The sequence below is a fragment of the Hibiscus syriacus genome, unplaced genomic scaffold (assembly GCF_006381635.1).
Source record: "Hibiscus syriacus cultivar Baekdansim isolate YM2019G1 unplaced genomic scaffold, ASM638163v2 tig00112159_pilon, whole genome shotgun sequence".
Classification (NCBI taxonomy): Eukaryota; Viridiplantae; Streptophyta; class Magnoliopsida; order Malvales; family Malvaceae; genus Hibiscus; species Hibiscus syriacus.
In genome coordinates, this window is record NW_024063263.1 from 2,314,137 (window position 1) to 2,447,922 (window position 133,786).

The window sequence follows — 133,786 nt, forward strand, 5'->3', positions numbered from 1 at the left end:
TTGATTTTTTTCTTTAGAAAATGGAAGACTTTTCATTTTATTGTTATTTTTTAATAGTTTAAATTGATTACAGAATAATATATGTTTAAAATATTTTTTCAAAAATATTTTGTATTAACATTTATTTAAATAAAATAATAAAAAATTAAATATTTTATTATTTTATTCACTTTTAACTTTTTTTTGTTTTTTTATTCTTAATATTAGTCGTTCATGTTATGTATTATATAACAAAAATACAATTATATTAAGTAAATTAGCAATTAATTAGTTAAAATTCATTAAAAAAAAGGAATTCCTAGAATTTTGTCATATAATATAGATATATAATTAAGGCTCATAATTCATATGCTTACAGGGAAGTCCTGTTTGCCGTAGTTTTTTTCTCCTTCTCCTTCCTCTTTTTTTTTTTAAATTTATATTAGGGTTTGGGTGTATCAATTTTTTTTTTGATTTTTTTATATTCACTACTTCGCCTGTCTGGTAATCTGTTGCCGGAGACTTCGACATATGAAGATGCCAGTAAGTACGTTTCTTTGATTGATTTCTGGGTTTTGTTTCTTTGGATTTAAAATGAATATTAAATCTTTGATTGAGTTGAACTGTTTAAAAAACCTATTTTTATGAATGAAAACAACTGCATTTCTGGGTTTTTTGTGTTATTGGACTTGCTCATCATCAATGGTGATGGTTCGACTTATATATATGCATACATGGATTGCCTTCTTCTTGTTTGATGTTTTGTATCTTTGAATTTTATTCTAAAACTCCATGCTTTCCCATCATCCATGTATTTAGAGTAATGAGATCCTTCCTTTGACATTGACGTTTAAGATGTTTAATTAGTTTTCCCAATTAACGTTTGCTTAATTTTCTGGTAATTCCTTAAGTTTAGTCAAAACTTTTGGATTTAGTCATTTTCATCCTTAATTACCTTGATGTGTTTGGGAATTTGTTTTAATGGTAATGTGTCCAATGTTTATCTTTTTGGCATTACTTCATTACAAGGGCATAACTATGTTTTTTTTTTGTGTGCTTCTAGTATTTGTATTTTTTGAGATGTTTGTACACAATTTCGATACGGTCTACAACGCATCATATCGATATGTTCTCGAGGTTTTCCTGCATACTTTCAATGCAAAATTTATTCATTTTTTTCATGCTTTAATTGGATATTTTCTCTAGCTTCATTGTGTGTAATTAATGGCGTCGTAGGTGGCGTTGCTGGTGCTGCTGGCATTGTCCAATGCGATCGAAGTCAATGGAGGAGGGAGAAATCTTGGGTGTGATAATAAGCTCCCATTGCAACCGAGACCCCATAGTGTATCCATCTTGGAATTCGGTGCCGTCGGAGACGGCAAAACTTTGAATACCATTGCCTTTCAAAATGCTATTTTCTATCTCAAGTCTTTCGCCGACAAGGGTGGCGCCCAACTTTATGTGCCTCCTGGTCGATGGCTTACGGGAAGTTTCAGTCTCACTAGCCATCTCACCCTATTCTTGGAAAAGGGTGCTGTAATTCTTGGATCTCAGGTATTTATTTTGCCCGTTTCTTTCTCCATATTTCTATTCACATGTTAGGGGCGATTGTCCGATGATAATACGTGTTGCTAGGTTCAATTTTTAGCTTTGATTTCCTTGAAGACCTGCTTTTCTTCCTTGTTAAGGATCCATCTCATTGGGGAATTGTTGAACCCTTACCATCATATGGTCGAGGAACTGAACTTCCAGGAGGAAGGTATCGAAGTTTGGTGAATGGCTATATGTTGCGTGATGTCGTAATAACCGGTAAGGAGCCGTTAACTTCATTTTCGCTCATGTTGTCTTGGTTGTCTAAAGATAAACTTATGTTTTCCTCTTGCGTTAGGTGATAATGGAACCATAGACGGACAGGGCTCGGTTTGGTGGGGATGGTTCACATCTCATTCTTTAAAATATACTCGCCCTCACCTTGTGGAATTTGTTTCCTCCGAGGACGTACATGTTTCAAACATTACTTTCCTGAATGCCCCTGCCTATAACATTCATCCGGTCTATTGCAGGTTTGTTTTTAATGCATTTCTGATTGCTGAGCTCGTTTTTTAAACTTTTTCTATCTGTCGATAAATGGAGAAGGTTAAATTTCTGTCTGCTCGGAATTTATGCAGCAATGTACATATACACAACATAACAGCCTATGCTCCACCAAGATCACCGTATACCATTGGCATAGTCCCAGGTTTGCGATGTCTAATATCTGATTTTGTTCATTTCGAGCACATTCTGTAGTACAGCTCGAAAATTGCTTTCGCAAGTGCTTAAATCTTCTTTTATCACATTATCCCTCTCGAAAACAACAGTAACTATAGGATTTGTTTAGTTTCTTTTCCAAAAGATTACTGAATCATTCTCTTATTTTTTTGCTTTCAGATTCTTCTGATAATGTTTGCATTGAGGACTGCAACATTAGTATGGGCCATGATGCGATTGCCCTCAAGAGTGGCTGGGACGAATATGGCATTGCCTATGGTAGACCTACCACAAATGTCCACATCCGGTCGGTCCACCTTGAATCATCTGCTGGTGCGTCCATTGCCTTTGGTAGTGAAATGTCAGGAGGCATTGCCAATGTCCAAGTGGAACATGTCTACCTCTACAACTCGTTAAGTGGTATCGAATTTAGAACAACCATGGGTAGAGGTGGTTACATCAAAGAGATCATCATATCGGATGCCGACTTGCTGAACGTCAACACGGCATTTGTTTCCATTGGTGACTACGGTACCCATCCGGATGAGAAATTTAATCCCGATGCTTTCCCGTCTATCAAGAAGATCACACTGCAGAACATCGTCGGCCGAAAGATCAATTCTGCAGGAAATTTCACGGGTATCAAACACTCTCCATTCAATTCAATATGCATATCAAATGTATCTCTGTCAATCAGTCCCACCAGTTCCATTCCTTGGACGTGCTCGAATGTTTCTGGCTATTCCGAGTCTGTCTTTCCAGAACCATGCGACGAGCTTAAGAATATGAATACATCTTCATCGTGTTTCTCCATCTTGATGAATCCCAACGGTGGAAGTGCTCTGGCAACTGCAATCTTACGATAAGTATTCCTTCCAACTAGAAGAGAAAAAAACCACACACGAATAAATCGGAAATCTTCATCTGTCAAATTCTTTTCAATAAGACACGAGTCTAGAATACCTTGGTCGGTTTCGTGTCGGTGTTTTAGCATGTCCTGCAGATTGTTTGTACAGCTTGATTTCTTCATTCTTTTGTAAGTAAATTTTTGTCGGCGGCGGCGAGTACAAGAAAGGGGGAGGAGGGGGTTTGGCTTATTTTTCAGTATTGGTGTCTCTTGAATTCTTTTACTTTTAATGTTTATGGCTTTGATCCAGCTTCAATCACTTTGTATAATCAATTATTTTTCATGTGGATTGGGATCTGCTGAATGAGAGATTCAAAGGGGTCATATTGTGAAAAATTGTCAAATTTGGTTCATTTTATTAAATTATTTTATAAAAATATATCAAGTTAAATTATGATAATAATTTGTAAATTCATATTTCATGCATGATTCTGAGGCAAGTGACAAATTTTGACCAATTATTTATAAAGAAAAAGAGATTCCAATTGGCATAAAACGACGACTGAGATTATCTCTTTTTTTTCTTGTAAATATCTTCATATTTCTTACTGTTAATCTCGGTCGTTTATTTCATCTCATCCAACGCTCTCTAATCTGAATAAAACTACAAAGTTTAAAAAAAATAATTCAATTGTAGTAAATTAAATTTATAAATTCCACATATGAGTAAGCATAAATATTTATATTGTAACACTAGTAATATAATTAATAAATTAATTTTAAATCATATTTCCTTAATATTATTCTTATTTATGACATAAAATTATAAATTAAAAAGTTGTTTAACAAATAAACTAAAGGGTAAAATAAAATGTCAACAAAAAAATTCTTAAATTCTTGAAGAGATAATCATTAGATAATAATCATTTATAAATAAATCATATTTAATCAATGCATATAACAAGAGTTAGTTTATATTACCTATAAAATTAAAGTAATAATAATTATATTAATAATAATAGACTTGTGCTTCATGACTTGATCGTACCCTTTCCGATGTAGTTTTACCATATGCTTTACAAGATCCCCTCTCTACAGGAGACCTGGAGAGGAAAACGATAGCGAGTCATCCCGGGAGACAACGAGTCGCGATGGTTCATCGAGGATTAAACCGATACAACCCTCCCCGTCAGCTTGTTTCCGAGTACTTTGAGCATATTCTACCATGTACTCGTGAGCCTTCAGCTTGCATTATCACTCCATTCTGTAGCTCACTGTGCTTTCTCTGATAACCTTGCATCCCACAGATTCCGGTTCTGGCATCTCAGAGAGTTGTGATCTATTACCTTTGAGCAGGTACCAGCACGATGGCCTGCCCTTCTGAGGCTTTAATGTCAGGGAGTTCACTGATCCTCAAAGCTACTGTTTCTGGTTAGCGGGTACCGGCATCATGGTCTTGAAATCACCAAACTCAACTGTTACAACTCCTTAGCTAGGTTGAAAATTTCTAACACATTATTACATTCAAAATTTTAAAGTATTTTCATGATTGAAAAAGTACTTGAAGAATCACATCCTCGTATTTATATTCAGAATGCGTCGGATGTGCGCCGAAGGCAAGCGTCAAGTACAACAAGTCCGGTTTTTCAACAGAAGGCAAACCTCTATAGCAAATAATGACGAGAATTAAAAGCAACTTTGATCTTCAATGCTTTATAAAAAGCAAAGCATAGATATAGGATAAAGTTCTTCCATTTTTTCATTATGCACAAAAGCTCTAAATACAATAGGAATGCCCACGGATCTAACCGGTTACCGTTTCGGAGGTAGGGTGAAGGTCTTCTTTATGCTTTACTCTCTCGGACCTAACATTATATTGGCATAACCACTACCAATGCACCCCAATTAACTTATAAGTTATCATCAAGAATAGTGGACATCAACAGCCCTTGGAAGAAGTCGCATCTCCTAGCCTTTTCCTCGTGATCCTTGTCCGAAATTTGGGGCGGTTGGGGCTTTCTGTCAACATAAATAAGTGTTAGAAAGTTGGGATATCTGCATCCAATATGGTTAAAATTTTCATCTATCGACAGCAGTGACCTATGTTACTCAAAACTTGGATATCCATAAGTTCACTTTTTTAAAGATTTTCTATGTATCTGAAGAGTTTTGGAGGGTCATATATCCCTATACTCTTGTATGAATATGCGTCCGGCATATGAAGAACCTAAGCCTAAGATACCATAATCTAGTGATTTCCGAGCCGTAACAATAAAACAAACATAGTGTAAGCCATGACATTTCCGAGCCATAATGACTTCACTAAAAGGGGCATAGAGGACTACAAGCAGGCCTGTCATTTTTCGGAGACCAGACAAAGAAACAATAGACCATAACTTTTACCTTTCCGGAGATTCTTTATATAGACCTTTCTTTACTGCACTTGCTTCAGCAATAGGAAGATGTTGCAAGCTTAAAGGGTCATCACCTGGAGGACTGAACATAAATGACGACAATAAAGGGTCGGCTTCAATATTGGAGGAAGAAACAAATGAAGATCCTCCAAGAAGGGCCTGCAAATTTCCTTCTCGCAGTTCTTTTCTCAACATAGAAAATGTCAAATTGGTTCCACCCTTGCGTAATCTCCGCCTGCGCTGCACGTAATGTCCAGTCAAGGAATAACCTAACTGTTCATCAAGGAATGCTTATTCGCAAATAAAGAGACATTCGAACTTAAAAATATGAGAACTGAGAATAACCTTTTTAACAGGACAACAAAGTATAAACTCGGTCGCCCTAAGGACACATACAGTTTGATTCTAAGATAAGAAAAAACCAATGCTCATAAATAACCTTAAAGAAATCTATCATGTTTCACGTGTTGCCTCACACCATGGCGTGCATAATCAAGCACCACGGTGAATATGAAAGCGGGTCAAAGTGTAGCCTTTTAACATAAACAGATGAATACTTTGATGGTTGGACCAGATAACAACTAAACCCACCCAAACAAAATCAACAAAATAAGAGGATATCTTAAGAAATTTCCAATGTTGCATGGTAATGTGGTCGACAATATCAGTTCCGACCCTATTCGCACACACCGGGCAAACCTGAAAAGTTAACGTCGAACCAAACACGTATGAAGTAATATTCAGATGCAATTCTCAAGCAATATCACATGTCCAGCAAACCAAGAACACAAATCAATTTGCGAAAAAAGAGCATCAATGCCTGAAGAATCATAGACCCTAACAATCAAATTAAAAGCTACGCAGCTTAAAAATGCAACATTTATCACTCTAGCAGTAGTAAGATTCACCAACAAAGACGCATAGCTGAGAATATTATAAAAAAAATTCTTATAAAACTTAAATCCCACAAAATTTTCAATCTTCTTTTTTGCAATTATGAACTATTCAAGACACATTTATTCTATTTTGTATACTTCAAAATCCTATAAGAAAAACAAGAATTTCATCAAAAGAAGAAAAAATGGCAGATTCTTGTTGAGAATTAGGGAAAAAGGTACCCCGCTTTTGGTTTTCACGGGATGTTCTTCATCGATGTGATAACAAAGGCCAACAATGTCGAAATCCTCAGCGCAAAACGGACATAAAAACTGCGCCTTCAAATCCTCATCTCCGTCAGTTTCTTCATACCCTCCTCCCAGAAACAGATCTAAAAAAATCATCAACAAACTCAGACCATTTTCATTTCTAATTTTCTCGAGAAACAAACAGCAAAATACTAACCGGATCGTGATTGGCGTCGCCTTGACGTGGATGAAGACGAAGAAGAAGAAGAAGAAGAAGAATTGGAGAAACGAAAGCTCCATGGATTTGACTCCATTTTCCCTAGAAAATAAAGCAACTGCTTCTTTTTCGATCCAATTATTTATCAAAATTAACCAAAAAAATAAAAGCTAAAAAGATGGAAGAAACGATCAGGGGAAAACAGCAGAGAGAGGAGAGACTGTACAACGAGTTTCTGCTATATTTTATGAAACAAATTGCTTCTATTTTCCAAATTGCCCCCTTAAGTTTTATTGAATTATGGAAATGCCCCCTACTTCCATAACCAATTAACCAACACTTGATGAGCAAAAGGATAGTGGTGGGTGGCTGTGATTTCATTACAGGACGAGGACTTAGTAGCGTCACGGAGGAATTTGATTGGCTGTTGGTCAAAACGCGTTTTACTGACGTCGTTTGTTCTGACTTTCCACGTGTCCAACGGGAGCTGTCATTTTCTGTTTTCAGTTGAGACAACGAATGTTGATTGCGATACATTGAAGATTCGCTGGATAAATATTTATAAAGAAAATAGATTCGGGTAAAGTACACAAATGATCTCTGATTATATAGATATTATTTCATTAAATATCTCAATTATTAAAAGTTATAAAATGATCCTCAAATTTAGAATGTTACTTTGTTGAGTCTCTAAACTATTAAAAGTTATAAAATGGTCACCCGACTATTTATTTTGTTCCAAACTCGTCTTTTTTCGTTAAAAAATATATGATATTTTGAGCTGAAAATTAACATGTTGACTGTGATATGATAAAATATGATCTCAAAATTTCAAATGATTATTATAACTCAATCACCATGTTAACGTCAAGCTTAAACAATCGCCAATGTTTTAATGGAAAATGATGAATTTGGAACATAAAGAATAGTCGCATGACTATTTTATAACTTTAAATAATCGAGAAACTTAACAAAGTAACATTCTATAATTGAATGATCATTTTGTAACTTTTAATAGTCGATAGACTTAATACAGTAGTACCCTATAATCGTGGGGGTATTTGTGTAGTTTACCCTGAAACAAACTAAATTAAATTGTTGATTATTAGACATTTAATTTTGTGTTAATATTTAAAAATAATTAATTAGATTTCTTTTAATTGTATCGAGTTTATAAATTGTTTTTTTAGGGTCAGTTTGGTATTATATTTAGGAATTGTTTTTTAATTATTTAATTTAAATATTTAAAATTGTTGTTAAATATGATTTTAAATAATTATTTTTTAATTTAATTTAAAAATATAAAAAAAATGCAATATACATTATGGACAAAATTACTGAAAAATACCCCAAAAAAGACAAAAAGCGTTTTCTCTCCCGGTGCATGTTAGCTGGACTAATAGCGAGTGAAAACGCAGCCTTCTTTCTTCTTGATTTTCTGGTTTTTTTGTTTGATTGTTGATTTCTTCTTTAGGGGTTTTGTTGGGCTATGGATGGAGATTCTCCCACTGATTCGAGGAAGCTTTTTGCAGCAGGTAATGTGCAAGAACTCTCTTTCTTTCCTCCGGCGGAGGTTGATGGTTCGGTTATGGTCAAACCTCCAAATGATGTGTTCAAAGAAGGAATTATGAATTGGAGACATGCTTTGGTGGGCCAATTTGTTGGAGCCATCCCAAATTTTAGCTCTCCGCAAAAGATTATTGAATTGATGTGGGGAAATGTCGCGTCAATCAAGGTTAGTTTGGCCGGTCACAATATGTTCGTGTTTTCTTTTACTAGTTCTTCTGCCAGGGACTGGATTTTAGAAAATGGTCCCTGACATGTTCAACATAAGCCACTGTTTCTTCGAAAGTGGGAACTAAATCTTAAAGAGTTGCATTTCGATTTATTAAGAATGCCAATCTGGATTCAGTTGTTTAATGTGCCTTGAGAATTGTTTTCGAAGAAGGGATTGAGCTACATTGCTAGTGCAATTGGCAAACCTATTCTAATGGACTCGATCACAGCCTCCAGGGAAAGGCTCGAGTATGCTCGGGTATGCATCGAGATTTCTGTTGGCTCTAAAATTCTAGACCACATCGATGTAATGCTCTGTGATGGATCTATTGTTAGCATTAGTTCCCTGGTTACCCGTTTCTTGTGATGAATGTGCTCGATTTGGACACTCGGGGAAGTTTTGCTCTTTTGGAAAAAAAGTAGTGCAAATATGGAAAGCTAAGGGGAAGATCGGGGGTCCTAATGTTCCTAATTCAGGGTCCTCTGTTGATATTTCTTGTTCAAAAGTGGGTGGTTCTAGTAATGGTCCTAGAGTTGACATTATTAATAAAGATCTCCAGGAAAACTCTCTGCCACCCCAAGGTTCTGATCTGGATAGGGGTCATACTGACATTGGTGGTGGTGCTAGTAAAGTTTAGACCTCCTAACCTTCTCAAACTTCTTCTGATGTGGCTCCTGGCCAGGGTAATAACCCTCAGCTGAAGAGATTGAGAGGTATGCCTTCTAAAGAGATAAATAAAACCAATGTGGGTGCCTCGAAGAATAAGTATGAGGTGCTTAGTTCTATTGATCCTAATGCTCTGCTTGGAATGCCTTCTGTGGACTCTGGTAAGAAGCAAAGAGCAACCTCTTTAGGTGTTGAGAAGCTAATGCACGAGCTGAAACTTAAGAAAAAAGAAAATGTGAGTAAAGCTAAGAAAATGGAAGAATGTGGTGGTGCTTCTTCCTCTGTCCCTCCTGTATGCTAGTCTGCTTTTGGAATGTTAGGGGATTTAACAATCCCCTAAAACAAAACAAGATTCTGTGTTAGGCTGTTAAAAATCAGATTGGCATTTTGTGTCTCCTTGAAACGAGAGTTGAAGAGAGAAATTATGGGGCTATCTTGAGCCAAAAATTTGGATTATGGGACTCATGTTGTAACTACAACCATGCTGCCAATGGTCGTATTTGGGTTTTATGGCACAAAAGTATTAGTTGTTCTGTCCTTTCTACTTTCAATCAGAGTGTTTCCATCAGATCATCCTTTGGGGGAAAGTCTTTTTGCATTTCTGCAATCTATGGTTTTAATGAGGGAGGTTCTCGTAAGTTTCTTTGGGATCAGCTAAGGCTTATTGAGAGTACAGTTGGAAATGAGCCCTGGTTGATAGGCGGTGACTTTAATGTCACTCTCAATTCATATGAAAGCTTTGTTCCTTTTAATGTTGCTGCGAGAGGGGATATTTCTGATTTTCCAAATTGTATGGATGAGTTAGGTCTCTCTGACCATCCTTTTACCGACCCCTTATTTACTTGGTCAAATAAACAGCAGGGTACTTTTCTAGCTCGAAAACTAGATCGTGTTCTTGTTAATTCGGTTTGGTTAGGTTCCTTTATTGACTCGGAGGTTGAATTTTTAGCTCCCGGAGATTCTGATCATTGTCCTGCCTTTTTCTGGCTCTTTAAGTCTGCTCTAGTCTCTAGGCCGAAGCCTCCACCCTCGGTTCATGGCTGTTGTTGAAGAATCTTGGCATGCTCATTCTTCAAGAAACCCAACTCAGATTCTATTTTTGAAGCTCAAGAGATTGAAGTGTTGTCTCAAGGAGCTTAATAGATCTCATTTCAGTGATATTTCTGGTTTGGTCAAGCAAAAGAGGGAAGAACTCCAAAAAATTTAGCTGACCAACTTGGATTATGTTGCCATTGGTCAGGCTGTTAGCTTGCAATTAGAGACTGAAAAAGAATTGAAAGTCCTTGAAAGTGCTGAATTGCTTTTTTATAAGCAGAAAGAAAAAGTTGATACTTTTGAGGACATGGCTAATGAGGTGGTTAGGTTCTTTAAAAATCAGTTGGGTATGGTAGATCCAAGTGTCACTGGCTCAAGTGCTTGCATCATTAGGGATCTGCTTGGCTATTCTCTTTTTTTGGGGGCTGCTGATTCTCTTTACAGTGAGGTCACTGACTTGGAAATCAAGGATTCTATTTGGGGGCAAGGGAATGATAAATCCCCTAGCCCTGATGGTTACAATCTATTTTTCTTCAAGGATGCCTGGTCAATTATTGGTGATGATTTCAAAAATGCTATCAGGTTTTGTTTCAATGAATCCTTTATTCTCCCTTCCTTTAATGCTATTGTTATAGTTATTGTGCCAAAAATCCCAAACCCCTGCTATGTTAAAGACTTTAGGCCTATTTCGCTTTGCTCGATTATCTACAAGACTGTGACTAAAATCCTAGTTAACCATTTGTCTACTGTTTTCTCTGGCATGGTTTCATTTAATCAATCCGCTTTTATTAAGGGTAGGAACATAGTTGATAACAACCTTATAGCTCAAGAGATTGTTAGGGGATATGACAGGAAAAATAATTCCCCAAGATGTGCCTTGAAAGTCGATTTACAAAAAGCGTTTGATTCTTTAAATTGGAAGTTTGTTGGTATTATTTTTTATGCTTTGGGGTTGCTTGAGAGATTCATTAATTGGATATGGGCCTGCTTTACTAATCCTAACTATTCAATCGTGCTTAATGAAAGTCTAGTGGGATTCTTTAAGGTTGTTAGGGGTGTCAGGCAGGGAGATCCTCTTTCTTCCTATCTCTTTGTCTTAGCTATGAACGTCTTATCTAGCTTGTTAAACTTGGCTGCCATGAATGGAATTTTTCATTTTCATCCTAGAAGCAGGAAGATAAAACTCACTCATTTGTGCTTTGTTGATTACCTCCTTATATTATGCAAGGGCACCATTGACTCCATTGTTGGTGTGCAGTCTGTCCTTGATATGTTCTATTCTTTATCTGGATTGAAATTGAATGCTAATAAATGTGAGTTGTTCTCTACTGGAATCCCTCTTGCCCAGTGCGATATCATTCATGAGATTACTGGATTTAGACAAAGAATTCTCCCCGTGAGATATCTCGGAGTTCCCCTCGTGACAAGGAAAATTTCAATTCATGATTGCCAAGGTCTTGTTGATAAGATAAGAGCCAAGTTTAATACTTGGGCCAACAAACATCTAAGCTTTGATGGTAGATTGCAGCTTATCCGGTCTGTTATTTTTAGCATAGCAAATTATTGGTATAGACATGTATTTCTTCCTCAAGTTGTAATCAAGAAAATTGAACAGCTGTAATCAAGAAAATTGAACAGTTGTGTTCTTATTTTTTCTTGAAATGAGCTGACTTATCTGCAAGAGGTGCTCGACTGAGTTGGAAGCATGTTTGTTTAATGAAATCTGAAAGGGGTTTGGGTGTTATTGATTTAGAGGGCTGGAACAAGGCCTGCTCAGGGCTTTTGATCAGGAAGATGTTGGCCAATGATGGTTGGGTCCTTGCTTATGTTATTAAGAACTTGGATTTTTGGCAAATGTGTGTCCCTGTTAATGTCAGTTGGAGCTTTAAGAAGATCCTGGAAATGAGACCTGTTATGTCTCAGTTACTTGCTGGTTATGCTGCTGATCTTAGCACTAGGGAAATTTGGGAGAAGCTGCGTACTCAAAGCCCCAAGGTCGCCTGGCACTGGTTAGTTTGGTTCCCAGGGCGTGCTCCTAAGCAAAGCATTATCTTGTGGATGACCATTTTAGATAGGCTCCCAACTCGTGCTAGACTATCAAGTATGGGAGTGAATCTTGAAAACGTTAACTGCTTATTCTGTGGCTTGGTTGCTGAGACTAGAAGCCACTTGTTCTTTGGTTGCTGCTTTGCGAAACATTTATGGGGCAAAAATTCTTTCCCTATGCGGGATTGTTCGTGATGTGAGGAGCTGGGATGGGGAGCTAGCTTGGGTTGTACAACTCCTTAGAGGGAAGTCCTTTATTGTTCAAGTGATGAAGCTTGCTTTTGCAAGCCATGTGTACTGTATTTGGAGGGAGCGAAACTCCAGGCCGTTTGGAGGAAGGGGTAGAAGTGTGGGTGAGCTCTTGTATGACAACCAAGAGATCATTCAAATTCGTTTTCAAGGATGTTCCAATAGAAGGGCTGACTCGAGAAATGTTTTCCTTTGCATGAGCTGGGGTATTTTGTGTTAGTATCCTCCGCTTGTTCCTTCTTGTTCTAGCTATGTTATTTGTGTTTATGTAACGTACTGTTTGTAGCAGGCTCACCTGCTTTCTTGGGTAATGAAATGGAATTATCCAAAAAAAATTACTGAAAAATAGATGTTGAAAAAAACTTTAAGACTATAGGGATAAAGATTAATTATTTAAATAATTAGTGAAATTCACCAATCTTATTCAGTTGTCGTCTCTTACATTCGACTTTCATTACAGACTTTTAAAATTGAGTAAACTACATCGGTGATCACCTAACTATAACTCTTTTTCATTTTTGATCACTATTTTGAATTTTTTTTAATCCATACACCTTAACTATTTAACGAAGGAGGTGATGTGACAGTTAAAAAACTTGGTATGATTACACATTTAGTCCTTGATATTTATACATTCAATCAATTTGGTCATAATTTAAATCAATTAAATGAATTCATACATTAGGTGCTCGTTGTTCTCTATTCCTAATAAAAACACATATTCTTAATTCTCACAAATAGGAAATAAAGCAAAATAAAATCTAACATATTAAAAAGTAAATAAAACACATGCTCGTTGTTCTCTATTCCTACATGCCTAAAGTTTAAGGATTAGATTGATTGAATGTACAAATATTGAGGACTAAAAGTATAATTATATTAAGTTTTTTTTACTACTAGGTCACCTCTTTTGTTAAATATTAACTGTCAGTGACTGTATTAAATGCATTTAAATAGTTGAGTAATATGATTAATAAAAATTTAAAAATAATGACAAAAATATTAAGGGTTCTTTCTGTTGTATGATTCATCTTGGAATACCCAAAAGAAAAGGAAAAAACTCATGCGATCCACTAATATTATCCCATGTGCAATTAACAATTTATTGATTTGATCAATCCGGTCCATGGTATGTAGCTATATATAAAATGGATTATGGTCACCAAAATCGAACGGGAGTTAATAGTTGAGGGACTAAAATCAAATGGATTAATAATGTTAGGGATTAAAATCGAACGAGAGTTAATAGCTGAGGGACTAAAATCGAATGGATTAATAATGTTAGGGATTAAAATCGAACGGATCAATAACGTTAGAGATCATTCTCCCTTAATTTTTAAATTGGTGATCAAAGTCGATCAGATCGAAAACATAGAGAATTATCTGTATAGTTTACCCTTTTATTAATTGTGCATACTCTAAAATTGCATTTGTATTCGTCTCATACAAAATTTGTGTTGTTAATATATATTTATCCCTTAAAAAATTTACACATCACCACTGACTTCATAATAACGTAGTTCAGATAAAAATATCGAATATATAAGTTCAAATTATGATTTGTGAATAAAAAATTTTGATAAAAAATTGTTCATATATTAATATTTTGTAATATCTAAATACAAATCAATTAATAATAAATCTAATATTACGTAATAATTAAAAGTGGTGAGAAGAGAGCATATATCCCACTAATCACATCGTCTAGCTAAATACTTAAGTTTTTTTAGGGTTAAGGGTCATCTTTACTCTTATTGTAGATATAATTTATCATTTTCGCTCTCATGATATTTTCACATTAATTTTATCCATAAAATTATTTAATTGCATCATTCTATACTCTACCCTTAACTTAAAACCCTAAATTATAAACCCTAAATTATAAATCATAAGTTTTGGTTTATAGTTTAGGGTTTAAGGTTTATATGATATGTGATTATGGTTTAGGGTTTATACTCTAGGGTTTTAAATTTAGGAGTAAGATATAAAATGATGCAATTGAGCAAGTTCGATGGCTAAATTGATGTGAAAATACGATAAAGGTGAAAGTGATAAATTATATATACTACATGGGTAAAAGTTAATCTTTTACCTTTTTTTATTAATCAGGGTAAGTATAAAATAGTAATTAGTTAAAGATAACTCTCATACTTTAATATTTTTGGTGCTCAAATCCTCTCTGATGTACTTAATTATTTTTCAAATAATTTTATAAAATCAAATTGAGTCAAAATCTATGGAGTATCATTTGGTCAAAACTTTTATATGAGATGTTGAGAAAATATATTGGCTCGTATGGGGTTTCGTCGGAATTATTTATGGAGATTGAGTGAATTTCATAGAATCAGAGAAGACGCCAAAAACATAATGCATCTTTCCTATTGTTCATCCAATTACAACGTCAATACTTTCAAAATAAAAAGACAAAAGACACACTACAATCATCACGTTTTCTCAAAGACGCATAGTAATTTCGACATCCTCGTACGAATATTATAGTATTCATCCTACCTTTAAAAATAATTTCGATAAGATCCTATACGAGACCATATAATTTTTTCGACACCCCAATAAAAAAAAGTTTTTGCCAAGTACCGTTTGTAATGTTTTTACCCACTCAATTTCATACTCGATTTCCTTTTGTTTTTCAGTGTAGAACGGGCGTGTTAAGAAGGGGAAGTTCTACAGTGCGGTAGGCTTAAAAACGGCTAAAATAAGGCGTTACCGGTTTTTTTATCGTTTAAATAATAAAACTGGTAAAAATTACCTAAATTTTTCTGGTAATTACTTAAAATATTATGTTAATCTGGTCATTTTTTAAGCCTAATAATGTTTTCGGTATTTTTTTTTGAAAATCCGATAAAAAACACCCAATAATAACAAAACCGGTAACTTCTAATAATGTTTTCGGTAATTTTTACCAATTTTATTATTTAACACAATAATAAAACCGATAACTCTTTATTTTAACCGTTTTTTAGTCTGTCTCACCGGAGGTACGCACGCACACTGCAAAAGCGTAGGCCCGCCATCTCTCGGCGTTGGTTTTCTCATTTTTTGTATTTTAGTTAACGGTGGGACCCACTCAATGGCCCACAAGGGACAGCACCACGTGTCCTTAATGATCATCCACACGTAAACATCTGATGATCCTCTATGCTGACGTGGACATCTAAAGTACGACAGTGGTCCCTCTTTTTCTTTGAAGGTGGGCCCTTCTAACACTTGTCTCAGTCATCTTAGTTGGATCTAGTAATAGTGGTGTCTATTTTTCTTAAATTACACCCCACAGTCATCTATTTTTAAGATTGTTATACTTTGGCCATTCAAATAAAAATATACGTTTTAATCATCGCCTTTGAGAAATGTTTTTATTTTTGTTATTTTGTCGTTAAATCAAATAAAAATATATATTAATTATATTTTGACACTTCTTTGAAATTGATTTTTAAGTTAATTAATATTTTTAATAATTTAGAGTGATTATAAGATAATATATTATGTACTTTCTTAGCTTTATTATAACACACATACACATCATACAAACATAATATGCTCGAATCAAAATCCTTTAGGAGGCGTTTGGATGAGGGAATGTGGGATTCCCATTAGAATGGAATCCACATTCTCCCGTTTGGTTAGCCCGAGAATCTCATTCCCGGTAATATAAGATTATCAATAGTGGATTTTTAGGGTATATTATCGGGAATGTCATTACCTCATTTTCCTTAGGTATTGTCGGATTACCGGCGTTTTGGACTAAAATGCCCTTAATTATTTTCTTCAAAAATATCATTCTTTTGTCATTGAATAATAAAAATTCTACGAATGCTAAATTACAAATTTATCCTTAAAATATTTTAGATTTACAAAAAAGTCTATAATTAAAATTTTATATGAAGTTCAGGGGTTAAAATAAAATTTTACCCTTTCATTAAACCTTTTTATATTTTTATTTTTGTAAAAAAATTATATAAATTTTATGAATTTAAATCTTTTAAATAAAATATATAAATATTTTCTAACTTCTTAAAAAATAAATATAATAAGGACAATTTGGTCAAATATACATTCCAATAATTTTTTATTCATTTAATCAAACACGATAATCTTACATTCCTGCTAAACCAACCAAACACAAAATACAACATTCCCAGTAATCCTTTTCCCTGATAATCTTACATTCCCACCGGTAATCTTACATTCCGTGAACCAAACGCACCCTTAAAGATAATAACATTCCCTTTTATCACCGACACTATTTAATATGTTCAATTAATTGATATTTTCATGTCATACAACTATAGATAGACGTGGATCGGATGAATTTTTAGTCAACTCAAACTCTATCGAGTATACTCAATCTGATTTAGGTTTAGGAAGGTTTCATCCAAATCTATTTTTTTTATAATGTGAACACGTATACTAATAATACACATACATATTATTATATCCTAAAAAATATTTGTGAAATAAATATAATTTTAATATTAATTCGATAAATAAATAACAAAATAAAGTAAAAGTAAAAATTTGTTATAAAGATAAGTGTAATTAATTCTAAATCAATTACTCTAAATTAAAAATAGTAAAAGACAAAAAAGAGGGGGGGGGGGGGAAAGATCTACTGAATGAATCATAAGAGTGCAAAAACAACATAGCCAAAGAGACCTATATCTATGAAGGTGGATAACAAGACACGTGGCAAATCGGGGGAGAAAGAGATAAAAAGATAAAAATTTAATAATAATAATAATAAAAGCTTAGTCACTCAAGAATTTAGGAGTTTTTATTTTTAAAAAATCGTTCAAATATTATAATATTATTTGTCATATATTATTTTTTAAAATTTTACCGATTTAATATATATTTTTTATAATGTACATTAGGTGAAACACGTTTTTATTTAGGTAAACCAAGTCACGTTTTCTGAAACGTATCTTCCAAAAGAAATGTTGATATGGCACCAAGTCGAAAGACGCCTTTCAAGGAGCGCCTCTTCCTATCATTCTTAAAAGCATTTTAAAAATATATGTTTTAAAAAATTAAAATTATTGAGACTAACATTATAATTTAATACATACTAGTTTCATTAGTTGAAGAGCTTTATGGGTTAGCTTATATAGACACGTTAGAGTGTTTAAGTTATGTTTTTTGACAATGTAAGATAAAATTAAATATTTTTATATGTTAATATATTTAAATAATTACACTAGGTTAATATTTATTATTAAGGTTTATACTAAATTAATCATATTCAATAAATAATATATTTATATGTCAATGAAATATTTTTAATTTGTGTTACATAAATTTTTTGAAATGATAATTAAAAAATAAGTATTTAAATATATTAACATATAAAAAATATCCAATCTTAATTAATATATACCTTAATAATAAATATTAATCTAATGTAATATAACAATAGTGAATAAGTATATTTATTAGATACAGAGATAAAAAAGTTAAAGAATACACCTTTTAACTTTTATCTCACATTATCAAGAAATACAACCCAAACACTCTAATGTGCATATATAATCTAATGTATTATAACACTTTTATCTCGTTGAGTTCTTCAACTCATAAAATTAATATGTATTAAATTATGATGTTAGTTTTTATTGTTTTATTTTTTTAAAAAATTTTAAAACATATTTTTTAAAATAATTTTAGAGATGATATGACCCTGAAAGACGTATTCCTTAAAACATGTATTCTAATATGGAACCATGTCAACATCCTAGAATGCGCCTTCTGTCAACTTAAGTAAAGACGTGTTTCATGTAATGCGTCTTATCAAAAGAGTATTAAATTAATAAAATTTAAAGAAACAATGTTTAACAGGTAATATTATAATATTTTAATAATTTTTAGTTAAGAACTTCACGAATATAACTTGACAGAGAGAAAATAGTTGAACTGTTCAATCAAAATCAGAGCTCATTCCCCCATAATAATAATAGTAATAATAATTAAACAAAAACTAAAATATAATTTTTACTATCTATTATGGTAATTATACTAAACTTTAAAAATTATAAATATAATTGGCTTATTTAGAAAGAAATTATTAATATTCTTTTTAGGAAAATAAGTTAAGTAAGAAATTATTTAGAAAATTATAGCAATTGTTATTAATTTGGTAAATAAGATAGAGTTTGTGGACATTTTTTTACCATTAAAAACAAAAGTAAAACAGTAATTTTTTTTAATTTTTAATTTAATTTTTTAACTTTTGACATGTGCTTAGAGTAGATTTGGATATGTGGAGTTGGTTAACTTCATGTGTGAGCTGGATCCACTCCCCAATGACTGACCCACTTTTAAATAAAAAAAATTTAAAAGAAATTTCATTGAATATTTTATTCAAATAAAATAACTATTAATTCCAGGAAGAAAAAAAAAAACCAAAACTTAAAGATGAGACATGCAAATCTCTTCATCTTGAATCTCTGTTTAGGGAAATTCTTTATCTTTCAGTTCAAATCTTTAACTCATCAACTTTGGGGTTCTTTGGGTTTTCAATTATGCATCAAACTATCAATCTGCTTAGTTCATGTTTAAGCATGTGAAAACCCAGCATCTTTGTGCAAAATTTCTCCCTTTTTCTTTGTGTTTGGAATTTGGATCGGTATTTTGAGAGATGAATACAAGTAGTGGGAAGGGATATATGTCAACAGCCAGCTCTAGTGCTGGCTGGAAAGCTGCAGATACAGCAGCAACCGCTGTTGATCAGTTTCCCGCTGGTTTGCGCGTTCTCGTTGTTGATGATGATCCAACTTGTCTTATGATCTTGGAGAAGATGCTGAGAACTTGTCTCTACGAAGGTATTTCTTCCCCAGGTCGTCTTTAAATATTTTGTTTGATTACTAATTTTTTTATTTTTGGAGCCATGGTTTTGTGTTTTTGATTAATGGTTGTTTTTCTTGTTCTTGATGTTGTTGAATTTTGTTTTTGGAAAAACAAAAGGGAAAAGAAATGGATCTTTGTTTCCTAGATTTGGCAATAGTTTTAACATTTTTTAAGACTCTGAGCTATGATTTTTGTGTCAGTTTAGTTTATGTTCGACGAATTGCTTCAATGAACTAGTTTGTCTTGATCTAGTGGATATGTAAAACGCAGATGCATCTTGTTTGGAGCTTAAGGGGTTGATTTTTCATTTGATTTGTGATGGTTTTATTTTTCAGTTACCAAATGCCATCGAGCAGAGACTGCATTATCTATGCTAAGAGAGAACAAAAACGGGTTCGATATCGTTATCAGCGACGTCCACATGCCTGACATGGACGGGTTCAAGCTTCTCGAGCATATCGGTTTAGAGATGGATCTCCCCGTTATCAGTTAGCACACATTCTTATCATATTTCATAGATGTTTGATATCGAGATATAACCGCTATGAATTCGAAATTTTGAAGTGATTTCGACTTGTATTTTCTGCAGTGATGTCTGCGGATGATGGACAACATGTCGTTATGAAGGGTGTTACGCACGGTGCCTGCGATTACCTAATCAAACCGGTTCGTATCGAGGCGCTGAAGAACATATGGCAACACGTGGTTCGGAAGAGGAAGAACGAATGGAAGGACTTTGAGCAATCGGGAAGTGTAGAGGAAGGAGATCAGCAGCTAAAACAATCGGAAGATGAGGTTTACTCTTCCTCTGCTAATGAAGGGAATTGGAAAAGCTCGAAACGTAGGAAGGATGATGAAGATGAAACCAACGAGAGGGATGATACATCAACGCTAAAGAAGCCGAGGGTTGTTTGGTCTGTTGAGCTCCATCAACAGTTTGTCGTAGCAGTTAATCAACTAGGCATCGACAGTATGAGTCTTTATCCTGTTTCTTTCTATTTCGCTGAATTGCTTTTTAAATTAACTTCAAGCACTGCTGTCTTTCCCCTTGTATGATTTTTCTGGTTGGTCTTCTAATATAGAGGCTGTCCCGAAGAAAATTTTGGAGTTGATGAACGTTCCCGGACTTACCAGAGAAAATGTTGCCAGCCACCTTCAGGTTGGTTGAAGTTCACCAAATGCCCGAACTTTTTACTTGCCTGCATCTGCATTTAATAAATTCTAATTACTTGAATTAAATTGTTATCGTGTGATCAGAAATATCGCTTGTATCTTAGACGGTTAAGCGGGGTATCGCCTCACCCGAGTGATCTGAATAACTCTTTTATGAGTCCCCAAGATGCAACTTTCGGGTCGCTTTCTTCGCTCAATGGGCTCGATCTTCAAACTCTTTCTGCCACTGGTCAGCTTCATGCACAAAGTCTTGTCACACTCCAAGCAGCAGGGCCTGGTCGGTCGACTGGTAAATCAGGCTTACCTGTGCCTCTCGTTGATCAAAGAAACATTTTTAGCTTTGAAAACCCGAAGTTAAGATTCGGAGAAGGGCAGCAACATGTGAACAATAATAAGCAAATGAATTTACTACACGGAATTCCGACAACCATGGAACCGAAGCAGCTTGCCGGGTTGCACCACGGTGCCCAATCAATGGGAAACATGAATATGCAAGTCACTTCCCATGGTCAGCAGAGTAGCCAAAATAATTCGTTATTGATGCAAATGGCTCAGCCACAGGCTAGAGGGCAGATGCTCAATGATTCCAGTCTCGGTCATGATCCGAGACTTGTCTCACCGATGGGGCAGCCTATATCATCCAACGGAATTGCTGCCAACGTCCCTACTAGAAATGGAATTCAAGAAAATATCAGAGCCCCTAGTTATAATCTGGTTTCGCAGAGCTCTTCGATGTTGAATTTCCCCATGAATTACGCTTGGGAACTACCCGTTAACAGTTTCCCTCTTGGAAGTACACTGGGGATTTCTAGTCTCACACCCAAAGTAGATTTTCAGGAAGCTGATATATTTAACGATTTGAATCAACATAAGCCCCAAAATTGGAAGCTGCAGAATGCAGGGATGACGTTCGATGCCTCTCGGCATTCGAACTCTCTTCAAGGCAACCTCGGTCACACCCAACCAGTTTTAGTTAAACAAGGATTTTCGTCTGGTCAAGTGAACGGACAGAACAGGAATGCACCCGTCGTAAGCAAGGCAATGTTCTCATCCGGAGATAGTACGGGGCAAGTAAATGCGCAAAATGGTAATCAATGTCTTAACTCCCTTCTTGTTGACGGTACCATAAGGGTCAAGTCCAAGACCCCTATCAGTCTATACCCCGATCACTTCGGACAAGAGGATCTCATGAGTGCTCTTCTGAAACAGGTTGGTTTCCTTTTCCTCTTCATTCACGTACATGAATCAATGGGGATTGTTAACTAAACATTCGGTGTGTTTCATTTTCCTGGCAGCAAGACGCGGCTGCACCAGCTGAACACGAATTCGATTTTGATGGTTATTCCCTCGACAATATTCTGGTGTAGGGCAACTTCCATTCTCAAGTTCTCTTTGTGAATCAACGGGGATATTCACTTAACACTAAACTGCATCTTCCTCCTGTGAATATCATGTTGTGCCAGTTCGTTTTGAACGTAACAGGTTCGGGAAAACGGATAATTCCGGATCGATCCGTTACCATTGGACGATAATTACGACTTCTGTAAGATACGTCCGCATGATACGCAAAGGCGATCGTGCGGAATTTTTATTTTTATTTTTTCGGTAATGAAATCTTGTAGGAAATAAAACTAACTTTTGGGTGTGCTTTTCTAAGCATTGTTTTTAGTCAGGAGCAGATCATAGGAGACTCTTCTTTCTCCAACTCTAATAACAGATGAAGTTTGATCTTCTGTTTTGGCTTCCATTTTTATATTTTCCGTGCACATTCTATCGGTTATATTCGGAATTCGTGATCGTCTCTTCTAATAACCTCATCGTCGATATAGGATTCATGGTTCCTTACGCTCCCTTCTGCACATGTCGCCATCGCTACTTCATCGACTCGAACTCAATTTAATTCGATTATCTCGACTCAAACCCTATAGGAAAGTGTCACCATCCCATGAATATAAATGGTGTTTGAGTTTGGAATTAATGGGATTTCTTTTGAGTCAATTTAGTGAAACATATAGAGAGAGTTGAAACTTGACAATTCACCAACTGGTTTATAAATACAACGTTCCTGTCATTGCTAAAGAAAATTTTGGGTACTAGTCCTTACATTTTACTCAACACCATTGTTTTAGCAATTGTAACTGATGTGTTGTTTTGTTTTTCAAAAGGAATCAATCAATTAAAAGAATCAATTTAGTAGTTACTAAAATTGACCAAAACTGATAGTTTAGGTACTAAACGCGTTAAGTTTTTAGCGGCAGATACTAAAATGAACTGAAAACTAAATGTTAGGTAGGTTTTGAACAAAATTGAAAATTTAGGTACTAAAATAGGTCAAAGTTGATAGTCTAGATACTAAATACGTAGTTTACCCTTTAAATTTTTTTAACCTCAATCAACGCTGTCTTTTGTTAGATGGCCTTTATATCATCTAACAATATGATTTACAAAATTAATCAAGTGACTCAACTGTAACTTTTTGAAATATGATGACCCATTTGTAAACATACAAATATAAAATGACATATTTTGTAATTTGACCAACAAATGATTTAACAACATATTGACTTGATTGCTACACTCGATTAATTAAATGGCTTGGTTATAAATTTTTAAATTAAGGTGAGCTAATTATAAACATACTAATAATAAAGTGATCTGTTAATATAATTTACCCCTTTACATTAAGCATCATTAATTAAGAAGTATTATCATAGATTCAAGCTGATTTGACTTTCAATTGACCCATCAAAAAGAAAAAAGTGAACAAAAGGGACCGACACTCTTTCATGCTGTCTTTTGGTCACAAGCCATCTCCTTAGCGGGCCCCACGCCCGATACTTTGTGCAAAATTAAAAAAAGGGGCTTCATCTCTTCCTATATTTCTTAAACCCCCCACCGAACCAGCCTGGAAAGTTCGCTCATTTCTCCTCGCCCTTTGCTAAAATTTAGCTGATAGATTTACTTAAATAAGGGTGTATTTGGTTCGGTTCGGTATTTTATTAAAATATAAATCAAATCGTATTTTGTGGGATTAAAACATAGGAACCGAAATCGAGTGACATAAAAACTACAGTTTTCAGTTCGGTTCAGATCAATTCGATAGTTTTTTACTGTTCAATACTTTTCAAATTCAACCTTCAAAAAAATTTAAAGCTTAAAACAAGTACAAATATATAAATTTAAATTTATAGAAAAATATTATTAGTTTTAAAATTTTATTTATTTAAATTTGTATTATAATGAATTTAATATGAATGTGTTTTAGATGTTTATTTTCTTTATTTTTTTATTAAGTTTAATTCGGTTCAAACGATTTTCATATAAAAAATTAAAACCGAAACATAAATTAAAAAAACTGAATCGAATCGAATAGTCTGATTCAAATCAATTTTCCGGTTTTCTCGATACCCATATGTTTAAATATAATATTTTTTATTATATTCTCTATTTCAATAATAATTGAAGATGGATATTGTTTTTTGTATTTAATATTTTAAAATAATAAATTCTGATAAATTAACCACGTGTAACTCGACACGAGAAAAACGTCACGAAACATAACAATACATTAATTAGTACGGTCGTGTAATTTAAACCAAAGTGTGAAAAGTTCATGGATGGGTAGGTTTTATCGTATATCTAGTGACGAAATTCATCTTTATTCATTAAAGAATTTGATTTCATCCCTAAATTATAACTATAATTTTACAATAGTCCTCCAACTTTTAAATATTTTAATTTTATCACCAAATTGTGACCTTCATTCAAAATTAGTCTCCAAAATTTTGAACATTCCTTGTTAATAAAATCGTTAGACCAAATTATATTATTTTCTGTTTGCAAAAAAAAACCAAATTTTAGGTTAAACTATTATTGAAGCTAATTACATATTTGGATGGACTTGGGGATGAAATTTGAATATTCAAAAGTTTGGGGACTAATTTAAAAAGAGAGTCATAGCTTAGGGAGATTATTAGAATGCTTAAAAGTTTAAGGAATAATTAGAATAAGAGTCATCTTTTGAGGATGAAAATAGAATATTCAAAATTTTAAGGCCCATACTCAAACAGAAAGTAACCTAAATTTAGTTTACCCATACTCGATCCAACCTAAACTTTGACCCAATTTTAACCAGATAACTGAGTTTGAATGAATAAAATAATTTTGTTTATTATTATATAATTTTAGAATTGATAAATAATAAAATGATATATGTTTTATTCTATTTTTCATTATACTACTAGTTAACCACCACTTCTAGTACTAGTTTAATTATTCAATATAATCTTTCCTTAGTTAAAATACCATCTATATGTATGATAAAATGAATTCCTACTCTGAATTTGAATCGTTACAATATATATTCACGTAAATTTATTAATTTTAAAGATTTATTGATTCAATTGATTAAAATTAAAACTTCTAACTCTGCATTTGAGACACGACAATATGATTACAGTATATATTCATATAAAATTCTTAAATTATAAGTAATTAAGAGAAGCATCAAACGTTATGACGACAAAAGTAACAACGATTGATTTCAAAATCTAAATATTGACTCGAAAATTTGAAGGTTGACTTTAATTGAAACCGATTTGAATTGACCAAAAAATCTAATGATTGACCCGAACTGATATTCACTCGACCTGAAGCCAACCATTCTGATATTAACATGACTCGAAAATCAACCGATCCGATTTTGGCTTGACTTAATACCCGACCCGAATTGTATTTCCATAGACCCGAATCAAATTCGATCTGAACCTAAACATAAACCGAAATAATATAGACCTGAAATAACCTGATTCGAATGACTCGATTATATCTAGTTTTAAATAGAGGTGAGTATACGGGTTACCCGTCCGTTTAGCCCGCGGATTTTGACGGTGCGGGCTTAAATGGAGCGGTTTAAAAAGCCCACAATTATAAACGATTTTAAATTCTAAGGCCCGCGGCCCGTCCATTTAACTCGCGGGTTAAACAGGCTTACCCGCGGCCCGTTAAATAAAAATAATTTTAAATGTTTTAAATGCAATAAAAAATAATGATCCAACTTGCTACACCTTTAAAAATGATCCAGTAACTTGAAAAGGAAGGTAGCACCGCTAAAAAATTAAATAATATTTAAATTTTATTTTAAATAGCTGGAAATGATTATAAAATAATATATTTTTTAATTTTTTAATCATTAATATATATATATAACGATATAATTACTTAAACTCAAATTAAAAGAAAATAATATTCACTTATATCACCAAATTGAAAAACAAATAAAACAATAACCATATTATATTTTTATAAAACACGATTATTCAATTCTATAATATGAAGACACAGAAGTGTCTGGAAGCAGAAATTCAAACAGAAAAACTCAACAAAGTCAAACATTATACAAATCTAACAAATTTTATTTTGTAAAAGTCTTTAAAAGTTGAAAAGTATGTTTTCAATTTTTTATTTTACTTTTTTTTAATCCAAATATTACGTGTCATGTGATATATTATTAAAATATTACGTGACTTTTTATAATTAAAGAACGAAATAGATAACATACTTCATGAAAAAAATAAAAGTCAAAATTAAATAAAAAAATCTTTAAATACCAAAGTGATAATGATGTAAATTTTATAAGACTAAAATACTATATAAATCTTTTAATTTTTATTTTTTAAAATGAAGAATATTTTGATACATTGTAAATGAAAAAAAAAATCAAACAGCGGGTAGAATTATGACAAATGTACTAATAAATTTAAGAACTACAATGGTTATAAGTAACATCATATTTATAGGTAATTTATTTTCTTTTTCTATAAAATTCTTTAAGTTTATTTTTTCTAAAATTTTATAAATTTTAAATTAAGCGGACTATTGCGGGCTTCGCGAGCTACCCGCGATTATACCCATTAAACCCGCGGGTTTAACGGTACAGGCTAAAAAACCCGCAATTTAAACGAACTTCAATTTTTTATGTCTAAAACCTGCATGGATAGCAGGTTAAACGGGTAGCTCGCGGGCTTTAGCCATATAACAGCTCTAGTTTTAAATATCAATGAGAATTCATGAACAATAAAAGAAAGCTGCTCAATGAGGCCAAAAGAACCACGTTTAGCTTGCGTTTTCTTCGCGACTTGCTCTCCTCTCCTATAAAATACCAAAATTACCACTATTATTTTTACTAAATAGACGTAAATCCCCTCTCATTCAAGGTGCGTTTGGTTCACGTAATATAAGATTATCAATGGGAATAAAAGATTACCAGGGAATAAAATTACTGGGAATGTTACATTACTGTGTTTGGTTGGTTTGACATGAATGTAAGATTACATTATTTGGTTGAAGGAATAAAAGATTACTGGAATGTATATTTTACCAAATTATCCTTGTTCTATATTTTTTACCAAGTGTAATTCTAAATATTTATATAAAAATTCTATCTATTGATAATATATATCAATATTTAAATATATCATATATTATTTTAATTAATATTAATATTAAATTTTACATAATTTATGTAAAAATATATTAAAATTTTACATCAACATTTAACTAAATGTTTACATTGTGAAAATTAGCTTCGGTTCATACGTGACGCATTCATTAGGAGGTTTCTTGTATTTTTCAATCGACAATGTTTACATTCTTATATATACAATAATTTATCATAGATATTAATAATAATAAAAAGTTGTAAATTATTTTTGTTATCTAATATATAATATTTATTATATCTTCTATATACAATAATTTATTTATTTATCTTTTATATTTATTATTAATTCTACATATTTTATCATTATTATTTATCTTATGAATTTATATTACGATCTTTCCTGCAAAATCAAATCCTTTGCAAGCACATAAGGAGGCATTTCGCCATCCATTACAAACTCAAAGTTGGTGGAACCCGCAATCGAATATTTATTATATCTTCTATATACAAACTTTATGACACCAAATCATCTAATTTCATGTCTTTTAGGTTGACTACGGATTTGCATTATCGTCAGACCTGATTAACCCATCCAATCCAACCTTGCAATAGGCTGCAGTGAAATACTGTTTCCCCCTAATTAAAACTGAAATCTTGTTTGTTTTCATCAACTGTTTTGAATCAGACATAAAATGTTTCATCAAACTGAACAGAAGCTAATAAAACTTAAAGTCTGTTTGTTTCACTGAAAATATTTTCCAGTGTTTGGATGGTTCATTGTAAAATGTTTTACATTGTTTAGGTAAATTTTCTTGAAAATTGTTTTAAGAATCTGTTTTTAATGAAAAAATTGTACATATTGAATATGTTTTATTATTTATTAATTTTTAAAGATTAATTTTTTATATATAATTATATTTTATAAAAATATGTATTTTAGATAATATTAATAATTGGTTAAAAATATATTATAAAAGTTTATAAATCCTAAGAATGTTTAATTAATAACACACCAAATCAATGGTCAAAAAACATTTCTCATAGAATAATCGATGAATGATAAGAATTTATTATAATGATCTGTCATGCTTTACAACATGTGTAAAATCCCAAAAGCTTCACCATGAATTCCTTCATGTTTCACATGTAAGCAATTGTTCAATCAAATACTGGGACTTGGAACTAAACTGGAACTTTCCAACTCCCATGTCCTTAGATATCTGAAATTCAAACCTCAAGTCCTTAGATACCTCAACCAAAGAAATAAAGCATGTGATTAGAAGCAAACAAGCATGCGTGCTAAAATAAAACTTGCATGAACGTGTTTTTTTCAAGATATCCATATTTGTAATAGAACAGCATAGGCATTCCCAAGAAGTTGTACTACAATTGAGAACGATAAAAGAAGAATGAGATGTATTCATAAGGAGAAAAACCTCAAAACAGAAATAATAATAATATTAAAACGTTAAAGGACTAATCAAGGTTGAAAGTTTCCAAAAATCATAGAGCAAACAAGTTAGAACACCAAGACAAAAGTGTATGCATTAGAGAGAACAGTATGATTAAAGAAGATCCATATAAAGAAACCAAAAACATCAACCACAAACATACTGCTGCATTTGCCAAGGAAATATCACAATTGAATTCAAATGCAAAGATCCATAATGGCAATTGAAAAAGAAGAAGAAGATAAACACATAATACATAGAAGCCTTGGAAAAAGTTGTAAGGTGTTATTATATGAATTGACATGACAATAGCATAAAGTGAAAAGTGGCATAACAGATAAATTAAACGTTGTTCTGAATGAAACACAACACCATATCCTGTTTCACCTCCATCAAACGAAGTTCATACAATCAGAGCAACATCTATGTAATATGCATACATGTATAAATTAATTCTAAAATCTAGTTTGTGGGGTCGAGAGAAATACCTGCTCTTTTCAAAACAAGTTCTTCCCTCCCCATTGCATATAAACAAGTTCTTCCCTCCCCATTGTAGTGTTCTTGCATTGAAGGGCATATGTAATTTGAAAGAAAGAAAAAAGTCAATTCTAAATGCACACCAACTCAAATATCAAAAAATTTGTTGAACTTTTCAACTATATTCAACTCAAATACAAGTCGAAAACTCATGTCTAAAAGACCCACCTGTTCAACTAGAAAAGTAATGCCACCATGATTAACCATTTCATAAGTCTCCCCAAGTATGGGATTGAATGGTTTCCAGGTACGTTGATAGGCATAATAGACATATATAGCCCATGAAGCTGCAATTAGCTACCATCAGTCACCTATTTAAACTTAGAAAGAAATAGAAGTTAGAAGAAACCTTACTAGTGTACACTAATCGCATGTAAGGATCTTCGCATTCATCAGCCAGATCTAACAGGTATGAATACTCCATTTTTTGCAATGACAAAAAAGAACCAAACACAACAAATAACTTTAAAGCAGTGGTTGGATATGAAAACACAAACCTCAGCCATTTTCTGCAACATTGACATTGGCTCAAAAATAAGAACTAAACAAACATATCACACCAAGAGAATAAATTTAATACGAATATGAACAAATAAACGAAATCCACAACAAGAGAATCATATACATAACAAACCCAAAATTAAAGCGATAATAAGAAGAAAGGGAACCGACCCGGCTTCAAAGAGCAATAGAGTACCCGACCATTTAGCCCGAATCGCAACTTGAACATTCTTCGGCCTTTGATTTTGAGCTCCAACAAAAGCGAAACCGCAAATTAATAAACAAGTGAGGAGGAACAAAATGCAAAAGCGAGATCTGAAAGGTGTATCAGTTTGGGTAAAATGAAAGTATATATTTCCCCAATCGATTTTCTATATGATTTCAAATGGAATTACATCCGACATTGATGAGTTAGAGATCGAGCTTTGGGGAGAAATGAAGGATTGATTTAAGGAAACAAACAAATTTAACCTTAGTTCATATTCTAATGAGTAATCCAAACATAACTGTATCAAATAAAAAAACTTCAAAATTCATTTACTCTTTTTCTAACAAACTAGATCTATTCAACTTCTACCTTATTATCCTTTTCTATGATACTACAGCCGCGAGAACAATCTTCCGTTGTACTGAAGAGAATAACAGAAACGAGGAAACTAAGGAGCATAGACATACCACAAACATTGCTTCAGGGTATTACTGTAGAAGATCGCTCAGAACAAACTCCAAAACCTTAAAAAAAATAGATGAAATTTTCACAGAGAAAAATATTCAAGAGGTTTTCGTTTGCAGAAACAAAAGCACAAAATATGAAAATAAAAGAAAGGAAATGGAGGATAAATCTTACCAGGATAAATCTTATTGGGAAAAAAACTGATTTTTTTTGCTTGGACAGAAGCGAGGTCACAAGGAGAAGAAGATAAAGGGTATTTTAGCCCAAACGCTTGAGAATAAACAAAAACTATAGAATATGTGAGAATGACATTCCCAATAATGAAGTTAAAAAAATTACTGTTGGTAATGAGATAATACCCTCAAGTAGGAATCTTTCTCATCCAAATGTGGGTATTATAATCTGGGGAAAAATATTCCTACCAGTAATCTTTTAATCCATGATCCAAATGCCCCCTCAGCGTAAATTTCGATCCCCTCATACCAAAAAAATAAAATAATATTAAATAAATAAAAATAGAATGTGTCGGTGTGTCATCTCTTAGAATTTTGAGCTACTCTGATACAATAATAATAAAAATAATTTTTTTAATAAATTTTAAATTTAATTTTATTTAGAGTGAAAGAGAAAAAAAAAAACTCTAATGGAATGAAGTAATCTTAGTGATATACATTACCTAAAAAAAGGAAACAAAAATAAATAATTTAATTAAATGATAAAATATAATTGAATATGACAAATGAAATAAATAATATCAAAATTCGTATATTTTAATCTATTACAAACGTGTATATGAAGACTGCATATGAAGACTATTCAACTATGTATTTATTTATACATGCATTGTATTTTATCTTTATTTTTTAATTTTATGACTGTCAAAGTTCTTCCACGGAAGCTGCTCTCAACCTGGCGTTGGGGACAGCTTACTACTCTACCTCCCCTTACCTCATTGCAAATAAAACTATGGTTTTGTTGTTGTATATTTTAACACATTAGCATGAATAATTATTATAAAGTAAATAAATAAATTAGCTGACCCTATTCTTATATGTAATGGGGTAAGAGAGAGGTACGATAGTAGGTTGTCCCTAACGCCATGTTGAGAGCAGTTTTCATGGGAGACTTCCGGCAGTCAGAATTATGAATTACCCACCGTGAGACTCGATCCTACGACCACAAGGTTAAGAACCTTGCGTTCTACCAACTGAGCTGAACGGCAAATTCAATAATTATTATAAAGTAGTTATTATAAAAATATATAGTGAATTTGTATAATGCATGATAAAGTAGGTTATTATTGTATAAGGTGACACGCCCTAACCCAACCCAGCTTTTATCTATCTCCATCTTTCTCCACTTCCTCTTGCCTGCTTTTGAACATTCCAGTGGATTAAGAAGGAAAGATTTGTCTTTTTTTTATATAAAAAAACAGTTATTTGTTGTTAAATCTTTCTAAAGATGGAAAGTTTTCAGACAATTATCGTCATTACAACACATCTGATGATGCTACTGAGTTCAGCATCAGCAGCTTCGAATGCGACATCCTTAGTACCAGATCGAGTGCACCATGTGTTCCTCGTGCGAGAATCCATGTCAGAAAGTCCCGTCGAAGCCTCCACCATCTCCACCGCCTCCGTCTCCACCGCCGCCTGCGGTTCCCAACCCTAACTACTGTCCACCGCCACCTTCTCCTCCCAGTTCCAGCGGGGGTGGAGGTGGAAACTACTACTACTCTCCACCTCCGCCATCCCAATCCAGCGGCGGAAACAACTACTACGCCCCACCTCCACCGAGTGGCGGCGTCATCGGCGGCATGTATTACCCTCCGCCTACGTACAGAAACTACCCGACGCCGCCGCCACCCAATCCTATCGTCCCTTACTTCCCTTTCTACTACCACATTCCGCCGCCGCCGTCGGGGGCTCAGAATTTGTCGGCCTATTGGATTTCCACCTTGGTTTCTGTTCTGGGTCTTTTCCTTTTCTTCTTTTAGATGTTAAAAACTAGATGGAAAATAATGTGGCGGATTGACAGATCTGGGGAAAGTTTTATGCAGCTGAGAGAAAATGGAAGAAAATATGAGGAAATAAGGCATTTGCAAAGGATGAAGAACATGAAGTAATAATCTTTCTTTTCTCTTTTATTTTCTTTTTCATGCTGTAGATTAATTATGTAATTTGTTCTTATGATTAACTTTTTGCATCTATTTTTTGGTTCAATTAGTGTTAATTGCAAACTAATAAGGACCCTAAGTTAATTACACCTTATCCTCCTCTCCGGTTTACCGATGGTCTAATTATTTAATTATTTTTAGGATTTTTTTAATTTAATTCATCTGTTATCATTTCTTGTCGTTTGTTTGATTTAGGGTTACCAATTGAATTTTAATTATTACATTAAGTAAATAGAATTTTAGAAATTAAAATAGAGGAGTCGAATTAAATAATTAAATAATATCAGTGACTAAAATCGAAGTTAAGCCTTTCTCCTTAGCTTTTGCACCATTCAATGAACGGACTACCTTCCTTTTCCATAATGGGCTGTCCACTCCTCTATTTCCTTTTCCCTTTTCTTTTAATTAATCTTTTTTTATGAAAATAATTACGTCATCAATGAAAGAAATGAAAACAATAAATCGTAATATTAAAAAATATATAAATTTTATTTAAAAAGACGTATCTTTGATAAATCAAAATTAAATTATTTTTGGTTTGTGATTTTCAAATCTTGCATCATATAGTTATGAGTTGTTTCGAGTGTTTAAATATAATATTTTAAATACCGAGTGTTAAGACAATATTAATATGTGTGTGTGATATGGTTATGCTCGGATAGATGGGTCGCCTTACATATGAAGACTATGGATTTAAACTGTATTTATGGTTACGTTTTTAATTATATTGTGTTTATCGTAAATACAGATATATCCGATATTATCATAGTTATATAATAACGATTTCAGACACTACTCTTATCGCGGTAATATACATGTATGGGGAATTATCTTGGCTTTTTTACCCCACTGACACCGTTTATTTTTATTTTTACTTTTCTAACACCGTTCGACCAATATTTCCAAAACTAGCACCCTTTCTGCTGAGTTGGCAAAGGCGCGTCCCCGGGGGCGCGCTTTACCCGTGTTTTCGCTGAGTTGGATGCCACGTGTGAAAGGCGCGTCCCCGGGGACGCGCCTTTGCCATATCAGCAGACACGTGTGGAAGGCGCATCCCCGGGGACGCGCCTTCCATTAAATGTCATTAATGCCCCCATCCGTTTTTCCTAACTACCCCTCCTCCTCCCCTATATAAACCCCCTCAACCCTCACTCATTCTTCACACCAAAATCATCTTCTCCTCTCTTATATAACTCAAATTCTCCAACTATTTGAGTTTTAAATTTGTTATTAGTGGTAAGAAATTTATTTTTATGTTAGTATTTTTTTAAATAGTTATTATTTTTTATATAATATATTTATGTAAATATTATTTTATTATTAAAATAATATTTATATAATTATTATTTATTTAGAATTATTAATTTTTTTGCTAATTATATTGTTTTGTCTACAGTTATAATGGAAAACGAAATGCTGTTGCGATTGGATAATGATCATATCTCCAGACATTTTAGCGATATGGTAATATTTTTTATAATTAATGTTAATATTTAAATTTATTTTTATTTTAAAGTTATTATGAATTTATATTAATTTTTACTTTTTATAATATATATTATTTAGGATGCTGATCGTATTTTAGAAACTTTTATTAAAAATCCACGTATACCGACACCGGAACGTATTTTGCCATATTTGGCTTCTGCTGGGTTCGGGTATATTGCAACAATTATAGGCGGTTGCAAACTCGAACCTGTCCTAATTTCTGCACTGATTGAGAGGTGGAGGCCCGAGACACACACTTTTCACCTTCCATGTGGAGAGGCAACAATTACGTTGGAGGATGTCTCTATGCATCTGGGGCTTCCCGTCGACGGAAATATGATGTGTGGTATGGCGGATGGTGATTGGCAATCAATGTGCATTGATTATCTTGGAGCTGCTCCGCCAGAGTTTAATGGAGGTAGAATAGCTTTATCTTGGTTGAAAGCTAATTTTGAGGTTTTAAATGAAAATGCTTCAGAGGATCAAGCAAAGGCATGTGCTCGGGCATATATTCTACGAATAATTGGAGGAATATTGATGCCCGACAAATCTCGCAACCAGGTGCATTGTATGTGGTTGCGGCATCTGATCGATTTTGATGAAGCTGGAAGATATAGTTGGGGTGCTGCAGTTTTGGCATTTCTCTTTAGAGAAATGTGTCGGGCGACGAATTATAAGAAAACTGCTATCGGTGGATGTCTTCTGCTTCTACAATCATGGGCGTGGTTCCGCATGCCTTTCTTATGCCCGATCGTGAATGAACCATACGTATTCCCCTTATTGTTGAGGTAATTTTCGAACTAAATTTTGATTTAAATATTTTCAATTAAATAGGGTGATATTTAGTTTATATTATATTTCATAGGTGGTCGATGAAAAGAAAGGACCATAAAAGTATACCTACTGTTTTAGAGGAAATTCGTTTACTTATTGATACGAAAGCTGGGTCTGAGGTATGTTTTTAAATTTGTTTAATTATTAATATTTTAATTTAAAATGTTAGATATAATTAGAATATTTTATTTATTTGAATTGTATATTTATATTTCAGTTTCAGTGGATACCTTATGCGAGCGATGAAGTGAAAGCTTGCATCCCACCCCACCTTAGAGGGTCATTAGAGGTATGGATATCGGTTATACCTCTTATATGTTATGCTATTATTGAGTGGCATCCAGTTGATCGCGTGCTCCGTCAGTATGGTTGTACGCAATATATTCCTGGAGCTCCTAGAAATTTAGACGACGTGCATAACATAGATAGACGGGGAAAGAAAGATGTTAACTGGGTGGTGAGACACAGAGATTGGATTGCGCTTTGGGAGAACCGATATACACTGTTGGCCCCTCGACAATATTACGCTGAAACTGGTCATATGGTTACGGATAACTATATGGACTGGTTTAATGAAAATGGGAAGCCGTTTCTACTTTCGGCGGAAGCACGAGGGGTTAACATTCCTAGGCGCCGAGAAAGACGTCAACCGTCTCAATATCATCGTCCCCCGACGCGTGGACGGAGAGAAGGCGCTACCGGTTCTGCATCAGTCCCACCACAACATCCTTATTCGTCGATGCCGCAGGGGTACATGCCCAGCCCTCCACTTCATATGCCAAGCCCACCAGTTTATATGCCATCTCCGCAGGGTTACATTCCGAGCCCGCAGGGTTACATTCCTAGCCCGCCAGGTTACATGCCTAGCCCGCCAGGTTACATGCCTAGCCCGCAGGGTTTTATACCATATGGAGGTGCATATACGACTATGTTTAATGATCCAGCATATGCTTCATATGCATCTTATTTGGCTGGTGGTGCTTCTCCGCAGACACCTCAATCTTCATCTGGATCACATACATCGATGCCAATGTTTCCACAGTTTCCACAGTTCCCGGGGAGCGGTGGGATTGTTACTAGCACTCCTCCAGGGTCGTTATTTTATACAGGCCCTTCAGCCCCTTCAGCGTCATCTGCACCAAATGAAGAAAATGCTGCTGATGATGATAGTGAAGATGAGGAGACTGAAGAACAAGTTCCACGAAGAAATCCTCCACGAAATAGGCAACCACCGCCATGTGGAACTCATTCGAGACGACGACATCGGTGATCCAGTTATATTTAATGTTATTTAAATAATTAAATTTCAGAATTTTATGTAATTTGGTTATGTTATTTAAATGTTTCATGGTTGTTACATACATATTTTTTTATGTTATTTTTTATTCACATTTAACATTAAATGTTTGATAAATGTTTTTAAAATACAAATTATATTTTTCGAAATTTAAAATAAAAATAAAAATAATATTATTCAAATTTAAATTTAAAATATACTAGAATACATTGTGATATGGATATTCGGGAGAAGTCAACAGAACAAAAACGATGTGGGCATTGTAGAAACATCGGGCACAATAGAAAAAAATGTCCAGCTCTGTTATCATCATATAACCGTTAACTCTTATGTAATTAAAGTTTTTAAATGAATGTTTTTATTTCTAATAATTTAATGTTATTGCATTTATATAATTTGTCAATGTATGTACACCTAAATAATTTTTTTTAACTTTTAAATACATAAATATATTTAATATATTTATTTAATATAATTTTTAATATTATTAGTTATAATTTTTACATTATAATCGAAACATTTTACATAATATATTATTAATTTATAATAATAATAAAAATAAACTATTTATTATAAAACAAAATACGTGTCTGCTGAGTTGGCAAAGGCGCGTCCCCGGGGACGCGCCTTTCACACGTGGCATCCAACTCAGCGAAAAAACGGGTAAAGCGCGCCCCCGGGGACGCGCCTTTGCCAACTCAGCAGAAAGGGTGCTAGTTTTGGAAATATTGGTCGAACGGTGTTAGAAAAGTAAAAATAAAAACAAACGGTGTCAGTGGGGTAAAATCACCAATTATCTTAGCATGGAAGGAACAAGGTGGGGGACAATGAACCAAAATGGGGTAGTTTTGTTATACGGTAGTCGAATATACAACTTAAGGAAATGTGCTACCGAAAATTTTAATATTTTTTAATATTTTCGGTAAAGTGCTACATAAAATTTTATTTTTTTACTGGAAATGTTAATTTTGCTCCCTAATTTTCGGTAAAAAATAACATTTCAGGTAGAGCTTAATATTAACATTTTCGATAAAAAAATATTTTAGATAACGCTTTACTAAAAATATTAAAAAATTATTAACATTTATGATAATATCTTTTATTAACAGTATATTAGACTGTTTTTTCTTATACATTCTGTCAAAACGTTGACAATATTATGTGGGAATGAAAGTAAGAATTCCAAAGGCAATTAAATAGGTGGATGGCACGTCTATGGGTTCCAAACCCTATAGTTTAAGGGGACGTTTGGTTCGAGATATATCACATTATCGAGAGAATGAAGTGTCATTCATCCGTTTGATTGACAGACATTCTCAGCTCCCGTAATAAATTATTTTCAACAGTGATGTTTTGAGGATATATTACTAGGAATGTAATTATCCCTCTTTCCTTAGGTATTGTTACATTCCCAACGTTTTGGACTAAAATGCCCTTAAATATTTTTTCTTCAAAAATATCCTTATGTTGTTGAATAAAAAAAGTTATACGAAGGTTAAATTATAAATTTATCCTTAAACTATTTTAGATTTACAAAAAAAAAGTTCATAATTAGAATTTTATATGAAGTTCAGGGATTAAAATAAAAATTTTATCATTTAAGTAAACCTATTTATCTTTTTAATTTTGTAAAAAAAATTATATGAATTTTATGAATTTAAAATATATAAATTAATCATAATAATATTATAATAGAATTCAACTTGTTAAAAAAACAAATATATAATGAGGACAATTTGGTAAAATATGCATTCTAATAATATTTTATTTCTTTAACCAAACACGGTAATCTTACATTTCTACTAAACCAACCAAACACAAAATACAACATTCTCAGTAATCTTATTCCCGCCAGTAATCCTATCATGCCGGTAATCTTACATTCCATAAACTAAACGCAGCCTAAAGGTATCCCATGGACATTGACAGATGGATGCCCATAGAATTTGGTTGCCTTTGCATAACAATTTTTTTCTTCTAATCCTGGTCTCAATCCTTCTATTTTTCACATATTTGAAATTCAGTCTCTCTGTTTTTAATGTTGATAAACTAGGTTTTCTACTATTTTTATTTAATAATTAGGGTAAAAGACACTTTCCTTATAGATTTGATATAAAATGCACATATCCATATAGTTTGAAAAATACTCATTTAGCCCCTAGGATTTATTTATGATGTATTTATTCTTATCAATTATTTATTATTTTATTTATTTTTATTATCTTCAATAAAATTTTCAACAACTTTTAATGCAAACAGTAAATGCTTCAATTATTGATTCTAGTATTTTATAACCCTAGATTCAAAAATTTTATGGATAAATTAAGCATTTAGTATATAAATTACCAGTTTTGGTCCTTTTAGTACCTAAACTTTTAATTTTTCAAAACCATACTTAACGTTTAGTTTTTATTTTATTTTAGTACCCGGCCTTAAAATCTTAACGTGTTTAGTACCTAAACTATCAGTTTTGATCCGTACTAGTACCTAAACTTTCAATTTTTCACAACTTGACGTTAAATTTTGAACATGATACTAAAATGAAACAAAAACTAAAGTTTTTAACAGCAGGGTATTAAAATGAAACAAAAACTAAACTTTATGAATTGTTTTGAAAAAAATTGAAAGTTTAGGTACAAAACAGACCAAAACTAATAGTTTAGGTACTAGAAATGTAATTTATCCATTTTTTTGTTTAGACAGCATTTCACACATGTAACATTGACAAAGTTGACGCATTTTTTTTATTCTGAAAATACTACATAATCGATTTTAACGCAAATCCTTTGACAGTGTTATCAATCGAATTGCCTAAGAACTACAATTTTGACCACTTTTTCCCCCTTCGGAAATGCAGTGGAACTCTCACAGTATGCCTTAGTTTATGGCTATGGTGCCCTACAATATCCTAAAGTTATCTAGTTCTTAATGCCCTCCAATTTTGCTTGGAGAGAAATAGAATGCTTCAGATCTCCAATATGTAAACTATGTGCACCCATCGGAATCCTTCGAATCCCGAATTCATCGACGATGCTAAGGTGCTCGCATGCATGAATGTCGATATGGACTCGTTGTATCGATCCGGCGGTTACGTGAACTCTACGAAAACCTATCAATTGCTTGTCCGGGGACCATTTTATGGTGGCGGGTGGCTCGGAGAAAACGAGCAAAGTGTGAGTTCCGTCCATATCGCCGGTGTTTTCGACGTCGATGTGGAGAGGTAATGAGAGTGAGTCACATTTGGCATGTTTCACCCTGATGGCATTGGTTGATAATGTTGAGTAGTTTTTGGCGGCAAAGAGATTGGTGTTAATAAGCACTGGGAGATCAGTTGGAGAAAAGGCTAAAGATTGTTTAAAGTGTGTATAGCTCAGGCCGTGACCGAACGGAAACACGACCGGTCCTTTGTAGAACCGATAGGTTCTTCCAGGATAGCCACCGGATGGCCGCATTCCCATGTTCATCATCGGCACTTTAGCTATGTATGATTGCGGATACCATGTCATCGGCAGCTTTCCCCCTGTGGAATACCATCGAATTAGCTCGGAAAAAGTTCGAAAACTAGACATCGAGCAAGTGAACCAAATTGAATAAATCTTGATCAAGTTACCTGGATTTGTTGTTCCAAATAAAACATCTGCAATTGCTGCTCCTCCAGCTTGACCCGGATAACCAGCCCATAAAATGGCGCTTATTCGACGATCGTTCTTGGCGAACGAGACGTCGATTGGGCCACCTGACATCAAAACCAAAACTGTAGGTCCCCTGGAGGCTCGAGCCACCCTGGAAACCAACTCTTGCTGGTGTCCTGGCAAGAGCAGCCCTTCCCTGTCCCTAAATTCCGCTTCCATTGATTGGTCGAGCCCCATCACAAGCACCGTTGCATCGGCCTGGCGAGCAGCAGCTTCCGCAGCTCCAAACAGATTGTTTGCAGTACAAGCAACGTTTGAACAGCCTGCCTGATGAATAGTCCTCGCATATCTCGAAATACCTTGCAAGGGACTCGTGTAACCGCATGCCACTCCTGCATCAGACATGCTTTTACATCCAATACTTGTACTCGAATCCGAGTAATATAGACTAAGAACACGAGCAGTTTACCTGCATAGTTTCCTATCATTGTTTCAGTGACATCTGAATTGGGTCCGATAACCGCAATGGTCCGATGATGATGCGAAGTGGACAACGGCAAAGGCCCGGAGTTCTTTAGCAAAACTATGCCCTGTCTAGCAGCCTCGAGAGCAAGTTGTTTATGAGCTGGCGTGCACACATGTTTCGGACCCAAGCGTCCGTACGGTTGAGCCGATGGCTCGCCGTCAAACATGCCGAGCCTCATTTGGACCGTCATGGTGTTGGCTAGAGCCATGTCAACATCAGCCTCGGCTAACAAGCCCCTCCTTATTGCCTGGTCCGTATAGACTGCCAAAAATGGTCCGCAATCCAAATCCAAACCTACAAACCGAATATCCGAGGCCGTAAAAAATCGAATAACGGGTCGGGGCGGATCGAATCCACGTATTTTCAAGTTGTGTCTGACCTGCTTTGATGGTAGCTGCAGCAGCCTCTTCTGGTGTAGCAGTGAAATGCTGAGTGTCATACATTACACCAACTGAATCACAATCTGATACAATATACCTAATGAAGCCAACACAAAAACAATGAAACAAAACATTAGATAAACAACCTTAAATGCCTCAAACAAGGATTTTTCGGATTAAGTTGATCAGAACGAACCCATTGAGATGCCATTGGCCTCGAATCGTGCCCTTGAGTAGGTCCGGATCGGCACAAGTCGGCTTGCCATTCACTTGATTGTAAGAACACATCACACTAGCAACTTTCCCTTCCACCACACAAGCTTTGAATGGCACATCATATGTATCCACCAGGTCTTGTTTACTAACCTGTATAAAGCGTTACAAATGTCGATATTCAAATCTCGATTCGAACTCGAATTCAAGCGTGGCGTGGGGTTCGAACACCAAACATAATAGGACGATCTCGATTACCCTGGCATTGAAATGGTATCGGTCCACGCCCTTCCAATTATCAAGATCGTAAGCAGTGTAGTGTTTGCAGCAGGCGGCGACTTTTAGGCGGTTCCCGACAGCGATTTGGAGGCCCCGGACATAGTTGGCGGCATATTTACCTGCGAGAACCGGGTCTTCGCCGGGAGTTTCTTGGCCTCGACCCCATCGCGGGTCACGGAATATGTTCACGTTAGGACTCCAATATGTCAAACCAGCCATTCCTCCATTGTACATGGCTCTTGCTTCATCTGAAACCACCTGCAATCGTCCCAATATGTCGGATTCGGGTCGGGTGGAGGGTGTATTATTTTCGAGTCAGATTGTGAAAAATGTATACTTTTTGGGTCAAATCAGGTGATCGAACCCGACCCATGCCCAACCCTAAATAAATTTGCAATTTAATTGAAATCGCTTTCAATCACCCACCGTTATATTAGTTTATAATTTTCCTGTTTTTTTTTTGCAATTAATAACCATAATAATTTATTTTTATCCGAAGTTATGGGCATATGAGTTAAAGAATTAAACTAAGTGGCAATATGGGCATACGAGTAAAAATTTCAGAACGAATTCGAATTTAATTTAATTGATTTATATTATTTTTGTAAATAAATGATATTAAACGATTTTAAATGAGTGTAAAATTTTACCCGTCCGATTTTCTCCCACAACGATTCGTTGAACGAGGCTGCGGTGGTGATGACTTGAGGGAAACTAGTGGCACCCGGGAACGAACCGCCGAACTTGGTCCCCGGACCGACGTTGGACACCCCGTGGAGAGCCTCGGACCACCACTCGTACCCCTTAATCCCGAGCCTCGGCACGGCTATCGCATTGTTAACCAACAACCTGGTCTTCTCTTGCAACGTCAACCTCCCCAGCAAGTCCCTAACCCTCACGTGAATCGGCAAATTCGTCCGGCAGAACTGCAAACTCCTCGTCGACGCATTTCTCGGGTCGCATGCAAACGGTGTTCGACGAGACTCCGTCGAAGAAACGGAGAGGATGGCAAGGAGAAGATGTTGTAGAAGTGCAAGTCTTTTAGACATCTTTGAAACTTGGAATGCTTGTTTTGGTATGTGATGGTTAAAGCCGATATATATACAGTTGGAAAGAAATGTTAAAACATTTAAAAAAAATTATATATATATATATATATTTATTTATAGTTAAATTTTAATAAAATATTATTTTGGTCATAATATATATATTTTATACTAATTTTTATAATTTAAAAAATGTATTTTATTCATGACCGATTTATACATACCATACCTAAAAGTAGGACTATGTAACAGAACTACCGCGGCTTTAAAAGGAAACAAAAAGTCATTAAAAGGTTTAATTTTGATTTTAGTCCCTTTTTTATGATTAATTGTAAGACTTAATCTCTATATTTTAATTTAATATAATTTGACCCTCTCTGTTCAAATTTCTGACACTATTGTTAAGGTAATTTCCCCCCGGGTAAAATAACGATAAATATTGAACTAATATGTAAATTTATAATTGATTGTCGCTTTAGATGTCGTTGCTAATTTGGATCTATCGATAACACTATAACAGTGAAGGGATTAAATCATGTCAAATTAAAGAAGAGGGACTAATATCATAACTATACAAAATTAGAAATAGTACAATGTTGAAGAAGAAGTTGTAGTTATGGTGGGGTCACGGACCAAAGAATCTTTCTTTTTCTGATATCGGTCACGTTAACCGCACATTAAACAGAAGTGTATGGGTTTTACTTTCTTGCTTATTTAGGTCATTAAAATATAAGGTAATTTATGCATTTAGTACCTAAGTTATCAGTTTTGGTTCGGTTTAATATTCAAACTTTTAATTTTTTTCAATCTTACATAACACTTAGTTTTTGTTTTTGTTTAGTACCTCACCGTTAAAAATTAGCGGGTGATTTAAGAGTGACACCTTTCTCACGAGAAAATTATAACATTCATAACTCAATTATCTTCTCAATCCTATTTTGATCACTAAAGTTTTTATAAAAATTTAATTACTTAACTTTCAAATTACTCCTAATTTAGTCACTCAAACTTTCAAATTTAATTGTAACTTTTAATTATATATTAAAAACTAATAATATAAATACCATGTCACAAAAATTATTAATAAAATAAATTAGAATGATTAAAATAGGAGCAATTCGAAAGTTGAGTAGTTAAATTAAAATTTTCAAACTTTAATACTAAAATAGGAGTGAGAAGATAGTTGAGTGATGAATGATGTAATTTACCCATAAAAATGATGTCGTTAAAAACTTAACGACGAAATATTAAAATGAAACAAAAACTAAATGTGGGATATAATTTTAAAAAATTGAAAGTTTAGGTATCAAAATTAATTAAAACTGATAGTTTAGGTACTAAACATGCAATTTACCCTATATATTAACTTTTATTTTATTTGAAAACTAGTGGAAGAAGTAATAGGCGTGTGTGTATATATATATAAGTCATTTTTTCATCTAAACCGCATATACTTTATCTTAAATTAGATATGAAAATGACATTAGTGTATAATTAAAACTATTAAAAACATTTCGTGTATTAAAAATCTCTGACTTTTACATAAGGCTCTAATTAGATTAAACCTCCGAAATCTAAATCAAATCGGATTGAGTTTCAAGTGAAAGAATATGTTTCTCGAATCAGATTAAATTGGTTGTGAATCCGATCCAACTCGATCCATGACCATCTCTTATAAAAATTATAAAATTAAAAATTCTATCATCAATACATCAAATAATTATTTTTTATACATAATATAATATAATATAATATAATATAATACCAATTACAGAACCTATACCTACCTCACATGCTCTAATATAGAGTGACTTAAGTTAAATTATGAATTTTGGATAGGGACCAGAGTGAAAATTTTCCAATCAACGAAGGACTGAATATGATTAAATTGTAGGGGGTTAAATAGGTAACTGTACCATTTAGTCAGGGGGCAAGGTTTGTTGTGTCGAATTTAAGACCAAACCCTTTTAGTTTTACATTAATGGATTGTTTTGTTGTTTTCTTTTCATTTAAGGCCATGGCATGGAGCCATAAGGGATGATCCATTCACAATTGAATCTAGGGTAAACTGCATATTTAGTACTTAAACTATCAGTTTTGATATGTTTTAGCACCTAAACTTTTAATTTCTTCAAAACACACCTAACGTTTAGCTTTTATTTCATTTTAGTACACTGTTGTTTTAAACTTAATACATTTAGTCGAGAATAATGTTATATTCAAACTAAATTTCAGGTCGAAAAACTTCTCTAAATCCCTAGCCATACACATGGTTTTGTTAAACACTTGTGACATTTCACTTTTTGGACCGTTGAACATGTGAGCGAATGAGGTAATTTCTACGAGAAAACTTACATAAAAACCCACCAAATTTGAAAAATTGTAACCAAACATTTACATTTGTAGAATTTGTTGAACTTTAAAGTTGAAAGAAAATCAATTAGCAACACTTCAAGACGCCTCTACTTTAATAAATTGTCACACATAAAAATTCACTTTTTAAAATAAGTCCTTCAATTATTATGTGTAACCACTTTAAGTACCTAAACTATTTTTTGGTCAAAATAAGTCCCTAAACCATGTTTTTTTTGCTCCAAGCCCCTAAACTATTTTTTTAATCAAAACAAATACCTAATTTTTGTGACGTGTCAACATCTTATTGGCCGAAAAATATTTTTCCAAGTGGAAAAATGATAGGACTTAAAATGATTAAATATAATAATATAAGTACTTAGTTTGACCAAAATATATTTTAGGGACATAAAACAAAAAGATAATATAGTTTAAGGAATTATTTTTACTTTAAGCCTAAATTATATAAAATAGTCATTAAATTTATTGAATGATTACAAAATAATCATTAATTTTATTGAGTTGTTATAAATGATCCTAGCCAGAAATGTGAGTTCTTTTCGATTAGTTATTTATTTTAACAATGATGTCTAACCTAAAATTTTTCGAAATCTGAGTTCTTTTCGATTAATTACTTATTTTACGAATGTTGTCCTTCATAAAATTTTATTTATACTGATTTCATTTAAAAAATTTATGTTGTTAGTGTACGTATACCCACTCTGAAAAATATTTTTGGACCTACAACCGATGAAAAAATATTTTGGGTGCTATATAATTAGTACCAATTTCTCTTGGGTCATTTGGTCTGCAGCCAATCCCAGCTGTTTTCTTGCTAAAATGAAACACTAATTATCCAAAAGAATCTACTAAAGTTACACTTAAATGGATATTGTGGGGTTTGAATAATTAGGTTTTACAACCGACTGCCAATGTTGAAATAATTGGCTTCCAACTGCTCTTGGAAAATCTTGTTCAAAATTTTAATTGCATTAAAAGCCATTAAACTATGACTCGAATTACAAATAGATTCCCCAATTTCAAGACATTTTAATTGAGCTCTCAAAGCATTAGTTTCAAGCCATTAATTGTATCAAGTCGGTCCTTTCATCGGTATACATAGCCATTAGTTTAGGTGTTAAAATACGATGTTCATAATTAAAACACATGGGTCAAATTTATAAATATGTATGTACCAATTACATAAATAATTTGGATCTGATGTGTTCAAAGAATCATCAATGTCTTTATTTTACCACGTCAGATCCAAAACATCCATGCAGTGTGGTTTTCCCTCACATATTTTAGATATGTTTCATATCGAATCCGAACTTATATTTAAGGATAAAATTGAAGCATTTTAAAATTTAACGACCGGTATATAATTTAAACGATAGTTTGGAAAATTTATATAGAACATTCTTATGATCTTATCCATTGAAATTTACAATTAGGTGACGTATAGAAATGGCACTCCCTTCTTCTCGATTTAATTTTCATCAAAACCATATCTTTTAATTTGATTTTAAAGGTTAAAATTATCTGAATAGGTCAAATATTTTGAATTTAATCTAGAAAATGACACTATATAAACGAATATAATATGATCTTATATTTATCTGATTCAAAATATAATTTTTTTTGAAAATAATATAATTCTTTTAAATAATTTATCAGATCGAATATTATATATATATATATAATTCTTTTGGAAATATAAGTTTTTCGTCTTTCCTTGTGGGGTTTGGTGGCCATGGGGAGTAGACTCGTGGTGGTTTAGTGGGATGGTTTTTGTTCGGATTTTGTTATGACATTCTTTTTTCTACGGTTAGGTTTAGAGAGTTTTTTTAATCAGGCCCATTTCGTACTCCTCTCCCAACATTTTCAATAAATCCAATCCTTTACTTTTTAAAAAAACAGTAAAAAAAATACTAAATGAACAAATACGAACAAAAAGAAAATATACCTTTTTATCTCTTTTGTAATTGTAAAATGTCGATAAGGATTTAGGCTGCAACCGGTTCACTTACTGGACTATGATTCGATGCAGCGGCTTTAACTGGTTTAGAAGGGGAAAAGAGCATTTGCCATGAGTTTGAGAACATGATCTTAAAATGGCAAATGGAGAAAACGGAAATCAGAAACTCACTTTGGCTGATTTAAATAGTTCGTCGAGAACTTCAGAGAGCATTGCACTGCAAATTTTATGTCCTGCATGGTCGGATCTAGTTAATAAACAGAGTTCGGGGAAGATAAGTGATCATAAGTGATTTGGTTTTGGCACGGAAGATGGACCTGGATTCGTGTCCCTAAAGCTATGGCATTTGACGCCTCGTGATGAGGTCCGCCGCATGCAACCCAAATATATGACTCCGAGTATCTCTCCGTTGTCGGGTCTGTATATCATCTGCATGGAGATAACATAGCTATAACTTAGCAACCGCATGCAGACAATATGATGTTTAAAAGATAACAATGCAAACAAAACGATGCGGAAAAATCAGTTCTGCATAAATCTAAACCACATAGGGACTTTAGTTCATGACATTCGGAACCGTACGAGACTGTATGTGTTTCGATTAGTAATTGTTTAAGAGTTCATTACTTTTCTACCGCAGATGGAGAAAAGTGCGACAGGAAATAACCTTAGCAAGTCCCTCCCTTCATTCTCTGCCAGTGCCTTGGTGTTGGCCTTGAAACTTGTTTTCGCAACACTTACTTCAAATCCTTCCTTCTCGGCTTTCTCCCTTGCTTGAGGCTGTGATGTTAAAACCATTGTCAAGATTTAATGGCTGCGTGACACACTTATCCAGCGATTTAAACTCGATAATAAATCAAAAACAAAAGTGTTCGATGTTCACCTCTGTTAACCCGACCATACTTATTTCGGGGTGAGTGAAGCAGGCTGCCGGGATGCTAAGGTGATTAAGCACGTGATCTCTTCCGGTCACTTGTTCAACCACTGCATTAAGATAGTTTTAAGAAAAATATGAGATGGATCTAGGGGTGTTCACTTCAAGAAATTAACTGACCAAACCGAATTACTTCGGTTAAACAGTCGACCACCAAAATTAGTTCGATGAGAATGGTTAATTTTTTTTTCAATATTCGGTTAACGGTTAATTTGGTTCGAAATTGGTTAATTAACCGAATTAACTGAAAATATTAAATATCTAATATATCATATATATATATTAAATATATATTTAAGCTAAAATTCATTAAAAATTAGGACCCAACTATTTTTCAACCACGCTACACTAAACCCATTAAATTGTCAAGACCTAATTAAATTTTAACCCAAATAAAAAAAACACCTTTATTAAACTCAAATTAATCTAACTAAAAAAATTATAAAAAATTATGGTTAATTGGTTCGGTTAATGATTTCCAAAAAAAGTTCGGTTTGGTTAAAGGTTAGAGGAAAAAAACGGTTAATTCGGTTTTGGGGAATTTGGTCAGTTTGGTGGCCGAACCGACCGTTCGAACACCCCTAGATGGATCTAATGAAATTATCGATTATGAACTAGTTAAGAACAAAGTTAGTTGGAACTTACCTGAAATTCCTTGTGCACTTGCTGCATGAGCAAGCATGATTTTCCCGTTTGCATCACCGATGCAATACAAGTGAGGAACCTAAAATTCAAACATAAGATCATTTCTGGTTGAATCTTGAAAGTCAGGGAAAATATATAGACAGAACACAGTTTACAACTAACCAGATTGCCATTTGCGTCAATTACTCGCATTCTCTCATCAACAGGAACGAAACCCCTTTGTGTTACTACATTTATCTGGAAAACAATCAAAAGAATACAAAAGTTTTAATCCATTTCCTCTTAGCGGACAGATTCATATTACAATAGTCATCAGGAAGACATACATTCTCCAAGCCGAGACCATTAGTGAATGGAGCCCTTCCGGTTGCAATCAAGGCTGCATCTACCTGAAGCAGAAGAAAAGAAAAAGGTACGTGATAGATACCATTAACCAAGTCCAAGCAGAGTGGCCACTCACAAACAAGAACAGCAACACAGAACAGAAGATTAAGCCAGCAATATTTGTACATGATAACATTGTCCACAAAGGAAATATGCCGCCATACTCACTAAAACAGAATAGACAGGTTCCGAGAATTTCCATAAAAAAGAACATAACACACATCCATACCTCCAAGGTGTCTTTGGGCTCCTTAGTCTTGGCATCAATAAGCTCAATAGTCACTGGTTACCATCTTTTGCAGGAGTAATCTATAAATAACACCAAGGAAACTCGATAACGAATTTATCATACAGCATGCAAAGTACAAAAAAATCTAAACAATAAATTACCTTCGTTGCAAAAACTCCTGTATGATAGTCAATTTTCCTAGGGTTGATCAGCACCCTTTGGGCCAGCTTACCAATCTCAGGATCAAATCCAGGCATAAGCTGATCTAGAGCTTCAATAAATGTGACCTGTATAAACCTGTTATATGAACTTTGTTGCCTAGGAATAAAAATATCAAGGATGTATCACTTGTGCTCTAACTTAGGAATTAGGATAAAAAATGAACAGGCCAGTAACTACTATAATCAGCAGACAGCAAATTCGGTGACTGGTTTCTGTCCTTGTGGTAATTTATTCGTGAATAAATGGGATGGATTGAAGATAATATTATAACCATATATGGGCATGCACTCTATGGTCTAAACTGGTTCACGGTTATTTGTCCACAATGGCAATCACCCAAACAGCAGATATCCTTCAGATTTGCAGCCTAAATGATAACATAGATTAATCATACAGTAAAGTACAACTTCAACGTAACCTTGGTCTGAGCTCTGAAGTGCATATAGGTTTCAGGTGAAAACAGATGGTGTATAAACTTATAACATGAAGCAATAAGGTAAATTTGCAGTTCTTTAATCCTCAAAGCAAGATTTCTACATTCATTTCTTTAAAAAAAAATCACAAATATATACGGGAAAAAAACAAAAGAACAAGACCTCACCTCACTGCCAAGTGCAGTGTATACGTCACTGAATTCAAGACCAATATACCACTTCCTACAATCGCAATCCAATCAGGAACAGACTCCAATTTCAGGGCATGGTCACTAGTAATAACAGTCTTCCCTGCAAGTTATTACTTGATTAGAAAACAATCTAGGATAATAACAATACAGAAGATTACAGCAATGTGACTCGCATCCTCCTATAAATGGTAAACTCCAGAAGTTATTATCGGACTGGTTGTTTACTGCCAGTTGTTTGTTTAATAAGAACAATCTATGTGATACATTCCCATAAATATATATAAGAAGGATGAGATTTTGTGGTTTTTTAAACTAGATCATGTGCATTTAGCAGATGCAAATTTCCATTGATTTGGCAGCACTCGAACGACTAGGAAGTTGTTAGCCTAACTTTATATTTACATTTCACTAGATTAGTCTGATGCATATGTCCTTGTTATACGACATATGACCATCCATAAATCTCATGCAAATTACCCCAGCAAGAGAGAAAATGGTAAAGAAGATGAAGGCAAAAAATAGAAGTGCCATGGCTAGCAAAACGCTATCAAGTGCTAGTGCAGTCTTAAACACACAAATTACAATCCATAAATCTTGTGCAAATTGCCCCAGAAAGAGAGGAAAGGGGAAAAGAAGATGAAAGCAAAAAAATAAAATAAATAAAAGTATCACGGGCTAGCAAAACGCTATCAAGTGCCAGTGCAGTCTTAATCACACATATTACTTTTGATCGAACAGTTAATTAAAAAGTAAGACCCCAAAGACAGATTAAAGAAAAAGAAAACAATATCATACCATCAACCTCAATGCCCTTGGGAACAAAAGGGACGGAGCCTGTGGCAATGATAATATCCTTTGCAGTTACTATATTATCAGGAAAACCAGTCTTCCCATATTTCACCTTTTGAGGACCCTGTGTGCACATACAAAATAAGGATATAGAAAACTGAAAAGACTACACTTCGTTACAGGATATATATTAGGCTTTACCACAATAGTACCGACACCAGTCAATATGTCTACTCCCAGTGCCTTCATTGAGTTAGTCAAATTGCTTCGAATTTCCGAAGCAAGGTTATTTGCATGGTCTGCAACTCCCTGTCTGTCATATCCAGCAGCAGAAACCTACCATGTGCAACATGAAGAGCAACATACAATGTGAAAAATGGTCCAGAAAGCACAGTTCATCATATTAGAGCTTGTTGGTCGGCAACAGAAATACATATCTTTTTTTGGATAGAAATGGGAGACCTCATTAAAAACCCCCTTCATAACCTATGAAATATGGATATTTCATAGGACATTGGAAGGAGGAAAAGAGTGTCTCAAAATTTTATTAAAAATCCAAGATATTACAAAAAATCCAAATGCTGATTTATTTCAGAACTGACGTTGAGTCATAGCTTAAGTTCTCAAATAACCAACCATAACAACTAATCCTATTACCTGCAAACCCAAAGCCTTCATGTGATGCTCACTCTGAAGTTCAAGCATCTTACCACTCAGCCAGGAGAGCTTTCGAAGGAACACAACCTCTATTCACACACGTTCCTCCCACAACATCTCCTTCGATAATTGCAGTTTTCAAACCCTGCAAATAACAAAGCAGGAAAAAAAATCAATTCAGCACATTGAGCACAAACCGTAAATTACTCCACAATATTTAATAGTTACACTCAAATGAAACCGATCTCAAGGCAAGTATGAATTGCTTTTAAAATCTCTAAAAACAACATATTCACGAATCAAGATCAAATGCATAGTTGATCTTCACTTAAAGCTAGTAAGCCAGTGATTAGTAACTGAAAACTACTCTACATAAAAGATAATAAGCAAGTCGAGCTCAACTGAGTATGATTATCAACAATCATCTAGGAAGTCAAATGCGCTTCTTAAGAACTTCTAGAAAACAACGAAAAAGGAGCTTAGTGAGTTTCAGCTAAAATAGTAAACAACATCAAAATTAAGTGGGACAAAAAAAGAAGGAAAAAAGGATCAAAATCGAAGTACCTTCTCAACGGCATGCAAAGCAGCTCCATGGCCACCGACGCCGGCGCCGATGATAATCCAATCATAATCAAAAGATTTCGGGGGAGTTCCGTTGTTTTCAGCTGAAGCAGAGATTCTCTTGGAATGTCCGCGGCTCGTGAACCGAACTCGGCTGGAACACGAGTGAGTCAAACCGGAGAAGCCGAAGGCTTCCTTTCTGAGTCCGCAGAAACGGAGATTGATCGGCTTGGAGAGAGGTAAAGCATGAGAATGAGAATCGAAGGAGAAATTTGATCTAGGAACTGTGGTAGCTTGAGAGCAAATGGAATGCATCTTTCCGGCTGTTTGGCAGCGAGGAAATGAGAGAGGAACGGAGAGAAAGAGATCTGAGGAGATATAGAGACACCGAGAAACGTGGTTTGCATTGATAAGTCCGTTAGGAGTGGAGTAAGTAGGCGGAGTTATCAAGTCGGGGCCGGTAAACGGCCATTTCCTCTTCTTTCTTTTTAAAGGCTTAAAAACTGTCAAAAGCCCTTCAAAATTTTTCAAAAAAATATATTTTACACTAATTATTTTCTTATATTTCTAAATTTATTTTTTTAGTTAGTTAGCGTCTCATATTATATCACATTATTATCTAATAATACTTGTATAAATTTATGGGTAAACTACTTCAAATACCACTTACCTTTAAATGCGGGATTGAAAATATCATTGACGTTTTAATTTTGTTAATTTTAATATTTACTTTTATGTTTAACTCCAATTATCACTCCACCATTAATGCGTTAACAGGACGTTGACATAACAACTCTATATCGTGACGTTGATGATGTGGACGGTTTAATTAAAGTGATTTTAATATTTTGTTAATTTTGTTGTATCCCATTGTTGTTGTCGTGTAACCTCGTGACATATAAACATCATTCCTTTAAAATGACATAAAACCCTAAATTAAAGGGATTAGGCTTTAATGCTACCAAGCCCTAAACTTCATGAAGATACTAATTTTTTCATCCATTTTTTTATTATTATGTTATTATTGTTATTATTATTTTATTTATTACTATTATTATTTTATATTATTAATATTATTATTATTACATTTCAGGCCCAATTCAGACCCAACCCAATTACAAACCGGCCCAGTTACAAGAGCCTAACTTAGTGGCCCAAAAAGAAACCCTAGACCCTATTAAAGTTTATATCTCAGCCCCAACCGCCGCTCCTCTTCTCAGTCGTTGGATCTAATCTTGATCCAACGGTCCAGATGGTCCCAATAGAAACCATAGGGTTATGATACCCTAAGGCCACATGGCCGCCGTTCGTCAGCCAATCGCTGCCACCGCCTCGATCTCTGCTGCCACGTCACCAACCGAAGGCTCCAGAGATCTCAACCAACCGCCCACGTCGCAAGCTATTGGGTGAGTCACCACAATAGTTTGGTGACTCACCGAAAACCTCCATATTACCCGGTCTGAAGGAGGCTCGGTAGTGACTATAAAAGCCACCGAACCTGCGAAACAAAAGGGGAGAGGAATCAAGAAAAAAACAGAGAGAAAACAATATAAAAAAACTACTACCAACGATCCTAGTCGGTTACGAATCAAAAGAAAAGAGAAGAAAACTTACCCTGCTCGTTGGATTCACTGTGCAAACCGAAGGTAATACCTACAGTTTTGTTTAGATTTAGGGAAATCTAAAGGGGTTTTAGCCAAAACCACTCTAGATCTAGATTAAGGAAAGCATGAGCTTTAATTTGGTGGTATTTTTGTAAAATCCGGCCACCGGATGCGGTGGTCGACGACGGAGTTGGCGGCGACAGACGACTGCCGGCCAATGAACGGATTCCCTCCGATGAGGGAATCCTAGAGAGAAGCGAGAGAGAAATGCTTCTCTCAGTTTTAGAGAGAGAAGAGAAAAGAGGAAAATGAGAGAATGGCCCGAAGGACCAGCCATAATAGGGTATTTATACCCTCTCTTAGACAACGTCGTTTAAGGGAGGGCCTTTGTGTAATTTCGTGCAAGTCTAAACTATTCCCACAGCCATTGTAACTTTAAAAACTTGCAATTTGATCCTTATAGCATGTTTTTATATATTATAATTCAGTCTCTTAATTTTATTTCTTTATAATTAAGTCCTTTACATAATTATATATATTTTAGGGAAAATAACTGAGTTAGCCATCATAATTTTATTAATTAATATTTTTATCCCGAAAGCATGTTTTAATTTATTTTAATTTGATATTCAAATTTGATATAAGTTTATTTTAGTCACTAAATTAATAATATGTAAAATAACATGTTTAGCCACTGAAATTTTAAATAAATAATTACAAATTAAGATATTTAATTTTAATATGTTCTAATTTAGTCACTAATTTTAATACTATAGTTTTAATTTTATTTATTTTAGTCACTATTTATTTATATTTTAATTTAATTTATTATTTAAATTTCAATATGTTTAATTCAATATGTTTAATTATTATTTTATTATTATTTAGTCATATAAATATATATAATAAATAATATTTATTTATTTATTAACTTTTTTAAATAAAAATACTATTTAATAATATATATTTTTGCTTTAATTTTATATAAATTATTTTAGGAAAAATAATAATATTTTAATATTTATTTATTTTTTTAACATTAAGAAAATGATTGTCTTAAAGCAACTAGAAGTCTTTTCTGATATTTTTAAATAACTAAATATCATACTTTTATAAATTATATTAATTTAATTTATTTTAATTATTTTTAGAGAAATATTTTATTAATATTTATTTATTTTTTAATGTTAAGAAAATGACTGTCTTAAAGCAACTAGAAGTATTTTTCTGATATTTCTAAGTAAATAAATATCTTATTTATAAATATATATATATATATATATATATATATATAGTTAATATATTTTTCTTAAAATTATAGTAATAAATTTGAAATCACAAAATTATAAATTAAATATATCTTTGAATTCTTAAATTTCTAATAATAGAGACAATTTATAATTAATGAGTACTAATTTTGGGCGTTATAAGGGTGCTAATCATTCCCTAAACGTAATCGACCATGAATCCCTTTTTTACTAATTTTTTTTTGTTATACGCAGATTAATTTATCTTTTAAATTATGTTTTCTTAAAAACTATTTTAAAAGATTATTTTTAGGTATTTGACCTATCTAACTCAAAAAAGTCAATGGCGACTCCCAAAATATTTTTAAAAATCAAAATCATTTATTTATTTATTTTATTTTACTTTTCCCGTAAAGTAAAAATTCGTACCCGGACAAAAACCGGTTACGACACTTCCAAAAGAAAAATTATCATCTTTTCATGAAACATGCTCAGGAATGAGCCTTCCAACTTCGCTTACATTCAAAACTATGAATTCTATAAATCTTACATTTCGGTCCCTTTTTCATGAAATCTTCAAGAATAAGCTAATCGAGTTAGAATTAATTCTAAACTTAAACTTAACGATTTGAAAGCATAATTCCAATTACTAAAAAAATAATTTTTGATCATCAGGTGTCGAGAAATTACTAGGCCGGTTTTAGAGGTGTTATAACGCTAGCCGGAAGATTAACTCTCGCTAAAGCAGTCCTATCCGCCATCCCAAGTTATACCATGCTAAGAGCCTTAATACGCAAGAAAACATGTCTGATGCTAGAACGTTTAATTACAAGATTTATATGGGGCTCATCATCGGACCAGAAAGGGCTTCACTTGGTTTGTTGGAATGATTTATGCGTAAGACGACACAGGGAGGTATTGGATTCCGAAACTTGGACACTCAAAACGAAGTGTTTATTATGAAGTCATGACGAAGGCAGATAGAGTACGTAGACATTTCTCTTTCGACGACAGATGTCCTTTATGCGCAGTTTCTCCGGAAGATATTAATCACATGCTTCGGTGGTGCCCCTGAGCCCTAAGTGTCTGGTCCTCAACAATCAAACCCGAGAGACTTGACGACTTCATGTCCATGGAGTTCCAGACTTGGACCCTGGTAAACCTCTCTGACACAAACTTTTGCAAAGGTGACTAAGGACTGGGACATTCTTTTCGGTTCAATTCTCTGGAATCTTTGGCTTGAGAGGAATGTTGTAGCCTTTGGTGCAACAATAGAGGAACATGGAACTGTGTTAGGGAGAAGCCGAAACCTCCAGGTAATCTGCACCAACAAGGGATCGTCTCTAATCAAAGCTCCAACAGGGGATCCTCCTTCACAATTCCAAAAACAAGTCGCATGGTCATGCCCCCGTCAGGTTGGCACATAATAAACACAGACGCTAGTCGATACTCGAAGAGGAACTTTGGGGAGCTTCAAACGGTAGCTCGATGTGTGGAGGAGTGGTAAGGAACCATGAAGGCAAATGGGTCATTGGATTCTACAAATGCATTGCCATATGCTCGATACTCGAAGAGGAACTTTGGGGAGCTTACACGAGCATGAGAACTGCATGAGGCTTAGGTCTATCACATATCGAGGTCGAACTGGACAACATGGAAGCAATTCGATTAATGAAAGGAAAGTCCGATCAACAAGGCAAGCTCGCCATTTTATCCCACATCAAGGAAATATAGAAGAAAAACTGGAAAGTACAATTCAAATACATAAATCGGAACGAAAATCGCGTAGCTGACTGCCTATCCAAGTATGCGTCTCCGACAGATTTAGAAGTTCACCATCTACAAAACCCTTCGGCCGAAATATTGAACCTGCTCCATGCAGAAGCAACGTGAACTATAATAGTTATAAGAGTCTCTTTCTTTTATTTACCAAAAAAATTTAATATTTGTACTTCAAAAAGCATATATTTAACTTTTTTTAATATATTTTAGATCAAGTGAATTTATCGAATTTAGAAAAAAATTTTGTCATTCGTTTATCTAGTATTTTTTTATGCATCTCGAGCAAACATAAGATAATATATGTTCAAATACTCTCAACCGTTTGATAATTAATGTTTATATCTCTGGTATTTGCGGTGCTCGAATTCAAAACCTCAAGAGATAATAATAAGTCTCTTAACACTAAGGTCATGTGATACTTTTATTTAATATCTTATATATAATAATAAATATAACAATTTTATTTGTAAAATTTAATATCATATATGATATCGAGAATAATTTTAAATGATAAAAATTAATATAATATTTATAAGAGAAAGAATAAGTAATAAAGGTTAAGAATAAATATTAAATTGATAAAATTTATATTAATTTTTAAAATATAAAAAATAATTTAATTTAAATTTTCAGGTATATAAATTTAAATTTAAATTTATTTTTATATTAGATTAGATTATATTAAACTCCATCTAATTTTGATGATTGTTTATAATAATATTTTGTGATATAATTAAATTATAATTTTATTTTAAAAAACATGGTCTATTTATAATGAATTCGGTAGAAAATAGTTCGTTAATACCAAAATAAGTGTCCAAACTATACATCTTTTCCCAAATAAGTACATAAACTATTTTTTATATATCTTGGTACATAACGTTACAAACGTTACTATTTTAGGTATCTGGACTGTCAACAATGTTAATTTCCTCTTTAAGTGACATGTGTCATAATAAGGTAAATTTAAAAAATTTATTTAAAATAAAAAAAATTAAAATTATATATATTTTTTAAAAAGAAAACACAAAATTTTGAAATAAACTCAAAACTTACAAAACCTTCATTTCAAATCCTAAATCCACATTGGCCGCCGCCTTTTGCCATTGACAAAGTTCAACCTGACCTCCCCTCCCCCAAATACCAAAACCCCTATAAAATCGTGATCGATCAACGTTTTATACCTAGCGAAATCGGTGATGAAAATCGCAACCCCACGCGATTCTGACAGTCAATGGGCGACAACTACTACGACATATGACTAAGAGGATGACAGGGACAACGTCGGCAGCGGTTGTGGCCGAAAAGGGTGGCAGCGATGGGTTTAGGTTAGAATATGAGGATTTTAGGGATTTTGGGGCTATTTTTAATTTAAGAGAAATTAGTTTTTTTATAAATATAATAATATTTTAAAAAATAAATTTTAAAATCACCAGATTGCGATATGTGCCACTTAACGGGGAAATTAACGTTGTTGACGACCGGACACATAAAATGGTAATGTTTGTAATGTTAGGTGTCTGGATTAGTCAAAAAATAGTTTACGCACCTATTTGGAAAAAATGATATAATTTGGGCACTTAATTTGGTATTAAGCCAAAATAGTTTACCAAATCTAAATTACTAGCGAAAAAGACGAAAAGCCCACGTCTCATATATAATTATGGTATAAATAAAAAATAAATAACCAAACTATAAGAATCCCCTCTTTTCTTTGGTCTGTATCTTCTCCGACGCGAAGATCTACAGGTAAGCGTTGATTCTCTTCTTGATAGATTAAATTTTTCCAAAAAAATGTTCAATTTAGGGTTTAATAGATATGAAACGTAGATAATTTTTGTTTTGTTTTATTTTAGCCTTCGTGTTTTGGAGTTGGGGTTTTCTATTGTTCTGAAACTCTAATCCCCCTCCTTTTGTTGTTTATATTTCGTTATTTTGAGGAGAAAAAATCAGCTTTTCTTATGATTTCTTGGTTGTAAATTGATAGATCCTGTAAAATTCTTTTTATGCCCTAATTATATATCTTGATCTGTTTAATTTCGTTGTTAGCGAAATTTTGATTTTTCGTATTTCATTTCATGTTGAGATTATATTAAGAAAATATATTTTTATATTAATTTGTTTACTACTACTTGTTTTAGATGTAAAATTCTGTGTAAATATTGAAAAATTGATTTCTTTTGAGTAATTTAGTTAAAAATTATATGTTTTAGAATGAAGAAACTGGAAATTTGAATGCCAGTGCTGGAGATTTAGGCTGAATAATTTATATATTTGCCTAACGCCCTAATCTAGTTTGTGTATTTGTTGTTGTGTATTCGAAAAGATGTCGAGTAAAAAAGAAGAAAAAACCCAGGCAGCGGCCGACCGAATCAAAGCTGCGGCCTTGACTGCCACGAAGGGTCTTAGTCGTGCTCAAGCTGAAAGGGCGGCTGCGGCTGCAGCTCGAAATGTCAATGCCTACGGGCAAAAGGAAGAGGGCCCGAGCAGATGGCAGGAGAAAAGGGAAGCGAAGCGGCAGATGTATTTGATGAGTACCGAAAAGGCGGTGCGAATAGGCGAAAGGAAAGACAAAACGACGATGACTACTACGATGGGTGCTTCGCAGTGCCAAAAGTGTTTCCAAGCTGGGCATTGGACTTACGAATGCAAGAACGAACGAGTGTACATTTCTCGGCCCTCACGTACGCAGCAGCTTAAGAACCCGAAACTGAGGATGAAGCTTTCGATCTCTTATGATTTGGACAACTCAGACGTCAAGGATGAAAATGAAGGGAATAGGTCTAAGAAAAGCAAGAGGAAGCATCGAAGAGATTCTCGGTCCGGTTCCGATAGTGAGGCTTCAGTTTTTGAGACTGATAGTGGTGCCTCATCTGTCACGGGATCGGATTCTTCCTCAGAAGAGAGTAGCTCGGATGACAGTTCTTCATCCGAGTCTGAGCAAGAGAGGAAGAGGCAGAGGAGGAAGAAGCAGAAGAAGAAGGTGAGGCGAAGAAGGTACAGCTCATCTTCCGAGTCTTCTGATTCGGACTCCCGTTCAGATTCTGACTCCGATGACAAGAGAAACCGGAGGAAGAGCCGAAGGCATGGTAAAAGGCGATGAATGAGAGATTTCGGTACGCATCTTGTCTGTTCAATGTCGGACTCTACATGCTGGTGATCAATCCTTCTGAAATAAGTTTGGTAGATGTTTTCATTCCTTTTCCATTTACTTTTGTGATGTTTATGAATGACGATAGTTCCTAGTAGTCGTGAATTACCTAGTTGTTCGTGGATTCCTTTCATGAAACGATTGTAGCTTGAATATGTGAACCGGGTTTTTCGAGTTTCCGACTACCGTTGTGCATAAATCAATTTATTTGCATTCATGTCGGACTTGAACCTCTTTCTTGCCATTCGAGAGGCTTCGAAACAAGAGAATGGCAGTCTGGAAGACGAGTAAGAGCCTGCCAAACCCGAGGCGAATGAGAGGAGGCTGTTGCCGCAGTTAAGCAATTCGAACCACGAAAGAGATGCTGATGAGAACATGATGAGCATGACATTACTTTCGTCGACGAGGAAGAGAGTCCTACAGCAACCATCAACTGTAAGAGGCTGAAGATTGAAGTTTAACCAACAGACAAGCGGAATAAACGACGATCGAAGAATATCGGTGAACAGTTTGTCCCGCCTTCAAAGGCCGCGACGCAACGAGAGCTCAACCTCTCCTCCCTTCTATATCTACTTCCCAGGAATTCACCAAATTCAACAATGAAGATTATTACTCTAAAATCAGTATAAACAAACAGTAACATGTTCCAGATTCTGCAAAAGAATCAATCCATATCTTTCGTGAAGGATATGATATTTGTCCAATAATACTAAAAGTTAATTTTTAATATTTTTTTATATATTATTTGATAAAAAAAATTGAATTGTTTGACGCCAGTATACCTATCTATAGTGCTAAAATTTTTAATTTTTATTTTTATATAACAATGGTGAATTAAATAATAAGTTTAATTTAATGCAAATATAAAGTCTATCTTGAGATTATTATGATTTTATATAGTTACAATATTTTTATTATTATATAAAATTAATATACTAAATTATATTTTTTGTTAATATTAATGAAGTAATAGAATGAATCATAAATTTATTTTAATTAAATAAGATAAATTATTAATTTATAAAAAAATAATATACTTATGATTATTAAATATACGAGACTCACGCGAGTATACACGGTGTAAAACAACCTGATCCAATCGAACCAGCAGTTAAACGACACAAACGATTTCTCTCGTCCAATGAAAAATAGCCACGTGGTCAACTCTTGAGCCAATGAGGTGTCAAGTCAACTGCTAAATTTCAAAGCCCGAACTCTTCTATTCTTCTGCTTCGTTTATCTTTCTCAATTTCGAATCCTTTTTAAACAAACACTCGACCAAAACAAAACGTGTTTATATACGGTGGTGGAAGCGGCGGCGGCGCTGGTGGCGATTGTACGATTGGAGATTATATGGCTGAAGAGAAGTATAACCTCAAGAATACGGCGGTGAAGAGGATCTTACAAGAGGTTAAGGAGATGCAATCCAATCCTTCTGATGATTTCATGAGCCTACCTCTCGAGGTAAAACGAATCTCAAAATTTTATGGTATTTTTTTATAATTTTTCCCAGGTTCATGGTTTGGATTTTTGGATGGAACAGGGGTTGATTTGAAAATTTTAGGGAAAATGTTTGACTTGTTGTGAAATTGAGAGGCGAATTGAGGATTGTGATGATAAATTTTGGGTATTTTTTCTTCAGGAGAATATATTTGAATGGCAATTTGCAATTAGGGGTCCGAGGGATTCTGAATTTGAAGGAGGGATTTATCATGGAAGGATCCAATTGCCTGCTGAGTATCCATTTAAGCCACCTTCTTTTACCTTGCTGACTGTAAGTGCTCGCTTTTGTATATATATATATATATATATATATATCACGTCAAACATGATTACTGGAAGAAAAATGAAGAGTCCGAGCAACATAGTGCGTGTATTTCATTTGTTTTGTAAATTGTCTAATTTGATGTTCCAAGTTCTTTTATCTGCTTATATTTTTCAGCCAAATGGACGTTTCGAAACCCAAACTAAGATTTGCTTGAGCATATCAAATCACCATCCGGAGCATTGGCAACCATCTTGGAGTGGTGAGTACCATTTCATCTTAAGGCAAACACAATCCGAATTTCGATATAAATTGTTATCCCCAATCCAAAAAATGAAAAGCTTTTCATATGTTGTATTGTTCATTCCACTGCCATTTGACGTGTTATCATATTTGTACTGTTTCATAACTATTCGTTCTGGTGTGTCCTTAATCTGTTTTAAGCTATGTTACTTTGACCAGTGTGTGAGTAGTCGGATATGGGGTGTCCGAATCTGATATTGATAAAACCTGGCTAATTTGGCTGTTGGTGTTGATAGTGAGGACTGCTCTGGTGGCACTGATTGCATTCATGCCCACCAGCCCGAATGGTGCTTTAGGTTCTCTAGAATATACGAAGGAAGAGCGTGTTGCCCTAGCTGTCAAGTCTCGTAATGTAGCACCTAAATTCGGGAATCCAGAACGCCAGAAACTTATCGACGAGGTATGTTTTGATTAAATTACTGATTACACACCTCGAAACTGTGATTTTGATCCTCTACTAATGAAGTTTTTTCATGTTATAGATACATGAATATATGATAAGCAAGACTCCCCATGTTCCTCAACACAGTCCTTCACAGTCCTCAGAAGAACACCCAACGGAAAGGGAAGGAGAGGCCAAGGTCCATCAGCAAGAATCCATTCCCGTGGATGCCGGGGTCAAGCACCCGAATCAAGAAGCAAGTGACAGGTTTGTCGAAGAACAACCCGTGGATGCGGGGATTGAGCAACCGAATCAAGATGTAGGTGACGGGGTTGTCGAAGAACAACCTGTGGATCCCGGAAATGCTCATTCCTATCCCGCATACACGAGGCTCGTGAGAGAGATTCCTGCAGGGGGACCGAGAAACCAGCCACTGCAAAGGCCAGAGATGAGGGGTCAACAATCTGCTGTCGATGACCGCTTGTTTACATGGGCTGCTATCGGACTTACCATCGCAATTATGGTTCTTTTGTTCAAGAAGTTCATCAAATCCAGCGGTCATGGTGCTGTTTTCATGGATGGTTCATAGTTCCATTAACAGAGAAATCTATCAAAATATTTGTTTGTTTTTAAATTAGTATGGGGCCAATTTCAAGTATATTGAGCTTATGTAAGCAGGATTAATACACATGTTTTTTTTTGAATTAATCACTGGTATCTAATCTATTGACCGATTAATTCAGATTGGGTACTGCAGACGTGAGGGTGACCCTCCCAACCCAGTTTGCTCCATTCACAAACGTCAGGATTCGAACTCTTAACCTTACTTATTAGACATAGTGTCTTATCTCACTAGACCAACTGATTGTTGGTAATACACATGTTTTTGAATCGAATAAAAAATTATATTATTTTTTTATTATTTATTCATGAACATAATTCTTTCCGTAAGACTTTATTTATTTGAATTGAAAAATGTTCCAGTGTTCTTATTGATTCAAACAAAACCAATGGGTCAAACAACAGTCATGTTAAATTTTTTGCCTTACAACTTGTGTCGAAAAAAGGAGATTATAGAAAACAAAGCACCAACAATAACAAGGACGACGAACAAAACCGCAACGACAATCATGATAGGAGACAATGGCAAAGGTTGTCGGAGATATCCGGGCCGGAATGGTGACGACATCTTCAACTGGGGCTGCCAACTGCTCCTTTTGTACTCCTTAACTTGTTCACAAAGCCCATCATAGTAGAACTCATCGTTTACATTCTCCATCACTTTCATCTCCTTCCAAAGCCTACTAAACAATGTCTCAACCTGTTTGTTTTCGGACACATCGTAGTTCGTAAGAATTTGCTTTCTTTTCACCAGTTTCACGTCCTTTTCGTCTTCGAGGAGGGTTTTCATGAAAAGTACATATGACGAGATGTGTTTAGTGGTGCCCGAACCGGATTGTTCGAAGGCAATGAGGTTCCGGAGTAGGGTTTCGGTATATTGATGGACTTCAACAGGCGGAATTTCGAGCACTCCTTTGACAAATTTTACGTCTAGTAAATCCTCTGTTGACGCCTTCTTGAGTTTAACTCCAGCAGCTTTGAGCTTACTTGCCTTGTAATGTAAACCTCTAATTTCTTCCCGTTTCACTTTGATCCTCGGGACCGTTGGGAGGAAACAATGACGGATAAAATCGAGTAAATGGTTTCCTTCTTGTCCAAATTTGGTCAAATGAAGCCTGTGATCTCCCGGGATCATATCCTTAAAGAACCGGAACGCGAGTTCGGTCAGGGACAGTTTGCAATGGTCTGGAACCGGAAAGATTTCGAACATTCGTTGAAGGAGGAAATAAGGGATCTGATTTTCCAGCAACAACATGTCACACCTCAACTCGTACAACAACCCAGACGTGTTGAACACGTAATCGCCACGACGTTTCAAACCCTTCACCACATACTTCAGGAATAGTTCAATCAAGAAACCGGCATCAGCTAACATGGTTTCGACGAATCGGTCACTCGAAACATCGATCTTTTCATGACATTCATAGCACAGCCTCGCCTTATGCTCTAGCTCTCTTAAGGTCTTGACACACTTATCCAATGTAGCCTCGAGACGAGGTTTCCGATTCAGGAGCGAATACAGATACCGCCATTTATGTTCCTCCATGGGTTTCAAATCGTTCCGACCATGATGAAAAGACCGATGGAGATCTTCTGGGGGAGAAAATGTCTTCCATCGAACTCGAGGTATTTCTCGTCGACTCTACAAATGCAGCTCGCAGTTGTCATGGTTTCCATCTTTCTTTGAGTTCAATCACGAGATTGTCGTAAGACTGTCTCGGGATTTCGATCGCGACATGCCGTGCGACTTCTGTCGGTTCGGAGGTCGATGCAGACATCTGTAACGACAAGCAAATCAAGGTTTTATCACAAGTAACGATAAAGAAACAGCTTAGTTTTACCTGAAAAGAATGGTGAAATACCCTATAGAAACAGCTCCTTTGCCCTGAGGAACTAGGTAAGTAGCTGTAGCTATATATCTTCCCACATCGTGAAGGAATCCAAGATGACTTGGGAACACTGCTAAACACCCAACTTCAGATTATATATATATATATATAATGTAGTTATGTTTATTATTTTTAAAATATAAAAAAGTTTCTAAAAAATAAAATATATATATATGCTAATTTTAGGTCACTTTTATGAAAATATGGTTATTTTAATATTTCTTTAACCTTTTTATGATTTTTAAAATTATTTATTTTTTTATTGAATATTTTAGTGAAAATTAAGAAGTTTTATCCCATGACTGGAAACTCCTACACAAAGCAGATGCAGCCTTCCTTATTACAGCTTTTAAAAGGAAACATACACTGAACTGATTGCTTAACCCTAAATTCAAGAATTTGTCAACTCACTGTGCATCCTTCCAGCTTTTACAAAAGTTAGAACCCAAATAAATATAATGAGCCTATAAACACCAAAATTTTACGTGAAAATTTTATTATAGTATTGAAATAACACGAGAAAATTATTAATAAGAAGTGATTTAAGTGGTAAGCAGTTTGATATTGTTTAAGTAAAGTCTCGAATTTGAGTTATTGTGTATGCAGAAAAATCGATGTGTGAGTCGGATCGTCAGAATTAATCAAAACAAAATCTTAGAACGAGAAATACAACAAAAGAATTCGAATTTTAATAAATTTACACGTGTTAAAATATTAAAAGAGTTGGGGTTTTAATATTGTGTTAATTTAGAGGACGGAAAAGGACTTTAACTATCATATTGAAGTCTCAATACCGTGACTTTATTATAATTTGGACCGTCACAAATTTGTTTTATTATACACTCTCTCCCCTTTTTATTAGTGGTGGGAGGAGATACCAAATAAGCCAATATCTACATTAAATTGTTGCATTTTGAGCCATAAAGAATAAAAAGCTTCATTGATTGATTGGAAAGCAAAATAATAATAACACCATATGCAAATATATCATTATTATTTTGGTATAATTATGGGTATATAATTTATTGATCGATTAATTTAAATTAAATTTATATGTATTATTATCTATTATAAAAGTAATTTTTTTTTTAATTTAATTTGTTTCATTTATAACACTGACATTTGAACTTAAAACTTTTTTAAAGGGCTTAAGGTCTCATTTGTTAAATTAATTGATTGTTATTTCTAGAGGTCTCAGGTTCAAGCACCAGATACTGTAGAGTATTTGAGCGTTCATTGTCAAATGGTTAAGAATCTTTAAAATATATACTATCACTTATAAGTACCATAGATTAATCAATACACACACATATAATTTCGTACACTAAATATTGATATACAATTAGGGATGGTAATGAGTCGAGAGTATTATACTCTTCATTTGACACCCAAATCGAATCTAGTTTTGGGAAGTTTCACCTAATCCAAAATTTGATGTGAATTTTGAGGTAAAAACTCGTATCTAATCTCATCCGATCTTCATATAAGAAATTTATTTTTATTCGATAAAATAAAGACCTAATTAAAAATATGGAGATATTATAACAATTATTCCTAAATATATATAATATGGTTGTACTATTATTCTGAGTTGAGTATTTTTTCATCCTAAATCCGAATTCGATTTGATCTTATATCATCCTTCACAAAAATTGACATGATTCGAATTTAAATCAAAAGACAATTCTATAAAATCAAGTACGATCAAAACTTATAGAATTCAAGTAAAATTATTATTCCTCTATACAATTTTATGCATTATTAAATATTTTGATGATATATTGTTTTATTGGATTACTAATTTGACAATTTTATCCAAATATCACTAAAAACACTATTCTAACACCCCTTTTCGAATATGTATCAAACTAGCACCCTTTCTGAAAAAATTATAAGGAGGCGTGTTTCACAAAACGAGCCTTCCTGATGTGCCTGAAAGGTGCATCCTACAGGGCGAGCTTTCCCCAGGTTTTTACTGAGGTTGCACACCAGTTAGAAGGTTTGTCTAGGGATGAGCATTGGATGGGCATGGGTTGGGTTTGGGTCAGGTTTCAGTCAATCTGACCAGACCCGAAAATTTTTACATCATTCGCCCAACCTGAAAAATATATAACTTTCACCTGACCTGACTTTTGAGATAAAATCTGAACTCGATCCGATCCGACCCGACCCAAAATAATAATAAAAATATTATTTTTATTCAATAAAAAATAATAATTTAATTGAAAAAAATAATATATAGAGGGGTATTATTGTAATTATTCGTAAATATATAAAGTAAAATTATTTTTTGGGTCGGGTCAGATATTTTTCACCCTAAACCGGAATCTGATCCGAACCCAAATTTAAAAAAGTGACTTGATTGGGTCGAGTTAGGTCGAATCAGAACCCGTCGGGTTCGGGTCCCGTGCCCATCCCTAGGTGTGTCCTCCAGGGCCAGCCTTCATGGGTTCTCGAGTACCAATTGAGATGTGTGTTTTTGGGAGAGCATCTTCCCTTGTTGTCCAACTTACCCGCCTAAACCCATTTTCCTCCCCTATATAAACCATCTCCTCAACTATTCACACCAAAATTATCTTAATCTCATCTTTCTCTTTATAGTTTCTTTCAAATATAATTTTTTGATTTTGAAGCTAAGCAGAAGTCCCAACAAGTTAAACAAAGGTTGAGAAAACCCTCAATATAATTACTAGTTACACAACGTAAAATCTCAGCTAATATATCATTTGGGAGATAAGATAATGAATATTTATATAACATTGCAATAAATGATTTTTTATGAAGATCAGAATGAAAATGATAGAGAACAAATGAAGTAGTGAGGACCATAATTTACAACTAATATATATTGTCTTTTTATGCTTAATAGTTCCTCGACTGGGAATAGTAGTTGTGCATATAATTGACTAAGAAAAGCAAAGATTCTATGACAGTAAAAAAGAAGACTCTTCTCACAAGAAGCGTTTTCACCTTTTGCAAAGAATCTTTAACAATAAAAGGGAAAACTATTTTCACAAGTAACACTTTCAGCTTTTGCAGAGAATCTCTATCATGTCAAATGGACTCATCCTATCAAACATATGAGGTGTGGACGTGAATAGTTCCCCAACTAGGAACAAAAACTTTGCATATAATTGACTGAATAAACAAAGAATCTATGATAATAAAAGAGGAAACCCTTCTCACAAGAAACACTTTCACTTTTTGTAAAGAATCTTTGACAATAAAAGGGAAGCCTATTTTCACAAGAGGTCCTTTTATAGAAAATCTCTGTCATGTCAAACGGTCTCATCCCATCAGACATAGGAGGTGTTGACATGAATAGTTCCCGATTGCAGACAACAACTGTGCATATAATTGACTTAATAATACAAAGAATATCTGACAAAAAAGAGAAGACTCTTTGTTTTTCACAAGAAGCGCTTTCAACTTTTGCATGGAATCTCTCCCATTTCATAGTCTCTCATCCCATCAGACATAGGAGATGTTAAAGTGAATAGTTACCCGAATGGGAACATCATCTTTTTTTTTTCTATTCATTTTAATACTCAAACTCTCGTTCTCATCCCTAAAAAATGGGTTGTATTTTTGTTGTTGTTTATTACGATTGACAAATTCGTCAATCTAAAGTGCGAGTTATTTTCAAATCAGAGCATTATATCACCCTATCCTTCAATAGAAAAATCACTCTTGAGGAGTTAATCACAAAAATTTTCTTAAAAGTTAATGTTAAAAGTATTAGAGACTATCTTCACTTCAATACAACTTTTCTACTGAACTTTTTCCATTAACATATACATGATTTTATCTCTCCAACGATGATGATGTTGCTATGGTGGTTGATGCTCACAATGAAAATTCAGAAGCTCTTATAGAGATGTATGCTACATTTGTTGAAGTTTTGTGTTGTTCGTAGTATGTCATTATGCTCTTATTATGGGGGTTGACTCATTAAGTTGATCGAGCTGAAAGCCCAACTTAAATAATCTACAATGATTTCACATCATTATTGGAAACTTCACCCCGTGTTGGCATGCCATCAAGTTTAATGGGTAGACATTCATCAACAAATGCTTACAATCTCTACCGATGTGGCTCCACGAACAATCCATATTGCAATATCCCTTGCATTTCAAGAGGAAAATATTCATCTGTCAACTTCTTCGACCTTAACATAGAATTACCATCGACACAACAGTTTTTTCAAAACCCATATGACATTATACATTCAAGTTTAATGCGAAGGCATTCATCTGCCAACTTCTTGGACCTTAATATCGAGATACCATTGACACAACATTCTGTACAAAACTCATATGTCACTATGCCTTCAAGTTCAAGAGGAAGACATTCATCTGCCAACTTGTTCAACTTGAACATCAGATTGACAAATGATTATTCATCTCTACCAGAAGAACTACTTTATGAGCTAGGTGCATATGTTGCTAAGATAAGATTATTCGTTGAACCAGAACCACCACAATTTAACATTGAATCCAATGATGGAATGTATAAAGTTCTCTTAAATACGACACAAACTAAACCTCCAACACATATGTATGAAGTAGGCTTTGATGCAATGTACGAGCTAGAATTTTCAGATATACCTAATGTTGGGGATTGTAGATTTAATTCAACAGTAAATGATAACGAGTTATATATTGGAATAAAGTTCACATCTAAAGATGAAACAATGATTGCAATTAATAATTATAGTATTCGTAATTCAGTTCACTCTAGAGTCAATCGATATACTAATAAAAAGTATGTTTGTCACTGTGTCCAACGTGATAACGATTGTAATTGGATGGTTTGTGCATCAAATAGGAAAAACAACATATGAAAACTAACAAGATACAATGGTCCTTATATTATGCAAGAGGGATCAATCAGGATTATCCTAACTTAGATTCTAACATTATTTGTCAAGCCACCATGTTCATGGTCAAAGCAAGCTCTCACATAGCTATTGTAGTGTTGTTTTTGCTATACAATTACAATATGGGTACATTATCTCATACAGAAAAGCATGGAAGGTAAAACAAAATTTCATTATAAAACTTTATGATAAGTGGGATTCATCTTACAATGAAATACCTAGTTGGTTTAATGTAACACAAAGACTCAATCTTAGAATAACAGTTGAGTTCGAAACTCGACATGCATACGAGAATGAACGGGTGGTTCGAGATGAATGTTAATTTTACCGTATTTTTTGGACTTACCCACAGTGTATTGATACGGTGAAAAACTAAAAATCGGTGGTCCAAATTGATGGTAAATTCTTGTATGGAAAATAAAAGCAAATTTTATTATAGGTATTTGTCCAAGATGCTAACCGCAATATTCTTTCTATTGTATTTGCCTTTGTTGATGGAGAAGATACATAGTCTTGGGCTTTTTTCCTGAAAAATTTATGCTTACATGTTGTCACGAATGATGATATACACATCGTTTAAGACCGCAGAGTTGTGAAAAACGTAGCAATGAACTCTTTGGGAAGAATATGTAAACCCTCACATGTCCAACATCGTTATTGTATCTAACATATTGCTACAAACTACCATGAAAAATTTAAGAAGAATGATGAATGCCAATTAGTTATATATGCTTGAGTATGCTACTTTTTCAATTTCATTTCTTAATAATTTTCATTTTATTTATTTCCACTTGACTCTAGCTAGTACATATAGCTTATGTTATTGACTCTTACCTCAAAGGTTTGAGTCTATGCTTCAAGAGTTGTAAGGAAAAAATGAGCAATGATACAATTATATCAGAACCATCAACAAAGAAATGTGGACAAATACATAAGATGATGGATATCGATATAATCATATGAAAACTAACTTGGTTGAGGATATCAATTCAACCTTAAAGGGGACACATCATTTACCTATAATTGTTTTGGTTAAAACGCCATATTTTCGTTTGGGTAAGCTTTTTGCAAAGCTCGGGGGACAAGCTCTTAGTTGGATGCAAAACAACCATGTTTATCACCCAAGATTAGTAGCATATCTACAAGAGAAAAAAAATTGCATCATCAAATGCAATGTTGGTGACAAATTTTTCTCGTACCCAATGAATTATTTCGTGTACCAAAAAGGCAATAACCTCTTCAAGAGATTGAATCTAACCCTTTCAGAGTTAATCTACAAAAAAGGTAGTGTGGTTATGACTTTTTTCATGCTCTAAAGGATCCATGATCTCATGTCATAACAGCTTGCTCACATTCTCATTTGAACTATAAAAGTTATGTTGCTCTCATCTACCAGCTTTCGCAAGTATTCAAATTATATATGAATTTGAGTTCCCCGTAAGTAACAAAAAAATCACAAATGAGATTCAGACTTGACTTACAATTATATCATATATGTTGTTATTAAATGAGTCAGGTCGTCCAAAATCCACTCGAATTCATTGTGATATGGATATTCGAGAGGCGTTAAAAGAACCTAAAAGATGTGGGCTTGTAGAAACCTAGACCGCAATAAGAAAAAATATCCATCTCTTTTATCATCACTCAACTATTGACCATTAATTATGTAATTGTATTTTTTAATATTTGAATTTATGTGATTTTATTTTCTTGTATAATCTTTTATTCTATTTAATGTATTTTTATTTTATATTTTATCATATAAATATTAATAATTTTATATATTTTATTTTAATTAGGGTTTTATTCTACGATTTAGGTTTATATTTTAGTTTATAAATTAAGATTTGCATTTTAGTGTTTAATGATTACACTTTAAGGTTAACATTTTTAGGGTTAATGGTTTACAATTTATAAGGTTTAATGTATGGGATTAATGGTTTATATTATTTTCAGTTCAAGGTTTAGTTATTGTGGTTAAGATTTCTAATTTTAACCTAACCCTAAAGCATTTTAACATAAAAAACCATTAAATCACTCAATCAAACTCTAACCCTAAATCGAGAATGGTTTTAAATAAGAATGGTCTTTTTAGGAAAAAAGCTTTCAGGGACTAAACCCTAAACTCTAAGCCATGAATGGTTTTAAATAAGAAAGCTCATCTTCGGAAAAGAACTTCAAGGAAAAGACTCTCCCTATACGACACACATTCCTTGTGTACCGTCACTTTAGTTAAACTCTGAAAAAGTTCAGTCTTGTAGGATAACTTTCAATCATAACAGAAAGGTTCGTTTTTGTTAAACACGCCTCTTTATATTTTTGTCAGAAATAATACATGTATAATGATGTTTTTTATTTTTTGGATGATATTTGGATAAAATTACCTACTAATTTTTCATAAAATTATACGTTAAAAAAACCTATAAGGGGAAAAAAAGCAACAAGTTGCCACTTGCTTTCCAATAAGCTTCGGAAATGGGCATGCCCATGTCCACGACCTTAGCCTTATCTTTTTAGACAATGTAAAAACAAAAAAATAAAAATAAAAGGAAGAAAACCCCGACAATTATTTTCTTATATTGTCGTTATTTTTCATTAATTTTTACGCCCAATATAGACCTAATAGTTTTAAATACGCCACAAAATCATAATTCTAATAAATGCAAAAAGATATGGCACTGACATTTAATATACCCATCATATTATATTGGTTTAAGGGTCATTTTTGTCCTTGTAGTAGGTCTAATTTATCATTTTCATCTATATCGTATTTTTACGTCAATTTAACCATCGGAGTTGTTTAAATGCATTATTTTATACCTTATCCCAAACTTAAAATTCTAAATTTTAAATTTTAAATTAAGGTTTAGGGTCTATGATTTATGATTTAGAATTTATTAGATCATAGTTTAAGATTTAGGGTTTATAATTTAGAGTTTTAAGTTAGGGATATGATATAGAATGATGCAATTGAGTAACTTCAAATGTTAAATTAATGTGAAAATACGATATAATTTCTTCTGCCATTTATATTTGGAAGAAAATACTTAGAGATATATGAATATGAACTAAAAGGAGTTCTGAAACATGGGTTTGAGACTTTGGAGTAAGAAAATTTTGTAGATTTTTGCATAATTGACCCATTTTAGGGTATTTTGTACAATTTTTAAACAACATTAAAGAATTAATAGTTATAATTCAAAAGTTTAGTGATGAAACTAAAAACTTTTATAACTGGATGACTAAATAGAAATATGCTGAAAATGAGTGACTTAAAAAGTAGTTTATCCAAACTAAAAACAACACAAATTTTCTAAACAATTATATATTGAAAAAAAAGCTTGGACCAAAGGAAAAGGCCAAAGTAGTTCTAAAAGGAGTGTACGCAATGCGCGTGGATAAACGCGCGACAATGATGGAGCGCAAGGTAAAGAATCATAGCTTTGATAGGCTAATACGCACCACGTGCACCGGTAGCGTGCGAGAATTAAACACTCCTTGTCAATTTGTGTATTAAATAATATATCTAAACATAAAGTTTTATATTTAGTATAATTCTGAATTTCATCCTTACATTTTATGAAAGTTGAGAAATGAATCCGTTACTAATTCGTTCATCGCGCTTTACTTGAATTCAGGAATTAATTCGTAGTAAATTTGACTTGAGGAGTTAATAATTTTCAAAGTGATAATATTTACATGTCACAAAAAATTTAACAATTTTAAAAAACTTGATTAATTCTCAGTTTTTATAAAATAACAAGAATCAAAGTTTGATAAATTAAAAAAAAAGATACTAATCACATTAGTTTCATAAACTAGAGGATGAAATTCACAATTATACCTTTCTTTGGAAAAAGGAAGAAAAATAAAAGCTGTTGCCTTTGAGTATCGACGAAAGCTTCGAGGGAGAGAGAATTGTGAAAATGTTCATTATCTTATTAAAGCTTTGAAACCCAATGCTTCGAATTTGATTGGTTCGAGGGAAAACGAAAGAAAAAAGAAATGGAACCGCCGCCAGCGGAGGAGCTTTTGAGGAAGATTCAAGAACTAGAAGTGGGACATGCGAATCTCAAGCAAGAAATGTGCAGGTTGAAACAATCTGGTGGTGAGTCAAAGCCCAACTCAACTCGTCAAAGATCCCACTCTACTTCCCCTCAGCGCCGCCGATTACTCGGGAACTCGGCGGCGGCGGCGGCTTATTGGAAGAAAACTTCGGGTCCGATTCGACATTCTTCGCCGTTGCAAAGAGAGAGCAGTGGAAATGAAACCTTTAATGGAAGCAACGGCGGCACTGGCGCCGGCAACGGAGGAGGAGGAAAAACCGGACCGGCCGCAGTTAATTTCACTAACAACCAGTATTTAAATATATTACAGTCTATGGGTCAATCTGTTCATATATTTGATCTTAGTGCCCGTATAATTTATTGGTAAGTGAACAAAAAAGGGGTTTTCTGTTCTTGAATTATTCAGTTCCAAATTCTTGTTTGTCCCTAAAATTACTTAATTCAGAATCTGGCTCAATCTTCAAGCATTATCATTTTTTTTTGAATTTGGTTTTTTTTTTTAAATTTTGTGTATGTTTTGCAGGAATCGGGCTGCTGAGAAACTATATGGTTATTCAGCTGCAGAAGCTTTAGGGCAAGCTGTCATTGAGCTTCTTGTTGATCCTAGGGACTTTTCTGCAGCTCAGGATATAGTTCATCGGGTTTTAATGGGTGAGAGTTGGAGCGGACAATTTCCGGTTAGGAATAAAATCGGGGATCGGTTTCCGGCTGTTGCGACTGATACTCCGTTTTACGATGACGACGGTTCGTTGGTCGGAGTCATTTGTGTTTCCACCGATTCTCGGCCTTTTCAAGACATGAAAGCTGGATTAGCAGCTGAAAGACAAGTCGAAGGCGAGTCTGCGTTTAGCCGGGGTAAAAATGCGGTCTCGGCTAAGCTTGGTCTTGATCCTCAGCAGCCTTTGCAAACTGCAATCGCGTCAAAAATTACGAATTTGGTATTAATTCCTTAAGTTTTGTATGTGTTGTGTTTGGATTTATGTTTGTTTATTTACTTTTATTGTAGTTTGGCATTTTGTTTGATTGTTGAGGATCATGAATGCAGGCGTCCAAGGTGAGCAACAAAGTGAAGTCGAAAATTAGGACGGGAGAGAATTGTTCTGATCATGAAGGGGGAAGAGGAGATAGTCATTATTCCAATCACGGTTTGTCCGATGCGGTTCTTTCTGATCATAAAGAAGATGCAACTTCCAGTGGAGCCAGCACACCTAGGGGAGATGTACACCCTTCTGCATTTGGTGTATTTTTGCCTTTTGACGAGAAGTCCCCGGTGAAAACCTCTAGAGATTCCGGTGACGAGAGTGAAGGAAAACCCGCAATCCAAAAGATTATGACCATAATTGGTAAGAAAGGGATATCATGGCCTTGGAAAGGGAATGATCCAGAAGGATCAGAGGCTAGAACTGCACGTTTCGTGTGGCCTTGGTTGGGTGACGATCAAGAGAATGAAACGTTTCAACCAAAGAACCCATATTCTGGTACAAAAACTGAAGGCCATACTAACGAGAGCAATAGACCCGGCAATAATGAGGCATCGGGTTCCTGGTCATCTGTTAATGTTAACAGCACAAGCAGTGCCAGCAGCTGCGGTAGTATCGGAAGTAGTGCTGTTAATAGAGTTGATATAGACAGTGACTGTTAGATTACGAAATCTTGTGGGAAGACTTGACAATTGGGGAGCAAATCGGGCAAGGTAATTTCTTTTGAGTTCAACGAGACATGAAGGAATTGTCAACTTGTTAATAACTAGAACCATTACTTTATGCTTAAAACTTTAACACTGATTCTACTCTCTTTGTCCTTTTTGGATGTGTACATCAAAACACATGAATGAGAAGCCGAATGTCCGCTAGACGATCATGTCAATGGCCGGAGATTACTTTGTATTTGTTCTTTTGTGATTACTTCTCTGTTTTTGTCGCAGGTTCATGTGGAACTGTGTATCATGGTCTGTGGTATGGATCGGTATGTTCTCCTTTCAATGCTTTCACTTTTGAGAGAATTTACAATCACATTATAGATGAACGTATATTTAAGTCTTGGGATATTATGTACCATGATTTGACCTTTTTTGCATCTAATGCGTAAATAGAGTTTGCGTAAAACAGAAAGATGGTGACTTGAATTCCCATCAGCCGATATTCACACTTGTGGCTAATTCCCGTTCATGGAAGTTGTGCTTTTCGATGCATTAGTCGTTGTACACTTTAGTTATTTATTCGCATCAAATGACAAATGGTCGGGAGTTCGTGTGAATAAACCGTATTCATGTTGTTGCAGGATGTTGCCGTCAAGGTGTTCTCAAAGCAGGAATATTCAGATGATGTGATACTTTCCTTTAGACAGGAGGTGTGCTTTATTTGTAAATTACTTTTCTCTCGTTTACGTATTTAATCGTATGTTGCATTGCTATTTTTTTTTTTTTGATAGAAAGGCCCCATTAAAATCCTCCTTCAATCCCTCCATGTTATGAGAGTAACATGAAGGAACAACGAAGGAGGAAAAGAGAGCCAAGAAAACTTTTATTCATAATAACCAGATTACAAGCTTGAACAAACTCCTACACTTCCAACGGAAGAACATAAAACTTAACACAAACATCCAACAAAACAGGGAGGAACAATTCCTGTTAAACAACACAACTATAACCAAAATCACCCTATCCCATCTTTAGCAAGTTTATCAGCTTCCCAGTTTGCCGCCCTTGAAGTATGCCTAAAAATAATATCCTTTCCAATCAAAAGTGAAATTATGTCCTTCACCAAGGATAGATGCAAATGAGGGGTTAGACCCGGATTCTGAATCCACTTCAGAGCGTTAGAAGAGTCTGATTCCAAGATAACTCTTTGATTTGCGACAAAATCCAACTCCTCCATAAGACAAATCCCTCTTTTGATAGCCAACAGCTCAGCCAAAATAGGAGGACCACCCCCTACTGCTTCAGAAACCACTGAAGCAATAGACCTCTGCTATCTCGAAACAGACCACCAATACCTCCTTTTTCCCAACCCGAAACCATCGCTCCATCAACATTTAACTTTAGAAACCCCTCCGGTGGAGGAACCCAGCAAGCAGGTTGAGAGCAAACCTTTCTTGATCTACCAATCGAGTCAGCAATTTTCAAGTCACCTACTAGAGAATCTAGAGGAATACCCACATCCTTGAAATGAGCACTAAACCAGGAAGCCACTCTAAATCTAACAATGAAAGATAATCTGACCAAATCCAGCTTGCCTTTCTGAAAGATAATCTCATTTCTACATTTCCATACTGACCACATCACTGCCCTAGGAATGAATCTCCAAATCAAAGAGTTAGTCATTAAATCATCCCACAAATTAGAAATTCCATTGTACGCTTTGGAGTCACCAATGACACATCCCACATTTTCAAGAAGGAGGACCACAGACCCCACACAACCTACAATGCAGAAACAGATGAGAAACTGATTCCACCTCCCTACCACACAGAACACAACGTTGGTCAACAATCTCTGCAACACCTCTCTTACTAACTCCTCTTTAACCGGTACTCTATGTTGTACTAGTTGCCAGACAAACAATTCCACCCTTGGAGGAGCTAAACCAGACCAAATAATCTTATCCAATTCACTTGATTTGCTCAGAATCACGTTGTACATAAAAAGCTTTTATACAAGATTTAGCTGTAAAATTTCCTTCACCATTCCCTAACCAAATCCAACAATCATCTGCAATGGGAAAAGGAGAGGTATTATTCAACATAGAAATCAATTGCATCCACTGTTCTACTTCCCAATCAGCCAATTCCTTCTCATTTGGATGTCCACACCCAACCCGAAGCATTCTGTTCCTAACTCTTTCACTTTACCCGATTTATTAATTGAGAGAACATAAAGTCTAGGAAACAACGATTTGAGGGGAACATCACCCAACCATACATCATTCCAAACTGCACATCTTCCCCTTTCCCCGCCTTCAAACGCATATTCCTTTTAAGACATTCTCCAAAATCATCACTATTGAAGAAGTTTTTCACCACACCTTTCCAAATCCACGATGCACGAGCTGGCACCGAATTGTCCAAAATAATAGATTTGGGATCCAAATTGTAGGCGGCACAAATCACTTTCTTCACCAAGATTCTTTTCAGAAGAAAACTTCCAAACCCATTTTCCTAATAAAGCTCGGTTCAAAAGTGCTAGATTAGGGACCCCTAGACCTCCCATATATCTTGGTTTAGAGATCGACTTCCAATTGACCCAATGGATTTTCTTCTTATCAATCGAATCCCCCCACAGAAATGAAGCCATGATAGAGTTAAGTTTGAGTATCACCGAAGCTGGGATTCTGAACATAGACATAAATAGACCGGAAGAGAGCATAGCACCGATTTGACCAAAACCACTCTTCCCGCTACCGATAGAGAATTAGCTATCCAACCAGTCAATTTAGCATTAAATCTCGCCACTATCGGATCCCACATAGCAGCCGAATTCCTCTTGTAACCCAGAGGCAGACCTAAATATTCAGATGGAAGATATCCAACCGAGCAGCCAATAACTTCAGCCCAATTAGTTAGCTCCCCTTCTTCACATTGATTCCAAAAATCCTGCTCTTACCTAGATTTAACTTCAGCCCCACCAGAAGTTCATAAATCAGTAACACTCTTCTAATATTCCTCAACTCACGAATGGAACCTTTGCTGAAAATTATAAGATCATCCGCAAATTGAAGATGTGACAACTTGAATGCTCGGTCCTGCAGTCCTAACTCGAACCCCGAAAACAATCCCATATCTACTGCTTTAGATAACAGTAAATGCAACAATTCCGTAGCCAAATTGAAAAGCATAGGTGAAAGTGAACAGCCCTGTCTTAACCCTCTGGCAATATGAAATTTCTCCGTTGGAGATCCATTTAACAAGATCGAAATCTCAGCAGTTGACATGCACTGGAACATCCACGACCGCACTTTTCACCAAACCCCATTTTGCTCATAATCTGAATTAAAATTTTCCAATCTACCGAATCATAAGCTCTCATAAAATCCACCTTGAAAACTACTCCCTTCAGCCCTCTCTTCCTCCAAAAATCAATACTCTCATTTGCAATGAAAGAGCAAAAGATATTCCTCCCCGGAATAAAAGCAAATTGGGACTGACTTATAATATCGTTGAGATACAAACTCAATCTTCTAGCTAAGACCTTATAGATGACTTTATAAAGACCTCCCTAGGCTAATTGGCCTAAACTCTTCCAATCCCTCCGGATTTGCCTTCTTGGAATAAGAGAAATGAAGGAGAAGTTAACCTCCGGCTCCCAAACCTTTCCCACGTAGAAATCCCTAAAAAACCTCATCATATCATCCTTCAAATTAGGCCAGAACTTCTTAAAAAATCCTAAGTCAGACCATCCGGACCCGGCTTGTTGATATCTGAATGGGCAATAGCTTCCCAAACTTCCTCTTCAGAAAAAGGCTTCTCCAAAGCTAAACGCTGACCTTCGGACAACTTGAAAATCCAGATTTAATTCCTCTGCCTCCAGGGTGTTTGTTTTGATACAACCCCTTGAAAAACTCCACCACTGAAGCTTTTACTGACCTGGGTCTTCACAACTTCACCATCAACTTTGATAGCTTTTATGTAGTTTATCCTCCCTCTAATTGCTGCACTCTGATGGAAAAACCTTGTGTTCTTATCCCCCTCCAATCTCCATTTCAATCTAGACTTTTGCATCCAAATTGATTCTTCCTTTTTTTGTAACTCCCATAATTCTCTCTTTGCTTCAACAATAGAATTCATTGACACCAAAGAAGACCCTTGTTGCAATTTTATTTCCATATCCTGTATCTCAGTCTCCAAGGTTCTGATTCTGCTTGGTAATTGGAGAAAACCCTTACCAGCCCAATTTATTGCGACATCCTTCACCCGGTTAAGAGTTTTGGAAATGGGTCTCGAGTTTTCCTGTGTACCCCGATTGAACAGTTCTTTTGTCAACAGTTCACTAAACCCTTCCTCCTCCAACATATAATTAAACAATCTAAACGGCTTTGGCCCCCAATTGCACTCCCTATTCTCCACTTCCGAATGGTGCTGCTCATAGCTTTGCTTTTGCTTTGAAGGTATCTCTGATGAAAAGACTTAGGCATCCAAATGTTCTGTTGTTCATGGGAGCCGTGACTTCACCTCAACATCTCTGTATTGTCACGGAGTTCCTTCCACGGTTCGATCTCTTCTTCCTTTCTGAATTTTCTTTTATGCTTAAACTCTTTTTATCGTAAATTTCACGTTGCATATCTATCGCTTTACGGAACGTTTTTCCCTTATAATAATTCATGTTTAGTTATTTCTAGGCTTGGAGAATGCTTATATTCATGTTTCTTATGCAGTGGAAGTTTGTTTCGCTTACTACAGAGAAATACTACCAAATTAGAATGGAGACGGCGTGTTCATATGGCTTTGGATATTGTGAGTATCAAGTAGACTTGAACGTTTTTGTTTTTTCAATTTCATGATAATTCTCCGGTCGCCATGTCTGCATCTGTTTTTGTTTCATCCGTGCATGCTGCATTACTGGAGTGGCCCTTCCCTGTGTCAATTCATCTTATTATTTGAACTTTACAGGCCCGGGGCATGACTTATCTTCATCATTGCAATCCACCTATCATTCATCGTGATTTGAAGTCGTCGAATCTCCTAGTCGATAAGAATTGGACCGTGAAGGTATGCCTCTAGATATGTTCATCTTTATTTATTTTTAATGCAAATCCGGTTTTAGTTTGCTTCAGGGTTTCAAGGATAACTTTTGTACTTTTGGTAAACAGGTTGGTGATTTCGGTTTGTCGCGTCTCAAGCATGAAACTTATCTCACCACAAAAACCGGGAAAGGAACGGTATTTATCGAAAACTTCATTAGCTTCATCAACAATTATCGTGAGGATGTTGGTTGACTTATAAATACATATTCTTTTTGTAGCCTCAATGGATGGCACCGGAAGTTCTTCGAAATGAGCCCTCAGACGAGAAGTATGTCCTTCCCCTAAATCGTACCCCCCTTCCTATCATTCACCTTTCTCTCACTGCATTTTATGGGAGCTTGCTACCGAGAAGATACCCTGGGAAAATCTCAACTCAATGCAGGTATAGTTTTCGTAAAATAAGATTTAACTCATTCGTCTTGTGATTCTCGCGTATATGAACGGAAGTTAGTTTTAGTATATTTGCAGGTGATCGGAGCTGTGGGGTTCATGAATCAACGGCTAGAAATTCCAAGGAGTTGATCAACGGTGGTCGTCCATAATCGAAGTTGCTGGCAAAGGTGCTGTTCTCCTTGTAATGTTTAATTCCTTCTTTTTTTTCTGGATCCGACTCTTAAAGTTTAGCTGTAGTTTCCGAGTTCGAAATGATAGACCGAGTGTCATATGGTGTTATCGAGCATGCCATTATGACTCGGACTTGGCAACTTCGGATTTGCAATATCTTTAGCTAAATTGCTCGATCATCTTTAGTTGTTTACTGATACATGGAACAACTTTTCCAAAGCAGCGATCCACAATGCCGGCCAACGTTCCAGGAACTACTGGAAAAGCTTAAAGATCTTCAAAGACAGTACACGATCCAATTTCAGCAACTCGTAATTCGGCCGGGATGGCTCTCAAAGGATTCATGAATTGAACGTACTTTGTTACCAGTTCAATTCTTTTCCTTCAAGCAAAAGCTGTAAAAGCACGGGCAAGGGACAGATCTTTTGCCAACGTTTACACCCATTGTTGTTCAGTCGTCGGCTTCGACTTTTACGGGGACTTGGCAAGGCGAAACTCGGGCCGGACGAAGAAAGGAGGCATATGTCGGCACCATGTGAGTTTTTATTTGCCCAGGTTTAGTTGTTGAGATTATTGTTAATGGTGCTGTGTGATTAGGTTCATGTTAGGACCACCAAGTGAAGATGTACATAACACTGAAAGAAAAAACAAAAAGTCGATATTGTAGTAATAGAGAGAGTGAAGACATCATTCGTCTTGCATCGTTTATTATAATTCCACTGTTTAATGAACAAATGCTTCTTTTGAAGAGTACAGGGACTGGCGGCATAATTAAACCATAATTTAAAAGCTCATTAATGTGAGTGGAAATTTGAGTCAATTTGACTGTGAATCTTTTAAAAGGACAAACATTATATAAATAAGGGCTAAGGTTGTATGTACATTATTGGCTGTGGAGGTTCCACAATATCGACAGTGTTGTCAATGTGGACACCACCATGGCGGCTGACCTATGAAATTCCACACAGAAATTGTTATATTGAGACCTAGAGTGTACTTTCACGTATGTATGTTCGATACGAGTATAATTAAAGTTTAACTCGTATCGAATATATGTTGGATGCATACGGTTGACACAATTATATAAGGAAAATGAAGAGTCAAGCTGACGATCTTCGACATGATCGACGAGTTTATCGAAGACTTTGCTCTCTTAAAAATCTTTAGAGTCGACGACTCGGTCAACGTCGTTGTTTCCGACTTCCATTGTTTTGCTAATTTTGCTTGTAGGCATGTAAACGAACACGAACAAAGGTATATTCTTGTCAGTTCGTTTAACTTTAACCAAATAAAAGAACGAACACGAACAAAAAATTTCTTGTTCATGTTTCTTTGTCAAGGAATGTAGCTTGTTCGTGTTCGTTCATTTAAATGATAAACGAACACAAATGAACGAACATAAATGAAAGGATGTAAACGAACATTAACTAACACAAACAAACGACGAACACAATAAATGAACATAACTGAATTTTAAGATTATATTTTATTTAATTGTTTTGAGCTTTTTTATTTATATTTAAAATTAATTGAATTTTTAAAATATTTTTGGGTATCAGATTAAAATTTATTGAGTTTTAATATTTTAAATGGGTCTAGAGAGATTGGAGAAAACATAAATGAACGCACATAACGAAACATAAATGACAAACATATTACCGAACATTCACGAACGTAAATGAATTAACGAACCTCCGTTCATGTTCATTTATTGAATTAAATGAACACAAAATCTTGTTCGTGTTCGTTTATTTAATAAATAAAACGAACATAAACGAACTTTCCGCCGAACGATTCACTGAACGTTTGGTTTGTTTACGGACCTATTTGCTTGACTGTATGGTAAAGGGGAGAGCCCTTGTATGGTAAAGGGGAGAGCCCACCATGAGCAGGCTGAGCAACAAACAGCTTCAAAACTAAAAGCGACACCGGTGTCAATAGATATAACTAAAATATATTTTTATTATATTTTAATCGACATGTTAACGTTCATTCTAGATGGACATCAAATTTTCAATGAAAAATGACGAGTTTGAAATATATGAATAGTTAACCGACCATTTTATAACTTTTAATAGTCAGATGACTCAACAAAACAATGTTTATAGTTGAATTATCATTTTATAACTTTTAATAGTTATATAAATTAATAAAATAATATTCTATAGTCGAATAATCATTTGATTACGTTACCCTAAATTTTATTTAAAAATAATGAAGAATCTTGTTCGACCCATTTGCAATTTGAAGAGACGCCTGGAAATCTCTACAGTAAAAGGCCGAGGAAGAGTCTCATTCCCCGATTTTATTACACGACAATCCTCACGTGAGCTATGGCGACAAGTCGACAACCTACCATTCAAACCGAGTAAAACTACAATCTAACACTTAAAAAATAAAAAAGGGTTAATTCCATCAAAAGTCCCTAAATATAGGTCATTTTTAAATGGTTTGGGGGTGATTCTCGATAGCATATGTGGGAGACATGGCCCCACTAAAATTTAAAAAATTATAATTTTGATCCTTAATATTTAAAAAAAATTAATTTGATCCCAAAAAATTTTAAAAATTTAAATTAAGCTTTAAATCTTTTGAGTATTTTTAATTAAATTTCTCTCATAATTTTTAATAATTCTCATTAAGTCTCTCAGATTTTCAAAAAATTTAGATAAGCCCCATTTTTTGGAAAAAATGGTGAACTGAACCCTTGAAAATTTTTAATTTAAATCTCTAAACTTTTTAAAAATTTAATTTGGCCCCAGAATCTATCACCAAGTTCCACCATTGGCTAACAACAATATGCATGCACCCTACACAGACAACTATTCAAACCTGAAATTTATAAAGAAAATAACTTTCCTTTCTACCATTGATATCACTTAATGAGTTAAGATCATATTCAAAATTAGTCTTAAATTTTAACATTATAATATAATTTTTAGAATATATGTTGGATATGGTGTATTTAGAAAAAAAATACATTAGAAAAAATAAAAAAACTCAGGTACCAGAGATTGAACAAAAACGTCACTCCATACGTAACGATCAAATAGAAAAAATCCACGTGGCACCTCTCAAAGCCGTGCTTTTGAGACTCCAATTTAACGTGGTCCCACGTGCGTATCTCTATAAAAGAAGACTTCAAAAATCAACGCTGCAACCTAAGCCATAGGAAAAGAGATTTACCAAAAAAAAATGTGCCCGTCGGAGAGAAACTTAAATCGGCCGAAGAACGGAGTTCCGGAGACAGATTTCAGATCGGCATTCGAATTCCTCGACGCCGACCGAGACGGAAAGATCAGCAGAGACGATCTGAGGAGATTTTACGCCGGATTTCCAACGGTTTCAACGAGGAAGACGACGAAATGATCGGGACGATGATTTCGTTGGCGGATCTGAACAAGGATGGTTGGTGGAGTACGAGGAGTTCGAACGCGTTTTGGGAGGGCATAAGAAGAAGGGTTCATCGGGTTATGGTGTGATGGAAGATGTGTTTAAGGTGATGGATAAAGATGGAGATGGGAGATTGAGCCACGAGGATTTGAAGAGCTATATGAAGTGGGCTGGGTTTTCGGCTTCCGATGAAGATATTAAGGCCATGATTAGATTCGGCGGTGGTGACGGCGACAATGGTGTTACTTTTCATGGTTTGCTCAACATTTTGGCCGTTGATTTTTCTGGGTAATTTTTCTTTTGTTATTGAGACGATGGATTAAATCAATAATTGTTGGAGAAAAAAATGAAAAATTATGCTGTTGTTCATTTTTTTGGTAATTTCCTATTTTTAATATATGTTTTTTATTTTCTTCTCTAAATTATTTTTTTCATTAAGTTTAGGTAAGTATAAGGATGAATAAAACTCGATGAGTCGAAAATTTGATTTTTTTCGACTAGTTTTGATTTTAAAAAAGTTGATTTGAAATGACCTAGAGTTGTCATTTTATAAACTTAATTCGATTTGAAAAAATTTTAAGTTTAAATCGAATTGTAAAATACAGTTCGAATAAATAAAAAATTTTAGTAATTAGTAGATAGATTTTTAAGATTGAGTCGAAATCCCTCAATTCAATATATATGCATCACGTATGAAATAAATAGTATACTGTATTTTTTATCAAAATTTACTCATGAATTGATTATCATATATGTGTATTGTATATGATCATAAGAAAATCATTTAAATTAAAATCAAATCATAATATTAATATATTATAATTAAATTTAAACACAAATTCAAAAATTCGACTCGACCCAAAATTTTAAGTCAACTTCGAATTATAAAATAGAATTAGTCAACTCGAATAGCTCGAATTTTTTTTACTCGACTTGATCAAACGCTCACCCCTACAAGGCAATATTTGTTTAAAGATAACTCTTAACCATTGATATTGAACACACTCTTGACATTCTTTTTCTTGGGTATCAAATTTCAAGACCTGAGAAAAAACAACAATTTATTTATTATTGAAGGCGTTCGGTTCGTGCATTCTGCTAAATAATAATGCGTCCGTCAAACAATTTGAGTTTAATCTATTTATTGATTTATTTAAATTTTATAATTTAAATATTAATGATCTATGAATAAATAATTGCATTATTTGGCATTTGTTTAAATTTTTTAACTTTTATTAAATGATTTTCAATTGTTTGATTAAAATGTGTAATAATAAAAAATTAGTGTATTTCAACAAATAAAAATATATTATATTTTAAAGTATATATATATATATATTATTTTAGTCTTAATATTTTATTTTTTTTAATTTGAAATGACCTTAAGAACATCTTAACTAAAGGGAATATGGTTCGTAAATTGTACTTAACTTATCATAGTTTATCTCATAAGAAGGATCACGTAAGAAGGATGGAGGCCGCAGAAATGAGAATGCTTCGATGGGTATGTGGTAGGACTCTGTGGGACATGACACTAAACTCTGCAATTAGGATGTCATTGGGGGTGGTGCCTGTATCCGAAAAATTGAGGGAGGAAAGACTACGGTGGTTTGGGCATATCTTTAGGCGACAACTGACGGATGCGGTCAGAAGGGTAGAGTCGATTACTGTCGACGGTGCCAGAAGGAGAGGAAGACCAAGGCGAAGGTGGGAATACTATTTGAGAGATGATTTGAAGGATTTAGCCATTACTGAGTACATGACCTCTGATAGGAAAGTGTGGAGACTGAAGACCAGGGTAGCTGAGTAGTGCAGGTCACAGACATAGGGTGTAACATCTCTGTCCTCTTTTTAATGCCTTTGTAATATTTTCCATGACTTATACTTTATATATGTTTTCTGTCATTATAATTTATGAAGGCTTAGAACTAGAGTAACTGAGTAGTGTTGCCTTAATTTAGGTTTTTAACCCATTAGACTTTATTCCTTCTCGTAGCTTGCTACCGTTGACTATTATGTATCATTCTCTTCAGGTTCCCTCTTTTTAAATTTAGTCGGGTCTTACGTTTCTGTCTATATGCAGAGATTTTAATGCAGTGATTTATTTACAATGATTACTTCTCATTACAGTCGTGCATATAAGATGGCATATGAAGACTGTTCAACTATGTATTTATTTATTTATTTATTTATACATGCATTGCATTTTATCTTTATCTTTAATTTTGTGACTGCCGGAGGTCTTCCGGTCTCCACGGAACAACCTGGCGTTGGGGGTAGCCTACTACCCTACCTCCCCTTACCCCATTACACATGAGAATAGGGTTTTGTTGTTGTTGAATTGTTGTGTGTGGTTGACCCATGGTATGACTTCAGTTTTGATTAATTGACTATTAAAAAGTTTAGGGTAAATTACAAATTTCATCAAAAGTTTTCAATTTTCTCACTAAACTTAATACATTGAGGTTTTTTCTGTCTCTCTCCTATTTTGATCATTTTACCGTTAAATAGTCAATGAAAATGATGTCGTTTAAAAAAAATAATTTTTTACTAAAACGACGTCGTTTTGCATCTATATAACAATCCATTTAAACGTCTTTAACTATTTAGCGACCGAGTGACAAAAAAACTCAATATATTAAGTTTAATGAAGAAATTGAAAAGATTTAAAGTATAGTGAGTGAAATAGAATAAAGAATAAATTTCAGTTAACAAATTTATAATTTACCCAAAATTTTAATGGAAACTTGAAAATATAAAAGGATTTAAATATATTATAGTCTACTTCTAGGCTAAGTCTATATCGACTATCTTAACTATTCACACTACGAATTTTTTTAATTAAATTTTAATTTTATACCTATTTTTATATATCATATATTAAAAAATTAAGAAAATAATCTCAATTACTTATTTTCACTTCTCAAACGATTTTAAAGATTATATTATACATAAATTGATCCTAATTCATATATATATATATATATATATATTATATATATATATATATATATATATTCTTTTGCTAATTTGTTTATTTTCTAAAAAATTATCCATGTTTAATATTAAACAAAATATTACAACAAGAAAACATTTTAAATATGAGATTCAAATAAATTATGAAAATATGATTAATTAAAGTTTAGTTCAGTTAATAAAATTTACAACAATAATGATTAAATAAATTATATATTAATTATTTTTGGTATTAAATCTTTTTTTTTTCTAAATATATGCGTGGAAACAAGTTCCACTTGGGAGATCTACGCGTTATCCGGAGTAGAGAGCACTAATTGGTTAACTCTGATAATGATTGGATGTTTTCTATCCCAAATGGTTAATAAATATTTGGATAAACTACGTAAATGGTCACTGATGTTTGAGTAAATTTTTGTTTTCATCATTGATGTCACAAATTGATCACTCAACGTTAACAGCCGTTACCGTGGGTAACGAAAAACTGACATGACGTGTTTATTGCTGATTTGGTACCGTTTGAGTACTATTTTGACCTACCCTTACATCTCCATCGCTTTGAAGAAACACGACGATGGGGTTCTTGACTTAGATAATTTCCGTGAAAATTCAATAAATTTATTAACATAATTCTATTTTTTATTAGTCCATTACAAACAGAAAAATAAAGATTTTGGTTCTCACTAAATGTTGTAGAAGATAAAATTATAGATTTATTCAGTTTGATCGAAGATCCCATTCATAACATTAACGAAAATCAAAAAAAATTCGAAAGTATTTTTTTAAGAGTTATTCTAAGAATCCAAATGGTACTGAATTCATTGAGTGGTTTTGGTAGTTGAAGATGTATCGTGTTTGAACAATTGCGTCTATAGGATGTAAATGTTATCAATCGGCATCGCAACAACAACAGAAAAACGACATAGACGTCGTCAGGGAGGTGATGATGATGGATCCAACAACAAAGGGGTAAATTGATGTTTTATCCTTGATCTATTTTAGGTTTACAAAAGATCCATGAATAGTAGTTTATCCCTGAAATAAAAGTGACCATTTGTGAAGTTTGCCAGTAAAATAACATGGGTTAACTACAATCTTAGTCCTTGAAGTCTCTAAAGTTTCCAAAATTGAAACTTTTAGAATTTAATGTCCAAAATAAAGAGAAGAAATAGTTAGTGATGAATGGTGTAATTTACCAATTTTAACAACATGAATTAAAAGAATCATTAGTCAATGACAGAAAATATTGGTAAAATGGCCACAATAAGTTTTTTTTTTTTCGAGTTGAAAGTTCACATTGATCCAAAAAATAGGATGGAGATCATATTGATTTTTTTTAGAAAGTTTAGGGACCTCGGGTGTCTTTTACTTTAAAAATATTATAACATCTACAGAGTAATAAAAACATCCAACGATAGAAGACCGACGGCAGATTGAAGAAGATAATAATGAAAATTGCAAAAGTGGATGTAATTTCCTTGCAAAAAAAACCATTTGGGGGACCAAATTAGAATTTCAAAATAAACGGAGGCTAATATTTATCGAATATTCTTTCCACAACTTAATTTCTTGGTAAATTCCATTTTGTAATGGAAAAAAGTGATTGGAGCTTCAGCAGGCGATCACATCTACTGCAAAAGAAGGGAGGCCTCTATGACCACCATAGTTTGCTTCTCCTCCTCCTCAAAATTTTTTTTATGATAAAAAATAACTTTTATTATTATATTAGATTTAATTTATCACTTTCGTCTCTATTATATTTTCACATTAATTTATCCTTAAATTTGTCCACTTGTATCATTTATATCCTATCCTACTTTTAAAACCCTAAACCCTAACCCTAAACCATAACCTCTAAACCTTAAACTCTAATTTAAAGTTTTAAGTTAGAGGTAGGACATCGAATGATGCAATTGTGCAACTTTAAGGACTAATTGATACGAAAATATAATATAGACAAAAAATAAAATGGTCTACTATTTGGACAAAAGTGATCATTAAGCCTTTTTTTTATTCATATATATATATATATATAGATATATATTATATATATATATATATATATAATATATAATATATATATATCTATATATATATATATAATTGGATAAAAATATAAATTGTTAAATTATGTATTTTTTCCTTCAACCTCATTTCTTATGTTAATTTCATTCGTTTATTTTACTTATCTAATAATCTTAGAAAAAAAATATAAAACTTACAAATTATACAGTAGGATGGATCCTATCTCTTTCTATATATGTTGCACTACATATAATATATTTTGTACTATTTAAAATTACTTAATGAGTAATATATTTTAAAAGATTGAATAAATAGATTTAAATTAAAATATAGATAAGAATGGTCAAAATAATGAACTAGATGAGTTTTGTCTCATCTGATTTTATAGTGTCGGATTTTTTTTAAAATTCTCTTACTTTTGATATAAAATATATTTACGAATAATTATTATAATGTTCTTCTATATATTTAATAATTATCATTATAATATCACTCTCTTTGCACATATTTCATATCTTCCTATCTTGTTTAAAAATAAGAATAAATATTTGTATCGAATTGTGTCCTATATAATTTAGGTGTTTTCAATTGAGTCCTCAGGGATCTATGTGGGTGACAATATGGTGATTCATCTTGCCGGAAAGACAAAGATGATTCAACCGTAAACATGCCAGGAATGCATAAACAAGGGGGTCATCAATGGCGAAATAGCCAAAATCTGCATCTATTGCTTCCTTGCTGGCAAAAAGCTTAAGGTCTATGAGTATGGCGTCTCCTATTTCAAACACAAATTCAAAATGGCCACCACACGAAGTCCTCGCCGCTGCCGCCCATCTGCTCGAACACGGTGGGTTTGGCAGCTACAACTGCGAGGGCTTCACCGTGCATTGCAAGACGGGCTTCGCCGAAAGTAAACAGATCATGGGCCATATTAAACGACTGACGTTTATATTTCCGGTTATTGATCGGTAGAATTAAAAATAATTGATAATTGAACATATCAATCGTGTCTATCTATCTTGCAGATCTACAAATAGTCATAATAATCTTATACCTAACCATTACTAAAGGTCACTATAAATTCTTTTGTTCTTGATCGAGAGAAGAATCTGGAATCATCTTCTTCATTAATTGCTCTTCTAACTCTAACACCAATCAATTATTGTTCTATCACTAATTGTGATTACCGTCCAAATCAAAAGGATGAATCTCTACACATGTTGTGGCCCTTTGTTTGCATCAATAAAATAGTCTTTAAACTTGTTAAAATATAGGTTAATTACGCATTAGTACCTATACTATCAATTTGATCCGTTTTACTACCTTAACTTTTTATTTTTTTCAAATCATCCTAACATTTAGTTTTGTGTTCATTTTAGTATCCGCCGTTAAAATTTATGTGTTTAGTACCTAAACTATCAGTTTTGGTCTTTTAGTACCTAAACTTTCAAAAAAATTTCAAAACTTAATGTTAAATTTTGAACGGGTACTAAATGAAACAAAAATTAAACTTTAGGTATGTTTTTTAAAAAAAATTGAAAGTTTAAGTACTAAAACGGATAAAAACTGATAATTTAAGTACTAAACACATAATTTACCCTAAAATTTATCACTTTTTATAACATATACTTCGATTAGGTTGAGGAAGAAGATGAGGTGGGGTTAAAGAAGAAGAAAAACCAATCAAAATGGTCTAGCTGTGGCAATCAACGATCCAACTCAACAGATAAAGGTCCAACTATGATTTTCGTTATGTCTACTAACGACTGTTAACGTTGAGTAACCATTTTATAACAAACAATAACATTAGAAACCGATTTGTGACTTTTCAAACATCATTGGTGAAAACAAACACTTACCAGAACATTAATGACTATTGGCGTAGTTTACACAAAATTTTAGAAGTTCTCTCTAACATGTACATATCCATTCATGTTCAAGTACAATTGCTTTTGGTTTAGGGGTTATGAAAAAAATACATGTAGCCTAGTTTAGCTATTAACTTATTGTGTGTGTATATATATATATATTACATATAACGATGAATAAATAATCTTAAAATAACAAGAAAGATAAGAGTACACAAATTTACATGAAAAATTTAAAAAGAAAAAAAATATAAAAAATCACTCTAATCTATGATAAATTATAGAGTAAACTACACGTTTGAGAACTGAACTTTTTTTACTATCATATTTTACTCATCATACTTTTAATTTTTTCAATTTATTCATTAAAATTCATAGATTGAATCTTTTTAGTCACTTTGTCATTAGATAATTAACGACGTTATGACCTGTAATTTACCTAAATTAGAAAATAATTACAAAGAGTGCATATTTAATATTATTAATATCAAGAACTTTCACGTCTACTATAAAAATATTATTAATATCAAGAACATTCACGTCTATTATAAATCTTTATTTTTTTTCTTTTAATTTATTTGTTAACCAAATAAGTCATATTTAAAATATAATTTTATGGTAATGTTCTTGATATTAATAATATTTGCTGAACAAATAAATTAAAAAAGAGATAATATCAAATTTAACTTTTAAAAAAATAAAAATATGTATAATATTATAATTATCTCTTTTTATACTCCTGGATTCCCTAAACCCTCTTCAAATAAGTAAAATAAAAATACAACAAAGCTTAAAAAGAAGAAAAAATATTTTAATAAGAATAATATGTTTTTGAATAAAAATGATTAGTTGAAGTTTTATTATAAGGCCCAATGAAGCTGATTGGCGGGATCCTTTATAGGTGCACAGTCGATTGACCTTGATCTTCTGAGAAGAGTTCGAGTGAGATCGTGTCTACCGGGACCCGAAAGATTGTGAACCATGCCTGAGTGGGGCGAAGTCAGAGGAAATTCTGGTGGAGGCTCGTAGCGATACTGACGTATAAATCGTTCTTTTGACTTGAGTATAGGGGCGAAAGACTAATCGAACCGTCTAGTAGCTGGTTTCCTCCGAAGTTTCGTTCAAGATAGCAGGAGTCCTTAAGGAATTCTATCAGGTAAAGCCAGTGATTAATGATTACAGGACATTGGGGGCGCAACGCCCTCCTCGAAGATATTATTATTATTTATTAACTAAAATTTTACATGTATTACTTACTTTAACATAATACCCATAAAGGATTAAGATACTTATCATATCACTTTCAAGAAGATAAAATAAATAGATTGAAATTTCAAGCTTTCTCTTGTACTGCAATCATCAATAAAAATAAATAAAAAATATATTAAATAAAATATAATTAAAATAAACCCATTGACTTTCTAAATTTCAACAACTTACATGAGACTTGGTCTGTTGGTCTTATCAAAAGATCAAAATTATGATTGCATTGAGAAACATATGATTTTTAATTCAAATGATTATGACCCAAAATATTGTTCACACAGATGATGCAGCTTGGTATCACGTAAGTAATGTCTCAGGTTCGAGTCTCTGTCTATGCAAAATATTCCCGCTGAGAGACTCTGTCACCGAAATCATATGTGCGACCCAGATTGATCCAGATTAATCAGCATGAAACCTTAAAATTGGTGGGCAACCCCAAAAATATACTTATTTGAACATTTTAATTTTCTTTTGAAATTTTATGTACTTAATTTAATAATAAGTTAATCTAGATTATAAATTATTATAATTTACATATTTAATTCACGAACCAATGTATATAGAAATCTATGCTAGGAGACTCATCTATCAAAATCAAGTGTGCGACTCAGATCGATCCAAATTAATCATGACGAAACCCTAGAACTGTAGTGGAAAAAACAAACTAATAGTTATCTAAGATTTTAAAAAATCTCGACTTGAAATAATAATACAATTACCCTTTAAATTTAGCTTCATATTTTACTAAAAAATGAGATTTTTTTTATATTTATCTTCAATCAGATTTCGACTTTAGAAACCGAATAAGATGAATCCTCTTTAAATACAGGTCGAATCTAGCTTTGGACGAATGAGATATATTTTTTGAGTCAAATAAAACTTCTTTAATCACGAATCAGGTGATGTTTCAGGTTAATAAAATATACTTCTTGAATCACATCAAATCGGTCGAAACTCGATTAATTTAACCTATGATTAATCTGAATTGACATTGTTGTCATAATAAATTTAAATCAGTTTATAAAAATGGTTTCATGAATGAACGCAATCTCAGTCGTGCAAACTAACTTTTCCATGCTATCAAGTCAAAGTTTGACGATAGGCAGCAGCCAATTTGCAATGGCGAAGAATTAGACAAATATGAACAAATTTAATATTCACAAATTCTGGATATTATATTCCTTTTGATCTTTTTCCCCAATCATGTATTAATTTATAGGATAAATTATATATTTAGTATATAATATGTTAATTTTGACCCGTTTTAGTATCTAAACTTTCAATTTTTTCAAAATCGTGTCTAACATTGAGTTTTTGTTTCATTTCAATACCTAGTCGAAAACATAATGGTAGTTTTTTTTGGGTAAATTATATAATTCATTACTCAACTATCTTCTCACCCTTATTTTGGTACTTATTGGCTTTATCGATCAACCGAATAACCAAGAGGGGTGAATTGACCTTAAAAAACTTTGTGGTGGAAGTTACCAAAAATTAAATTTTTGCACAAGGAATTTAGAGTGATTCGACTTTCTAAACCAAAGTCTACATCCACTATCTTAGCATCCACACTAAGTTTTCTCAATCCTATAGATTTGCAAACCTTAAGGACAAGGTGTAACCTTACATACACTTTAAGGTTTATGCCCTAAAACTTGAATACACACCCTCCCAAAGAGTAATTACAAATTTAGCAAAATGAAGAAAACCTCACAGGCAAATATGTTTGTACAAATTAAGCACTCACCAAAAAATCACACTTGAGCAAATTAACAATATAGCTCACAAGTGTGTTACAAAGAATTTGATAATATTTTCTCTAAAACTCTATTGATGTTGGTTTGATTTGCAATTGACTTTCTTGTTATTATCCATTTGAGTCTTGGTCCCTTTTATGTCTTCTAACATCAATTTAGCCGTTTGGAGTCGTTGGGATTGCTTAGAGTCGTTGGAATCATTAATTTTGAGCATTTAATGCTCACATGCACATTTGGTATCAATATCGGGATGCTGGTATCGAGACTGAGCATCCTAACAGTTAAATTTATAGTCGTTGAACCATTGGTATTGATACTGTTTAAATGAGTATCGATACTCAACCATCGGTCTCGTTACTAGGACAATGGTCTCGAGATGAAAAGCCTTCTGAGATTTGGTATCGAGACTATCTAGTCTCGAGACTAGGAGGGGTTTTGGCTAAAATATAAGTGTTTTGAGTTTTAAAACAAACTTACAATTTGTGAAATTACTTAAGAACACTTAAATCATTTATGACAATTATTTATAAAATTGTGAAATGCAAATTTTAACAACTTAAATCATTTAAAAATCCATGTTATATCAAAATCAAAAGTTGGTTTAACAGTACTAAAGTTTAAAAAATTTTAATTTAACTACTCAACTTTCAAATTGTTCCTATTTAATCACTCTAATTTATTTTATTAATAACTTTTGTGACATGGCATCTTTTTATTTATTTATATGATTAAAAATAAAATTTGAAAGTTAGAGTGATTAAATTAGGAGTGATTTGAAAGTTAAGTAATTACATTGAAAAAAATAAACTTTAGTAACCAAAATAAGAGTGAGAAGATAGTTGAGTGATCAATGATGCAATTTACCTATAAAAAAGGTGCCAATGGAAATCACTCATAAAATTTTTAAGTGGGACTAAAACGAAACAAAAACTAAAATTTATGTATGATTTGAAAAAGTAAAGTTTAAATACTAAATGGAAACAATTAATAGTTTAACTTATAAATACGTAATTTACCTAATTTATAAAATTATAACAATAAATTATTTTTATGAATAATTGTGTATCATTAAAACTAATTATTATTATTTCCAAAAAATAATAATAATTTTTTTAAATTTTGAGGTTTCGATTAAATTATTTGGACAATATAACTATGTCTATCTTTAAAAATTTTGTTAATTAAAAAAATACTTTTATAATTGAATTTAAAATAAAAGTTATAATAACTATGCACCCGAGACTATTGAACTTTAAATAGTGTATTGTTTATTTTATTAAACTTTCAATTTCTTTAACTGTAGCACTAAAATTTAATTTTAACTTTAATTATATCACTGAGTCGTTAAATTTTAAAGGCTCGATGACGTAGACGGACCTTTCTGCCACTATAATGATATGAACAAAATTATAAAATAATATCGTTTTGGTGCGGCTATCGGTATCCAAAACAAAGTCATTTTAGATATTAAACTTTAGGGTGTATCGAATTTACCGTTAAACTTGAAAAATGTTTAGTTTTTGACACTAAACTTTTTCGATGGCCATTGTCAACCATTCGCCGCCCAATACCAATCGTCTTTCATAATTAGACAAGTATCAAAATATCTGCATTTTACTTATTTTTCTTCTCGTAAGATTGGTTTTCCATGAAATATACTTAAAAGTGACAAGAATCCATTTAGTTTCAACATGCTAATAATTTGATCTCCTCTAGTGGTCATTCGATGAGACTAGTTTTAATGTAGTTTATCTTCTCGAAATAATATTTCTCACCGTTCGGATTTCCAGACAAACAATTTAGTACCTAAAATGATTTGGTTTTATGTATCAATAACCGCATCATCACACCATTAGAATTTTAACAACTTACGGGCATAATTAAAATCAAAACTAAAATTTAATATTATAATTATAAAAATTAAAAGTTCAATAATATGAATAAGGGTAAATCACACCAGACACCATCGAACTTTAAGATGTTGTATCTTTTATACCATTAAACTTTTAATTTTATCAATTATAATATTGAACTTTGATTTTTCGTTTTAATTATATCACTGGACTGTTAAATCACTAACTGTCGGATCAAAACGATATTATTTTGACAAATATTTATATTTGTAACCGTGAATCACATCGACAGTCATTAGCCATGTCACCGTTCCACTAAAGATTGATGTGTGACTTATTTACTCTAGAAGTTATTACTGAATAATACTTAAAGTTAGGCAAATGCAGACAAATACAATGACATAACAACGTTGAATAAATTAATCATCCACTACGCATTTGCAGTGAGAAAACGAAGGAAAATCCAGCCAAACAGCTAACATGCTGTTCAAATATTCAACCCTCCAAATCATAAATCAATTCTGATTTGCGTGCAGGCAATTCCAACCATTTTCATCTGTTTTCGTATCCCCTCACTCCATTTGCCGTCTTTCTGGCAAGTTAGAGCGATGGAATCCACAGATAAACACACCACCGCCTCCACTCCGGCATCCGAAGCGGCGCCTCTGCAGCCGCCGGCGGAGGCCTCCAAGTATTCTGCTCTCGACGTTGTGCTTAGGGTGTTGTTGTTTGCCGCCTCCGTGAGTGCTGTGGTGGTGATGGTTACCAGCAAGCAATCGGAGATGGTTCCGGTGCCAGGCTTTCCGCCTAATATTAGGGTGCCTTTCTCAGCCAAGTTCAACCATTCACCTGCCTTCATGTAAGTCTAATTTATGTCGACCTGAATGATCACCGAATATTTGATTAAATCGAGTTGAGTTAATAAACATATCTAAAGTTTAGTTAAGAAACATATCTAAAGTTTAGTTTTTGTTTCATTTTAGTATTTTATCGTTAAAAATTTAACGTATTTAGTACGTAAATTATTAATTTTGATATGTTTTAGTACTTAAACTTTTATTTTTTTCAAAACTTAACATTAAGTACTAAAATGAAAAAAAAAACAAAATATTAAGTATGATTTTAATTATAACAATAATATTAGGTTACTCATGTTGAATAATAATAATATTTGTGCAGATACTTTGTAGCAGCATTATCGCTAACGGGCTTATACAGCATTATTACAACTCTGGCATCTATTTCGGCCTCTCGCAAGGCCAAATCCATCTTGCTCCTCTTTGCATTATTGGATGTGGTAAGCTCACAGAGGTTGAATTAATCGAGTTTGAAAAAGTTGATCGAATTAACTCGGTTTGACATGTTTCCGATTCTAATCATACGATGCAGGTGTTTGTGGGGATCGTTGCCTCAGCCACGGGCGCGGCCGGAGGCGTAGCCTACATCGGATTAAGAGGTAACAACCACGTCCGGTGGAACAAGATCTGCAACACTTTCGACACGTTCTGTCGGCACATTGGAAGCGCGGTCGCGCTCTCGTTGTTCGCCGCCATCTTGCTGGTGTTTCTCAGCATGATCTCCACCTTCACACTTTACAGAAAGATTCGTTAACTTTCACTGTGTCTGAATTTCGACAATGTTAGAGAATGTTGGTTTTCACTCTGTGTGTGTGTTCATCTTTTGAGCTGCGTAGGAAATGTTTTGTTGGTAAACGAATGTCTTAATTTCTGTTTTTTTTTTTTTTGTAATTTTTATTTTTATTTGTAGTATGACTTCTTTTTATGTTTTCTATTTTAAAGAATATCCAACTATTTTATTTAAATATCATTATATATAGCGACGTTATTTATTTACAAATGCCATTAACTTTTGCGGCGTTAGTTTTACCGACGTTTTTTGTGGTGCTTATTTTTGTTTGCCAAAAAAAATATATAGTGGCGTTTTACCAATAAACGCCACTATAGATGGACCTATTGCGATGTTTTTTCAAAAAAACGTCACTATTATTGTGGCTTTATTGATAAAACGCCATTATAGATGAATCTATTGCGGCGTTTGTCAAGAAAACGCCACTATTGTTGCCCCAAATCGAATATATCTAGAAAATAAGGGCCCCTTTATACGAATTTGTACAGGACCCCCGAAAACCCTACCACGGCCCTGGGAGGAGAGAGGAGTTTTGTGCAGTGTCTTCCATGCTTGGTGGAGGGATACAGTGGTTGGTGGTCTCTAGTGATTGCAGGGGTTAGCTTTGCACTGATGTCTTGGGTGTGGCTGTATAGTTTCTGCTTTCCGGTGATGGTGGCAGTTCGTGGTCCGAGATGGGTGTTGCCTCTGTTTGGTCTAAGTCAGGCTGGTGAGTTGACTGCGTTTGACCGGGTACCTGGTTTGTGCGGACGTTGGTGCGTGGGTCATTTTGTTTTTGGTTTGTATTTGGTCCGAATGGCTGGTTCGTGCTAAAGTAGCTATGGTTTTGGTCCGTTCTTGGCGTGGCTCAACTGAAGTGTTCGACAGTGTGTTACATGGTGCACTCTTTTTCCTTTGTTTAAGATTAGGAAGGTATAAATAAATATTTATTTTTATCTTATCTCTCTTTTTATACATTTTTAATTAAATATTGTTTTTTTCTAAAAATTAATTTTAAAATTTAATTTATTATTTAAGTTTTTAATGTCCAATTAGATACTTGAACTTGACATATCAATACAAACTAATATATGAATTTAACCTTTTATTACATGTCAATACTTATGGTCAATAACTAATTTGAATCCTTTTAAACTAAAGAAGTCAATTTTAACTATCTAATTAGACAAAAAAAAAAGACATTTTAGGTATCAAATTAAACTATCTAATTGCTGAAGCGAAAATTGAACTTTAAAACCAAATCTAGATACCAAAATATTTTATTTTTACAAAAATCGGGTTCAGATCGGATTGAGTTTTTTAGAAAATATGTTCGGGTCGGGTCAGGTTCGAATTTAAGGTGAAAAAATTCTATAACCTGAAAAGAAATGTCAATTTACCTTATATATTTAGAGATTATTACAATAATAATCTTATATATATATTCAGTTAAATCTATATTTTTATTGAATAAAAAATATTTTTAAATATATTTATTTCAAGTCGGATTGAATCAAGTTTGGATCGGGTGAAGTTACCCCTAATCTCGAATCAGATTTCAAGTAGAATATATATAATTTAAGGTCAGATCGGATTAACCAAAAATTCCCTGCTCATCTCTTAGTAACCCTATGATGCTGACCCAAAAAGCCCAATGGGTCGAGGGAAGATCCAGCAGCTAAAACGACGCAGTTTCTGACTTTAAATCAGAACCTTCCACCTGTAAACTCACAAGCCACATATCCAAAAACAGACAGCCAAACTCCCCACGTTGCAATAAACCGACATCAACCCGAGCTTCTGATCTCCAAAAATTTCAGACAAAACCCCAAATCTCCACTTCAAAAATCCAGTAATTAGCAAAAGAATAGAAACCATCAATCAATCAGGCTACTCATACAGCGCACTCCCAAACGACGTAGCTCTCAAAATCGCTTCACTTGAGGTTTGCTTGCTCTCATTTCACTCTCCTCTTTTTTTTGTTTTTCTTTTCTTTCTGGGTATTGTTTGATTGTCGGGTATTCGGGTTTTTAGGTACCGGATCTTTCCTCCTTGAGCTGCTGCTCTCGGGTTTGGCGAGAGATACGCGGGTCGGATTGTTTATGGGAATCACTCGTCAGAGAAAGATGGAGTCTTTTGTATGGAACTGTGAAAGACCCAAACTTCAAGGTTGTGCTTTTTGTTTGCTTTAATTTTTATGAGTGAATATCGATATCGACTGACAATATATAATTTTATGCTCTATCAGTGAATAAGATGATCACTCGCTTTGTTAGAATAGATTTAGTGATACGAAATTGTTTATCAGTGAAATACCGATATCGACTGTCGGTATATGATTTTATGCATCATCGGTGAACGAGATGATCACGCTCTCTATTAGAATAGATTTAGCGATATGTAATTGTTTATGAGTGAAATATCGATACGGACTGGCTGTATATAATTTATGCATCATCAGTGAATAAGATGATCACACACGCTATTAGAATTGATTTAGTGATACGTAATTTTTCACGAGTGAAATATCGATATGGACTGACATTATATAAGTTTATGCACTATCAGCGAACAAGATGATCATGCGTGTTATTAGAATGGATTTAGTGATGCATAATTATTTACGAGTGAAATACCGATATGGACTAACTGTATATAATTTTATGCCCCATCAGTGAACAAGATGATCACCCGCTTTTATTAGAAACTTAGAATAGATATAGTGATAAGTAACTGTTTGGTTCACCGATAGTGTATAGAAATTTACGCATCAAATATAAATCCGAGTGAAATATATGGCGTATTGATCATGAAATAGTTGGTTATGGCCAATTTTCTTTTTTTTCTCGTATGTCGATTGATTTGGGTTAATTTTATGCTCTTTCAGTGAACAAGATGATCACTGGCGTTATTAGAATAGATTTAGTGGTAGGTAGTTGTTTATGAGTGAAATATCGATCTGGACTGATGGCATATAATGTAATGCACTATCAGTGAACAAGATGATCACTGGCGTTATTAGAATAGATTTAGTGATAGGTAGTTGTTTATGAGTGAAATATTGATATGGACTGATGGTATATAATGTTATGCACTATCAGTGAACAAGATGATCCTACACGTTATTAGAATAGATTTATTGATACCAAATTGTTTGGTTCACCAGTAGTGTATAGAGAGAGATACGCATCAAACATAAATCCGAGTGAAATATATGATGTATTGATCTTGGAATAATTGGTTATAGCCAATTTTTTGTTTGTTGTATGATTGATTTGGGTTAATTGCTTTTGTTTCATTGTTCTTTGAAGTGGAATACGTAACTTCAAAACATGTAATTGAGTCCTCAAAGTACTTGTACTGTATAGATTAGGTCTTCCAGCCAATTGATACATATTTAAGTTTTGATCATATGCTTCAAGTATGATCTGTGTTAGATACAAGCTAGCATATAATGTCCAAGATGGCGACTAGGCTGATTGAAGGACCTTATTGACGAAATATTGATACCATGAGGATTTGATTAAAATGTTTTGAAATTCATGATCGATTTACAATCCTAAATTGTTGAGGGTAAGAAAGTGATTTTTCCTTCTTCTTCTTTTCCCTCTTACCAAACATGTTAGTTCTGTATATTAATAGGTAACTCAATTCCTTAGTATTGATTTGAAATTTGTGAAATTTTGATGATAGGATTGGCGGGGACTCTACATAAAGCAGCATGAAGAGAAGAAGGCTCAGGTGTCATCCGTTGTTAACGTGTGTAACATTGCTCACAATCCGAGTCGCATGAGATTCTTGACTATTTGCAAGCGATTGATGCCTGAAAACGATGCAGTTTGGATTCAAAGATGTTCAAATGCTGCTCTTGAGACCAAAGCTGAATGTTCTGCTTACCTTGATAGGACTACATTACTGCCTTAACATCCTTAAAGTGCCGGTAACTTTTCCCATTTATTTTGTTTCGTTGAGATAGTGTTTTTGCCGAAACCTTTAATTGTTAAAACCGAGAACAATGTGTTATAGTGAAATCTTTGACTTAAGTTATTAATTGATAGTTTATCAGAATCTTTGGCTTAAGTATATTGAAGACTGGTTCTAATAGCTTTGAAGAATTAAATCCTTCGATAACTAGTGGATAAGAAACTTCTTTTATTCGACGACGATAAGACGAGATTAAATGATTAATGTAGTTGGTATGGATCGAAAAGCTAAACCGATCTGCTATTTCTTAGGTGGTGATCTTCTGTATAGATTTTAACTACATTTTTCATGTGTTCAGCCTTGCTTATTACGCCTCTGCTGCCGGGCACCTGTATATGCAAAGACCTTAGAAAATTTTGTACACCCATGTTGGATACGCATCCATTTTACTCGGCTCCGATTTTAACACCATAAGTTTACAGGCTTTCGTATCTTGGAAGCACTTCGGAACAGTAAGATAGCTGAATGTCAGTTTGTGTCCAATGTGGAAGCCCGGGAGATGGTTCTACGGCTTCCGCATCCGAAACGATTCTCATTCCCGTTGTGTCTCTCTTGAAGATCTTGCAATGGCAAAAGACGAGAGGTGCTGGCAGTCCCTCGAACCAGAAACTCTCACGAGCTTTTGACAGCAGTTCAGATATCCGTTGTTAATTATTCCACAAGCAATCTCCAGTCTAGCCAAAACTCAACATGACTGTGATTTTGGGCAGCGGGACAACTTTCAGGTGATGTACATATAGTGTTCATTTCATAACATTTTATATCTTACGGGACTCGAGTTCGAGTACATCCGATACAGATATGCCGTTGACGAAGGTTTCTTTAGTATTTGCAAGTTTTCTGTTATTTTTGAGGATCTTTAGAGGGTCGTCTCTCGATTCTTAGGATACGAATACTTAAATAAAATTTTCTAGAATCTATGATATGCAAGCAAAGCTGAAAATTACCACAGATAGAGAATACTGCAAACATGCACAAACAGTAGATTGAATCCAAACCGAAAATTTTCCCCGAAAAGTTGGTAGATTCTTACGAATGATATATCTATCTTCATTTTTCTGAATCGAAGCATTCATCGGCAACGGTAGACGGCATAAACAGTTGGTCGTGGCCGAGGGTTGCAGAGGGCCATCAACAAAATCGCGATGATCAGAACAATGAGAACTCCGGTGAGATTTAAGCCATCATCTGATTCTTCCGTGCAACAACGTTTTCCCATTGTCAATATGCTTCTTCCTCTCGGCTCAGATGTTTTTCCTTTGTTCATATATATAAGTCAACTTGGAACGTCAATGGTTTTATTTGGTGAACATTGGTATGCAGATTTCTAGTATCTACTCTTAACAATGGTTGACTTTTAAAATCAATAAAAATATGTGTATAGTTTTTTGTTTTATAAAATCTAAAGTGAATATAAGGTATTATTTGTTTAAAGATTCATAATCCTTTGATAATGAACGTTTATACTTTCGTATATGTGATGTTCGAACTCGAAACTTCTTAAAATAATAACAAATTCATTATTTATTAAGATCGTTTGATTCATGCACGTATCTAATGTTCTGTTATATTAGAAGATCTATTAATTAAAAGTTTTTTTCCTCTTTTTGTTCATAATTTTCCCATCAATTTCTAGTTAATAGTATGTGTTTATTTTCTATTTTTTTTTCTATTTGCAATGGATTACTCATTATTATCTCTCATAATTTGTAATATTTATTTTGTTGATTCAAAATTTTACATATATAATAAATACAATCCTATTAATAAATTGAATTATCAAAATATTATTTATTAAAGGAAAATAAATTTCAAATTTTTTATTAGTTTTTTATGGTTTAAAGGTTAGTTTTGCCCTGTAGTAGACTTAATTTATTATTTTCGTCCTTATCGTATTTTCGCATCAATTTAATCATCAAATTTGTTTAATTCATCATCCTAAATTTTAAGTTTAAACCCCAATCTACATCTAACTTAAAATCTTAAATCATAAACCTTAAAATTTAAACCTAATTGTTAAACCCTAAATCTCAAACAAACCCTAAATTTTAATTTAAAACCTTAAACAATAATAAATATTTTAAATATTGATGTAACTAAACAATTTCGAAGATTAAATTGATATGCAAATATGATAAGAGTGAAAATGATAAAATAAGTATACTATAGGGATAAAAGTAGCCCTTAAGTATTTTTTATTTTATTTAAATTATAAATTTAATCATTAATCTTAAATATAATTATTTTTTTTAAATTTAATTATTATTTTAAAAAATTAAAATTTGACCATAACAATAATGATTAAATACATTATATCAAATTTTATTATTAATTTATATATTTATAAGTTGTATGTTTCATAATATTATCGAAAACCAAATTAGTACAGTAGTTAAATAAATGATTATTATTTTTAAATAAATAATTATTATTTTTAAATATTTCGGATTCGAACGTAAATATGAAATTGCCAAATAAATCTCAAAACTCCACCACTATAAATCAAACAAAAACAATAGAGATGGTCTCATTCTTAGTGATCTCCGCCTTCTTCCTCTCTTTCCTTTGATTCCATCGACCTAAACCCCGCTTTCAATGGCTTCTTCAACTGGATTTTCATTGAAATTCTCCCCTCTTTCATCTTCCTTCAAGCAAAACCAGGTTTTTTCTTCATTTTTTGGGTGTTTTTTAAGTTGGATTTGGCTAGAAATGTCGATTCCTTTGATGGGTTTGTTTTAGATTTTGTTTTTAAACTTTGTTATGGGTTTTAGATTCGATTGTGAAATTTGAATATTTTAATGAAATTTTTTCAATTTATTCAATTCGAAGTTCAGATGAAGATCAACTTCCTTCTTTACTTGAGCAAATGAGCTTAATCGGGAGAGCTCGAGTTTCTAAATTGAAATTCATTTGAGTTCGAGCTTTTGAGTTTATGAAATTACTAATTTATTCAAGTCTAATCGAGTTTTCTTTAAAAAAAGTGGAGTTTCGCTCACTCATACATCCTAATACTCTGCAAGAGGTTTCCATTGATTTTAACCAATTCTAATTCCTTTCTTCGCAGGTTCTTCTTCGAGGGGTCTGTAATGTCAACTCAGTTAGCCTCCGGTCTCGCGGAATGCTGCCCGGATCGTTGCGCCTACGTGTTTCATGCACGGTAAGGTTTTCTTTTTCTTTTGCCTGCTCAGTTTTTGCCTCGGTTTGTGGATCGGCGTCTGTGAATATAGCCGATTAGCGGTTCGAGTTCGAATAAGATAGCCGACTAGCCTTATCATTGATAGGACCATTAGCCATGGCTGTTTTCTTGGAAAATTTATCAAACTAAAGAGATTCGATTTACCTTGCCTATAGTATCCATATCCGACACTTGTTCTTCACATAGTTGAATACATGTATGGGAGTTTAATACGTGCATCTAACATTCACCTTCGAGTACGGGTAACATAGTGCATACTTCATTGATTCCATTCCGATGATGAAGCCTTTACATGCATTTCTCGATTAAAATCGATGTGCTTAACCCTTACGGGGATGTTGATACGCTTCAGGCTAAACCCGAAACTGTGGACAAAGTTTGTAGCATAGTGAGAAGCAACTGGCACTGCCCAAGGATTCTGCAGTCACCGAGAGTCAAAGTTCACTGCACTTGGAGCCGATTCTCTTGATACGGTAACCGACATCTACCCCATGGACCGATCTGTTCCAATTGCATTACAATAACACTCGATGGTATTTATGTGTTCTTGTTATTCAGGTCGAGATTGTGATGGGACTCGAGGAGGAGTTCGGAATCAGTGTGGAAGAAGAAAGTGCCCAGCATATCCTCACCGTTCAAGATGCAGCGGATCTGATCGAGAAGCTCGTGGAGCATAAATCCACTTGAAATGTTGTGGTGGAATCATCGGATCGATCGGTAGACCCGATGTTTTCGTAATGTTAGGTTGTTTTTGTTGCCCATGGGACATTCGAACCAACATGAAAGTTTGGTTGTTCATCGTTGTGGTTATAGTTTATGTAGGAACTCAGATGTCTCATTCCATGGTGTCATGAGGCATTTGTTTTATGACAAAAACATTCATTGAACTCTCAATCAGTTATTTTTTTAACCTTAAACTTGAATCAAACTCGATCTCACCTTTCGGAAAAATCCGATCCAAATTGATGTGGACTCAAATTTTCCAAATAAAACAATGACTAAAATAGTAAATATACAAATTTAGAATGACTCGAACTCGAAATAATTTAATCTAAATATCAAATTTGAAATAACTCGAAATGACATAATCCCTAATATTAATTAAAAAGTTTAAATAACTTAACTCGAAATTAAAATAATTTAATTGATAAAATTCGAATTGAAAAAGTGGTAAATCTCACACAATGACCAACGAACATGTGATGGATTCTTCAACATTAAACGCCAAAATTGTTGTCGTTTCGTGTGTCTCACGCGACACACCGCTGCGGTGCACGGAACTGTATGTCACCAGGCTGTCGAGCAAAGAAAACCCAGGCAAAAAAAAAAAAAACCCCGCGTTAAATTAAGCAATAAGCTGCCACAACTAAAAACGCCGTCAGCCGGGAAGACCCAAATGAGACTCTAGAAGACGTGGAGGAAAAACTGGCAGTGGAAGCGCAGAGGCGGGAGCGGCGGCGGAAGACTTAAGTCACAGAGTTACGGGGACATGGGTGGAAGGAACGGTGGTGGGCAAGGAGGAATGAGTCGTAGCTGGTGAGTCTCCACCGGGAGACGGTAAAAGGGGAATAATGTCAGGCGATAAAGGAGGATCCGCCGCCACACAAGTTGCCTGTGAGCCAAAAGACGGCGGAGGCTGGACGGCCGCCATGAAAAAGATGATGATAATTGAGAAACAAAAAGGAAGGCATTTTGTAATTTGTAAATGATAAACGAATCAATGTTTTAACAATTGGAGAGTTTTCTCTGAAGTCCAAACATCACCTTAAGGCTTAAAAAAAGGGAAATAAAGGGGTGTGATTTTAGGTAGTATTAATTCGATTTTGATTTATTTTTAGGATAAAATATTTAATTTTTTATTAAGTTAGATAATTATAAAGTAGTATATGTTCTACGTACTTTTAATCATTTAACAATAAATGTTCAATCAATTTACTAACAAATAAGTATTTAAAATATATTTTTTATTTAAGTACCTAAAATATTTTTTGGGTCAAAATTAATACTTAAAGTTACATTTTTAGTTAAAATAGAAACCTAAAGTATTCTATGTCAAAAATAGTTTAGGTACTTATATGAAAATTGAATACTTTAAGTACCTATTTTGATTGGAAAGATAATTTTAGATATTATTTTGACTAAAAAATACTTAAAGGTTTTTAAATAAAAAGATGATACCCTTTAAATACTTATTTGTTATATAAACCCTTTTTTTATTTAAAATAATTTTTTTTGATAAATTTATCATAAATACATGCTCGAAACCTCAACAGATAACAATAATTACTGAGTTAATTTAATTTATATTTATTAAAAAATAGATTTAAATTAACTATTGCATAGAAACATTTTAAAAAATTAATGAACTCTACAAACTCAAGTAGGAGAATTCGAGTTCTTATACTTAAAAATAAAAATAAAAAACAAATTCAATTCAATTCAATTCAATTAATATGAAAATAAGGTGAACAAAGTTTTTTTTTTAAAAATACAATTATGAAGGATTTATGGGACAATTTCCACGTGGTAAATCATAATTGGCTGGTGATGAGAAAATACAGGTTGGCAATGGAAGGGAAAGGGAAAAGAAGAAGAACAAGATGGTAAACTTTTGCTGTGACTGATATGGTTGTTAGCTGGTTATGATTGCTTTGCGATCCGTTAATCAGGTCGAAAAAAAAATGTTGTAATTTAAATTTTTTTTTATTAATATAAATAATTGCACCACGATAAATTTAAAGATAACTTTTAATTATTTGATATTATATATTTATACTCTGTATGAATAAATTTATCTCAGTGGTTAAATGAATCATTATTGTTCGTAGAGGTCATGAATTTAAACACCAGCAACAGGGTGACAGAGCGTTCGTTGTTCAAATTCTTAAATTAGTCATATTGTAATTGAGCTTCTAATAATTTTAAGAGTAAACCACATTAAATACCATCAAACTTTAGGTATTGTATCATTTCTACCATCGACGGCCATTGTGTGAAACTGACGAGCTCTATAAATCATAATAAATAATTGAAATTAGTCGTGTTGATATAAAGAGTTCCATACAATTTTCACTCTGCTCGCATGATGAATTTTATTTTTAAATATATTTTATAAAACTTATCGTGTAGACATGACAAATTCTACTTGAATTGCTACAAATAACTTACTTTCTAAAATAAATTTTTAACACTTGCATTTTATAATTTTTTTCCCACCCCAATATTCTGAAGTTTTATTGGGATAAAAAAGTAAACTAATACTCCTTTCATCTTATCATTATTGACCCATACTAATTGAACGAGGTAATTCAATTACAGTCAAGTCGTATAAGATAAGAAAATGATAAATGATCCTAAAAATATTATCTATAGATTTAACATATTTACTTGATAAAAGTAAAAGATTGAGAGTATAAGGGTAAAAAGTGTAAGGTTGATTTTTTCAAGATAAATTATACAAATAATATAATTAGGGATTTAAGAAGTGTGGAAGCAGATTAGAAGGAGGCAATAGAAGGTCAGTCGAACTAGTATCATTTGGTTTTCACTTTCTATTCCAAGGAACACTACTATTTCTTAATAATGTAATTTTTTCAATATATTTTTAATAATATAATTTTAAAAAATTTAAAATTATAATATAACATTTTTTCGAGTAGCTCGCGAGCTTTTCGAGTTGAGTATTAAGTAGCTCGCTCTAGCTCTTTAAGAATTTGAGTCGAGTTCGAGCTCGAGTCTGAGTCGAGTTCATTCGATTTGAATGTTGATCGAACTTTAACCGAGTCAATCTCGAGTAGCTCATCATCTGTTTCGTCTCATTTACAGCCATACTCAGGGGTAAGACCTTATCGGTTTTGCTTAGGATCGCTTAGGGTGCTTACATTAGCTGTATTTGGAATGAACTGAATTAAAGGGTTATTTAGAGGTGCACATAGACGTGTTGCTGAATTGATGAATGACATAAGGAAGAGGTTCGACTGCAATTTATAGGGATTCCCATTAAACAAGGGGGTAAATGATAAGTTGTGCAGGGATTGGAGTATAGTTTAACTTGGTTTGTAGGGTATGCGCTGTCCTAGTTAGGGGTGTGCAAAACTACTCGACTCGGTTGACCTGATCCGTTGACTCAGACTTAAAAAATGTCATTTTCTAAAAAAATTACCATCGGGTCGGGCCCGAGTCACAAAATCTAGTTTTTCCGGGTACCAGGTTACCTGAGTACCCAGTTAGATTTTATTTTTTTATTCTATATATATATATATAATATAATATAATTAATTATTTATATTATGAATTATTAGATTTTGTATTTTGTATTTTGAATTTTTAAATTTTATATTTAGATATTGGTGTATGTAATTCGAAGTTTTGAATATTTAAATTTGTGTATATATTTTTTAAATTAATAATTTGAAAATAAAAAAAAGAGGTACCTGATACCCGTACATCCGGATCGGGACACGGGCTAAAAAATCACCGGCTCAAATAATACGGGTATTCGATAATCGGGTACTCGCAAGATTTGCACACTCCTAGTCTTGAAGGGCGGCATTTTTGTTTTGTTTTGACTGTTTTGTTTAATTGTTCTAGTTGGTATTGTAGTTTTTTTCTGCTTCCTTTAAGTTGTTATTGAGTTTTTTGAATCGAGTATCAAATAATTTATTTTAACTAGTTAAGAATTTGAGTCAAGTTGAGTCAAATTCATTGATTTGAGTACTAACCAAATTTAACCGATTTAATATCGAGTAACTCGATATTTGTATTATTCATTTAACCTCTTAATAAATATCAAAATTTGAATTAGCCATCCTTATAAAAACAAAAGGGGGTCAAATAGGGAATTTCCTAAAAGAAAACCGGCACTTATTCGAGGACACTTTTTTATTTAACTCTGTTCGTCTTCCTTCCCAAACTACATCTCTTCCCCCCGCCTCCCTTTTTCCCCTTTAATGAGGAACTTTTCAAGTACGAATCAGTCTCTATATGTAGTTTACCTCTAAACTCTTCGATCTCCAGGTTGGATTTTTTCCATCAACTTTTCTTCTGGTAGGGTTTTCTTAACATCGATATTATAGAATTTCCGAGAAAGAGCGATCGTTTCTCGAGAAACAAACAAATTGATAAGAGATTCGAATTACAGTTTGGTATAAGTATTTTTGAATCTTAATTTACTGATTTTCAGCTTAATTATAGAAATTCTTCCATATAAATACTGTTACTGAGCTCGGAAATTTTAAGTCTCCGTTATTTTGTTTTTCATGTCTTGTGCTGTTTTTATTGAATTTTCAGCTTGATTATGATTGTATTAACGGAATTGAAAATTTGATAATGCTGAGTGTCTAAGGAATCATATTAGACTTAGGGATGTTTCGCATTTCTGAATGATTCAGTGCTGACTGATTCAACAAAATAGTGCTGAATGATTAAGCACAGAAGTACATTTTGAACGATTCAGAGCCATTATCAAACAACATGTCACATTCAGAGCTAATTCATACAGAGTTTCTGAATCATTCAGCACATAATCATTCTGAAGTAAACAAACAACCTTTAGTGTTGCGAATTACTCTAGTTATATACAGGCAAATTTGGTGTGAAAAGCAGGGACTAAATTTGATGGTTAGGGACTGATAATTTTTTACTTGCTTATTATCTGTTAATTTTGTAGTTTGTAGGAGATGGCATCTTCTTCACATAATGTTGAGTTGGAGGCGGCAAAGTTTCTGCAAAAACTCATTCAAGATTCTAAAGATGAGCCGTCAAAGCTTGCAACTAACTTTATGTGGTATGTTAGCTCTAAATTTGATACCATTTGCATGGGTGCTGACTTTTGTTATATGTGAATATGTGATTTTTTAGATATTGCAACACATGAAATCTAGTGGGAAGGAACATTCAATGCCATTTCAAGTAATATCAAGGTGAAGTATTTTTTACTTATTTGTCATCATTCGGGTTTTATTAAGAATTATTATTAAAAGGCCATCGAATTTTTGTAACATGGGAGAGAATGTATGAGAGTTATTTTAATCTACGTGGGGATAACAAATTAGCAAATTGAGTTAATAAAGAAAATAATGGATCTAATAAATGATCGAATGTAAGCTGTTTCCTTTGATTATCAATTGTCATGTTAAGTGTTAGTTTTTATTTCCTTTAAGGGGTGCTAGTGCTTTATATTAATTTTTAGATAGTGAATTGACCATGAAAAGGGAAGGTGATTGATCAAGTTGCACAGAAGTGCTTTATATTAATTTTTATACTTGGAAAATGCTCCTTGTTGGGCATAAGTTAGGTAGGTTTCATTGTCTCAGTTACAACTTCTACTGGGTCCATCCTCTTTTGCGCCAAATGAATCTGTTCTTACTTTCTCCTTCTCGATAGGATTATGTTTAATATTATTTCAACCAAAACATGCTTGAATTAATGTAGAAAATTGGGTTTGTTTAGCTTTGTTCATATATATCATAGTTGCTGTTAACTTTGTGTATTTTACTCCTGGATTACATATGAATATATCCCATAGCTTGAATTAAAGTGTACTGAGCTGCAAGAAAATTACACCCATCTAAAGTTCAAATATTTCTATCAAAAAAAAAAAGTTCAAATTACAACTTGATATATCCTTGTTTTGTGTGTATTTTAAATCTTTGTCTACATGCTTACGTATTTCTTCATTTTGCATCTTTTCTCTGGTGATCCAACTTTTTTGTTAACTTTATTTGTCCTTCTTAGCTTACGTATGATTATACCAGCATGGTTTCAATGAGTGTAGAACTTGAACTTACTATAGATATAAATATTTATTGAAGTCAAATTTTCATTTTGGATGTGCACACTTTCTCTGAAAATTCTTCTAGTTTTTCTGATGTAATTTTATTGAAGGGCGATGGAGACTGTTATCAATCAACATGGTCTTGATCTTGAGGCTTTGAAGTCTTCACGGGTTCCTCCAACAGCGGGGTCAAAACATTGGATTCTACTTCAGGGCAATATGCTGGTAAATTGCTGCCGATCAAACTTCTTTTAGCTTGAAAAAAACACATTGCAAAACATCTCCTTGTTTTTAGGTGGCATGCTGAGCTAACCGTTTACAATTGAAAATCTTCTTTCCAGGATTTCCCAGGCTTTTTCAGTTCCAAAAGATTCTAAAGCAGGATCTGCTCAAATTGATATGCCCAGATTTGATCCATTTTCATCGGCAGGCCTGTTGGCTCAAGTTCTGCTGGACATGAGTACTATCAAGGAGCTGGTACTCATAGGAGCAGTCAGTCTTTTGATCATGAAAGCCCGTCTAGGTCAGCTAACTCGCAATTACAGGGAAAACAAATGAGTCAAAATGATGGTAAAAGGGCTGCAACCAAGCGAAATAGGGGGACCCAGTGGAACCAAAATATGACACTTCTGCACAACTTGATTCTCGTAATGCTGTGATTAATCCAAGAAAAGGGAAGGTGAATAAGGCTGAACCATCTGGCCCTGCTAACTACAATATGGTCCAAGTAGTGTCCAAATGGAGCAGTTTCCATCCTTACCTAGTAATATGAGGACAGTGCTTAGAGGTAGACAGGATGGTCATAATGTTATAGAAAACCTAGAGATTTGACTAGCAATTTGATGTCACACGCTCCTAGTTCCAGTATCCTGAAGAAGTAGAAGATTGTTCCACTCAAAATGCACCTGGACAGCAGCAAGGAGGACTACTTGGTGCACATGAAAATTGCCCCTCCAGGCCATATGGAATCAAAACAAGGCCGAGTTGGTCTTTGATAGATCTCAACTTAACAGATTTTCTCCAAATGTTTTTTCTGGGAACACGATAGCTGATTTTGCTTCACACCAGTCAATGCATGCATCTCATGTATCAGGTGAGAGTTGATAAACGGGAAGAATTTCTGTTTGTTAGATATCTTAATACCAGTATGTCACTCTCTCTTGAGCCCAAGTAACATAGTTTTCAGTGTTAGCTAGGCAACAAAGGAGAAAGAAACCTTAGCTTCATATTATCTGAGTTAGAGACCTTGTTTCTTGATGAGATCATGTATTATGTGCTGTTTCCTCTTATTTTTTTGTTCTGATAAAGGTTTATTGAAGTTCAACTATATACTGGACCCATTTTGGTTTTGATTGTGGATTACATTGTTAGGCAGCTTGGATTGTTTTGTATTTATTTTGGTTTGGTCGCTCAAATATTTTCTTGTTGAGCCCCTCCAATTTGGCTGAACTGCTTGCAATCAGAAAGGTTTAATTTCTTTTTTGAGAAGGATTGTAGCTTTAAAGGACCTGGTGTATCCCCACCTTTGTTCGAGACCTTAGCTAGAGAAATATGTGCAGTGGTGGTGGATAATAGTGTAATAGTAACATATTCAGAGATGTTGTAATTGGAAGGCTGATGAGCTTGCAAAGCTGGGAATTGGGTAATAGTTGTGGCGCAGTTTAATGTTTGGTTTTGGTTGCTTATAGGAGTCTGGGCAATTTTGTATAATGGGGTAGTTTTTGCTAAGTTAGGGAAAGGATTGTTGTGTTTTCTGTAGAATGTCCTGATTTATGCGGTGGTTTTATTCGGGCTGTATTTGGTTGTATTGAACTCTTGATGTATTGGGTAATTTTAGTAATAAAATTTTGAGGTACTCTTTTCCTCCTTCCAATGTCCGTTGAGCTATTTCGTAGCTTGATGGTTATGAAGGGGGTTTTTACGAGGCCTCCAATTTTTATCCAAAAAAAAAACAAGTTGTAGAGGGAAGTTGAATGACAATTTTATTGAGCTTGAACAGTTCTTAAAATGGATTCTGGGTTTTCTGAATTTCCCCATATCTTTGGTAAGATGAATAACAGTCACATTGTTGAATTTGTTTAACTTCAGGTGCTTTTGGGAAGGCTCAAGGAGTTCTGCTTGCTACATCGAATTCATATCCTGCAGGAGAGCTATCCTCCTCAAGTCCAGCCAATTTAGTGGCTCCGAGAGTCAGAAGCATGGATTATCCAAAGGTTCTGTCGCAAGTCCTGATGGGTTGTCTGCCACATCCCCTGGCAGTGTCTTCAAGGAACAACAGTTGAAACAGCTTAGAGCCCAGTGCCTTGTTTTTTTAGCTTTCAGGTATGTACCGAACTCTAATGGGGGTATAGGTGGTATGAATCTTTTCATACGCTGTTGTTTTTCTTTTTTTGTGTATAACTTGTGTTTTCCACTTGCAGAAATTGCTTGATGCCAAAGAAGCTGCATCTTGAAATTGCGCGTGGAAACATATTTCCCCAAGAAGGTTGATTTAATCATTTAAATTTGTTTTGCAAATTTCATTTTCAGAAGTCTATGTCATTTACTTGGTAATCATTGGATGGCAATACAGATGACCCTCACAAAGAATTGAATGACCATAGAGGGAAATCACAAACTTCCAATGAGCCAGGTAACATATCTGACGCTGCAATGCCATTTGGAAGGATGAATAATGCACCTCCAGGTTCTACATCTACTGGAAGATTCCAGAGGCTGATTCATTGTCAAAAGAAGCAAAGCATTAAGAGTGGAGGAGAGTAATGGCCCACTTTTGATCTTTCTGCAAGTGGACGAAAGGAAACATATTCTAGCTAGAAGGAAGGCAGAGGCTGAAATTCAGAGCCATGAGACAGTGGAACCACAGGTGTATTTTACTAGAGGGCCTGACTCTGCTACTTTAAGGGTGGCTTACTTTTAGTAAATCTGTGGATGACATGGATAATTGCCATCTGCAAATTTGAAAGCCTGATCTAATTTTTCTGTGATGGGTGCTATAAGCAGGTGAACCCTGAAATGACGGGCTGGTCTGGAATTGGTGGTCATAATGAGGTTTCCACTTCCAGGGCATCTTTGCCAGCTGCTACAGTCCAGCATGATTGATGCTAGAGAGAAAGATCCTGATTCTCATTTTCCAAGTTCTGGTAAAGTTACTGAATCAATTGGTTTTTCCTCCCTAATGGTCACTTAACTTCTTATCGCTTAACTTAGTTGGAACTAGAATGACCATCCTTAAGCCTTTTAGATCAAATGAAATGAATTTTTGGGATTTGGTGATTCTGATGATTATGGGTGCAGAGGATCCAAAACTAGGTACAAAGTTCATCTATTAATCATATGCTAAGAGATGATGTCTGTTTACACAGAGCAAGATGAGGAAGATAACTCTGTATCTACTGATCCTTTGCCTTCTCCAAAGCATACTATGTCAGAGAAATGGATTATGGATCTGCAAAAACGGAAGCTAGTAGCTGAGCAGAAGTGGGTTCTAAAACGGCAAAAGACAATCAAAAATTCTTACTTGTTTCACCCAGCTAAAGGTTTGTTAAAAACTCTCTTCTGAAGTTCTTAGTACCTGGTTTAACCTTGTTTTCCCTTCTGATTGTCTGTAAAGCCATGCTGCAACATTGGTAAGGATACAACTATTGTTTTGCTCTAATATTTGTGAACTTCTATTGAAAAGAAAAGGAATGTGTCCCCTGCTATCAACAAATTTTGTATGAAAAAACAGAAGTGGAAGAAAGGTTGTAAATCAATTGAAAATTTCTCACCAGAATGAGTGAGATTGGAGTAGAAAGTTGAACTTAATGGGAAAGACCACCAGATATGTTCTATTGTGCTAATAAAACAACTAACCATTTCTAATTTGTTTGCATTTCTCACTAACAAAAAAAGGTTTTGTAGATTTCATTCTTTTTCAAGTATATTTACTTTTTGTGAAAACCAATTGAACCATTTTATATTTAGCTTTAGAAGTAATGCTGCATCATGGACTGTGATCAAGATTTTTTTTTGATAAAAGACTGATCAAGATTGAAAGGAATCCATCTCTAAAATTTGGTAAAGCCTTCATATTGGGTAGAAATGGGTGTTTTAGTACTTAAGCTAGCAATCGAGTAAACAGCTCACTTGGTGGTATAAAAAATGTTGGTAAATAAGACAAATGAGGGCTTTACCCATATTGAGAGGTTTTCCTTTTATTACTCATTGTGTATTCACTTTGAGTCACCCTTCCTTACCCCCAAATTTATTTATATTCTACCGTCCAACATATTAGTTGAAAACTTATTCCTGTTTAAGAACAAGTGGTTCTTTTCTTTTCTTTTTTTCAATGTCATATTAGTTGAAACTTATTCCTGTTTAAGAACAAAGTGGTTCTTTTCTTTTCTTTTTTTCAATGTCTTCTACATAACTTCTATCATGTTTCCCATACTAGGAGGTCAAGTTAGTGGATGGTTTTATTATTTTAGAATTGCATGTGCACATACTTTTGTAACTAATGCATTCACATGCAGAAAACTGTAAGCTCATCTGAAGATATATCTGCAAAACCAAAAGTGTTATAGAATTGAAGAAACTCCAATTGTTAGAGCTCCAACATCGCCTGCGGAGGTAATTATATGTAAAATTTCCCCTTAGGTGGCGTTTGTTAACTTGGATTTCAAATTTTGGATTTGGATTTCAAAGATAGTGTTATTGAGTAATAAATACTTAGAAATGTAACATTGATAATTATTTCTCAAATCATTGGATTTGATAAATCCAAATTTTTATAGTTTTCATCTATGTATTATATTGAATCTTGACTATTTATCCATAATATATGCATTCATTCTTATCATTTACATAGAAAATGAAATCCAAATCCAAATTTTCAAATTCTTGTTCCCAAAGGGAGCATTAAGTTATTATCCTTTTATTTCTTATCTTGTTTATTGTTGCACGTTGTGGTTTTGTCCGTTTCCTTGATTTTGTTTTGATTTCTCATTTGACATTTTCTTCTTAAATTTTGGCAGTGATCTCCTGAAGGATTTTTTCAAACCAATAACAAATGATATGGAACGCCTCAAATCATACAAGAAACATAGACATGGTAGAAGGATAAAACAACTCGAAAAATATGAGCAGAAAATGAAAGAAGAACGACAAAAGAGAATTCGTGAGAGGCAGAAGGAGTTTTTCAGTGAGATAGAAGTTCACAAGTACTTACCGATTTTCTTTCTTACCATTAAATGCCTAAGTCTTCACTGGTTGCTTTGAATAAATCTACATCCTTTCTAACTTCTTGGTAAATTGAACCCAGGGAAAGGCTGGATGATGTGTTTAAAATTAGGAGAGAACGATGGAAAGGCTTCAATAAAAATATAAAGGAGTTCCATAAGAGAAAGGAGCGTATACATCGGGAGAAGATTGACAGAATTCAGCGTGAGAAGTAACTTGCTCAAAATCAATGATGTGGAGGGTATTTGCGAATGGTTCAGGTAAGCTTAAGCTTACACCCTCTAGTAGTGTTTCATCTTACATGTCTTATGAATATTATTTGATATTTACAGGATGCTAATCAGATCGTGTTAAGCAACTACTGAAAGAAACTGAGAAATATCTTCAGAAACTTGGATCCAAGTTACAGGATGCAAGGCTATCGGAGGTCGCTTTGGAAATGATATGGATGAGATGAGAAATGCAAGTGTTTTTGAAAAATGATTCTACTGTTGAGAATGAAGATGAGGCAAAGGCAAGTTTTTTCGTGTGCATTTTTGGAGTTGCTAATTGTCTTTCCTTTTTCACAAGTTTTCGCTCATCCTTTGCTTTAATGTTGACTTTTTCTTATCATCAATCTGGTCTGCAGCATTATATGGAAAGCAATGAAAAGTATTACCTGATGGCTCATAGGTAACAGTTTTTCTTATTTTTTCCTGCTTGATTTTTTAATTAAAATTTGAATGTCTTGGGGTTGTTTATTTCCTAATTCTTTTCTCAATTAGTATTGAATATTTGAATTACTTGTAATAGCTAAAAGTTTCACAACCAAAACTTCTTTTTTGCAGCATAAAAGAAAACATCAATGAGCAACCAACTTTTCTTAAGGGTGGAAAATTACGAGAGTGAGTACAATATGCACTTTACCAGCACATACATACATGCATATATATATATATATATAGAGAGAGAGAGAGAGAGAGAGAGGGAGAGAGGGGGGAAGGTCTGGAATAGAGGGTGCAGTGTTCATTCTCTTACTTGAAGTTTCTGGTACTTTTGATGTGTAGGTACCAGATGAATGGCCTTAGATGGCTGGTTTCACTATACAATAATCATCTTAATGGAATTCTTGCTGATGAAATGGGCCTTGGGAAGACTGTTCAGGTATCGATAGTTCTGTATCTTCTCTTGATTACAAGTCTATTTATAATTTGTTATTAATATTTCATTTATTGTTATATACTTGTAGGTTATTTCTCTTATTTGTTACCTAATGGAAACCAAAAATGATAGAGGACCATTTTTAGTGGTTGTACCATCTTCTGTTTTGCCTGGATGGGTGTCGGAAATCAATTTCTGGGCACCTGATATACACAAAATTGTATATTCTGGAGCCCCGGAGGAGAGGCGTAGATTATTCAAGTAATGAGTTTCAAACCATGAATAAGAACCTTTCTTATCCTATACTTTTTGTTGTTTAAAAAATATGTAAGCCTGATTATTATTTGTTTCTGGTGCAGGGAGATGATTGTACATCAGAAAATTAACATTCTCCTGACAACATACGAGTATCTAATGAACAAGCATGATAGACCAAAACTTAGCAAAATTCACTGGCATATATAATGATGAAGGTCATCGGATAAAAAATGCTCTTGCAAGTTGAATGCAGAATTAAAGCACTATCAGAGCTCTCACAGATTGCTGTTGACTGGAACACCATTACAGGTTACATAATTTATTTGGATGTTCGTTAAATATAGTTTCATTTAACATTTGTTATAGATACATGCTGCCATTTCCTTGTTTTTTTTTTATAAGAATGGCAGGCCTCGTTAAAACCCCTCTTGATTAAGGAGCTTGAAATAAAGCTCCTTAATCAGCGGAAGGAGGAAAAGAGTGCCTTAGAACTTTTATTAAAGGAGAACATTTACATAAGATTTAACAATTACACTACAAAACTATCCATAAAACAAAGCCACTCCTCCTGGCAGAAACAAATACTCACTGAAAACATAAAAACCACATTATAAACCTTACAATCAACCTATCCCTTTCTTAGCTAGACTGTCCGCCCCCCATTACACGACCTTGGAATCAACCTCACCGAATGAACCTTGCCAGTGATAAGAGTCGAATCTGATAAACTAGAGGAGAGAAGAAAACAGGAGCCAAAACCGGGGACTGAATCCACTCCACTGCAGATGAGCAATCACTTTCAACGATCAACCTACCAATAGATTCCCAACTAGATGACAAAAATATTTCAATACCTCTTTTAATAGCCTTTAATAGCCATTTCCTTGTTGTGAGCCAGCTGTATTTCCTTCTGCTTCTCTATGAGTTATTGTGTTGATTCAGTGTAATACTAATTTTTAACTTATCTTGTTATGCAGAACAATCTCGAAGAGTTGGGGCACTACTGAATTTTATTGCCTAATATATTTAATTCATCAGAAGATTTTTCACAGTGGTTCAATAAACCGTTTGAGAGTAATGGGGATAATTCTGCTGATGAAGTACTGAACTTCTACCATCTACCTATTGGAGTATTTCACTCTATTACCAAAATTATGTGCTTATGCTATTATTTGATTAGGCCTTACTATCGAGGAGGAAAATTTGTTGATCATAAACCGTCTTCATCAAGTTCTTCGACCTTTTGTACTTCGAAGGCTGAAGCATAAGGTCTTGTATTTACATGGGTTGTGTTAGGGATCACTTTTCCTTTATTGAATACTGATTGTTCTGCTGTTTTTTTGGCTCATCATAAGTAATGCATGACTTAGCACTCATGAGATATTGAGTGGCACAATGTTTTGAAGTCCTTGTTTTGTGTGGTATTAAGATCCTTAGAGAATTCTAGTATGCTAATTTGTATTGCATCTCTTCGGTAGGTTGAAAACGAACTTCCTGAGAAGATTGAAAGACTTGTAAGATGTGAGGCTTCTGCTTATCAAAAACTTTTGATGAAGAGGGTTGAAGAAATCTCGGTGCAATAGGAAATTCAAAGGTTCCTTTAGGATATTCAATCCTTATTTATAGACATGAAAAGATGAACTAAGCATGTCATATTTTAGACATTTACGGTTGTTTATTCTGATCTTCTCTTTCACAGGCTCGATCAGTGCACAACTCTGTTATGGAGCTTCGTAATATATGCAATCACCCATACCTGAGCCAGCTACACGTGGAGGAGGCATGTCCTTTTCCTGTTTACTAATTTGTTTAGTTTTCTTTAAAATTCTGGAAGAGAAAAGATAAGAAAGTATAGGATGGTTTCTTTCTATAGCATCCTTTAATCTTTTATCTTCTTTATGTAATTAATTGTGGAATAAACAGTAGTGTTTCATTATTTTCTTGTACGAACTAGGGGATATCCTTAGTTAGCTAGTACAAATTTTGCCTCGACTGGTACATACCTAACTTTTGGATCAATTTTTGTAGGTTGATAGTTTAATACCACAACATTATTTGCCCCCAATTATTAGGTTTTGTGGTAAGCTTGAGTTGGATCGATTACTCCCCAAGTTGAAGGCAACTGATCACCGGGTAGGCAAATCTTATGTGATTATTTAAGATCTAATAATTTCTAGAAGCTGCCTTTGATGCGTTGTGGTACAATAGTTGTTTGTTTTCATAACAGATCCTATTGCTGAATTGTATCTTTTTCCCCTTAATATCATTTGTAATCTTGTTCCATTGGTTTATTGGCATTTCTAGTTTAAACCCTCTTTATGCTTTTTAATTTTGCTGGAATGCATAAGATGCAGTTTTTACATGATCATCTGTGATTTGCCTTGCAAGAACCTTCACATTCTTCCTTCTTTGGTTAATGCTTGTAAATATTATAATTTTATTTTGTAGATAAATTAATGAGAGATTCACTCTTTAATTTGAAATTTGTAGATCTTTTCTTCTCCACGATGACTAGGCTACTTGATGTGATGGAAGACTACCTCACCTTTAAACAGTATCTATCTTCGGTTGGATGGCCAGACATCTGGAGGTGATCGTGGGAGGTGATCGTGGTGCACTTATTGACAAGTTTAATCAGCAAGGTTCCCCCTTCTTCATATTTTTGCTCAGGTAAAATTTTCTCCTAACATACAAAAAATAAGACATAGGAAGGGGAAAAAAGAAGAAAAAGAGAACAGCTCAGATATGTTGTACGCTTCTGAACTGCACTGGCTTTAAAGCCCTTTTGGAGATTGAGACAAGAGATTAGAATGTTGTTGCGGAGGGGAGTAAGGAGGGAAATCCTAGTCTAGAAGTTTATCAAAATTCAGACGTGTTATAATACATCTTATTCTAGTTATAACCTTGGGGGTTATATGTTGTAGAGGTTTAGACATTATAGGGGTTTAGACGTCTTTCAAATATTGAAGTTCATCGAAATTTAGGCACGTTCTTATTAGATTTTTTGTTTTATAATAGCAACTGCAAACCCCTCTTTTGGAACCTTTATTTTGGGAGGTTGAAAAGAATTTAATCTACTAGAAGAGGGTAGTGTGAGACTGGGATACATTGCCTAATCATTTACTGGTTCTTAGATTGTTTGTGTATCTGTTGTTTTACTACTGAGTATAGTCTTGCTGTTCTGACATTTGAATATTCGTGTCAGTATTCGAGCTGGTGGTGTTGGAGTCAATCTTCAAGCTGCTGATACTGTGATCATTTTTGACACTGACTGGAACCCACAGGTTTTTTAGAACGTTACATTTACTTGATAGTTTTTTCTGATATTGGTTTTAAACGTTTTTTATTCATGCTTCTTAGGTTGACCTGCAAGCACAAGCAAGAGCTCATAGGCTTGGGCAGAAGAAGGATGTACTTGTTCTACGCTTTGAAACAGTATGTTCCTAATCATTAAGTGGTCTTTGCTTTAGTATAACTGTTTTATTTTTTAAATATTAAGGGGTAGTGGGTGAGAATTGTCCAAGGATCAACCTTGCCTCTCCACCTGTGGTTTAGTTGATGTCACATACCTTTTTGTATTACCTTGAATTGCGTTTGATTATATTTGCTGTTATAAGGTTCAAACTGTTGAAGAACAAGTCAGAGCTGCTGAACACAAATTGGGAGTTGCTAATCAGAGTATCACTGCTGGTTTCTTTGACAATAACACAAGGTAAATTGGGATGTTTGTTGAGTTATAGTTTATTGCATGGAGCACAAGCAGTTTTTTTGACATTCTCTCAAGTAATTTCTGTGATTTTATTGACAGTGCTGAAGATCGAAGGGAGTACTTAGAGTCTCCTGCGGGAGTCTAAGAAAGAGGAAGCTGCACCAATTTTTATGATGATGCTCTAAATGAAATTTTGGCTCGCAGGTATTTTCAGATTTTTTTTTATCTTATTTATCTATCAGGATTTGACTTGTGAAGGATTTCATATATAAGGAAAAAAATTTTGAGCTGCCAGCTTTCTCTGTTGTTCTCTGTGTAGTTGCAAAGGACTGCATTTAATTTTAAAAGACTTCGAGTTTTTAGATCCAATTTTATTATTGTGAAGTAATTTAACATGAAAATTACTTTCTGGTAAATATTTATGAGCTTTTAATTAACGGCATGGTTTAGGTATTAATATTGATATATATATTTGCATGTCTCTAAATACAGCGAGTCTGAGATTGATGTGTTTGAATCAGTCGATAAACAAAGGCGGGAAGAAGAGACGGTATGCATCCGAGTCTTTTAGACAGGCTGTTTCTCCATTGATCATGTGCAGAATTAACATGCTTGGCGACTGGCGTGTTGCTTTTACCTCTATTTTGATGCCATTTATTTTAAAAAATGCAGGCAAAGTGGGAAAAGCTGGCATATGGATCAGGGATGGATAGCTCCAAGCCTCTACCCCCATTACCACCTCGCCTTGTTACACACCATGACTTGAAAGAATTCTATGAGGCGATGAAATTGTATGATGTACCAAAGAGTGGGTTACAGCCTAATAATGGTTTTAAAGCGGAAAGGTCAATCTATTGGTGGTCTTGACTCAGCAATATGGCAGGGGAAAAAGAACAAGAGAGGTTTGTTTGTTGTTTTTGACTCTTTATATTTATATTATATTAACTTTGCATGGTTCTGATGTGGCCTTTATGTAAGTGAAACTTGCATAATGTGAATCTTAGTTTTTTTCTCTATTAGGTGCGCTCATATGAAGCAGTGGACAGAGGAGGAGTTTGAAAAAATGTGTCAAGCTGACTTACCTGAATCCCCCGGATTGAAGGAAGAAGCTGTTGAGAGGAACATGCCAAAAGATGCTTTGAGGGGTACTGTTAGTAGCACAGAAGCTCCAGCTCCACTTCCTCTATCACATCCACTTGCAGTGGAGCCTGCTCATCAGCCACTGCAGCAGAGCAAAGATGCAACACCACCACCTAAACGGGGCCGTGGAAGGCCAAGAAGAGCAACTGTGGAGAAATCTCCCACTGCACCAGTGTTTTCAGCACCTTCTGAAATCACGAAAGTGGATGTCGGTTACAAAAAGCTGCTGGCTCCAGCTCACACTCCTGCTCCTAATCCTCATAATACTATAGGAGCTTCCCCGAACTTGCAGTCAGTATACCTTCGGTTTCTGCTACACCTGTCGAATCTGGCCCACCTGGATTCTGTCCACCAATGCAATCAAAGGACAGGGTCCAAAAGCTCAAACTGTAGGACAAGAAATCGTCTTAGGGAAAAGAAACAAGAGCCTGCATCCATCCCAGCTGTTGATGGTTTAGCTGGTCCAGGCCCAGAACCAAATGAGCAATCTCAGATTAAATTAGTCAATCCACCAGATAGTCAAGCCATTGCTATAAGTGGAATTGTTCCTGGTGTCTCCAGTGTTCCAATGACCAACTGCACCAATCCTTTACCTATATCTGCTTGCATGGATTGTACTAGTGTAATCAATCATCCTTCTGAAGGGGTTAGTTTGAACTCTCAGTCACTTCCTGTGGTGCCCCAAGTGCTCAATCAGCTTCATGCTCTATATCTTCCAAGTTAAAGGCCAAAGCCGTAAGTCTCAGAGTGGGATAGGAACACCTAGGCGTACGAGAAAGAAACTGACACAATATCAACTGCTGCTCAGGATGCTTTAGTTGGTCAGGATTCAAAATTGAATTCTCAAGCACGGGATCAATCTGCAGATGCATCACCAAACAAAGTCATTTCGATGAGAGTCAATCAAGAAAATGATGTTTCTGCCCCAACAAAGGTTATTAAAGAGAAAACACAGGGAACTGATGCACCTGCTGTTGTAACTATTCAGGATCACATTGTACTGGACATGGTGATTTATCTCAAAGCAAGCGACCAAACAGCTCACAGGAAATGCATAATGCTACTTCCATAACTCTTGGTAAGAATCTTGACGAATTTGATGCATAATTTAATTATAGTCAACTGGATATTGTAATATGTACTCAGCATGAGAGACTTTTGCAGGGCCTGCTTTGGGACAAAATCAAAAATGATGCACATGAAAAGGTTTCTGTTATTACGGAGCTTTCACCTGAAATCAGCTCTCAAAAGGCTAAGTCTGGGCGAGGTATGTGGTAATCAAGTTGGAACTTTGCCAATTATACCTGTATCGAGTCAGACAGTTGAATTGGTAAAGAACAAAATTTCAGAAGACAAAGTTTATGCAACTATTTCAACCGTGAAAACCACATCTTCAGTTGCTAGTTCTATGACAGATTGTTTGCCTGCATCAAGTCCTTTGGAAGGTGCCAATAAAACCATTCCTAATCACTGTGCAAATAATGCTTTGAACATTCAGACATCAGCACCATGGTCTTCCCCTTCTCAATCTGTCCAAAGCAAGAGGCCTGGTCACAAGGCCACAACAGGGCTGAAGCACTTAGGCGTCGAGGAAGGAGACCTGCAATTTCTGATGCTTCATCTGGCCAAGAATTGAACGTAATTTCTCTGCCCACGGATAAATCAAGGGAACTTTTGGACAATTTTGCTACTGCAGGGAAGAACATTCAAGATTCTGGCGCTCATGAACCGGCAAATATCACTCACATACAGGCATCTGAAGCTAATTCTCTTGGTGCTTCTGTCGGTCATGATTCAGAAAGAAAAGTGACTAATGCAATTCCAGCATTTAATCGAATACAGACTGCTGATGTCAACGATGTTGCCCGAGTGATGAAGGAAATTTTCTCTGAAACCTCCTCATCAAAATCTAAAGCTGGTGAAACTGCTGGGAGTGAGGGCTGGAATACTCCTACTGCACCATTATCAAACAGGACACTGGATGAGTTAGATGAAAAACGTTTAGATTGTAAATCAGCTGTCAGCACACCATCTCATGAAAAAGCTGCTCCAGCTTTTGATGTACCAAAAGAACGTAAAAGGCTATCCGTTACTGGAGCAGATGCAAAAGAACCGGAAAACGATGCATCTCTTGTGGTTGAGGCTTCTGTTCAGAGAGTTGATTCTTTGAAACCTGAATGCAATACTTGCTCAGAGAGTGATGCAAGTTCAAGACAGGTTCGAAATGAAAATTTAACTACAGAGTAATATGGAGGTTGATAGTACATGCCCTCAGAATGATGGTGGTAAGCATGATGTGTCTAAAAGAACTCCTGCTTCTGGTAGTGATCAGATAGGTTCTAGATTTCAACCTGCCTCTCCCAGTCCAATGGAACCGCCTCGAACTGCTGAGAGTGATAAAACCAATGTAGAGGCGGCTTTGAAAGAATTTACAAAAGCTGATAATACCAGAGATAATGATTCTGAAACCAAAAAAGAAAGTCCTGGTATGAATGAAGTGTACTCGGGGAATGAAGCAAAGCCTTCTTGAAAGGAAAAACTTCTTTGGAATTTTCAAATTCATCCGCTTGATATTAGCAATCCGAAGGGCAGTGTCGCTTGTGATTGTTCTGGAGAGAATGCTATGGTTCTGTTGAGTTTAGATCATTCAGTTTTCTAGAAGCATTCCTGATTCAACTGGTATTCCATCCGAAAACAGCACAGAACCTTCTGCAAGAGGGTCTTTGGAATCTTCTATCAATGTTGAAAATGCTGAAGGTGCTCTGAATGCCGTCAGATTGCATGATGTTACTGACTATACAGGAGTGTCTTTAGACTCCCTAGCTATATGTCCAATTAAGTCGGGCATGGAGGAGGAATCTGCTATGGTTGAGAATAATTCTGAGTTTGAAAAAAGAGAGCCTTCTTTGAAATCATATCCTAAAGCTGCTGCCCTAGATCTCGGAGGTGATGCAATGTCCACAAAACCTGATGTTGATGATGTACTTCCTGTGACTTCAAATATTTCTTCAAGTCCTGTTCATTCAGCCATGGTGGAGCTTCCTGCTATTACTGACAACAATTGGGAAAGGAATCAGAACCTTCTTTGGAAGAATCTTTGCAGTCTCTTTAGGAATTGAGAGTACCCGGGGCAATCATGTTGACCCATTGGAAATAGAAGCATCTGCAGAGAAAGATGTTATGGCCGTGTCAAGCTTTGAGCATGTTCCTGGAGATCACATAAAAATGCATCTTGAAGTAGGAGTTGCAATTAGTGAAGGTGATAGTATTCAGGTTGAAAACACAAATGTTAACACTTTAGAAGCACATACAACTTCAGAAGAAATTACCATCGAGGAATCCATGATGGCAGAGCATGTTCCAAATGATCAATTTCATGAGCACTTGGTAATTAAGAAGACAGAAGCTGTCCTTCTTGACGGGTCAACTGTTGAACCAAACTCCTCTGAGGCGAAGTCTTCTTTACTTTGGTCTGACAATCCAGATAATAAAGAACTTGTTCAGAGTTCTGATGTTGATCTTGTTGAGGCCTCCAATGTGGAATCAATTCCCGTAGGACCATTGTCATCATTAGTCGTTCTGAAGAACCTACCAATCCAGAGCTTACACAGGTCTTCACTGCAATCTGGCAATTCTAATGATAAAGAGCTTGTTCAGGGGTCTGAAGTTGATCTCATCGAAGCCTGCAACTTGGAAGCAAATCCCACAGAGGAAGGACCATCCTCGTTACAAGTCATCTCCGATGAATCTGCCAATCCTGAAATTACACGTAACAATGATGTTAGAACTGAGCTCCAATCTGAAGATCATGCTGAGCCTCCTCAGCAGACTAAGTCTGAAAGTACTGATGTTTTCATTGAAATAGACTCCGCAGAATAAAAGTGCCTCCACCCCAACCGGAAGATCATGGCAAAGCTTTCAGCAGCATAAGATTGGAAATGCTGACCTCTCCAATATGGAAATAGACCCACTAAAACCGAAGTTCATTCACCCCAACTGGAAAATCATGACAAAGCTTCTAAGCAGAATAAGATTGGAGGTCCCAATATGGAAATCGACCCCACTAAAACAAAAGTTCATTCACCCGACCGGAAGCTGATGCATAGATCATATCGGATCAAAATAGATGTGTGTTAACAGGCATTATTCTTTCGATCCTCTTTGGTTGCCTTACCATATCATTATTTCATATTGGTATATGCTTATCTTGTCGTAGATGTACGTACCTGTACTTTTGCTCCATAAGCCTTATCATTAAAATTGTGTGGTTATTCAATTGCTTATTGAATGAGTTTTCATAGATTCTGAGCAGTACGGTGAAGTAACTATCCGTTTTCTTCCCCGTGCTCCTCAGGTGAACAGGGATCATATTATCCAAGAAGAGATTTGACATCGAGCATCGATCGAACGAATATCAAGGATTTGAGCATCGGCTTTTCCTAATAGTAATAAGTAGTTTCCAGTGCAGATATGGTTTACTTTCATTATTTTGTTTCTGTTGACCTAGACCTAAAGAGTATTTGATACTGAAGCAACTGTTGATCTGGTCCATCTCCCTTGAACTACAATCTCCAAACTCCCTTCTTTTTTCCAGAACTCTATGTTATTGTTCAGATTATTATACGATTGTAAAATTTCACCCATATATCGATGGTCGCCGTTTTTCTTATTTGACGGGCTTCGTTGAAGACCTTACGTATGAAATTGATTGTGTAACGTGAACTGTGATATGATCGTTCGGCTGGAGCTTAATTGTTTTACCCAAATTAAACCGAAAATCAAATCGAATGCATTCAATTCATACTCAAACCAAAACCAAATCAACCACCACGGTTTAATCAATCTGGGCAGCCTGGAATGCAGCAGGAGGCATTGGTTGATCATGTCATTCAGACTCCAACTTGAATACTTTATAAGAATGAAGAGTCCGAACAATATGTCTGCTAGATATCTCAGGTTTTCTTTGTTATACTTTCATTCATCAAATGAACCATAAGAAAAGCACACACAAAAACCTAAGCAAAGAAGAAAATCAATGTTTTGAGATTAGCTGGTGAGAGAAAAAAAGAAAGAAAATGAGCAAAGAAATTTAGAAGCCGAGAGGGCTTCGGCCTATGGGAACTAAAAGAAAGTGAAACGCAAAAGACGTAAATATCCTTCAATGAAAATAGAATTACAAATAAGTATCTGTCGTTAATTTCCCATAGTTCTCTCAGCTTCACACTACCCCTAAACAAAAAGCTCCCTGATTTCTCTCTTTCTCAATCTTCTCTTTCAATTTTAAGCAAAACCCATTGATTAATTAAGGTAAACAGATTACCCACAATACAATTTTCTTTCTTCCCCTTAATCGTAGATAATTTAGAATTTTGTTTGAGTAAAGGTTGGGTCTTTTATTATTGGTGCAGAAAGAAGCGATATTTTCTTCGTTGGTGGCGGTGGAAATGGCGAACGTGTGGATGCGGCGGGGGGAGAACCGATCCCGACATCCTCGGTTCTGATGGCGGCCGCGAAGCACATTGAGATTAATTGTATGCCGGAAAACGTGGAGTTCCTCAAGTGTAAGAAGAAAGATCCTAACCCCGAGAAATGTCTCGATAAGGGCCGCCAAGCTACTCGCTGTACCCTTGGACTGTAAGCATTTTGACTCTTCGATTTTTACTAATTTTTCAATTCCTTTGGTTGTTGTTTTTCCTTTAGCTGGATTTTGCTTAGAACAATTTCTGATAATTTGGATTTTGCTTAGAATTGTTTATACTATCTTACTAAGACTTGGGTGTGAGTATCGGATTCGACTATGCGTCACAGCTCGGTTATGGTTATATTTACGTTAGTATTTTCGTGTATGAGGTTCGTCGAGGTCATCTCCAGTGATACACAACTAAGAAAATGGTGGTTGCTGGATGTGTATATGGTAACATCGGCCAATGGAAGTTCACCCTTTCTAGTCTAGGCCGTCGAGGAATGACAGTGGCGATAAGTAAGTGCCCGAGTTCGACTTCCCTGAGAAATTGGAGGTTCTCAAGAGAGAGGAGTCTTGTTACGTGGCGTCGGTGTATTGGCGGATAGTTGGAAGTAGAACCTGTAGTTAGGTCAGTTCGGGGTCTGCCGTGTCAGTTCCTATTCAGTCCGAGGAGGAGGTTTAGCGGACCAAGGGATTGTTTGTTTGTCTTTGAACGGAATCATTCAACGCTGAATGCTGAACGGTTCAGCATTCATTTTGTTTGTTTCGCACCTTTGAATGATTCAGTGTTGACTGATTTAGCAAAATAGTGCTGAATGATTCAGAGCTATTATCAAACAACATGTCACATTCAGAGTTAATTCATTCAGAGCCTTTAAATCATTCAGCATTTGAATCATTCAGCGTTTAATCATTCTGAAGTAAACAAATATCCCCTAAGTTGTCTTGTCTGATGAAAAAGGAAATGCTTTGATGGCTACAGAGTAAATCCGGAGCTGGAAGGCCAAGGAGTACTGGGTGATGTGATATTCTGGTGCTGGTTTCTACAAGCCTTTGGGCTTGTCGGGTTGGTATAACAGATGGAAAATCGGTACTTAGAAAAGGGAAGAGCCGAAGCAAATTAGGTTTATAATAAGAAACACTGTCTAAAAGAAATGGGGATCGATTTCATCCCTGCCAGCCGGCAACTGGAGAAATGAGTAGACGAGGTTGTTTTGGATAAAGTAAAGACAAATAACTAAAACACGACATGAGACATAGCAACAGCATGAAATACATGGAATTTATTGGATATAGAAATGAACCTCTACTGTGGTTCTTATTTGTTAACATCAATAAGCTTTTGGATGTGCTCGAAAGTGTAAATTTAGTTTTGGTATATTATATGATTGAGTAGTAGTTTAATATTTGTACTATTGCATTGGTGCAAACAAATAAAACTGATCGTATCGTTAGCGGAAAACAGTCTAAAATGCCTAGATTCAAACTCGGGTTGCAGATCGGGTTTATTGGAATCTACCTCAGCCTTGTTTTCGTATCTTCTGTATTGTTTTATCAATCTGCTTGAATCATCCATGGTGCTAAACACCTTTTTTCTGGAGCTGAACATCAGTAACACATGATTACAATCTGTATTACCTTATTGAAGAATCGTTCTCTCGTATCGTGCCTAAATATGTGTTTGACATAAGCGTTGAGCACGAGTGGCTTTAGTACTTTCTTCTTCTTTCGACTTTACAGGCTAAAGATCTTTATCAGAGATGCAAAGATCCGATGGAAGGTTACGTCGGATGCATGTATTACCATACGAACGAGTTCGATTTATGTCGCAAGCAGCAGCAAGCATTTGAGAAAGCTTGCCCTTTGGAGTGATCTCTGGCAAACAAAACATTGTTTGAGATTTCCATGCTTGAAATAAGGTAAACCCGAAAACCGTTCGATTATGGTTTGGTTTTTCTTGATTCTGTTTGATTTCGGCTCAATTATGTTTAAATGTATTCGGTTCGATTCGTTCATACTTTGTATTTTACAACTTAAAAGAAAACCATAATTATCCGAACAGAATTGAATTTTATTTTTGTTTCGTTTATAAGTACACACGTTTACCGATCTTCATCGGCTACCTCTGGACTAATTTTTTATCGTTTATGTCACTGAATTTTCATTTTTCAATTATAGCATTGAATTTAGATTTTTGTTTCAATTATATTACGATACCGTTAAATCGTTAACGGCAATAATGTAACTGACGGTTGTTGATGTGGATGACAGCTATCAACGTAAATACCTCACCAAAACGACATCTTGTTGATTCAATTGTTAACGATTTAACGGTCTAATAGTATAATTGAAACAAAAATTAAAATTCAGTGGTATAAATGATACAACGTTTGAAATTCGGTGGCGTCTAGTGTAGTTTACACATAATTATATGAAATGAAAAATAATTAAAATTTAAATAAGATAAATGCATCAGCATCGTCAGTTCAGTTCGTGGGTCAATCATAAAATTAATAACGGGTAAAGTATACAAATGGTTTATTGACTATTTGATATTGTTTTGTTAAGTCTCACGATTGTTGAAAATTATAAAATGATCCTTTGATTATAGAGTATTGATTTGTTGAGTCTTTTGACTATTAAAAGTTATAAAATAATCGGTTGACTATTTATTATATTCAAAACTCGTTTTGTTCCATTGAAAAATTGAATGTATTCTAAACTGAATGTTGACATGTTAACTGTGATATAATAAAATATGATTTCAGAATTTAAAACGACTATCAATCTTATTTGCTAGGATAATTAATTAAATTAGATAACTATTATTATTAATTAAGTTTTAAATTTCATTTAAATATATCGTGAAAAATTCATTTAAATATCTTAACAAATCATAATTTTACTTTTTTATCTTTGAATTTAAAATGGTATACGAATTCATAGTGACCTCAATAGTCCCTATAGATTCTAGGTTTGAGTAGTTACGCTGACAAGGTGTGTGCACATTATTAATTGGTTAAGAGTTCTAACATATACTATCATGTAATCACCGCATATTATTAAAAAAAATTAGAATAAAATATACAAATGGTTCTTCGACTATTAAAAGTTACAAAATAGTTACCCGACTATTCACATATTCCAAACTTGTCCTTTTTCATTAAAAAATTGACGACAAACTGAACTGGACATTACCTAATGTCTGGGAATTTATATAATCCGATCCTTGATAATCGGAGGATCATTGTGTACTTTACCCAAAATCTATCGGTATACAAATATTACGAGGATCTTGTGGTAGTGGGTGACATGTTCTCTACATATACTCAAGTTCAAACATTTAGTTTGCATATGTGCATAAATTTATCCATACTTAAAATCAAACACAAATATCACCTAAGTTATATCATTAGTTCCTATATTATCTAAGTTCGATAAATTTAATGATTAATTTATAACTTTGGACAGTTTTATGGTTAAACTGAGTAGAACTCCTCAACGAATAAATGTCTAAACTATATGGGAATTTGAATGCGATCAAATTACTCGATAAATGAATTTTCTAGTGTTTGGTAGTAAGGATATAAAGATCCTAATCATAGACTAGGGGCCTAAACTCCATGATGTGTCCAAAGACTATATCTATAAAAAACATAAATAAAGACCTTATATAGAATTTGACTTTAAACAAACTATGAAACTGACCCAACAACCAACCTAATGCTATGCATTTGCTAGGATAATTAATTAAAGGGTAAAGTATAGTAATGGTCACTGAACATTTCTGAAGCTTGCATTTAGGTCCCTCAACTTTTAAACTTGCAATACAGTCCCCCAACATTTATTCCGTTTGCAATATGGTCCCCCAACTTAAATAACTGTTAGAAAATTAGGGTAAATTATAAAACGGTCATTGAACTTTTTAGGCACTTGAATTTAGGTCCCAACTTTTAAAATTTTCAAAACAGTCCCCCAATAATTTTATTTTCTTATTAATATAGATGTATAGAAATATAAATGATTCAATTTATATTTAAATGTATGAATCTTTATATTTTGATATATTTTATTTTCTTGTATAAACTAGTATTTAAAATATGTTTATATTTTAATCAAAATATTTCAATATACGAATAAAAATATATTATATAAATGTATATTTATATTTAGATGTATAAAAAAAAATATTCATATTAATGTATGAATCATTTATATTTTTTGAATATTTTATTTTAATAAGAAATTAAAATTTATTATATTAGAAATACTCAACTTAAGATTATATATATAATCATGAATTATAAATATGAAAATATAAATATTAAATATTAAATTTAGTTTAAAAATATATAAATCTTAAATTTATTCTTTTAAAATATTGTATCAACTAATATTTAAAAATATATTAAATCTATCAAACAATTTATCAAATTCAAATCTCATTATTTCCGTTTTCCATTATATTCTTTTTTTTCTGGCATTTGTCATACTATTAGTATATGTATTATTGTATATCTCTTAACACAACGATGGTGTTAGCTTAGTGGCTCCACCTTGTATCTTTCATTTGCGTGACTCAGGTTTGAGTTTGCCCAAGACCCAAATTTCTTCTTTGTAACTTAATTTTCTTCTAATTAGGTGGTGACATGTGTCACCATAACATATCATGATCATGTGTTAACATATGTCAGATCCTGGTTAAATGATTAATTATTAAATTTTATTTAATTTAGGCCAAATTGATAGCATATATAAATAACATATATAAATAATTAGGTGGTGACATGCGTCACCAATGACACGTGTCATGATCATGTGATAACACATGTCTATCCTAATTAAATGATTAATTTATTAAATTTATTTAATTTAGGACCAAATTGATTATATAAATAATAAAGATTGAATGTATAATAATGTCAATCTTTTAACGCCACTTCATCATTTGTATCAATGGTAACAACTAGTGGCTTAGTTGAAATAGTTAAATAATTATGTTGTATGATTGATAAATTTAAAAGATCGATGACAAAAGTAAAAAGGGCTAGATAGTTAAGTTGTCAAACCTAGTAGTTTACACTTTATTTATACGTCAAAATAACATTTTATAAATTTAAAATTCGAATTATTTTCAACCTCTTCTATATCCTAACTACTTTTTTTAATTAAATTTTTTTCAACAAATAAGAATTATACTATTATATTTATATAAAAAATACGTATCACATGAATAAGATGAAATTAAAACATAATTGAATTTAATTGGAAATTGGGGTTTAGAATGAAATTGAGGACTGTTTTGCAAGTTTTAAAAGTTGGGGGACCTAAATTCAAGTGTCTGAAAAGTTCAATAACCTTTTATATAATTTACCCTAATTTCTAACGGTGGTTTAAGTTGGGGGACCATATTGCAAACGGAATAAATGTTGGGGGACTGTATTGCAAGTTTTAAAAGTTGGAGGACCTAAATGCAAGCTTCAGAAATGTTCAGTGACCATTACTATACTTTACCCTTAATTAAATTAGATAACTATTATATTATTAATTAAGTTTTAAATTTCATTTAAATATATCGTGAAAAAATTCATTTAAATATATCTTAACAAATCATAATTTTACTTTTTTTATCTTTGAATTTAAAATGGTATACGAATTC

The 133,786-nt window shown here is 34.1% G+C and overlaps 8 protein-coding genes, 2 long non-coding RNA genes and 6 pseudogenes across 17 annotated transcripts; 11 read left to right on the forward strand and 5 right to left on the reverse strand.

Moving 5' to 3' along the window:
- Nucleotides 1–410: 410 nt before the first annotated feature.
- Nucleotides 411–3,116, forward strand: LOC120175096 (probable polygalacturonase). Its single transcript, XM_039181800.1, has 6 exons — nt 411–522; nt 1,216–1,533; nt 1,668–1,788; nt 1,868–2,042; nt 2,148–2,218; nt 2,410–3,116. The coding sequence occupies exons 1-6, from the start codon at nt 511–513 to the stop codon at nt 3,093–3,095; spliced, it is 1,383 nt and encodes a 460-aa protein (XP_039037731.1). The 5' UTR covers nt 411–510; the 3' UTR covers nt 3,096–3,116.
- A 1,683-nt stretch (nt 3,117–4,799) lies between these two features.
- On the reverse strand, nt 4,800–26,396 carry LOC120175097 (protein DEHYDRATION-INDUCED 19 homolog 4-like). Its single transcript, XM_039181801.1, has 9 exons — nt 26,386–26,396; nt 12,958–12,966; nt 11,520–11,525; nt 10,251–10,257; nt 6,832–6,981; nt 6,609–6,757; nt 6,112–6,189; nt 5,480–5,736; nt 4,800–5,095 (listed from the first exon to the last, which is right to left on the reverse strand). Exons 5-9 carry the CDS (start codon nt 6,926–6,928, stop codon nt 4,987–4,989), a joined length of 690 nt encoding a protein of 229 aa, XP_039037732.1. The 5' UTR covers nt 6,929–6,981; nt 10,251–10,257; nt 11,520–11,525; nt 12,958–12,966; nt 26,386–26,396; the 3' UTR covers nt 4,800–4,986.
- On the forward strand, nt 19,166–22,369 carry LOC120175095 (two-component response regulator ARR1-like). The gene is made up of 6 exons (XM_039181799.1): nt 19,166–19,437; nt 19,798–19,950; nt 20,052–20,432; nt 20,545–20,621; nt 20,720–21,844; nt 21,931–22,369. Exons 1-6 carry the CDS (start codon nt 19,254–19,256, stop codon nt 22,000–22,002), a joined length of 1,992 nt encoding a protein of 663 aa, XP_039037730.1. The 5' UTR covers nt 19,166–19,253; the 3' UTR covers nt 22,003–22,369.
- A 1,737-nt stretch (nt 26,397–28,133) lies between the features above and the next one.
- On the reverse strand, nt 28,134–30,501 carry LOC120175112. Of its 5 annotated transcripts, none has more exons than XR_005521232.1 (6): nt 30,414–30,501; nt 30,242–30,298; nt 29,738–29,803; nt 29,234–29,574; nt 29,017–29,088; nt 28,134–28,297 (listed from the first exon to the last, which is right to left on the reverse strand). It is a non-coding gene; the product is annotated as an uncharacterized LOC120175112 (long non-coding RNA). The 5 variants fall into 5 exon arrangements; XR_005521231.1 differs by having other exon boundaries at nt 29,738–29,816; XR_005521230.1 differs by having other exon boundaries at nt 29,234–29,803.
- A 1,142-nt stretch (nt 30,502–31,643) lies between these two features.
- LOC120175110 (arp2/3 complex-activating protein rickA-like) lies at nt 31,644–32,327 on the forward strand. Of its 2 annotated transcripts, none has more exons than XM_039181814.1 (2): nt 31,644–32,237; nt 32,269–32,303. In XM_039181814.1, exon 1 carries the CDS (start codon nt 31,810–31,812, stop codon nt 32,233–32,235), a length of 426 nt encoding a protein of 141 aa, XP_039037745.1. In that variant the 5' UTR covers nt 31,644–31,809; the 3' UTR covers nt 32,236–32,237; nt 32,269–32,303. The 2 variants fall into 2 exon arrangements, with proteins under 2 accessions (XP_039037745.1, XP_039037746.1); XM_039181815.1 differs by having other exon boundaries at nt 31,795–31,878; nt 31,918–32,327.
- A 6,523-nt stretch (nt 32,328–38,850) lies between these two features.
- On the reverse strand, nt 38,851–42,120 carry LOC120175069 (beta-D-xylosidase 1-like). Its single transcript, XM_039181771.1, has 7 exons — nt 41,715–42,120; nt 41,044–41,322; nt 40,769–40,938; nt 40,572–40,669; nt 40,136–40,486; nt 39,645–40,058; nt 38,851–39,554 (listed from the first exon to the last, which is right to left on the reverse strand). The coding sequence occupies exons 1-7, from the start codon at nt 42,111–42,113 to the stop codon at nt 38,953–38,955; spliced, it is 2,313 nt and encodes a 770-aa protein (XP_039037702.1). The 5' UTR covers nt 42,114–42,120; the 3' UTR covers nt 38,851–38,952.
- Nucleotides 42,121–46,765: 4,645 nt separating this feature from the next.
- Nucleotides 46,766–51,939, reverse strand: LOC120175152 (annotated as a pseudogene).
- A 5,880-nt stretch (nt 51,940–57,819) lies between these two features.
- LOC120175155 (zinc finger CCHC domain-containing protein 10-like) lies at nt 57,820–59,423 on the forward strand. Its single transcript, XM_039181850.1, has 2 exons — nt 57,820–57,868; nt 58,446–59,423. The coding sequence occupies exon 2, from the start codon at nt 58,446–58,448 to the stop codon at nt 59,220–59,222; it is 777 nt and encodes a 258-aa protein (XP_039037781.1). The 5' UTR covers nt 57,820–57,868; the 3' UTR covers nt 59,223–59,423.
- Nucleotides 59,424–60,520: 1,097 nt separating this feature from the next.
- Nucleotides 60,521–62,371, forward strand: LOC120175153 (ubiquitin-conjugating enzyme E2 32-like). 2 transcript variants are annotated; one of them, XM_039181847.1, is made up of 5 exons: nt 60,534–60,734; nt 60,913–61,044; nt 61,213–61,297; nt 61,575–61,738; nt 61,821–62,340. In XM_039181847.1, exons 1-5 carry the CDS (start codon nt 60,624–60,626, stop codon nt 62,307–62,309), a joined length of 981 nt encoding a protein of 326 aa, XP_039037778.1. In that variant the 5' UTR covers nt 60,534–60,623; the 3' UTR covers nt 62,310–62,340. The 2 variants fall into 2 exon arrangements, with proteins under 2 accessions (XP_039037780.1, XP_039037778.1); XM_039181849.1 differs by lacking the exon at nt 60,913–61,044 and having other exon boundaries at nt 60,521–60,734; nt 61,821–62,371.
- A 340-nt stretch (nt 62,372–62,711) lies between these two features.
- LOC120175215 lies at nt 62,712–64,119 on the reverse strand (annotated as a pseudogene).
- A 2,062-nt stretch (nt 64,120–66,181) lies between these two features.
- On the forward strand, nt 66,182–84,224 carry LOC120175241 (annotated as a pseudogene).
- LOC120175242 lies at nt 73,009–81,230 on the forward strand (annotated as a pseudogene).
- Nucleotides 84,225–96,208: 11,984 nt separating the features above from the next.
- LOC120175047 (CASP-like protein 1D1) lies at nt 96,209–97,245 on the forward strand. Its single transcript, XM_039181756.1, has 3 exons — nt 96,209–96,474; nt 96,795–96,912; nt 97,005–97,245. The coding sequence occupies exons 1-3, from the start codon at nt 96,224–96,226 to the stop codon at nt 97,224–97,226; spliced, it is 591 nt and encodes a 196-aa protein (XP_039037687.1). The 5' UTR covers nt 96,209–96,223; the 3' UTR covers nt 97,227–97,245.
- Nucleotides 97,246–98,990: 1,745 nt separating this feature from the next.
- LOC120175118 lies at nt 98,991–102,176 on the forward strand. 2 transcript variants are annotated; one of them, XR_005521234.1, is made up of 4 exons: nt 98,991–99,186; nt 99,276–99,410; nt 100,935–101,181; nt 101,648–102,176. It is a non-coding gene; the product is annotated as an uncharacterized LOC120175118 (long non-coding RNA). The 2 variants fall into 2 exon arrangements; XR_005521235.1 differs by lacking the exon at nt 101,648–102,176 and adding an exon at nt 101,524–101,630.
- Nucleotides 102,177–103,748: 1,572 nt separating this feature from the next.
- On the forward strand, nt 103,749–105,308 carry LOC120175117 (annotated as a pseudogene).
- Nucleotides 105,309–110,099: 4,791 nt separating this feature from the next.
- Nucleotides 110,100–125,782, forward strand: LOC120175216 (annotated as a pseudogene).
- Nucleotides 125,783–133,786: the final 8,004 nt, after the last annotated feature.

Excerpts from the sequence above, each read along its gene's own strand:
- LOC120175096 (XM_039181800.1), top strand. Across the intron at positions 1,534-1,667 it reads CTGTAATTCTTGGATCTCAG|GATCCATCTCATTGGGGAAT; the intron begins GTATTTATTTTG and ends TTCCTTGTTAAG. Across the intron at positions 2,043-2,147 it reads ATTCATCCGGTCTATTGCAG|CAATGTACATATACACAACA; the intron begins GTTTGTTTTTAA and ends GAATTTATGCAG.
- LOC120175097 (XM_039181801.1), bottom strand. The coding sequence starts at position 6,928 with ATGGAGTCAAATCCATGGAGCTTTCGTTTCTCCAATTCTTCTTCTTCT. Across the intron at positions 6,758-6,831 it reads GCGACGCCAATCACGATCCG|ATCTGTTTCTGGGAGGAGGG; the intron begins GTTAGTATTTTG and ends TGATTTTTTTAG. Across the intron at positions 6,190-6,608 it reads CCGTGAAAACCAAAAGCGGG|GTTTGCCCGGTGTGTGCGAA; the intron begins GTACCTTTTTCC and ends TTAACTTTTCAG.
- LOC120175095 (XM_039181799.1), top strand. The coding sequence starts at position 19,254 with ATGAATACAAGTAGTGGGAAGGGATATATGTCAACAGCCAGCTCTAGT. Across the intron at positions 19,951-20,051 it reads GATGGATCTCCCCGTTATCA|TGATGTCTGCGGATGATGGA; the intron begins GTTAGCACACAT and ends TATTTTCTGCAG. Across the intron at positions 20,433-20,544 it reads TAATCAACTAGGCATCGACA|AGGCTGTCCCGAAGAAAATT; the intron begins GTATGAGTCTTT and ends CTTCTAATATAG.
- LOC120175110 (XM_039181814.1), top strand. The coding sequence starts at position 31,810 with ATGTGTTCCTCGTGCGAGAATCCATGTCAGAAAGTCCCGTCGAAGCCT.
- LOC120175069 (XM_039181771.1), bottom strand. The coding sequence starts at position 42,113 with ATGTCTAAAAGACTTGCACTTCTACAACATCTTCTCCTTGCCATCCTC. Across the intron at positions 40,939-41,043 it reads GATACCATTTCAATGCCAGG|GTTAGTAAACAAGACCTGGT; the intron begins GTAATCGAGATC and ends CGCTTTATACAG. Across the intron at positions 40,059-40,135 it reads AATGATAGGAAACTATGCAG|GAGTGGCATGCGGTTACACG; the intron begins GTAAACTGCTCG and ends TGTCTGATGCAG.
- LOC120175155 (XM_039181850.1), top strand. The coding sequence starts at position 58,446 with ATGTCGAGTAAAAAAGAAGAAAAAACCCAGGCAGCGGCCGACCGAATC.
- LOC120175153 (XM_039181847.1), top strand. The coding sequence starts at position 60,624 with ATGGCTGAAGAGAAGTATAACCTCAAGAATACGGCGGTGAAGAGGATC. Across the intron at positions 60,735-60,912 it reads TCATGAGCCTACCTCTCGAG|GAGAATATATTTGAATGGCA; the intron begins GTAAAACGAATC and ends TTTTTTCTTCAG. Across the intron at positions 61,045-61,212 it reads CTTCTTTTACCTTGCTGACT|CCAAATGGACGTTTCGAAAC; the intron begins GTAAGTGCTCGC and ends TATATTTTTCAG.
- LOC120175047 (XM_039181756.1), top strand. The coding sequence starts at position 96,224 with ATGGAATCCACAGATAAACACACCACCGCCTCCACTCCGGCATCCGAA. Across the intron at positions 96,475-96,794 it reads AACCATTCACCTGCCTTCAT|ATACTTTGTAGCAGCATTAT; the intron begins GTAAGTCTAATT and ends ATATTTGTGCAG. Across the intron at positions 96,913-97,004 it reads TCTTTGCATTATTGGATGTG|GTGTTTGTGGGGATCGTTGC; the intron begins GTAAGCTCACAG and ends CATACGATGCAG.